Consider the following 144,179-nt stretch of genomic DNA (forward strand, 5'->3'; position numbering starts at 1 on the left):
TTTTTGGAAACCATTTTTGCACAAATCTTTCTCATACCAAGTTCTTCAGTTAATATTAGACGAACCGTTTCTCGATTGATGTTGAGTTCTTCTGCGATCATTTTCACGGATAATCTTCGATCAGATCGTACGATTTCACGCACCCTGGTCAAGCTGACATCTGTCCGTGAGGTTGATGGTCGTCCACTGCGGTCTTCATCTTCAACATTCGTTCTGCCTTCACTAAAAATTTTATACCACCGAAAAACTTGAGCTCTTGACATAACCTCCTCTCCAAAAGCCTTCTGAAGCTTACCGTAAGTTGTCGTCGCGTTTTTACCCGATTTAACGCAAAAAGAAACGGCATACCGTCGCGCAATATTTTGCGGTTTCATTTCTTGTGACGAGAGTCACAAACACGTGTTCACCTATTATAGCACAAATCACGACCGAGCAGTTGCATCAATGTGCCGCTTGGACTAGAAGTAGCTTATAGACCAAGGTCAAAGATGGTGTGCCTACGCAAGCTGCAGGGTTGCCACGTCTTGTAAAGAAAAATCAGTCTCATTACTTTATTGTCGCACCTCGTATATATGAAGAAAGGCGTAACGGTCCGTCACGATCGTTAATATGAAGAAATTTTATTTATTATTAAATTGTTTTTATTTATATAAATGGACTTTTATATTTTTACAAATATCTATTTATGATTTTTTTATAGGTTATTTGAACCATATAGAAATATATTATGTGCAATTGAAAATACAAATATGGCTAGTTTATATGGTACATGGTATTTAGGTACCGGTAAATCATCTTTGTATAGTTTGACACAACATATACATTTTGAGTCGCTTGCTCGTGAATATATATTATCGACTGAATTATATTCATTTGTCGTTAGTAAAGAAAATAAAATGATATTATTGCAATATCCTGAACATTTTGACTTATTTCATAGGTAAGTTATATATTAAATTATTTATATTATGTAACAGTTTTTTTAAGATTTTATAATTTTGTATTTTATGATTGTACAGTTATAAATTACATTGTATTTTATATGTTTATTTTTCAATTCTAGTTTAAAATGTAGAATAATATTTGTCACAAAAATTTTATTAATTAAATTATCTATCTAATAAATTACATTTTACAACAATAATGATTCATAAAGGATATAAAACACTTTCAGGACACGTTCTACTGGTAAAAAAAAAAAGGAAGAAAATTTACATAAATATTGTTTTGGAAACACCTTCGTTAGCGAATATCGGCTGACAAAGATTTCCCCTTCACTTCTGCGGTTTTGATAAAATTCAACAAGATTATAATTCTTAGATCCAAAATTAATGAATAAATTTAGTTAATTTATATGAAATCTAATCTGTAACGGAAGGAACCGCAAGAATAGCGAGAGTTTATTGTCTCTCTACCAATCGCAGAACCTGGACAAATGTACCTTTCTGCTGTGACTTTCTTTTATTCGTTCGGGTCATTATTTATTTAATTGCGGTAATGAATTTTTGTTTTATTTACGGACGGATTTGGTTTTTGCGCTCCGGTCCTTCAGATCAGTGCGAATTACTTTACCGTGGCTGATCGTGGAAGGTATTTGGTTAACTGGCATTTCTCCCACCACCACCCCATTCGGTCGCCCTAGAGCATAGACCAAATGTTCCGTGCCAAAAAACGGCTACTGTGCCTCATAACGGTTTAGCGACCCAAATCCTAAAAGCTCCTAGTAAGCTACCTAACGTGCGTGAGCGAATCAAGCGGGGCGCCATACAGCACCCGCTGAAGTTTCCCAATCGCTCACTTGTCAAACATAAAACTAGATCGGGAAGGCTCACCCCTTGTACAACTTATTACTAAACGTCGATAAATTAAAAGACACAATTTTGGCTACCACGCCTCGGTCGCTGTATGCCAGCTAGTACCTGTCCACCATTTAACAGCGCTTGGAGCTGATTTGGCTGATGGCCAGCCCTATTACCAAGGTTGGTTTCAAGCAACAAAGCTATTAGGAGTCCAAATGCAATTACATTAAGAATCCCTTAAATTTACCGATGACGGTTGAACATAGCAACCTCATCGAGGAACTCCCACACGGTCCGACAGTGCGGCTCTCGCCACACTGCCTCGCCGCTTGTGAGCGGCCAGGTTTCCCCCTGACCTCTAAGTTCCAGGGTGGCACGGTCTCTGGCCCCCCCAAGGGCCGGGCAGTCGTACATCATGTGTACATTAGACTGGACCTCCCCGCAGACACACAACTCATCAGCCACCAGGCGAAACCGAAACAGATATTGGTTTAGATTCACATGGTTGGTGAGCACCTGGGCACCCGACGCCCTTAAAAAGGAACTCGAGGCATACCATCCCCCAAATCCTGTATAAAATTATACAAGGATCTACCCTTAGTCGTGGTGTGCCATTCAAGCTGCCATGCCTCCATCGCGAGGCTTTGTAGCCTTTTCCGCAGACGGGAGATGGGCAACTGGACGAAATTTAGCTCCGGTGCATTGTGATCACCGTTCCGATCCGGTTCTGGCCCGGCTCGAAACCGCATCCCAAATGCCTCGGCCTCCCGTCGTGGAAGGTATGTCCGGACGAGGTCTACAGCGAAGACAATAAGTGAGTTATTAAATCACCGATTCAAATGTCTACGGAGGCATTTACATCGGTAGCATCCCAACGAGGCTAGGCTTATTACTATGAGATGTAAAAAGTAAGAGAGCGATAGACGACTCCCGTTAAAGTCCATCAGGGCAAGAAACGGGGGGAGATGTCTTCCCCTACGGGGTTGGGATGATCGTGGAAGGTTAGGCGTATACGACCCTCGTACTCCCGGCGTAATTCCCCTTCAGGTCGACCACAGAAGTCCTTTTGGGCTAACAGGAATACGCCTTCCGGGGTCCTAATGTTTGGGGGAAACAATACGCTCCCTTCTCCAGGGGGAGTCGCATGTGCTGACTGAAGTAAAATTGTAACTTAGGAAAGGACGGTGGGTAATTAGTAAGATGAAGTTAGACACTTCTTCACTGTGGCTATCATTCGTGCTACATCTCGACTGGGATCGGTCGGCCGGATTTCAGTCCGTGATAGCGAATCGCTTTGTGATTCTTCGTTCTTTTTTCTCTTCTTCTGTTGTCTTCGTGTTATGCAAAGAATGTAATAAACTTTCAATAAATGCTCTACAGGTAAAATTTTTGAAGAAAATTCATATAAACAAAGGTTCAGTAACATTTCTTTAGCGAGTATCGGCAGGCCAAAAATGTCCCCCTAATATCTGCATCTACAGTAAAATTAAGCCCAATCTTGAGACTTAAATTAAGGATTAAATTTAGTGGTTTTATATGAAATCCAATGCCGGATTAGTCTAATAGTTAAGTTCTCGCAAAATCATATAATTTTCCAAGACGAGTGTTGTAAGATTCAAATCCTTGTAAACGTAGTTGCTTTTATATGAATTTGAATGTTAGATCGTGGGTACGTTGGGTTTGAATTAACCATACGTCTTAGGAGTGGTTGAGCTGAGTCTGTTCCAGCTAACATGTTTACCGGTATATTTACACTTAACATTGCACTATATCAGACCTGGCAAGCCAGTAACGGTAATTGTATTTGCCCGTACACACACACACACACACACACACACACACACACACACACACACACACACACACACACAGAGAGAGAGAGAGAGAGAGAGAGAGAGAGAGAGAGAGAGAGAGAGAGAGATCTTGCCGTAGCTAGAAAAATGGTTGGTGAAACAAATATAAAATCCAACCTGAAAAACTTTTGTTTTTTTAAATTTGTGTAAAAGACAAAAGATCGGGGTCACAAGTTTTAAATGAAACTTATAAGAATTTAATTCTCAGTAAACTGGTATGAATAAAGCCCATGGAAACTGAATAAAAACGTAATAATTTCGAAGTTTATTAAAAACAAAACATATCGAAATTATATCAGATTTTAACTAGGTTTTAAAGAGAAGAAAATTTTTTCAGGTGTTTACTTGACAGCTACCGTTTTTTAATGCCACAGTTAAAATAACAACCCCCCTCAATTTAAAAAACATAATATTAAAATTACAAAAATAAAAATTTTAATTCTTAATTCTGATCCCATTGGATCCTACTTTTGTAAAACTTTTTCCATGTCCCATATATAAAAACTATTGGTTACTTTTGGATTTTTAATTTTGAGTAATAAAGTTTAAAAAATATGTTATTTTAAGTTCGAGTAACATTCACTCCCCTTGTATTTTGTAGTTTGAAACTGTTTTTAATGGATTAATCATTTATTTCAATAACATTTAACCAGATTTGGTACAATTCAACAAGGCTAGAAACAAATTTAGTTTTCTACAAAAAAAAACAAAGCTAAAATCTACAAATTGTCCCACCAAGAAACGGAAGAACTTTTAGGAGATGTTCTACTGGTGAAAATAATGAGAAAAGTTCATATAAACATAAGTCTAGAAAGGTTCGAGTTATGGCTAGTGAAAAATTTCGCCTGGATTGCAGCTCTTCTAATAAAAATAATCCCTACTGTAATTTTTGGGAACCCAAATTAAGGAATTAAGTTGGTGGTTTGTTATGTATGTGTATGTTATTTCATATGAGCTGGGTAATACGATAAAACAGCTCGCAGAACTATAACTTCAGTAGTTTTTAAGATAACCGACCAAAAATCAAAATTCAGTGTCAGTTTTTTTTAAGTTTGTAGTACAATAGCTTTGTTAAATGACTAATAAATGCTAAAGATTTAGTAATAAAATTTGTAGGTGATTTAATTATGATAAAATTAATATAAATACAGCCAATAAAAAGCAAATAATTTTTTTTTTAAATCGGTTTTTTATTGTAGCAAATAAAAAACGTTTTATATCCGTTACTTTTTAATCTTTACATGGAACTAGCAGTTAATGATGTTAAAGAACAATTTAGATTCGGAGTAACAGTACAAGGTGAAAAGATAAAGATGATACGATTTGCTGATGATATAGTAATTCTAGCCGAGAGTAAAAAGGATTTAGAAGAGACAATGAACGGCATAGATGAAGTCCTACGCAAGAACTATCGCATGAAAATAAACAGGAACAAAAAAAAAGTAATGAAATGTAGTAGAAATAACAAAGATGGACCACTGAATGTGAAAATAGGAGGAGAAAAGATTATGGAGGTAGAAGAATTTTGTTATTTGGGAAGTAGAATTACTAAAGATGGACGAAGCAGGAGCGATATAAAATGTCGAATAGCATAAGTAAACGAGCCTTCAGTAAGAAATATAATTTGTTTACATCAAAAATTAATTTAAATGTCAGGAAAAGATTTTTGAAAGTATATGTTTGGAGCGTCGCTTTATATGGAAGTGAAACTTGGACGATCGGAGTATCTGAGAAGAAAAGATTGGAAGCTTTTGAAATGCGGTACTATAGGGGAATGTTAAAAATCAGATGGGTGGATAAAGTGACAAATGAAGAGGTATTGCGACAAATAGATGAAGAAAGAAGCTTTTGGAAAAATATAGTTAAAAGAAGAGACAGACTTATAGGCCACATACTAAGGCATCCTGGAATAGTCGCTTTGATATTGGAAGGACAGGTAGAAGGAAAAAATTGTGTAGGCAGGCCACGTTTGGAATATGTAAAACAAATTGTTAGGGATGTAGGATGTAGAGGGTATACTGAAATGAAACGACTAGCACTAGATAGGGAATCTTGGAGAGCTGCATCAAACCAGTCAAATGACTGAAGACAAAAAAAAAATTGTAGCAAAACAGGCGATAATGGACGGGGACTCCTGGTGAAGCCATGCGGGGGTAAATCAGACCCTTAATAACGGTGGGGCATCCCTTCAGGTGTTCCCCATTAGAGGTAAGGCAGGGAGAACGTAAGACCGTAGTCCCGGTGGGCGATCCTTTCGGGAAGCGCGATCCTCGCGCCTTCCTTTAACACCGAAGATTTTTCATAAAAACTATTCCCATGTCTAATTTCAATTAGACTATGCACTCAAATCATTATTTGATTGAATCTGTTATATATCAAAAATATTTAATGTCGATTGCAACAACGAAAATTTTGTTCTACAATTCAACCTTCTCAAATTTTTCTTGATTTACTAAAAAATCAACTAACAAATTCATACATTTGATAAAACTTCTAATGAAACATACTATATCTCTCTCTGCTTTGATGAACGAGATCAATACCTATATCCTTTCACACCGAAGCTCTCTAAACATATCAATTCTCATCCTAATAGCTAATCTCAGATATACATAACCGGAGATCGATGCCAAAACATCCATTTTGGCGAAGTAAGCACCCAGGTTCTTGAAACGTTGTCATTTTCCAAAACCCCTGATACGATGATGTTTACAATTTCTATATAATGTGCTATTACAGCATTAAAGCTATAACCGGGAAAATAATATATATTCTACCCTAGTAAACGGCATTTGTATATGTGTCTTCTTTCTTTCCCGTTTAGCCTCCGGTAACTACCGTTTAGATAATTCTTCAGAGGATGAATGAGGATGATATGTATGAGTGTAAATGAAGTGTAGTCTTGTACATTCTTAGTTCGACCGTTCCTGAGATGTGTGGTTAATTGAAACCCGACCACCACAGAACACCGGTATCCACGATTTAGTATTCAAATCCGTGTAAAAATAACTGGCTTTACTAGGACTTGAACGCTGTAACTCTCGACTTCCAAATCAGCTGATTTGGGAAGACGCGTTAACCACTAGACCAACCCGGTGCGTTTCCTTACCTTAACACCGAAATGTACCGATCACTAACGGAAAATCCCGAATTGTTAGTTCATGTTTCGTGGTGGTCAGGTGCATACTTGTTATATTATTACATATCGATATACCGCATATATATATGCGATATACATATATCGAAGTTTTTGGAACAATTTAGTACTTTTTAACTGGATCGGACGAAAATCGCAAATATCTCAAAAACGGTCGGTTCTAGCGCTCTGAAAATTTTTTTCGACTCCTGAATGATACTCAATCGGCTCCCCAGTGGAAAGTCGTTGAATGATAATACTTTTAAGCGCCCCCTGGGACGCCGAAGTTTGGGAGGGTGTGTAATGGGTTGCCACCGTAATATCTCGGCAACCGCTCGTCCGATTTTCACGATTCAAACGGTGTATGTATCACCAGGTCGAGCGCTAACTGTTTAACGCATCGGGTACACTCTCGATCGACCGGATCTTGGTTATCCGGAGATGAAATCATTTAGCCCCGTGTTTTGATTGGATTCACCAATTGTAAAACGTACCGATACGGTATTTCGCTAAATACGCTCAAACCTGTGCGCTAGCGCAGCTGTAAAGTATAATTTTATGTAGACTGAAAAGTAAAAAATATATAAAGAAACTTTTTTTAAAAACCATTCTTATGTTAAATGCACTAAAAAGTAGAAAATAAAAAATATATTATGAAAAATAAAATAATGAACTATAACCAAAAAGTAGGCACCGGAATGTACCGATCACTAGTGGAAAATTCCGATTCGTTAGTATCAATTTCTAGAGTTAAATTTCTAATTTAACTTTCGTTAAATCAATTTTCATCATTCTCAAGAATATATTTTTACACAAAAGGTAATCAATTTTGGGCACCTAATAATCCCATTCCGAGACGCCGCCCGCCAGGGCAGCCCGCCTTGAGGGCCCTAGTTAAAAAGGCAGGCTAGTTCAAAATAAATCAATATCCTTTTAAATAAAGGATATTTAATTACCTTAGCGTATAATCAAAGTAATTATTTTAAATAAATTTAAAAATATATTATTCTAGTTATATTTCATGGTGTTAACTTAAATAAAAAAAAGCAACAAAAAAAAAACATTGTTACCAAATTAAATTAAATAAACAGAGACATTTCTCACAAACAGTATATTTTCTGAGTACTAATGCATTATTTCATTCAAAAACACGACAGTTTTGTTAATGTCACTGCTAGAAATAGTTTGAACGTCATCGCATTTATTTCTAACGTAGAAATATATTTGTACTCCCAGTAACTCTTCATATAATTTATAACGTGTTTTGTGAAATGCAATGGAAAAAAAAAACATTTAAAATGAAATGGCTAGGAAAAGCCAGTTATTTTAATTTTTTTTTTCGAATAGAAGAAAATATATGTGACAAATGAACCATTAGTAAATTGTTATTTATGATACAGTCAGTAGTTACGAACTTATAAATATTAATTACAGTTTATTTGAATTTTTGGTTATTTAGAAGAAAAAATATTTTTCTACTCTGTTATAATCCTACATATACAATTAATTTATAATAAACTAATCGATCTCTCCGCTTCGCTCGTCTCCTTCCCATCTAGCCAGAACTGGACTGGAGCCCCCCCCCACACGGTGGATTAATTATCTTCATGGATTAGAGAATAACACTGATATAATATTGAGAATATATATTGATTTGAAGATATTCATTAAAGAAAATAATTAACCATTTACTTCATTATACCGGATGATTCGGAAAGGGCTTCATAACTTTAAAAGTACAAAAAAGTTTATTAAATAACTTACAGGTTCGGTTGAGATCTCATTTCATACCAAAACACGTCAACTTATAACTCACGTCGTTCGACTGGTACCGAATTCGGGCACCAGTACTCTCACCAGTGTTTATTTCAAACGGCTACATTTACTGGTACGGAACATGCTCGCTGTGTGTTTTGGTTTCACGATTTACAGTCAAAAACTGCAGTTCAACGTAATTTTCCAAGAAAGTACGATAGGAAGTCTCCTAATAGGGGTACAGTTTACTTTTGACATCAAACCTTTGTCGTTACAGGTTTTTCTTCTTCCATACAGAATGAGCCGTTCTTTTTCCAGAAGGCAACCGTAAATGGTATCGTTTATCTGGGCGTGCTTCAAAATGTTCTAATTCCTCAGTTAAAGGATGATGGCTAAGATAGACACCATTTCTATCAGTAAGACCACCTCAATACCTTCTAGAATTCCGAGATTTTCTTGATACTCGATTCCCAGGTCGTCGGATTGGTTGTGAAGATCCAATTTGCATTGCTACCTCGTTCCCAGATTTGACCACGTTAGATTTTTTCTTCTGGGTTTCATTAAATATCGGGTTTATGTACTGCGTTTGCCTCGTATTGAAAGAACATTCAAGATGTCCGAACGAGGCCTATAACGAAGACAAAAACCGAGTTAAAAATCACTGATATAAATGTCTACAGACGCATTTACATCGGTGGCATCCCAACAAGGCCAGGCTTATTACTATGAGATGTAAAAATTCGGAGGGCGATAGACGATTCCCGTTAAAGCCCAACAGGGCTATGAATGGGAGGGGGGTGTGGTGACCGGAACGTCACTATGACCGGAACGTCTTCCCCTAAGGAGTTGGGATGATCTTATTGAGAAAAGCCTTCGAATTAATGCCACAGCTGCTGAAGTTACTCCCGACTTGCTGTCTACAGTCTGGAATGAAATTGGCTTCAAGTGAGAAGTATGTAGCATTACGAATGAAAGTCACATCGATCCACAGTGAGTGTTGGGCGAAAAATTTGATGTTCTTTTCTATGAAATGATACTTCAATCGAATCTGTAAGTTATCTCAATAAATTTTTATACGCTTTTAAGATGTGAAGTTCTTTTTTAATCATCCGGTACCATGTTAACTGGGAGAGAATTAATAATCCCGTCTGTAGTAGGAAATGTAACCCTCTTTTCATCTCCTTAAGGGAAGAATTTTGAAAAATCCTTTCTTAGTGCGTGCTTACACCCCTATAGGAAGCTACATGCGAATTCTCAAGTTTCTAGGTCTAGCAGTATTGACTGTACGTTAATGAGTGAGTAAATCAATCAGTGAGAACAAATTGTTTTTTATATATATATATATATATATATATATATATATACTAGCTGCAGGGCGTGCCTAAGGCACGGATCCGCAGGTAGGCCTTCCGGGCTGGTTGCCCTGGCAGGCGGCGTCTCGTAATGCTATTATTAGGTGTACAAAACTGATTACCTCTTGTGTAAATATGTTGTTTTTTTAATGATGAAAATTGATCAAAGAAAAGCGAAAAAAGGGTTCGTCATTGTTCAGTTAAGCACCCTTCCTCATTAGGAAATAAGTCTAAGTTAAAATAACTTAATCTAAATAAATAATTATTCCCGGCCTCCATGGCGCGTCTTGGCATTTCATCCGGAGGTCCCGGGTTCGAATCCCGGAAAGGCTTGGCATTTTTACACGTTACTTGTCATTCATCTCATTCTCTTAAGCAATACCTAATAATAACGGTGGTTATTAGGTATAGGTTATTTTTCAAGCTACTACTTCTTCTGGTTAATTTCGGAGATAATAATAATTAGTATTTCTGATTTCATACACTTAATAAAAAAAAAAGTTTTGTAAGCAAAAAAAAATCTGATGTGGGCATCACATGACTTCCTTGTACGCCTATTAAATTACATATTAACATTTTTTTTAATGAAAAGTACATAAAATTTTATTTCATTAACTTCTGATTTTTTTAAATTATTATTATTGAATTATTATTTATCTTAAAAACGTTATTATAATCAGTAATTATTAATAAATCAATATATTCAAATTAAAAGATGAAGTCTGATTCGAACCGATGTGCTTTCCCCTTGTACGATCCAAATATTTAATTAATTAAAATTTCATTTGGTTATAACTTTAGACCAAATGAAAATAAGTACTACTTATGATATATCGTTGAGAAATTTTCGATGAGGGCTTATTACTACACTTAAGAAAAAGTTCAAAATCTAAATTGTTTTGATTTTTGGGCTTTTTTGGACACTTTTGGTTCAGTCGATTGCAATCAAAAAGAGAGGTTCACAATTAGATGTTACAATAGTCCTAAATTTTTTTTTTGGATTATACAATCCAAAAAAATTACAATAAAATTGTAAACCGGACGGTAAGAGTCTCTCAGATAAAATTTCGATTCGGAAGACGAGAGTTCCAGTGTTCAAGTCCTAGTAAAGACAGTTAGTTCCTTTTATACAGATTTGAATACTAGATCGTGAATACTGGTGTTCTTTGGTGGTTGATTTTCAAAAACAACGAATTACCATAAGAATTGTATTATTTCTGTAAATGTGATATGTATTACGTATAAATTAAATCGGGCTGAAAAGTTTTGTAACAAATTTTTATTTTTTTTTTGCTATTATATGGAACGCTTAACTATTATTTATCTATTATTGTATATATATTGTCTATTACATATACAGAGTGTCCCATATAAAACGCAACCCAACCTTATATTGGTAGGTATTGAAATAATAAAAAGACATGTGTAAATGTAAATGTAATTTTTATTATTACCATCCATTACCTTATATTTAGAGTAAATGTCGGAAGTGGCCGCCATCTCCTTGAATACAAGCTTCAACTCTTTTTACGGCGTTTCTTGCAACTTTTTTCAAAGTTTGTGGCCGGATATTTAATACAGCTTGTTCAATATTGACTTTTAATCGTTCAAGTGTTCGTGGTTTGTTGCTGTAGGCTTTTTCTTTGAGGTAACCCCGTAGAAAAAAATCCGCCGCAGTCAAAATTATATTATGATAAGTGTATTTATCGATCAATAACACGATTACCGAAGAATTCATCAACAAAATCAGAAGATGAACCTGCGTAGTGCGATATCGCACCGTCATGTTGCAGCTGGCAGCGTCTGTCTTCCTCTTCCAAGAGTGCGATGAACTGAAATAAAATATCCTGATATCGTTCTGCATTAATGGTGTACTCGAAAAAATAGGACCGATTATTTTCTTCCGCGATATCGCGCACCACACGCCCGACTTCTGCGGGTGTAATTGTTTTTCGTGATAAACTTGGGGATTTCCAGCGCTCCAAATTCTACGGTTTTGGCTGTTTACGTAGCCATCCGAATGAAACCATACTTCATCTGTGAAAAATAACGAATCCATAACGTTAATTCCCTCGCACAGAAATCGACGGAACCGTTGACGATATTGTAGCCGTTTTTCTTTGTCGGGCTCAAGAAGTCGATGAACCGTTTGAATGCGATAAGGTCGTAATTGTAATCGTTTGGTCGCCCGATGAACAGTTGATTTAGACAAATTAATTTCAGCAGACAAACGTCTGATCGATTTATTTGGCGAGGCGAGTAATCGGTCTTTGATTTCAGCGACTGTATCTGTATTCAACACCGACGCAGATCTTTTGTGTTCCTTGTTATTAACAGAACAGTCTCTCTAAATTTTGCGACTAACCTTAATACTGATGTTTTGTTAGGAGCTGGTTTATCTGGGTACTTGCGGAACAAATCTTGCACTGCAACCACTGATTTCGTACTGCAGTACGACTCGACAATGAAAACACGTTCATCTAGCGAAAACACCATCTTGTCTCTAGCGATACACTGAACGTTATGATTGCATTGTTGTTACTATCGGTAGTGTTCTACTGCGTCGCCGCGATGTTCAGATGTTGGACGAGTCCGTTTCAGTAACGAGTAGTGTTGTAAGCTTGACTTTTGAAATTTCATGGATGAGTGATTCATGGGTTACGTTTTATATGGGACACTCTGTATTTATCGTGTATTTTTTTTTTAAAGAAGATTCTAAATTAATAAAATATTTTGATAATAGAAATGTAGTGTCTTACCTTTTTTTGATATCAGCACCGTTTTGTTAAAAACAGTTTTATTTTTATTACAGAATTTTTTTGTTTTTTGAGAGGAAGACTCTTACCGTACGGTTTACAATTCCAATGTAATTTATTTTTATATCACTGTGTTTTGTTAGATTTTTCTTTTATTTTTTTTTTTTTATGAATTAGTGATTGATATCTTATGGATTTACTATTAAAATTTACCACCTTAGAATAAACAGATTGAATATCACGGCCAATTTTTTTTTTTTTTTTTTTGATATTCATTTCATTCCTTCATACCACATTTTTCCTTTTTACAAATCGAATACCTTTACATACCTTTACACATACCTTTACAAATCGAAGATCCGTAATGTAATATTGCACTTCTTACTTTGTAAGTGTAACCCTCCTCGATTTTTATCGTATCCGTGGACACACTTTTTATATTGTTATTATTAAATGAACTTTAATTTATTTCTCCATCGATTAGTTCAACTAGTTGTAATTGTCGAATAAAAATTTTACTAATCGAAATATTTTTGTTTATTATGTAACAAATCTTTGTCGCCATATTTGCAACACTTTCCTACAGTTCGTCATTTTTTTTTTTTTTTTGTTTTATTAGCAGCTATAATTTCTTGTAAACTAATACTTTTTTTTTAAATGAAGTGATGAGAATTAAAAAAATTGTTTCATTTTCAGTAGTTTCATTTACATAAGACCTTTTACAATTAAAACAAGTTGTAGTATATTTTATTTTAAATTTTATTATTTCAAGTACATTATGATGTTTTTGTACGCTACCTAGTACTATACAGTACTGCTATCTGGCGGCGCGATTCGTAAATAGACATTAAAAAAATAATTAAATAACATATTCGAGTCCGCGGTTCATCAAATTCAAAAAAAACATTCTTTAACAAAATTCGAGGTTTTTTTTGAAAGTATTATTTATAACTAATCTAATTTAACTGAAATATAATGTTTCACGCTTATTTTTTTCCCTCCATTTTTATTTCACGGTTAGGTTACGTCGTGTTTAGGACTGTAAACGTAGTTCGTTGACATTGTTGCCTGTTACTGACGAAGTTCTAACGAACTCCGTGATTATGTGTTCAATATTGAAGCATACTACAGCGCTCCAGAATGAGTGGCTAGAACTAATTAAAACCATTGTACGCTTGCGCGACAACAATCGTGATGGAAGGGGTGTTTATTTTACTCAAGTTTATCTCTACTCTTACACTTATCTCTGCGCATGCGCTGTTTTATTTTATTCAGTTCTACCAGTTCTAGTGGCGCTAGTTTATTTTTCAAATTTTACCAATTCCATAACATGGGATTTCCTCATATCCAGTTATATAAAGATCACTGGTGTTAACCTTCGATTTTTTTTTTTTTTTAATTTTCAAAATTTAATTGTTTTTAGATAAAAGACGACTTTTTTTTGTAAAAAAAAATTGTTATAAAATAACGAATCATTCTCGCGTTTTTCTTTTTGTTTTTTTTTTTTATTCTCTGGTACCACTGTTAGGTATTGCTTCAGAGGATGAGATGAATGATTTGTAGCGTGTGTAAAAATGCCATACCTGACCAGGATTCGAACCCGAGACTTCCAGATGAAAGGTCGAGATGCTACCACTTTTCATCTGAGAGGTTCCGAGTTTGAATCCCGATCAGGCATTTTCACACACGCTACAAATCGTTCATCGGTGGTCCCGGAGGTTAAAAAAAAAGAACGTTCTCTCGTTTATTTATGAACTTATGAAAATGTTACTACAAGTTTTTTTGTGAAAAATTTTACGTTTTACACTTAGAAACCTTTTCCGATAAATTCAAATTAAACTACGGAGTAGTTACAACCGAAAAATGGGACTACGATACGTTTTTACATCGATATACAGGATTATCATAAAAGAGTGGTGCGGTTTCAGTATTTCATAGGAAGATTGTAGGGAAATTTCTAGATGTTATATTGGTTTCCCTTAAAGCCTCCAACCCAAAAGTTTGTTTATCAGCAGTCGTAACACCACAACGTCAGTTCTTGTATTGTTGTTGCGGTGAGTTTAGCGAGTTGCTATGTTCTCGGATAAAGACAAAGCAAAGTGTGTTTTATTGATGGCCGAATTAAAATCCGTAATTTTAGTTCAACGTGCGTTCCGACGTGAATTCGGAAGAGATCCGCCACACAAAAATAACATAACACGTCGGTTCAAACGATTCGAAGAAACCGGATCGGTTAAGAAACAGAAATCAACCGGCAGACCGAGTGTACCGGACGAAACTGTTGAACTAATTAGACGATCGGCAATTAGAAGTCCTGGAAAGTCCATCCCCCGTCGAAGCGTCGAATTAGGTACTGCAAAATCAACAGTTCACAAAGTTTTATATAAAAAACTGAAATTACACGCTTATAAAATACAGATACTGCAGGAATTGAAACCCGATGATGGTGTAAAACGTTACAATTTCGCTGTTGAAATGTCGGACAGAATAAGAGAAAACTAATCATTTTTAGACGATATAATTTTTACAGACGAAGCTACATTCCACGTGAATGGATGCGTTAACAGACACAATTCACGAATACGGGGCTCTGAAAACCCACACGCAATTATCGAGAAACAACGCGATTCGCCTAAAGTTAATGTTTGGTGTGGTGTAATAGGGCCTTTCTTCTTTGCTGAAAAAACAATTAATGGAGTCGTGTATCTTGACATGTTAACCGATTATTGCTTTCCTCAGCCGGATGAACTCGAAAACATTCATCAACTTCATTTCCAACAAGATGGTGCTCCCCCAAACTTCAATGCATCAGTCACGGACACTTTGTACGAAAAATTTGGAGATCGATGGATAGGCCGGCAAGGACCCGTACTTCGCCTCCAAGGAGTCCAGACCTGACACCTTGTGACATTTTCTTGTGAGGGTACATCAAAAGCGTTGTTTATACACAAAAAATTCGCGACCTAAACCGCTTAAAAACAGGATTAATGAAGCAATGATAACCGTTAACGAAGAAATGTTAACTAATGTTTGGAGAGAAGTCGAGTATCGTTTGGACATTTGTCGAGCGACTAAGGGCGCACATATTGAAATTTATTAATTATGTAAAAAAATGTTTGAGAGGACAAATTTGTAAAATTAAAAACATAAACTGTAAGTAATTCTGTTTTAATTTAAACCATGTTCAAAACCGCACCATTCTTTTATGATAACCCTGCATAATGGGCCATTTTATTAGGTCTACCCGGATGTCGGCCTCCGTGGCGCGTGTGGTAGTGTCTCAACCTTTTATACGGAGGTCCCGAGTTCGAATCCCGGTCAAGCATGGCATTTTCACACACGCTACAAATCATTCATCTCATCCTCTGAAGCAATACCTAACGGTGAACCCGAAGGTTAAACACAAAAAAAAATTCTACCCCGATATCTGAAAATATTTTGGTTAGGTTTTCGACTTTTGGTATGTAAATTGCTGGATACTTAGGGATCTTTTCCGCCTGACCTAATCAACAGGAAGATTTTATCTCTATATTCATGTCTTGAATCTAATGTTCCTATTCTAAATTCTATAGTATTGGTCCCAACACTAAGCTCTCTGAAACAAGACTTAATAGCATTGACCTATACCTTTTTGTTGAAAATAAAATAATTATTGAAATTTTTTTTTGTCTTCAGTCATTTGACTGGTTTGATGCAGCTCTGCAAGATTCCCTATCTAGTGCTAGTCGTTTCATTTCAGTATACCCTCTACATCCTACATCCCTAACAATTTGTTTTACATATTCCAAACGTGTCCTGCCTACACAATTTTTTTCCTTCTACCTGTCCTTCCAATATTAAAGCGACTATTCCAGGATACCTTAGTATGTGGCCTATAAGTCTGTCTCTTCTTTTAACTATATTTTTCCAAATGCTTCTTTCTACATCTATTTGCCGCAATACCTCTTCATTTGTCACTTTATCCACCCATCTGATTTTTAACATTCTCCTATAGCACCGCATTTCAAAAGCTTCTAATCTTTTCTTCTCAGATACTCCGATCGTCCAAGTTTCACTTCCATATAAAGCGACACTCCAAACTTTCGAAAATCTTTTCCTGACATTTAAATTAATTTTTGATGTAAACAAATTATATTTCTTACTGAAGGCTCGTTTCGCTTGTGCTATTCGACATTTTATATCCCTCCTGCTTGGTTTATCTTTAGTAATTCTACCTCCCAAATACCACAATTCTTCTACCTCCATAATCTTTTCTCCTCCTATTTTCACATTCAGTGGTCCATCTTTGTTATTTCTACTACATTTCATTACTTTTGTTTTCTTCTTATTTATTTTCATGCGATAGTTCTTGCGTAGGACTTCATCTATGCCGTTCATTGTATTTATACCGATATTTCAATTATTGAAATATCAAAAAAAAAAAGAAATAATAAAATAGAAATAAAAATAGTAAAATATTTAAAAAATTAATGAAGACTGAAGACCAATCAAAATTATAGTATACAAAATTTGTCTTATTTTAATGTCTTTTTTTCAAATAATATAAACGAATTTACGTAATATATTACAAAAAATTTTATTTCTTATTTTTTTATAAAATACTAAAACTATAAGTTAAAACCAAAAAAAAAAATTTGAAAAACCTTGTTATCTTTATTGATTTTAAATAATTCTGTCCGTGTTGAAAAAATTAATTCTAATTTTTATTTATTCATCATAAATAAAATTATGTTTTACAAAATTTAAATTCAGTTTAACTTCTTGGAAAAAAATAGGACGATGCTATAAATGAAACAGTTTTGAAATGTGATATTATACATCACGAGGTTTCATACTGTTCGTAATAAGTGACATCGATCCGAAACATTAAGACCAGTCAACAAGTTAAATTAAGTACTGTAATTAAGTACGAATTAACCACATATTAACATGCTAATGAGTTTTAACACAATAAACGGTTTTCTCGTTAATAAGCTTCTTTGTTTCCTCTTTCTCTCTTGTTGAAAATTAGACCTTATAGTCATATATATATAAAAGCTCACAACACTCTGTAGAACTTTCCTGTCTCGCGACTAAAACCTCGTTCCATAAAATTCCAATTAAGTTGTGACTTAATCTAAAATATTTATCATTTTATTTAAATACTAGCTGTTCAGCCCGACTTCGCTGGACTTCATAGCCAAGCATCGCTTCGCTCTACTCTTTGGATCGTAAAAGGAGATTCAGTTTTTAAAAACTAATTTAATTATCGTTATTGTGTAAAAATATATAATTTTAACTTTAGTTATAAAATTCACTAAAATAATACAAAATAATTGTAACTGTTTTACACACAACCCATAAGGTACAGCCAAATGTGCGTTTTGTTTTTTTATAATTTTGAAAATGTTTTCATGACACGATTCAGTTTTACGTGCCTCACATTAATTGTTTATTACGAAAAATTACTGTAATTAAAAGATTTTTACTATTCATTTTTCCGGTATTTTAATTATTCATTTCGATTTCGTAATTTTAACTTTAGCCCTTGTACTACCATTAAATACGGTGTTTCAATTTTTAAAATCTGTCGTACCGTTCCGGAGATTTAACTAATTTCGGAATGAGAGAATGACCGGATAACCGGATAATCGAGAGTATCTTTTGTATACATACGTTACACCTTGTACTTCTATCAAATAGGCTGTTTGATTTTGTAAATTGGTCGTACCGTTCCGGAGATATAGCTAAATTTCGGAATAAGAGAGTGAACGGATAACCGGACAACCAAATAATCGAGAGTATATATTTTGTATGCACACAATAGATCTTGTACTGCTATCAAATAGGCTGTTTGATTTTTGTAAATTGGTCGTACCGTTTCGGAGATATAGCTAAATTTCGGAATAAGAGAATGACCGGATAACCGGACAACCGGATAATCGAGAATATATCCTTTGTATGCATACAATAGATCTTGTACTGCTATCAAGTAGGCTGTTTGATTTTTGTAAATTGGTCTTACCGTTTCGGAGATATAGCTAAATTTCGGAATAAGAGAATGACCGAATAACCGGACAACCGGATAATCAAGAGTATATCCTTTGTATGCATACAATAGAACTTGTACTGCTATCAAATAGGCTGTTTGATTTTTGTAAATTGGTCGTACCGTTTCGGAGATATAGCTAAATTTCGGAATAAGAGAATGACCGGATAACCGGACAACCGGATAATCAAGAGTATATCCTTTGTATGCATACAATAGAACTTGTACTGCTATCAAATAGGCTGTTTGATTTTTGTAAATTGGTCGTACCGTTTCGGAGATATAGCTAAATTTCGGAATAAGAGAATGACCGGATAACCGGACAACCGGATAATCAAGAGTATATCCTTTGTATGCATACAATAGATCTTGTACTGCTATCAAATAGGCTGTTTGATTTTTGTAAATTGGTCGTACCGTTTCGGAGATATAGCTAAATTTCGGAATAAGAGAATGACCGGATAACCGGACAACCGGATAATCGAGAATATATCCTTTGTATGCATACAATAGATCTTGTACTGCTATCAAGTAGGCTGTTTGATTTTTGTAAATTGGTCTTACCGTTTCGGAGATATAGCTAAATTTCGGAATAAGAGAATGACCGAATAACCGGACAACCGGATAATCAAGAGTATATCCTTTGTATGCATACAATAGAACTTGTACTGCTATCAAATAGGCTGTTTGATTTTTGTAAATTGGTCGTACCGTTTCGGAGATATAGCTAAATTTCGGAATAAGAGAATGACCGGATAACCGGACAACCGGATAATCAAGAGTATATCCTTTGTATGCATACAATAGAACTTGTACTGCTATCAAATAGGCTGTTTGATTTTTGTAAATTGGTCGTACCGTTTCGGAGATATAGCTAAATTTCGGAATAAGAGAATGACCGGATAACCGGACAACCGGATAATCGAGAATATATCCTTTGTATGCATACAATAGATCTTGTACTGCTATCAAGTAGGCTGTTTGATTTTTGTAAATTGGTCTTACCGTTTCGGAGATATAGCTAAATTTCGGAATAAGAGAATGACCGGATAACCGGACAACCGGATAATCGAGAATATATCCTTTGTATGCATACAATAGATCTTGTACTGCTATCAAGTAGGCTGTTTGATTTTTGTAAATTGGTCTTACCGTTTCGGAGATATAGCTAAATTTCGGAATAAGAGAATGACCGAATAACCGGACAACCGGATAATCAAGAGTATATCCTTTGTATGCATACAATAGAACTTGTACTGCTATCAAATAGGCTGTTTGATTTTTGTAAATTGGTCGTACCGTTTCGGAGATATAGCTAAATTTCGGAATAAGAGAATGACCGGATAACCGGACAACCGGATAATCAAGAGTATATCCTTTGTATGCATACAATAGAACTTGTACTGCTATCAAATAGGCTGTTTGATTTTTGTAAATTGGTCGTACCGTTTCGGAGATATAGCTAAATTTCGGAATAAGAGAATGACCGGATAACCGGACAACCGGATAATCAGGAGTATATCCTTTGTATGCATACAATAGATCTTGTACTGCTATCAAATAGGCTGTTTGATTTTTGTAAATTGGTCGTACCGTTTCGGAGATATAGCTAAATTTCGGAATAAGAGAATGACCGGATAACCGGACAACCGGATAATCAAGAGTATATCCTTTGTATGCATACAATAGAACTTGTACTGCTATCAAATAGGCTGTTTGATTTTTGTAAATTGGTCGTACCGTTTCGGAGATATAGCTAAATTTCGGAATAAGAGAATGACCGGATAACCGGACAACCGGATAATCAGGAGTATATCCTTTGAATGCATACAATAGATCTTGTACTGCTATCAAATAGGCTGTTTGATTTTTGTAAATTGGTCGTACCGTTTCGGAGATATAGCTAAATTTCGGAATAAGAGAATGACCGGATAACCGGACAACCGGATAATCGAGAATATATCCTTTGTATGCATACAATAGATCTTGTACTGCTATCAAGTAGGCTGTTTGATTTTTGTAAATTGGTCTTACCGTTTCGGAGATATAGCTAAATTTCGGAATAAGAGAATGACCGAATAACCGGACAACCGGATAATCAAGAGTATATCCTTTGTATGCATACAATAGAACTTGTACTGCTATCAAATAGGCTGTTTGATTTTTGTAAATTGGTCGTACCGTTTCGGAGATATAGCTAAATTTCGGAATAAGAGAATGACCGGATAACCGGACAACCGGATAATCAAGAGTATATCCTTTGTATGCATACAATAGAACTTGTACTGCTATCAAATAGGCTGTTTGATTTTTGTAAATTGGTCGTACCGTTTCGGAGATATAGCTAAATTTCGGAATAAGAGAATGACCGGATAACCGGACAACCGGATAATCGAGAATATATCCTTTGTATGCATACAATAGATCTTGTACTGCTATCAAGTAGGCTGTTTGATTTTTGTAAATTGGTCTTACCGTTTCGGAGATATAGCTAAATTTCGGAATAAGAGAATGACCGAATAACCGGACAACCGGATAATCAAGAGTATATCCTTTGTATGCATACAATAGAACTTGTACTGCTATCAAATAGGCTGTTTGATTTTTGTAAATTGGTCGTACCGTTTCGGAGATATAGCTAAATTTCGGAATAAGAGAATGACCGGATAACCGGACAACCGGATAATCAAGAGTATATCCTTTGTATGCATACAATAGAACTTGTACTGCTATCAAATAGGCTGTTTGATTTTTGTAAATTGGTCGTACCGTTTCGGAGATATAGCTAAATTTCGGAATAAGAGAATGACCGGATAACCGGACAACCGGATAATCGAGAATATATCCTTTGTATGCATACAATAGAACTTGTACTGCTATCAAATAGGCTGTTTGATTTTTGTAAATTGGTCGTACCGTTTCGGAGATATAGCTAAATTTCGGAATAAGAGAATGACCGGATAACCGGACAACCGGATAATCAAGAGTATATCCTTTGTATGCATACAATAGAACTTGTACTGCTATCAAATAGGCTGTTTGATTTTTGTAAATTGGTTACCGTTTCGGAGATATAGCTAAATTTCGGAATAAGAGAATGACCGAATAACCGGACAACCGGATAATCAAGAGTATATCCTTTGTATGCATACAATAGAACTTGTACTGCTATCAAATAGGCTGTTTGATTTTTGTAAATTGGTCGTACCGTTTCGGAGATATAGCTAAATTTCGGAATAAGAGAATGACCGGATAACCGGACAACCGGATAATCGAGAATATATCCTTTGTATGCATACAATAGATCTTGTACTGCTATCAAGTAGGCTGTTTGATTTTTGTAAATTGGTCGTACCGTTTCGGAGATATAACTAAATTTCGGAATAATAGAATGACCGGATAACCGGACAACCGGATAATCAAGAGTATATCCTTTGTATGCATACAATAGAACTTGTACTGCTATCAAATAGGCTGTTTGATTTTTGTAAATTGGTCGTACCGTTTCGGAGATATAGCTAAATTTCGGAATAATAGAATGACCGGATAACCGGACAACCGGATAATCGAGAGTATATCCTTTGTATGCATACAATAGAACTTGTACTGCTATCAAGTAGGCTGTTTGATTTTTGTAAATTGGTCGTACCGTTTCGGAGATATAACTAAATTTCGGAATAATAGAATGACCGGATAACCGGACAACCGGATAATCAAGAGTATATCCTTTGTATGCATACAATAGAACTTGTACTGCTATCAAATAGGCTGTTTGATTTTTGTAAATTGGTCGTACCGTTTCGGAGATATAGCTAAATTTCGGAATAATAGAATGACCGGATAACCGGACAACCGGATAATCGAGAGTATATCCTTTGTATGCATACAATAGAACTTGTACTGCTATCAAGTAGGCTGTTTGATTTTTGTAAATTGGTCGTACCGTTTCGGAGATATAACTAAATTTCGGAATAATAGAATGACCGGATAACCGGACAACCGGATAATCAAGAGTATATCCTTTGTATGCATACAATAGAACTTGTACTGCTATCAAATAGGCTGTTTGATTTTTGTAAATTGGTCGTACCGTTTCGGAGATATAGCTAAATTTCGGAATAATAGAATGACCGGATAACCGGACAACCGGATAATCGAGAGTATATCCTTTGTATGCATACAATAGAACTTGTACTGCTATCAAGTAGGCTGTTTGATTTTTGTAAATTGGTCGTACCGTTTCGGAGATATAACTAAATTTCGGAATAATAGAATGACCGGATAACCGGACAACCGGATAATCAAGAGTATATCCTTTGTATGCATACAATAGAACTTGTACTGCTATCAAATAGGCTGTTTGATTTTTGTAAATTGGTCGTACCGTTTCGGAGATATAGCTAAATTTCGGAATAATAGAATGACCGGATACCCGGACAACCGGATAATCGAGAGTATATCCTTTGTATGCATACAATAGAACTTGTACTGCTATCAAGTAGGCTGTTTGATTTTTGTAAATTGGTCGTACCGTTTCGGAGATATAACTAAATTTCGGAATAATAGAATGACCGGATAACCGGACAACCGGATAATCGAGAGTATATCCTTTGTATGCATACAATAGAACTTGTACTGCTATCAAATAGGCTGTTTGATTTTTGTAAATTGGTCTTACCGTTTCGGAGATATAGCTAAATTTCGGAATAAGAGAATGACCGAATAACCGGACAACCGGATAATCAAGAGTATATCCTTTGTATGCATACAATAGAACTTGTACTGCTATCAAATAGGCTGTTTGATTTTTGTAAATTGGTCGTACCGTTTCGGAGATATAGCTAAATTTCGGAATAAGAGAATGACCGGATAACCGGACAACCGGATAATCGAGAATATATCCTTTGTATGCATACAATAGATCTTGTACTGCTATCAAGTAGGCTGTTTGATTTTTGTAAATTGGTCGTACCGTTTCGGAGATATAACTAAATTTCGGAATAATATAATGACCGGATAACCGGACAACCGGATAATCAAGAGTATATCCTTTGTATGCATACAATAGAACTTGTACTGCTATCAAATAGGCTGTTTGATTTTTGTAAATTGGTCGTACCGTTTCGGAGATATAGCTAAATTTCGGAATAAGAGAATGACCGGATAACCGGACAACCGGATAATCGAGAATATATCCTTTGTATGCATACAATAGATCTTGTACTGCTATCAAGTAGGCTGTTTGATTTTTGTAAATTGGTCGTACCGTTTCGGAGATATAACTAAATTTCGGAATAATATAATGACCGGATAACCGGACAACCGGATAATCAAGAGTATATCCTTTGTATGCATACAATAGAACTTGTACTGCTATCAAATAGGCTGTTTGATTTTTGTAAATTGGTCGTACCGTTTCGGAGATATAGCTAAATTTCGGAATAAGAGAATGACCGGATAACCGGACAACCGGATAATCAAGAGTATATCCTTTGTATGCATACAATAGAACTTGTACTGCTATCAAATAGGCTGTTTGATTTTTGTAAATTGGTCGTACCGTTTCGGAGATATAGCTAAATTTCGGAATAAGAGAATGACCGGATAACCGGACAACCGGATAATCGAGAATATATCCTTTGTATGCATACAATAGATCTTGTACTGCTATCAAGTAGGCTGTTTGATTTTTGTAAATTGGTCTTACCGTTTCGGAGATATAGCTAAATTTCGGAATAAGAGAATGACCGAATAACCGGACAACCGGATAATCAAGAGTATATCCTTTGTATGCATACAATAGAACTTGTACTGCTATCAAATAGGCTGTTTGATTTTTGTAAATTGGTCGTACCGTTTCGGAGATATAGCTAAATTTCGGAATAAGAGAATGACCGGATAACCGGACAACCGGATAATCGAGAATATATCCTTTGTATGCATACAATAGATCTTGTACTGCTATCAAGTAGGCTGTTTGATTTTTGTAAATTGGTCTTACCGTTTCGGAGATATAGCTAAATTTCGGAATAAGAGAATGACCGAATAACCGGACAACCGGATAATCAAGAGTATATCCTTTGTATGCATACAATAGAACTTGTACTGCTATCAAATAGGCTGTTTGATTTTTGTAAATTGGTCGTACCGTTTCGGAGATAAAGCTAAATTTCGGAATAAGAGAATGACCGGATAACCGGACAACCGGATAATCAAGAGTATATCCTTTGTATGCATACAATAGAACTTGTACTGCTATCAAATAGGCTGTTTGATTTTTGTAAATTGGTCGTACCGTTTCGGAGATATAGCTAAATTTCGGAATAAGAGAATGACCGGATAACCGGACAACCGGATAATCAGGAGTATATCCTTTGTATGCATACAATAGATCTTGTACTGCTATCAAATAGGCTGTTTGATTTTTGTAAATTGGTCGTACCGTTTCGGAGATATAGCTAAATTTCGGAATAAGAGAATGACCGGATAACCGGACAACCGGATAATCGAGAATATATCCTTTGTATGCATACAATAGATCTTGTACTGCTATCAAGTAGGCTGTTTGATTTTTGTAAATTGGTCTTACCGTTTCGGAGATATAGCTAAATTTCGGAATAAGAGAATGACCGAATAACCGGACAACCGGATAATCAAGAGTATATCCTTTGTATGCATACAATAGAACTTGTACTGCTATCAAATAGGCTGTTTGATTTTTGTAAATTGGTCGTACCGTTTCGGAGATATAGCTAAATTTCGGAATAAGAGAATGACCGGATAACCGGACAACCGGATAATCGAGAATATATCCTTTGTATGCATACAATAGATCTTGTACTGCTATCAAGTAGGCTGTTTGATTTTTGTAAATTGGTCTTACCGTTTCGGAGATATAGCTAAATTTCGGAATAAGAGAATGACCGAATAACCGGACAACCGGATAATCAAGAGTATATCCTTTGTATGCATACAATAGAACTTGTACTGCTATCAAATAGGCTGTTTGATTTTTGTAAATTGGTCGTACCGTTTCGGAGATAAAGCTAAATTTCGGAATAAGAGAATGACCGGATAACCGGACAACCGGATAATCAAGAGTATATCCTTTGTATGCATACAATAGAACTTGTACTGCTATCAAATAGGCTGTTTGATTTTTGTAAATTGGTCGTACCGTTTCGGAGATATAGCTAAATTTCGGAATAAGAGAATGACCGGATAACCGGACAACCGGATAATCAGGAGTATATCCTTTGTATGCATACAATAGATCTTGTACTGCTATCAAATAGGCTGTTTGATTTTTGTAAATTGGTCGTACCGTTTCGGAGATATAGCTAAATTTCGGAATAAGAGAAAGACCGGATAACCGGACAACCGGATAATCGAGAATATATCCTTTGTATGCATACAATAGATCTTGTACTGCTATCAAGTAGGCTGTTTGATTTTTGTAAATTGGTCTTACCGTTTCGGAGATATAGCTAAATTTCGGAATAAGAGAATGACCGAATAACCGGACAACCGGATAATCAAGAGTATATCCTTTGTATGCATACAATAGAACTTGTACTGCTATCAAATAGGCTGTTTGATTTTTGTAAATTGGTCGTACCGTTTCGGAGATATAGCTAAATTTCGGAATAAGAGAATGACCGGATAACCGGACAACCGGATAATCGAGAATATATCCTTTGTATGCATACAATAGATCTTGTACTGCTATCAAGTAGGCTGTTTGATTTTTGTAAATTGGTCTTACCGTTTCGGAGATATAGCTAAATTTCGGAATAAGAGAATGACCGAATAACCGGACAACCGGATAATCAAGAGTATATCCTTTGTATGCATACAATAGAACTTGTACTGCTATCAAATAGGCTGTTTGATTTTTGTAAATTGGTCGTACCGTTTCGGAGATATAGCTAAATTTCGGAATAAGAGAATGACCGGATAACCGGACAACCGGATAATCAAGAGTATATCCTTTGTATGCATACAATAGAACTTGTACTGCTATCAAATAGGCTGTTTGATTTTTGTAAATTGGTTACCGTTTCGGAGATATAGCTAAATTTCGGAATAAGAGAATGACCGAATAACCGGACAACCGGATAATCAAGAGTATATCCTTTGTATGCATACAATAGAACTTGTACTGCTATCAAATAGGCTGTTTGATTTTTGTAAATTGGTCGTACCGTTTCGGAGATATAGCTAAATTTCGGAATAAGAGAATGACCGGATAACCGGACAACCGGATAATCGAGAATATATCCTTTGTATGCATACAATAGATCTTGTACTGCTATCAAGTAGGCTGTTTGATTTTTGTAAATTGGTCGTACCGTTTCGGAGATATAACTAAATTTCGGAATAATAGAATGACCGGATAACCGGACAACCGGATAATCAAGAGTATATCCTTTGTATGCATACAATAGAACTTGTACTGCTATCAAATAGGCTGTTTGATTTTTGTAAATTGGTCGTACCGTTTCGGAGATATAGCTAAATTTCGGAATAATAGAATGACCGGATAACCGGACAACCGGATAATCGAGAGTATATCCTTTGTATGCATACAATAGAACTTGTACTGCTATCAAGTAGGCTGTTTGATTTTTGTAAATTGGTCGTACCGTTTCGGAGATATAACTAAATTTCGGAATAATAGAATGACCGGATAACCGGACAACCGGATAATCAAGAGTATATCCTTTGTATGCATACAATAGAACTTGTACTGCTATCAAATAGGCTGTTTGATTTTTGTAAATTGGTCGTACCGTTTCGGAGATATAGCTAAATTTCGGAATAATAGAATGACCGGATAACCGGACAACCGGATAATCGAGAGTATATCCTTTGTATGCATACAATAGAACTTGTACTGCTATCAAGTAGGCTGTTTGATTTTTGTAAATTGGTCGTACCGTTTCGGAGATATAACTAAATTTCGGAATAATAGAATGACCGGATAACCGGACAACCGGATAATCAAGAGTATATCCTTTGTATGCATACAATAGAACTTGTACTGCTATCAAATAGGCTGTTTGATTTTTGTAAATTGGTCGTACCGTTTCGGAGATATAGCTAAATTTCGGAATAATAGAATGACCGGATAACCGGACAACCGGATAATCGAGAGTATATCCTTTGTATGCATACAATAGAACTTGTACTGCTATCAAGTAGGCTGTTTGATTTTTGTAAATTGGTCGTACCGTTTCGGAGATATAACTAAATTTCGGAATAATAGAATGACCGGATAACCGGACAACCGGATAATCAAGAGTATATCCTTTGTATGCATACAATAGAACTTGTACTGCTATCAAATAGGCTGTTTGATTTTTGTAAATTGGTCGTACCGTTTCGGAGATATAGCTAAATTTCGGAATAATAGAATGACCGGATACCCGGACAACCGGATAATCGAGAGTATATCCTTTGTATGCATACAATAGAACTTGTACTGCTATCAAGTAGGCTGTTTGATTTTTGTAAATTGGTCGTACCGTTTCGGAGATATAACTAAATTTCGGAATAATAGAATGACCGGATAACCGGACAACCGGATAATCGAGAGTATATCCTTTGTATGCATACAATAGAACTTGTACTGCTATCAAATAGGCTGTTTGATTTTTGTAAATTGGTCTTACCGTTTCGGAGATATAGCTAAATTTCGGAATAAGAGAATGACCGAATAACCGGACAACCGGATAATCAAGAGTATATCCTTTGTATGCATACAATAGAACTTGTACTGCTATCAAATAGGCTGTTTGATTTTTGTAAATTGGTCGTACCGTTTCGGAGATATAGCTAAATTTCGGAATAAGAGAATGACCGGATAACCGGACAACCGGATAATCGAGAATATATCCTTTGTATGCATACAATAGATCTTGTACTGCTATCAAGTAGGCTGTTTGATTTTTGTAAATTGGTCGTACCGTTTCGGAGATATAACTAAATTTCGGAATAATATAATGACCGGATAACCGGACAACCGGATAATCAAGAGTATATCCTTTGTATGCATACAATAGAACTTGTACTGCTATCAAATAGGCTGTTTGATTTTTGTAAATTGGTCGTACCGTTTCGGAGATATAGCTAAATTTCGGAATAAGAGAATGACCGGATAACCGGACAACCGGATAATCGAGAATATATCCTTTGTATGCATACAATAGATCTTGTACTGCTATCAAGTATGATTTTTGTAAATTGGTCTTACCGTTTCGGAGATATAGCTAAATTTCGGAATAAGAGAATGACCGGATAACCGGACAACCGGATAATCAAGAGTATATCCTTTGTATGCATACAATAGAACTTGTACTGCTATCAAATAGGCTGTTTGATTTTTGTAAATTGGTCGTACCGTTTCGGAGATATAGCTAAATTTCGGAATAAGAGAACGACCGGATAACCGGACAACCGGATAATCGAGAATATATCCTTTGTATGCATACAATAGATCTTGTACTGCTATCAAGTAGGCTGTTTGATTTTTGTAAATTGGTCTTACCGTTTCGGAGATATAGCTAAATTTCGGAATAAGAGAATGACCGAATAACCGGACAACCGGATAATCAAGAGTATATCCTTTGTATGCATACAATAGAACTTGTACTGCTATCAAATAGGCTGTTTGATTTTTGTAAATTGGTCGTACCGTTTCGGAGATATAGCTAAATTTCGGAATAAGAGAATGACCGGATAACCGGACAACCGGATAATCGAGAATATATCCTTTGTATGCATACAATAGATCTTGTACTGCTATCAAGTAGGCTGTTTGATTTTTGTAAATTGGTCGTACCGTTTCGGAGATATAACTAAATTTCGGAATAATAGAATGACCGGATAACCGGACAACCGGATAATCGAGAGTATATCCTTTGTATGCATACAATAGAACTTGTACTGCTATCAAATAGGCTGTTTGATTTTTGTAAATTGGTCGTACCGTTCCGGAGATATAACTAAATTTCGGAATAAGAGAATAACCGGATAACCGGACATTCGGATAATCGAGAGTATATCTTTTGTATGCATACGTTAGCCCTTGTATTGGTAGCAAATCCACTGTTTGATTTTTGTAAATTGGTCGTACCGTTCCGGAGATATAAGTAAATTTCGGAAAAATAACGGTTAACCGAATGATCCAGCGTATATCTTTTTAATGCAAACGTTAGCCCTCAACATGGTAAAAAATAAGCTTATAAATTTTTTAAATTGGTCATACCGTCGCGTAAATATGACTCAATTTCTGAATAAGAGTGTCTAGATAACCGGACAACCGGATAATCGAGGGCATACAAATTAGATAAAAACCACCCTTGCAGTAAATAGAAATTTACTGCGTTAGTGGCGTTAATGACTGATTTGATGCAGCTATCCAAGATTCCCTATCTAGTGCTAGTCGTTTCATTTCGGTGTACCCCCTACATTCTACATCCCTATCAATTTGTTTTACATATAAAAAACGTTGCCTGCCTGCACAAGTTTTTCCTTCTATTCGTCCCTTCAATATTAAAGCGACTATTCCAGGATGCCTTAGTATGTGGCCTACAAATCTGTCTCTTCTTTTAACTATATTTTCCAAACGCTTCTTTCTTCATCTATTTGCTGCAACACCTCTTCATTTGTCATTTTATCCACCGATCTGATTTTTAACATTCTCCTATAGCACCACATTTCAAAAGTTTCTAATCTTTTCTTCTCAGGTACTCCGATCGTCCAATTTTCACCTCCATTAAGCGACGCTCCAAATATATACTTTCAAAAATCTTTTCCTGACGTTTAAATTATTAATTTTTGTTGTAAACAAATTATATTACTGACTGAAGGCTCGTTTCGCTTGTGCTATTCGGCATTTTATATCGCTCCTGCTTCATCCATCTTTAGTAATTCTACTTCCCAAATAACAAAATTCTTCTATCTCCATAATCTTTTCTCCTCCTATTTTCACATTCAGCGGTCCATCTTTGTTATTTCTACTACATTTCATTACTTTTGTTTTGTTCTTGTTTATTTTCATGCGATAGTTCTTGCGTAGGACTTCATCCATGCCGTTCATTGTTTCTTCTAAATCCTTTTTATTCTCGGCTAGAATTACTATATCATCAGCAAATCGTAGCATCTTTATCTTTTCCCTTGTACTGTTACTCCGAATCTAAATTGTTCGTTAACATCATTAACTGCTAGATCCATGTAAAGATTAAATATCGGTGAATCTCCGGGATAACCGTTATGTATTACTTCAGCGGATGAGATGAATGAAAATTTTTTAGCGTATAAAAATACCATGCCTGGCCGGGATTCGAACTCAAGACCTCCGAATGAAAGACAAAGACGCTACCATTTGCGCCACGGAGTTATTATATTCTGTCAACGTATTAAACCGGCTGATGTTTTATATTACACTTTATTTCAATTAAAATGTATTATTCACTGTGATTTGAGTTGCTAATTAATACATATAAATAATTTTCTAGCTTTATTTTAATATTTTATTTAGCCTCTGGAACCACCGTAAGGTACAGAGGATGATATGTATTAATGAAAATGAAGTGTATTCTTGTACAGGTCGATCGTTTCTGAGATGTGTGGTTAATTGAAACCCAACCACCAAAGAACACCGGTATCCATGATCTAGTATCGTTCTTGTTAAATAGTTCAAGCTAGACAAAATTATAAAACGTGTTAAATAAACATAATTTTAAACTTAACTTCAATTAATACAAAATAATATAAATCAAAATGTAATAAATTGATTAAACATTAAGTAAGTAACTGATGTATTTAATGAACGTTTAATTTCCGGCAATTATTAATTTAGAGAGTTAACATAACTTAGATATTGCACCGCGGTTTATCGTAGATTATATTTTGATTGAGTTTATTTATATATAATTAGAGAGGAGATGATGAACGGAATTTACCATAAACTGCCTGTCAAAGATGGATCCCGTGGCCGGGCTGTACACTGTGGAATGTGTTACAGTTTGAGGGCAAGAAGATGTCCTCCGTTAAAGCCACTGCTGGTAAGGAACGGGGGGGGGGTTGGTGTAGCGACCTGACACGCTACGAGTCTGGGATCTTCTCCCCTCGGGGGGGAATTGAGATGTCAAAGATGGATAATTTTTCCTACTTTAATATTGTAAAATCTTCTAAAATTTCATTAAATCCAAAATCCTCTACTACTTTTTTTAAGCTTATAAAAAAAAAGATTTATTAATCCCGTACGTGAAGGTCTCAGATTAGTTTTAACCTACCAAGTGAACCTAGAAAAGCACCTACTGAAATAGCAACAAATAAAAATGAAAAAGATGAAAAACTGAGTTTAAATTCATGTCTACGTTCATTATAAATGACTCAGCTTATTACATATTACACCATCAACAGTGTTATAATAATTTCCAAAAATCATCACCGGTGATGTAAACTTAGAGATTTTATGTGTTGTAAAATGAATTTTAAAAAAATTTAACATCAACAAATATTTAGAATTATTTAAACACAATCGAGATATTAAACTAAGGCGTCATATTATTCGACAGTCTTCACATTCAACCAACTTTGTCGCGCTTTCTTACGGTCGTGGCGAACTTGGACCCTTTCCACTGCGATGTGGTTTTGTTTCTCGGTCATACTTATGAACTCATGATTTTGTAATTACCCTATTTAACAAATCTGGGTCAATTTTGGTCTGATTAATCAGTTTTTTGGGAACTTTAATTCGGTGTTGTTTCTGGCGGTCTGACTAGAATGAATTTCGCGGATACTCGACCCATGTTCTTCAAATCTTCAATTTAAATTTATTGAACCGCGTAGGAACAACTTAAATTCATTTCATTGGCCAACTTCCTATTAATTGTAATTCTATGATCAAAAAGCACTAAATTGTGAACTTTCACAATTGTTTTTTTTTTTTTTTTTTTTGAAGTGGAAGGTCGTTCGAACAGGGAGTCATCATCGACTGATTCACGTCCATTTTTAAATCTATTGAATCAGATAAAAATATTTGATAAAAATATTCCCCTCCGTTAATAATTTATCTACCCGATTTAATGCACAGGATTGAAGCAGCTTTGATTCCATTACTCCCAGCATCCTGATTAAACTATGGAATGATGTCTCCCGTCGGGTAGATATGTCCCGCGTCACAAAAGGTGTTCTCATTGAACACTTGTAGAGAAATACTGTAAGACTGTTCTTTCAATTTGTATTTAAGTCAAAGTTAAGAAATAATAAATATTTTTAAAATTCCGATGTTCTTTTTTTACACCCTTTCGTCTCAGTCCTAACAACGATTGACTTAAGATTTCAATACTGTAAAGAACTCTTACGGTATTAATCCGGTATCAAATTTCATGTTCCTAGGATGCCTCTACAAAAAGATGTAGTTTTAAAATTCTGGTAAATACATCACCCCCTTATCTGAATAAATTAAAAAAAATTATGGTATCAATAATGCATTTATAGAAATATTTGACCAGATATCCTTCTAGAATTTTCCATGTTTTTTTGTGGTTTTCGGTTAGAGTTATGAAACGTCAAAATTTTCAAAAAATCTCCCACACTCGAAATTTTGACCGATCCCCTCACTTATAGCTAAAGTTGCTATTGCAGCTACAAAAAATTAAACATTTAAAATATAAAAAAGTGAATATTTGTTTAACATATCTCTAAGTATTTATGATCTATATATATGTATATATATATATATATATATATATATAAATGTTTGTTTATCCCGTATGCGTTTTTATACCATTCATCCGATTGTAATGAAACTTTCGTGAGTTGTGCGCACAACCGCGAAGGTTTTTCAATTAGTTTGGACCCGCTGGGGTAAAGATATTACGAAAAATCGTATTTATGGTTCGATTTGGTTCATATTCAGAATATATATTAGTTACATGAAAAGAAATATTTTTGCGAAAAATGGATCCGCTAGGTTGCGCTGGGGTTGAGATATTTAGAAAAACTGTATTTATGGACCGATTTGGCTCATATTCAGAATATATATTATTTACCTGAAAAGAAATATTTTTGCGAAAAATGGATCCGCTAGGTTGCGCTGGGGTTGAGATATTTACGAAACAGATATCCAAATATATGAAACAGGCTTTCTTCTTCTACATATATATATAAAAGGCAATCTTCGTTTGTGTGTCCGCTATAGACTAAAAAACTAATGGACCTATTTACGCGCGGATTTTTGCAAAATGGTCCGCGTTGTCCGGAGAAAAATTAAATCTATTGAAATCCTCGATTCTAACCAGTACAAAGAAAGTTAGGGGTGCTTTGAACCGACTGCTGTATTTAGAGAGTATTTTTAATTAAATCCGATTGGTAGTGCTGTTTTACCGATTGGATTTATTTACATTCTGACTTTTATAAAGTGAAAGGTTTAATTTTGTGAAGTTCCGTAAGGTTCAGTTTTTTAACGTTTTATCAAACTTTTAATTGTGGTTATTTAATCTATATATATGTGTGTGTGTGTGTGTGTGTGTGTGATTTTTTAGTCCTGTTACCCAATTGTTAATGTCTGGTAATTTTTTTCTAACAAAGGGAAATTTTGTTTTGCGACACGAACTTGGAAGCGCTACTCAACTGGTATAGATTACGGCAGTGTGAGTTGATTCTCCTTGAGCTGAGTAAACTTTAGTGCTGTTTCTAGTCGTGTTACGAACATAATGTCTTTTACCCTAGAACAGCGAGTTTTCATTATTGAACAATATTTTGCTACGAAATCGTACGCGAGTGTAAAATAATCATTTCAAATTAAATTTGCTGGTGTTCCTCCGCCAGAAAAAATGTCAATTTCTAGGCTAGCAAACCGATCTCGAGAGACAGGTAGTGTTTGCGATTGAAAACGTACCGAATCGCTTGACAGATGACGTTTTAGAGAATGTGAAAACAAGATCGCTCAATTCTCTACGGAAAAGTTTACGAAAACTTTCCACGCAAGTCGGTTTGTGGTATTCGAGTGTTCAGAAAGCCGCTAAAAAATTGAAATTGTATACGTATCGCGTACGATTACTCAAAGAGCCTCCAGATTTAAACAATCGATTGCAATATCGCCGTCGGTTTAGGTCTCTCGTAAACGATAACGGAATCGAATTTTTAAATCCAGTGTTCTTTAGCGATGAAGCTTGGATCCATGTCGACGGTTATGTGAACAGTCAAAACTGTCGAATTTGGACGGTTGAAAATCCTAACGCTTTATAAGACAAATCTTTGCATCCTGAAAAAATTTGTGTGTGATGTGCGATATCTCGTCATCGTATAGTCGGATCCGTATTCTTCAAACAGACAATAAACGGTGAAGTATAGAGGAATATTGTACGCCGATTTGTATCCCTCCTGGAACCTTAAGAACGGTATTGCCGGTTTCAGCAAGACGGCGCTACATGCCACACGTCTCGAGAAACCGTGAATTTTCTGCAAGAGTTCTTTGATGATCGAATAATAAGCATTATGGCCTCCAAGGTTCTCAGACCTCACATCTCCTGACTGCTTTTTGTGGGGCTATATTAAGTCCGAGGCCTTCAAAAACAATCCTCACACTATTGATGAACTTAAAGTCAATATTACAGACTTAATCACGAATATTTCCAATGCGACTCTGAAAAAGGTTTCTGTTAATATGCTGAAAAGAGTCCGTGCGTGTATAACCGCAAGGGGTGGGCATTTTGAGCATATTCTTTAACAATTATGTAAGTAATAGCTTTTTATTAAATCTCTTTTGTATGTAACAAATACATTTTTTTATTCCACCTAAATTTCCCTCTCTTAAACTACATTTAAATTTGGGTAACAGGGCTAAAAAACCACTCTGTATATGTACTCAAATCTAGTAATAACGAAGGATTGCCGTACTTTAATAAAGTCTGACTGTACATTTAAGACATATTTATCCACAAACTTGACTGTACATAGTAATCAATGGTTTACTTCACTGCATGTTTTATATACTATAATAAAAGAGAAGTTTAATAAGTTTTTTAAACGTAGTTTTCGCGTAGGTTGGAAAGGATATTGTACAGTAGGGTGAGGGAATTATGTTATACCGCTGGAGCGGGGCGAAACACTTGCAAGCGCTCAGTAGAATGTCTGTGTCTCCCTTCAGGCAGCAGAAGCCTACATTTATTCCCTCCTCTTCATTCTATATACTCCCACTACACTCGGTCATCAACATCAGTACATAACCAAATAAAATGAACTACTGCGCATCAATTAATTACGTTTAAAGACTAATTACAATTTTTTTTTTAATATATATGCATTTTTGTTTTTCTTATTATTGGTAACATTATGGTTTTGTATTTTTTATTGATTTAAAATAGAAAGAGTGATATCTATAATAATAAAAATAATAATACACCTGATACGACACAAGCTATGATCTATAATACTGAAATTAAAAATTATATTCATGAATTACATCGATATCAAGACATCTTGTATGAATCGATAAGGTAATATAAGAATTTTTTTTTTTGTTTTAAATAATTTTTAGTTTATAAAATTCTGAATTTATTTTATTTATAAAACAACTTCGATCATTAAATTATTGTCTAGTAAATCAGTTTAGGTATGTGTAGAGAATGATTCAAGAAGAATTTTCAGGACATTTTCTATACGTAAAAATAAAAAAAACACTGCATATAAATAAACAGGTTCTGAAACGCTTCGTTAACGAAAATGATTTTTGAGTCTTCGGTAAAATTAAACCAAACTATAATTTTTGGAACCAAAATTAAGGGGTAGATTTAATTAACAAAAGTAATTTCAAACCAATTAATAAATAAAATTTCAACAGTTTATTTAATTGTTTGTAAGAGATTTTATTGTTTGTGTTTGTAATTCTTTTATTTTATTATTTTTTTTTAATAAAATTTAATTGTAATAATCTTTTTTAATATTCAAAATTTTACTTTTTGTAAGTTTTGATTTTAATAAACTTCAAAATTCTTACAATTGTATTTAGTTCCCGTGTACTTTATTTTTACCATTTTACTTCGAATCAAATTCTCTACAAGTTCTTTTTTTTCGTTAGCTGGCATCTCTCCCGCCACCCCCCCATTCGGTCGCCCCAGAGCAAAGACCAAATGTCCGTGCCAAAAAACGGCTCCTGTGCCTCTAAAACAGTTTAGCGACCTCGTTATTCCTAATGCTCCTAATGAGCTCCTATCTTGCGTGAGCGGTTAAGCTGGGTGCCGTATAGCACCCGCTTTATGTGTCCCTACCGCTCACTTGTCACATTAAAACTATATCGGGGAGGCGCACCCTTTGTTACAAATTAAAACTAAAAGAGTTACAAGTTAAAAGACGGCAATTTAAGCCGCCACGCCTCGGTCGCTGTTTGCCAGCTAGTGCCTGTCCACCATTTAAAGCGCTTGGAGCTTATTACTGGCTGATGGCAGCCATTATTTCAAGGAAGACTTCCCACCGACACGCCACAGGAATCAATAAATCCCATTTAAATTAAACGATCTAACGATGACGGTTGAACATCGCAACCGCATCGAGGAACTCCCACACGGTCCGACAATGCGGCTCACGCCACATTGACTCGCCGTTTATGAGCGGCCAGTTTTCCCCCTGACCTCTAAGTTCCAGGGTGGCCCGGTCTTTGGCCCCCCCAAGAGCAGGGCAGTGGAACATTAGGTGTTCGTTCGACTGGAAGTCCCCGCAGACACACAACTCATCAGCCGCTAGGCGAAACGTAGGCTAGTAACTTTTAACTAGTAAATTAGTAACTGTAACTTTTAAATAAAACTCTACAAGTTTTAATTAAAATTTTTATTTGTTTTTTTTCTTCCCCGTTTATCAAAGTTATTTAACACCAAATACGAGGTTTAGTCAATTATTATCCGCAATGTAGTTATAAATTTTATTGCAATACAAATAGGGAAACTTACATGTACATAATTTTTCAACATAATTCCCTTGCATTTCAACACACATGGTCCATCGTTGCACAAGCTTCCTGATGCCCTCATAAAAGAAGGTTTTCGGTTATGCTGCGAGCCAGGAATGTACCGCTTCTTTCATCGTTTCGTCCGAGGTAAATCGACGGCCACTTAATGACTCTTTGAGCGGACTAAACAAGTGGTAGTCAGAAGTGGCAAGATCAGGAGTATACGGAGGACGAGCCAGTACTTCAAAGTCGAGTTTCTGGAGCGTTTCAGCAGTGTTGACGTGCAACAACAGAACACCTTTCGACAGCAGTCCTCGGCGTTTGCTTCGAATTGCAGGCTTCAGCTTGGCAGTAAGCATCTCGCTGTAACGCTCATTGTTTATTGTCGTGCCCCTTTCCTCATAATGTTCCAATACCGGGCCTTGTGAGTCCCAACAAACTGTAAGCATCAGTTTTCCTGAGGACGGTCGGGTCTTGACTTTTTTTTGCAGGGCGAATTTGGATGTTTCCATTCCATACTCTGCCGTTTACTCTTCGGCTCGTAATGATGGATCCATATTTCGTCACCAGTGATGATTCTGTCTAAGAAGACGTCCCGTTTGTTTCCATAGCGATCCAAATGTTTTTGGCAGATGTCCAAGCGCGTTTGTTTATGCAACTATGCGAGTCGTTGTTCAGTTTTTGGTCAAGGTCGCAGACACAACGTTGTTCGAGAAACCACAGTTTTGCCGATTTCGCATTAAAAGGACTAGGGTTTGTCAACAAATCAGTGAATGGTGTTATAAACAACATAACCCAAGATCGTTTATTATTGCAATTCTGACCTTTATGCGAATGCCGATGTCAGCTCTGTACTCTGCGTTGGGTATGTTAGTCTCGGTGCTGTGAACATTGTTTTTTTTGTTGACAATATATCGTCGCGTCAAACTCTTTACAAGAATTTAGTTTTCTAAAGACTTTAATGTTTTACTTTCTGCTCACGGCTATTTTTGTATTATCGGATAAGCTAGAATTATTATTTTTTTAAGTGAAATGTTGACCACGTTAATGTTAAAGTCAAATGTCGTGCTATGTGTTTTCGTACTGTGAGTTAAAATTATTTGTCTTAATTCCTGTTTGTTTTTATTTTGTGAATGTAATAATTATTCTCAGTTGTCTTCTCTTCTTGTGTTTCTATTATAATTATAATTATAAATTAAACAAACTTCAAATAATGCTGATGTGCTGTTTTATGTGTTTTTTCTTATTCGTAATCACTACCCAATCCAGACCATCAGATCCTCTCAGAACAGTCGTTTTGGGATCTATCTTGCACAGCCTTTATGAAACCCAAGTCTGTTGCGGATGATTTCTTAGGCAAAACCGTGACTAATTTGCAGACGATGTGCCGCTTCATCAATAGTTACTCGTCTGGCTAAGAAAACCATGTCACGTGCACGCTCAATTTTTTCCTCATTTGTGGCGGTAAACGGTCGTCCGGCTCCTTCGTCGTGCGTAACACTTGTGCGACCGTTTTTGAATTTTTCAATCCGTTCGTAGACACTCCGTTGCGGCAAAACACTGTTCCCGTACTGTACCAAAAGTTTTCGATGAATTTCGGTCCCAGATACGCCTTCCGACCACAAAAAACGGATCGCTGAACGTTGTTGCTCTTCTTTGGTACAAACAGAAAGTGGAACAGCCGTGGTTAACGGAAGGCAGCGATAATGGAACTAACCTTCTTTCTTTCTTTTCCAGTTTAGCCTCCGGTAACTACCGTTTTAGATAATACTTCAGAGGATGATTGAGGATGATATGTATGAGTGTAAATGAAGTGTAGTCTTGTACATTCTCAGTTCGACCGTTCCTGAGATGTGTGGTTAATTAAAACCCAACCACCAAAGAACACCGGTATCCACGATCTAGCATTCAAATCCATGTAAAAATAACTGGCTTTACTAGGACTTGAACGCTGGAACTAACCCAGCAGCATCAAATCTGCACAGATATAACAACAATTAAACCACGCATGCGTCATCTACGCAACACGACAGTACTAACAACATAAAAAAAAATATAACTAAATTGCGGATAATAATTGACTTACCCTCGTACAATATAAAGTGTTTTTTAAACCAAAATCTTATGCCTTTTACCCCAGATTTTTCGAAAATGACTAAAAATACAGTTCTGAAATTTTTTTTTCAATTTTTCAGATCAGATTTCGTAAAAAACTATTAAATTTGCCCCTTAATTTACAGTCCTAATAATTACAGTACGGATTAATTTTACTAAAGGTTCAGAAATCTTTCACCAGCTGACATACTAATGTAGTGTTTCCAGACTTATGTTTATACCAACTTCCTTCTTTATTTTCACCTATAAAACATGTCCTGAAAGTGTGTTACATTCTTCGTGAATGACCTGTATAATATATGTAAAAAGAAAATGTTGGAAGTTTTTTTTTTTTTACGTAAATAAATAGGTTGTAAGATTGATAAAAGAATTCTAAAGTGGAGTAATTGGAGATTAAATAGAAAAAGAAGTATGCTAAGAGATTGGTCTTTAAATGAGGTGTAACGCAATTATGTTGCATAGGACCAATACTTTTATTTTCTTGGTTATGGATGTAGCTATATAAAATATTAAGGAATGTATGATGATCAGTCAAAAATTACCTAATTTTTCACAGATCTGAAGTCATACCTATAGAGACCATTAAAATAAAAACAAAACAAAAATATTTTTCTGGATGGATTTATGTATGTACATTGCTACATTATGTATGTACATCGATGAATGTATATCACCTTGCTTTTTTCTAAGTATCTACAAACTATACGTACTGATTTTGTTCAAATTTGATCGGTAGGAACCTGTCATGTTAAATCTTTTTGCAAATTTCCTTGGGATAGAGGATTTCTTTATTTTCAACTTTTTACTTAGATGGTTTAGAAAAGAATTTTCTTCAAAAAAAAGTTTAGTAGAGATGACATAAATTTTCAACAAAAAAATTACAAAATTTTGACCTCCCCCCTTAAAATTACAAGTATACAATTTAAGTGTTTTTTTCTTTAGAATATTTCACTTATAAATAGCAATCGATTTAAAGCAATAATCACACAGGGAATTTTTTTTTAACAGGTTGAGTCCCACAACATTTTTTTGGTTTCCAACCCTTGGGACTGTAGAATATTTTGCTCGAAAAACACATTATTTTGTATTATTTATCTTCTATTACACATCTTAAATCATTAGTAACACTATTTATAAATACGTATAAAACAAAAATGTGAATACCATATATGCTACTCATGCCTGCTGGAGAAATTTAGAGATTACCATACAGATGGGTACTCATGGCCTCAGAATCAGGCTTTATTTTACAGATATCCATTCGTAGAAATCTTACATCATTATTGCAATACCAGGTTCTACCCAAAAATTTGGGGAATTTAAATTTCGCACGCGAACCATTCCTGGTACGACTTGCTGCCGCTAGATGTGGCTAGATGTAATTCTTTGTGAATCAGTGTTCCAACAGCTGTGACGGTGAGAGGCTGCATTGTTGGTTTCGTGCGGTTGTGTAACGTTGTGTTTTACTGCTTCAGTGATGTTCTAAATGGCAGATTTTTAAATGCAAAGAACCTGCATCAAATTTTGCTTCATGCTTAAAAAACCGATGCAGAAACCCATCGCATGCTTGTGGAAGCATTTAATGATAATGCTATGAGTAAAAGTAAAACATTTTTGCGGTACGAACGACTCAAAGATGGACGAACGACAGTCGATGGCGATGAGCGTTCAGGAAGACCATCAACAAGCGCAACACCGGAAAACATCGCGAAAGTGCGAGAGGCTATTGTTGCAGATCGTAGACAAACAATCCACGATGTTCGTGCAATCGTACAAATGTCATATGGGTCCGTGCAACGCATTTTGTCGGACAATTTGAACATGAGACGCACTGCTGCAAAATTCGTACCGAGACTGTTGAACAGCGACCAGAAACAAAATCGCGTAGCTGACTGTAGCGAATTGAAAAATTCAGCAAGAGATGACCCTAACTTCATCTCCAACATCATAACCGCTGATGAGACATGGGTGTACGAGTATGACCCTGAAACTAAGCAACAGTCGTCGCAGTGGAATTTGCCAAGTTCGCAGCAACGTGAAGTCCACGATAATTGTTTTTTCGATATCAAAGGCATTATCCATAAGGAATTTGTTCCTCTTGATTAAACTGTCGATGGGATGTTTTGAACTGTCGATAGGTGAAGTTTTGAAGCGGTTACGTGAAACATTAGGCGCAAACGTTCAGATCTATGGGGTAACAACAGCCGGGTTCTGCACCATGACAACGCGCCCGCGCACACATCGCTAGCCGTTCGGAATTTCTTGGCTTCCAAAAAGACGGTAATGATTCCCCAGCCACCCTATTCGCCTGACCTTTCCCCGTGCGACTTTTTTCTCTTTCCGAAAATAAAATTTCAATCGAAAGGCCGTCGTTTTAACACAATTGAGGAGATTCAGGAAGAAACGCAGAACGTGCTTCGAACACTTACACCTGCAGACTTCCAGAGATGCGTGGAATAATGGAATCACTGTATCAATGCCCAAGGGGATTACTTTGAAGGAGACAGTGGAAATTATAAGTTATGTTAAGCTAATTTATTTTTATGGTAAAATTCCCCGAACTTTGGGTAGCACCTCGTATATAAAAAACTCTCAGTTTTTTATAAACAGTTAGGCTATTTATTTTAGATTTACTTTTATTATTACACTCACTTTTTTTAATTTTATTGGCTGTGTTGTATTTTTTAACAATTTACATTACTTTTAATTTTTTAAATTACAAAAGAAATATTCTACATCAAATTTTTAAATTTTCATTCTTTAGTTTATTTTTGTTATTGCATTTACAGTTATATTATATTTTACCACTGATGGGTTTATTTCATTTATAATAATGAATATATATATATTAAAATATGATTATTGAAAAAATTATTTATCATTTTATGTACAAAATATACAGTAAAAAGGATTTAGAAGAAACAATGAACGGCACGGATGAAGTTCTACGCAAGAACTACCGCATGAAAATAAACAAGAACAAAACGAAAGTAATGAAATGTAAATGAAGAAATAATGTAGGTGAACTACTGAATGTGAAAATAGGAGGAGGAAAGATTATGGAGGTAGAAGAATTTTGTTATTTGAGAAGTAGAATTAGTAAAGATGGACGAAGCAGAAGTGATATAAAATGCAGAATAGCACAGGCGAAACAAGCCTTCAGTCAGAAATATAATTTCTTTACATCAAAAATTAATTTAAATGTCAGGAAAAGATTTTTGAAAGTGTATGTTTGGAGTGTCGCTTTACATGGAAGTGAAACTTGGACGATCGGAGTATCTGAGAAGAAAAGATTAGAAGCTTTTGAAATTCAGTGCTATTGAAGAATGTTAAAAACAGATGGGTGGATAAAGTGACATATGAAGAGGTGTTGCAGCAAATAGATGAAGAAAGAAGCATTTGAAAAAATATGGTTAAAAGAAGAGACAGACTTGTAGGCCACATATTAAGGTATCCTGGAATAGTCGCTTTAATATTGGAGGGACAGGTAGAAGGAAAAAATTGTGTAGGCAGGCCACGTTTGGAATATGTAAAACAAATTGTTAGGGATGTAGGATGTAGGGGGTATACCGAAATGAAATGACTAGCATTAGATAGGGAATCTTGGAGAGCTGAATCAAACTCAAATGACTGAAGACAAAAGAAAAAGTATGAAAATAATGTGGTCTCATTATACAGTGCAGGCATGAGAGATCATTTCCAATTTCAAAAATTTATTTTTCACATATATTCCTTGGCCAAAATATTTTGCTGTTTCTAAAGAACTAAATTATTTCATAATTAGTGAGGATTATTTATGTTAAGGTAACTCAGCAACTCTATATTAAACATAAATGTGTTTTTTTGGGAGGATGCTGAGCAATAGAATAGTATGTCATATTTTTGAATAAATATCACTAATTAATCTGTAAAAATTATGTAAATTGTTTATTCTAAAAGAAAAAAATAGAATCGTGTTTTTTTTAAAGTCTAGTACCATATGTGATACTCACAATCTGCTGGAAGAATTTAGTGAGTTCCATATGTGGTACTCGTGGTAGTCAATGTGTTGATATATCATACATTTTTCCAGATTTATTTGACCTTTCAACTACTTGACTCATAATTCGTAAATATTTTACCATGAATTGAAATAAAATTTTTAAATTACTAAAATTAAGTGGTATCAATATTATAATTATCATATATGAATGCTTCTGAATCATGAAAAGTCAGCATCATTGTAAAAATAAAATTTTATATAAAAATCTCACCCCCCTCGAAGAAGTTGATCACATATATGTGATAAAAATCAGTTTTCAAAATACAGCTTCACTTTTTCAGTTTCAGGAAATTATAAAAACTTTTTGCCAGGTTTTTTATTATACTTGTAAAAATCACAGAAAAAGACAAAGGTATTTTTGTAGGTAAAAAGAAAAACTACATGAGGAATCATCAGATGATGTCGGAATTTGAATGCCGTAATCTGAGAATGATTAATTAATATTTTTAAAGAATGAATAAGTACACTTTCAAACAAAATAAACACAATCAAGATAAAAGTTTTAAAAAGCTAATACATCACTAAAAGGAAGAGTACTGGAGATATTGAAAGGTTGCTAGAACAGATAAGATCATTCAAGTAGAAGCAGAATAACCCACCATGTTGATCTAGTGGTGAACTCATCATCGCACATCAGCTGATTTTGAAGTCGAGAGTTCTGTTTCAAATCCTACTAAAGGTTACTTTTATACGGGTTTGAATTCTAGATCATGGATACCGGTGTTATTTGATGGTCGGGTTTCAATTAACCACACAACTCAGAAATGATCGACCTAAGACTGTACAAGACCATACTTCATTTACATTTATACATATCATCCTCATTCATCCTCTGAAGTAATACCTTACGGTAGTTTCAGAGGCTAAACAGAAAAAGAGGATAAGTTTTAGAAAAATGATTGGGTTGTTGATTCAGAAGTATCCTGATGGAGTTAATAAGATCATTTCATAAACAGTGTTATATTGTACCAATCTGAATTACGTTAATAAAGAATAAAAGAACTAAACTTCTTTTAGATAGCTTTTGAAATTTGTAAGAAGTAGAACAGATGATCAAAGTGAAGAATAACATTATAAAACAAATAAATCACCTCATGAGAATAATAAAAGAGAAGAGAAGCATCTTCTTGTCAACTATTTGTAGAGATTATCTACAATGAAAGATCGTAGGATAAATTGAAGGGAAAAAAACAAATATAAGGAAGAGGGTTTAAAATTGTATTCGATAACAAAAAATAAAGATTTTATAAAGAAATATACTTAGAAATGACAAAAATGGAGAACATCCAATCTGTCAAGAATACATAGAAGAAGAACAACAACTGACATGGCTAAAAAGACTCCAATTTTAATTTTCTTTTTTACAGTTTTTAATTATACCAACTGTAAAAACAGTATCGAAGGATATTTCAACACAGTCTTTTTTTCTTGTCTCTTAAATCTCCTTACCTAAAAGAACATATACTTTAAAAAATTAATAAAATTTTAATTTAATTTTATAATTTGTACAACAATTAACTCTGTGATTGGTCTAGCTATTACTTTTTTTTCTTTTAATCAAACAACTCATCAGAAATCCAGCAATTGAAAGTGGTAAATTATCCTCAATCTATAATTATTATTTACTTTAAAAACTGGCTACTCCCAAACTTTGAGACTGATGTCATTAACATTTTGAATTTTTTTTTGTCTTCAATCATTTGACTGGTTTGATGCAGCTCTCCAAGATTCCCTATCTAGTGCTAATCGTTTCATTTCGGTATACCCCCTACATCCTACATCCCTAACAATTTGTTTTACATATTCCAAACGTGGCCTACCTACCCAATTTTTCCTTCTACCTGTCCCTCCAGTATTAAAGCGACTATTTCAGGTTGCCTCAATATGTGGCCTATAAATCTGTCTCTTCTTTTAGCTATATTTTTTCCAAATGCTTCTTTCTTCATCTCTTTGCCACAACACCTCTTCATTTATCACTTTATCCACCCATTTGATTTTTAACATTCTCCTATAGCACCGCATTTCCAAAGCTTCTAATCTTTTCTTCTCAGATACTCTGATCGTCCAAGTTTCACTTCCATATAAAGCTGCGCTTCAAAATATACTTTCAAAAATCTTTTCCTGACGTTTAAATTAATTTTTGATGTAAACAAATTATATTTCTGACTGAAGGCTTGTTTCACTTGTGCTATTCATTATTTTATATCGCTCCTGCTTCATCCATCTTTAGTAATTCTACTTCCCAAATAACAAAATTCTTCTTTGTCCATAATCTTTTCTCCTCCTATTTTCACATTCAGCGGTCTTTGTTATTTCCATCTTTGTTATTTCTACTACATTTCATTCCTTTCGTTTTGTTCTTGTTTATTTTCATGTGGTAGTTCTTGCGTAGGACATCATCCGTGCAATTCATTGTTTTTTCTAAATCCTTTTTACTCTCGACTAGAATTACTATATCATCAGCAAATCGTAGCATTTTTATCTTTTCACCTTGTACTGTTACTCCGAATCTAAATTGTTCTTTAACAGCATTAACTGCTAGTTCCATGTAAAGATTAAAAAGCAACGGGGATAGGGAACATCCTTGTCAAACTCCCTTTCTTATTATGGCTTCTTTCTTATGTTCTTCAATTATTACTGTTGCTGTTTGGTTCCTGTAAATGTTAGACATTTTGAATATTTAATGCTTATTAAATATCATAATTTCAGATCTATCTCGTCTACAATTGTTTTCTTTTTGCACCCAACAATTTAATAATAATGAAAGAGTATATTTTTAAAGTTTCAATTCTGTTTTTTTTTTTTGTTTTTTTAATGTAAATAAGTGTGTCTCACTTCTAAAGATATTGAAACAACCAGTTTTATTAATATTTATTCATATTTACCCATCTTACTTCATTCTTGTAAGTTCTGTTGTTTCACCTCACCTATTTTTTAAAAAACAATTCTAGTTTTTAATTTTTTTATTAATTTTTTTTTTTTAGTTTAATTTTATTTCTTTATTGTTCATCAATTATTTTAGCATTCTATAATTTATAAACATACTCACATCTCTTTATATGTTTCACTTAAAATCTTTGTAGTTTAATACTTGCTCAGTTTATAACAAAATTGTTTCGGAGTAAGCTTTTTATTTTTTAGGAATTTTTATTAATATTCTGTGACCTTTCAAAGTTCTTTTTCAACATAAACTTGTTGTTTTTATTATTATTAATAAAAAGTTTTAAACTTTGTAAAATTTGAATTCCAATTAGCTGAGTTTATAGCTTATAATCATTAATTTTGTAATAAAATTATTTATTTTTTTTTAGAAACTATAGACTAATTGCTCAATTAGTTACCAATGAATGATGAATTTTGTAACATATGAAAAATGCCAGCCTGACCAGGATTTGAACCTAAAACCTTCTGTATAAATAGTTAATTTGTGATTGAAAATACATACTAACTTCTGATTTAAAAATGTAAACTATTAACTGTTCTTTTATGCCAATTTTTTAAAATTATTTATCTTCATTGTTTTTCCTGTATTGGGATCAGTGATACATTTGTCCCTCTATATTCTTTGTCTATATAACATCCACTTAGTTTAATCCAGTATGTTTCCAGATTAATAAGTGTCTTGTTTCTCAATATCTAATTGGATGTACCTCCTCAACCAATCGCTTCAACCTATCTCAAGCTCTTCAACATTATACTTTACCTTAAAATTTCAGTTGTCACAATAAAAAATAAATATGCTTAATATAACATTATTCTTTAATTTTATCAACAAGATTATTCCTGAAGTATTTATGTTACTTCATAATATCACTGTAATGTACTACACTGCGCAAATTAATTGGGACAAGCTATTTTTTTCTCTAAATTGTTATGCGATTGCTAGTTAGTTTAAGTCTGAAACCACCTTAAACAGTTTTATCTGCCTTGAAGTGGTGTGACTATTTGACCTTGACAATAAGAAAGCAATTTGATCCATTTTAAAGTGATTAAAGATCACATTTCTATGAAAGTGAGAGAGATCGCTTCTGCAATTTGTGTAGGTAAATCAAGTGTAGCAAGAATTCTGACAACATTCAAAGAAAGTTGTCAGTAATGAATGCTGTTAGGTAACCTCTAGGAGCTATTTAGGACACTGGTCGCTAAACTGTTTCAAGGCTCAGTAGCCCTTTGTGGCACAGACATTCGGTCTTATGCTTTAGGGTGACCCAATGGGGTGGTGGCGGGAGAAATGCCAAGCAAACCAATACTATAAAAAACATTCAAATAATCTGAGTCATCATCTCCATGAAGGAGAGGAACTATGTGGGCACAAATGGAAAGCTACTCTAAGAACTGATAAAATTCTACTAAGAAATAATAAAATGAATCCAAGAAAAACAAGCTCAGATCTTAAAAGAAATTTATTGGCTACTGGTATTGTTGTTAATAGTTCAACTGTATGTCGTAGACTTCTGGAAGCTGGCTGAAAGGCAAGAAGACCAACAAAAAAATAATTTTTAACTCCTAAAATGAAGAAAAACCTTTAGCATTGGCTCAAAAAATAAATCATGGTGTTGAGACCCAGCTCCTGAAGGTTCCCTCAGCTCTGTACGGCTCACATAGCTCCATCCATGCTATAAAAGCTGGTTCTGCAATAGAATAAACCAGTCTCTTTCCATCATTCAAAGACTTAAATTGAGTTTGTTATTGACCTCAAGACTAAAATAAAAATCAAGATTATAATAAATATAATTGATAAGATAATTGAAGTAAGACTTTTTATTTATGTAAATAAACCAGCAAATAATTAATTATTTAGAATAATTAAACCTAACTGAAGTCACTAAGGCAGCAATTATTTCAACACTTGGACTGCTGACAAGTGGAAGAAGGTAATTTTTAGTGATGAAACTCATTTATTTGTGCTGGGTTATAGAGCAAACGTTGTGAGACGAAGTGAAAGTGAACCTTTGAGTCCTGAGCATTTCCAACAAACTGTAAAACACTCTCTGAAACAGATGTTTTGGGTTTTTTTACAACAAATAGCACTGAAAATTTAGTTCTTGTTCAAGCTATAATGAATTCAACCAATTACATAGAAGTATTACGATGTAGGATTGTTCCATTCTTGCAAACTTTTGACAGGACATTTTAGCATGACTTGGCCTTTGTCATAATTCGAAATCGGTCAAGACTTGCATGCTGGAAAATCAAATTAATGTGCTTGATCGTACTGGAAATTCACCAGACTTTAAATCCCTTTAAGAACTTGTGGAATATTTTGAAGAGATGTTTAGATAAGATGGACTGTATGACAAAAGAACATATGATAACTAATGCTATAAAAGTGTGGTACCACGATGATGAAGTCAAGAATATATACACTAATCTAGTGGAATCAATGTCAAAATGTCTTGTAGAGGACATTTCTGCTGAAAGAGAACATACTTCATACAAATATATTATTTATCAGAGAGTATAAAAGTATAGGAATGAATAAAAGCATAATTTTTTGAAAAAAGATTGTTTTTTTATTTTACTTTGCCCAAATTAATTTGCACAGTAATTTGTGTAGTAAAATTGCACAAAATTAAGATAAAATAGTTTTTATTACATAGCCGATTTGTGTGGGTGGTGTGTGGTCGTGCTTACATCGATCCAAATCTCAACTGCATTTCAGTTGACTTAATATTTTGATATGCTACATTATATTTAGTTAAATGAAGAAACAATTTGAAAAAATTTCATTCCTTACATTTCCTATTAAGCCTAGAATGTGATAGCTTTTATTTCTGAGAATGGTTATGTTTTTTTTTTTTTAATTATTGGTGTATGACATCAGGCGGTGTAAAACCTTGACATCAGGTGGTTACGTCACTTGACATATATATTTTCATAATTTGAAAATAATCGAATGTAATTTATATTTAATTTTCTTCATATTATGGATATCAGTAATTTTCTAAATTTTACATGTCATAAGTAACAATTTATGAAAACTTAGATGTTAGGTATGAAAAAAAATTATGGAAAACTACAATTAAGGAAAATATTAGAAACGCCACAAATTTTTCAATAGATGTATATTTTAAACAGACATAATATTATCATATTTAAATATTCATGTAACTAACAATTTTTTTAATTTTATTGTTTCAGTAAACATGTACAATCAAACAAAATATTTTCATTACGTGCAAGTATCGTTATGGTAATACTATTAATGCTGGTTTTAATTATATCACCAGTAATAGTTATATTAGTACATCACGCTACAACTACAATACAAATTTATACAAATTCATTTGTACGCCGTACAGTACAATTACGAAATGAAAAACGTAAAAGTGATAAATTACTATACCAGATGTTACCGCCAGCAGTTGTTAGACAACTTAAATCGGATAAACAGGTATGTATCATATTTATTTATTTATTTATTATTATAATTTAAAATTAATTATTTTGTTATTTATTTAACCAAAGAATATTAATCAAATTTGATAAGACTGTTTTGATTATAATAAATCTATTATTAAAAATCCTACATTTAACTGTAAACACCTGTGTGCATATCTGGTTAGACCACTAGACCAACTTGTCACCGCAAATCAGCTGATTTCATAGTTGAGTCTTAAAGTTGTTCAAATTCTAGTTAAGGCAGTTGCCTTTACTAGACCATCAGTGTTTTTGGTGGTTGGGTTTCAATTAACCAGACACATCTCAGGAATGGTCGACCCAAGACTGTACAAAATCTACAATTCATTTACATTCTCCTTTGAAGTAATACCTTATGGTAGTTCCAGAGGCTAAACAGAAAAAGAGAGAGAGAGGTTTAGTATTCCTAAGAAACGATGACTTTCAGTGAGTATTTAGGTGTAACTTCCTTATTGCTTTTCCAGCTATATAGTTATACTGCATAAGAGAAAGTATGCTTATCAGGTCAAATTTTGCATGTCACAATTTTTAGAGTTCTTGATGTTTCATGATCTCCTCTAATCAAAAAAACATAATTTTAGTATTGAAAAGTTCCAAAATGATGTATTATATACATATTTAGGGTGTGTATGTAGATATCTCCAGATTGGATGGAATGATTTGGATGAAAGTTTTTCAACAATTTTTGTATATTGGTATTAATACTATTTAATTTTGATTTTGATCTTAATCGATCAAGGGGACAAAGAAACACAAATCTTATGAATTTTGTATCTCAAAATTTTACTCAGAGGTTAGGTAAATTTGTTAACATAATTTAATGCTTGTTAGGTAGCTAAAATATATTTTATTAGTATTTGGTGTTATCCATATGAAACGAAGATTGTGTTTCTTTTTTGTAATTTCTGGACTAAAAGTCACATTTTTGGACTAATTGTACAATTCCATAACAATAATATGTCACTTAGATTATGTATTTTAATCATTTTGTTCAGGATGGGCTTTAATATGCTTATTTTTTTTTTTTTTTGCTTTTTTAACAGTTATCACTTTGTTTCATATTTTCACATTGGATTAATTGTTTTTTATTAAACTTAGTCACTTCCGAGTATGACAATGATATTATTTCATTTTTGTTACAATTGGCCCAGCAGTTTGGAGATAGAGTTACCATAAGTCCCAAATTTCAATATTTTACTAAGAAAATTTTTAAGAATATAATAGTCATTTGAAGCGAAGCTTATTAATGCAGGCTTTGGGATGAGGAGACAACTGAGAAAAAACAAGCGTCATGTGTAAGTTGATAGCACAGTTCATTCAAGAATGGTGTTCAAAGAATGATACTGTTACTTTTTTGAGAATGGTTTTTGACCACGCTCATATTTAAATATTTCAATCATAGATTGGATTTAAGCATTGACAGATTTAACCAATTGGATTTCATTGTTAGTTCATATTTCTTAATAAAAAATTTTATCATTTGTGTATATTGCGTATACGTTATTTTGCAACATTAATAATTCATATAATACTGCGTAAGAAGCTTCATTTCTGTAGTGTATCCATGCACCGGTGCACTCATTTTAATTTTTATATAATTCTTTATTTGCATACTTACAACGTTTCCTTATTTTCCTCGTAAGTAGTAGTCTGTCGAGGGTGAATCCTTCAAAAAACAGAGTTATGCAACTCTGCCAGTTTTTTAATTTTATTAGTTTTAATTGTTATCAATAATTAAATCATACCTTTTAAAATAATATTTCTTCTTAAAGAAAAATGTATAATTGTTACGTGCTTTAACGTTGATTTTCATTTATGAGCTGCACGATCATCTGATCATGTAATCTTTTTGAACGAAGAATCTATTTAGAATCAAATTCTTTTTGTTACACCAACCAGTCCATATTAATAAACAGATATTCGTGGGTCAAGCATAGTTCATGCTTGACCATTTAATTTATGTTTTCAACAGTCTTTTCAAAAGTTAATTTTATAATTAGTTTAGCACAGGCATAAATTTACATATTTTTTCTGATACACAAATTGTGAAAAAAGTAGATTAAAAAATTCCAGTAAAATTCAAGATTGATGAAAATATATTTCATGTTAAAAGAAAGAGTTATTTGAATAGTTTTTAGATTTTTTAAATAGCATGTTAATTTTTTCCAATTTTATCTTGGGCAGATGTAAGTAGTTCACATAGTTGTACATCCAGAAAATCAGTATTCCAATAATGAGCATCCTATTGTATCTATAATCATGTAGTTATATTTTCAGATTATTAAAAAATCAAATGTAATATCTACAAACATAGAAAAATGGAAAACCAAAAATATATTAGGTTTCTGAAAGTTCGTATTACTTTGGAATGATGAAAATATCATTTACTTGATAAAATTAATAGGTTTTTAAATAAATTTAGAGAGAAGGGATAAAATCTAATTTTTTTAAAAATTAACTCAGTAATGCGCCACATTTTAACTAATTCTGAATAAATTAATTTGGTATGTGTATATAAATTTTATAATTGAGGATATAAAATGTAAATATATTTAAGTTAAAAGATTAATATAAAATAAAAATTAATTAGAGAGAAAAGAAAAACAAAAATTTATAAATATCATTTAATTTAATTTTTATTTTACAGGTCTTAGCTGAAAATTTTGATTCTGTTACAATATATTTTAGCGATATTGTTGGTTTTACGAACATATCAACACTAAGTTCACCGATGGAAATAGTTAACATGTTAAATGGTTTATACACATTATTTGATTTATGTATTCAAAAATATGATGTATATAAAGTTGAAACAATAGGTGATTCATACATGGTTGTATCAGGCTTACCACAACGAAATGGTAAGTAAAAAAATATAGTTTTCTTTATTGTTAAAATTTTAGTATTGTTCATTCTTGTAAAAATAGTAGATATTACTAAATTTGTAAAGTTGTAGATAAGCTACAATCACTATAGCCAAACTCTAGATATATTTTATTTATTTATTTTTTTTTTATATTATCTCAAAGGTAATCAACAGTGAGTATAGGATAAATCAAAAGTTGAACTTAATCATATACTGTAATTACCTTGCTTATTAAGAAGGAAAAAAAATTTTGCACAAGAATCATCAACACATACATACCGAATCATAATAAAATGAATATTTGGATGGTAAATGGATGGTTATGTACATCCGCATGGCTCTAAATATGGAGAAAGAGATATTACTTAACTTTATTCCTATGATACCTATCCAAAACAGATGGGTAAAAAGGTGAAAAAGGATGATCAACCCTTATGAGAGATTATCTTGTAGATCAAATTAGTTTACTGTTTTGTCCAAGATGTAAAGATTATGCCAAAGAATAGACTCAAAATTTATTAATGGCAAATCACTGGAATTCTATGCTGCACAGATATATTCAATTTGACTATAAATTATTTGGTCAAATCTTGATTTTAGGATATTGAAAACATAACCTGTCAAATTAAAATTTTTATCCAGATAAGGCAACAATATTTGTTGTGTTTACGTTTTGCTAAAAGAGATGAAGACAATCACTTTTTTACATCAGTACAATTATGTCTTAAACGTTATTGCATACTATAGGCTACTATTGCTGTTAATAAAAATTTTTATTTCTTACCTAAAATCGATTTATATGTTATACTGAAATGTTATTTTGTATTTATTTGAATTGATAGTTGATGAGTTGTTACTTGCTATTACTTCATAATAGTGACGTACACATTATGTATAACAGAAAAGTTTTTAAACAATATTATAATAAAAAAGTGGAAAACAAGATTACATAATATCTAAACCTAGATTCCCATTTCAATTGTTAAACAATCATCAGTAGATGCTACACAAAAAGAAGATACATATATAAAATAAGTAAATAAATAAAAAAATAAGAAATAATAATAAAATATATATATTTATATATTAATTAGTCTAGCACTCTATACCCCAATAGATTCATTATCCTTATGATGTGAAAATAATACTAACAATTTGCAATTAAAGCCTGAAAAGCTCTCTTTCCTCCATTTTTTCCTCATTTTTGACGTAGAAGCTCGATATGTTCCTGCTGTAGACAAAGCTCCCATTGTTCAGGAAATTTCTGATGGATAGATGGTTTTTTTTTTTGGCTACATTAATTATTTAACCAATACTCTTTCTTTTCTTCAGTGGCATTTTGATAGGTTTGAAGGGTACGGAATCAAAAGTTCCAATCCAAGTTACTTGTATTCATTTTTCAACACCTTTTTCCAACATAATTATTTTTGAAATTTTTTTTTTCACTTCTAATTGTCCTACTAGTTGACAATACAAACACACTTCTGGCACTTTGGTGCCAGTATGTCCATAATCGATGTACATTATAACTAAAGCCCTTCTATCCTTATGTGACCATAGTAGTTCTACGACGACAGTATGAACTCATGAGGAATTTAATTGCAGCTCATGTTGAAAATGTATTAAAATAAAATGTGAATATACATTACATAACATACATACATAATATAATATATATGTTATTATATATACATAACATCAATATAATAAAATGTATTAATATAACTTTTACTAGGATTTGAACCTCAGAACTTTGTACTTTAAAAACCAGCTGTGTTTTGCAACATGTTTACTATTATATCAGTTTGTTGGGCTAAAGATTAAATGAATAAATAATTTTTTAGTGGTTATTAATCACAAGAAAATATTATACAAGAGTAATGAAATTCATATAACAAGTTAGTTCATCAAACACCCAATTTGCTACTTGACTTCCATTATATTTTTTTACTTAGAATTTTAGTAATATTACCATTTTGTTTTTTATTGATATTAATAATATTTTTTAATAACTATTAAAAACAAACAAAAAAAACAGAATGCCAGCATAACAATAGTAAGTTATTATAAGAAAAAAATTAATAAAAGTGGTTTGGTTAAAAATTAAATAAAGAAAAGAGAATTAATTTTATTCAACTTCCAACTGCAATGAAGCTCTGTTGATAAGTATTCAAAACAGGTATTGTAGTAATTTTTTTAATTAGTCATGTTTTGAATTTAAATTGTGGTATATTCATTTATTTTACATGATTTTGTTTCTATTTTGTTGTAAATATATTTTTCTGTATTTACTGAAAACAAAAATTTACTCTTCTTATAAGATATCCATGTAAAATTTAATCAACAATCAGCATAACTTTAGATTCTATAAAACATCTTATTATGGAAGATCTGTGTAAAAAAATCTGGAATAAAAACAGGGTCTAAGAACCATAAAAAATTAATATTATAACACTTCAGTGATTCATAAATTTTTTATAGATGCTAATTGTTGAAATCATTCTTCATGCTGATAATTTCTTACATTTACATATTCTTCTTTTTTAGGTAATAAACATGCTGGTGAAATTGCAACAATGTCAATTGATCTACTGCTTAATATTAAAAAATTTACTATACCACATAGACCGAATGAAATATTACAAATGCGTATCGGTGTAAATACAGGGCCATGTGTTGCAGGTGTAGTTGGAACAACTATGCCAAGATATTGTTTGTTTGGAGATACTATAAATACTGCTTCACGTATGGAATCGACTGGTGAAGGTGATTTTATTTTCTTACATTCAAATGATTTAACTTATTTTATCTTTCTTGCACTTCATAATTACGAGCAGTAACAGTTAAACAAGTTTACTACATTAATTTTATTATATTTATATAATTATATTGTATTTATAATTTTTGTTTTTAAAAATTCAAAATTCATCTAATATATTAATTTGTGAAGGAAATAATTATAATCCATAACACATAAATGTTCTGATAATGGATTAATATCCGAAAGCGCTCAAACATAATAATAAAAATAGTTGGTAAGTGGAAATTATTATATAATTACAAAGTTAATTATAACTTAAGAATATCTGAGATATATTTTAATTTGTGACATCTATAAACAAAATGGGAACATAAATTTCTTATCCAAGTATTATTTAAAAAACACATTAATATTATATTTTACTTAAATTTTTAACAATAAATTTTCTATAACATAATTTCGGTATAAAGTTTTTATACAACTATGGGCAATACAGGTTTTGCCTTTAACAAACTATTATTTAGAGGAAAATTATGTAAATCATTGAAGTATGCAAATAAAGAATAATATTAACAACTATTCTACTAAATGGACTCGTGGTGGCCATACATGACCTTTCTTTTAACTAAATGCATTGAAAATTAAGTGGTTCCAATAACGTATATTCATAAAATATCAAAGCAAATTTCATAAAAGTCACTTATTTAGTCACTTTATTCCAGTCTGAAGTAATCAAACAACTATTGTAATTTCATTTGCAATCACTTTTGTAATCTCCTTTGCAACTATTGCAATCTTGTTTGCCGATTCATTTGCAACTACTGTAAAATTTTGTGGTCAAGCAATAGCAAATGAAATTAAACGGTCAGTATATTTCAGAATCAGTTAAAAAATATCATTATGCAATTTTTCTTTGCAGTAAAACGTTCAACGAGCTAACTTCTAACGAATGATGAACTGGCTGCTTTCTTTTCTACCACACTGATAAAGAATACAGTAGGTTATTTACTAAATAACTTTTTTTCTATGAATGAGTAAAGTCTATTGATCATTGAACTAAAAGTAAGTAAAAAATTCACGTACCAAAGGTTTCAATGCCATTTGTTAATTCCTCCATACCCTCTGGCTATATATATGAAATGGTTTACTTTGAAATAATTTTATTCTGTAGATTTCCAAAAAAATACTTATTGTATTTCTTGAGTTATAATTATTAATGTTTAATTTCTTTTAAAAATCTATCTATCTTTAAATGATTATTGCTTTACAAGCAAATAATGAAAGAACCATATTACTTATAGTATTTTTTAATTTACAGTAAATTGCTTTATTGCGAGAAATAAACTACATATTTGGAATGTATGAATTTAAACATATATCTACAATGATATTTAGTTTTAAAAAGAAAGAGAAGTGTGTGTCTTTAATCAACAGATACTGTAGGAATACCACAAGCAAAAATAGCTTAAGAAACTTTTTTATAAATAAAATTGCGTAAAAAATTCTACCACCACTACTCTCTTTTTATGTTAAACCTCTGGAACTACTGAAAGGTATTACTTCAGAAGATATGTATGAATGTAAATAAAGTGTAGACTTCTCCAGTCTCAGGTCGACCATTTCCGAGATGTATGGTTAATTGAAACCCAACCACCAAAGAATACCGGTATCCATGATCTAGAATTTAAATCTGTATAAAAGTAACTGCCTTTACAAAGATTTGAACCTTAGAACTTTTGACTTCGAAATCAGCTGATTTGTAATTTTCCACTACACCAACCCGGTGGTTCTCTCGCCATTATTACACTGGCATTACTATACTCTCACATACTCGGTACTATCTCCTGACATCAATGTTACAAACTTTTTTTTTTTGCTTGATGATATCACTACATAAGTTTGAAGCTTGTACATTGGAAATGTAACGTATGAAAAATTCCATGCCTGACCGGGATTCCAACCCAGGACTTCTGGATATGAAAGGTCAAGATGCTACCACTCGCCCCACGGGGCCCGGCATATTGTAATAGTTAATTATTGAAATAAATTTAATCTGGGAATAGATACATGAGGTTACAACTTATGAACCATTATCAAATAACATTTACTAAAAATTACAATCTCAAATTCATAACAATCTAAAGAATAATACAATATTTATATAAAAAACTTACAGTATGGCCGGGAAGTCACCGTATCCCTAAAATTAACGAAAAATATGAGTTAGGATATGTGTTTAGAACAAACGGTATTTTATAGGGTCGGTTGGTAATATTTTTTTACATCACACATTCTGAGTAAAAGACAGTTGTGTTAAAATGGCTGATACAACTAGTTACAACATCGAGGAGCAGTTAGTGACAAGTGTATGTGTTCATGAACGACAACATACAAATCAAACAATGAATCTAATTAGTGATATGTTTTGAAAACATTTTAATAAGCCACCACCATGAAGAACAATAATGTCGGCTTGGGAAAAATGTGTGTTTGAATTTAGCAGTGTTAAAGACAGGCCACAGTGGATGAAAGTTATCGTGTTTAGAAACAAGTGCTGCTGTTGTAGTTTCCATTGAACAATCCCTGATGAAATCAACTGGTAAACGATCAGCTGAAATTTATATACTGTGAACGACAATATAAGACCATATGAAAAAGGACTTGAAAGTTAGGCCATTTTGTCCAATGTTCATCGATGAACTGACAGATGCAGACATGGAACACCACGCTGCATCCTGCCGAGCTTTATTAGAAAAATCCCACAAATGTGATTCTATCGCAGTTCGCATGCCAGAAATAGGTTATTTTGGGCAAAAGAAATTCCATATTAAACGACAGAGTCGGAAAGAAATCCATTGCATGTCATGATACTGGCTAGAATGATAGCTCATCATTTGTTTAGTCCTTATTTTTTTGACGAGCCAGTGAATCCACAAACTTATTTAGAGATGTTGGAGCCACAGTTAATACCACAGCTTCAAGAGAAGGATCCCATAGAACGAGTATAGTTACACCAGGATGGAACACCTACACATTTTGCACTATCAGTTCCTGAATGAAAATTTTCCAGGATGTTGGATCAACCATGGTACTCCAGCGTCACCAGCTCTGCTATCATAGCAATCATGAAGTCCTCCTGATCTCACCACACCAGACGATTCATTGTGGGGAATTATCAAGGCACATGTATCTGCATCTTGCTACACCACAATTGAAGAAGTGAGAGATGCCTTTCATAACTTAACGCCAGAAATGCTCTGTTGCATGTCACAGAGAACATGACGACGTACAGAATTGTACATGCAATGTGAGGGTGAACACACAGGACTATTATATCACTTTTTCATTTATAACTTGTTGCAAATTTTTAATTAGAACTTTACGGGGTACAGTAACTTCCTGGCTGCTCTGTACACATTATTCACAAAGAAAACTGTTCATATTAATCACATATCAAAAATATTCTTATTAATTATAAATGATTGCAACTGTGGATGTAAAATTCCGTTTAAAAAAAGTAAGAAATGTTTATTCATAAAAATTTCAAATTATGGAATAGCTTTACTGTATGTTGCACAAAATTCTCATTGCAGATATCATTTAATTAAATTTCTATTCCAACTTAATACAATCTTTGTGTTGTAAACATCAGTTTACATAAAAACTAATCTCATCAAAGACATTTGAAGTTTATGAGTCACATTTTTTTCAGCAATGAAAATACATATATCAAATGAAACGAGATTAGCGTTAGAAGAATTAGGAGGATTTACTGTTGAATTCAGAGGAAAAATGGATGTTAAGGTAAGAATAAGAGTAAATATGTTATAATAAACCCAGATATAACAGTGTTATTATTTATTTTATATTTTTCCTTGTACATTTTAGTTTTTATTCAAAATATTATAAATCAATATAATCAAAAATGTAACAAAAAGAAAAATAGATACATCTATAACCATTCATTAAACTGATTTTTATTCTTATATTAGATCAATTTAGAGCTACGTTAGGTTAGATGAATTTCATATTATATAGTGTTAAAAAAGTGACACAACCTTATGGGAAAATGAGTAAGTTACAATAGTTGTTGAAAGTGCCCTCCATTACGTGATTCATATAATTTAATACCCACTTTAAAAATCTGTTACCAATTTTAGTAGAATCTATTAATTTTTAGGGAGGAAAACTAATCTTAATAAAATTATTAAAGAACTGGGATTTTCTTAAACAAATGTAATGTTTGTTGAGGAATTGCAGCGACAGATCTTTCAATTTTGCTCTGCAATTCGGGAATGGTGTGATGAGTTTTGTAAGTAGTATCCTTAAGGTATACCCACAAGAAAAAGTCAGGAAAGGATAAAGCAAGAGACCAATGGGGCCACAATCCCTTCAAAATCACTTGTCCATGAAAACACTGATCTGGTGTTGCAAATGACATGAACCACTGATAGAAAGCTACATGTTTTCCAGTGTCTGCACATAACAATTTGTGAATAACACAAATTCTGTACAGATGCATCTTTAAACATTTGCGCAATGCCAAGTATTAGCAACAGAGACCAGACTGGCTAGATAGTTATTGTACAGACTTCTTGAGACTAACAGAATATGCTGCTTGAACGTCGATCAACTTTTTTAAAGTTAGCACTTTTGGTAGCATCTGCTACATTCTTGGAACTTGTTGAACACCCACTTGAAGGAGGACTTGTTTCTTGCATCCACACCATACTCTTCTGTAAAGTCATTCTGTGTCTGGCACATCTAATCTATTGGAAGACAATAAATATTCTCTGCTGCATTGTGTAACCCATTTTTCTCAATTAAACTTGCAACAAAAGAAGGAAACATTCTTCCATAAGGTTGTGTTACTATTTGAATGCTCTGTATTACAATAGATTATATTAGAAACAATCCAATCCAATCCAACCCTAAAATTTAGTATCTTACCTGTAAAGTTTAGTCAATAAATATTCCAATATAAGTGAAAGCTAAAATTAGATATTATCATTGATAATAGTAGTTTTACACCAACAAAGAATAACTAAAGAGTTTTCCAACGGTATTTATAAATTTGAGATTATGAAAACAAGAAAAATTTTTATCTTCTGGGTGTGGAATTGTGTATTATATCTCTAGTATATACAAAATATTGAAAAGTATGTTGTACACTTACAATATAAATTACAATAATTGATATCTTATTACGTATTATCATATCACATATTTTCTTCATATCTTTGACTAATCTGTTTATTTTTTATTTTAACCGTTATTAAACAAATAACACCAAATTGTTAAGGACAAAGTTGTAAAAAGTATTGTTTATTTTTTTCATATCATCATTGTTTAGTTAGCAAAATTATATCCAGACACTTATTTTTTGAAGATATTTCCCTGGACATTTTTTCAATGTGGTTTTTTCATGCAAACAACTTTTTTTATAGGCCTATCTTTATTTTTTTAAATAATGAAACAAAATGAGAAAATAAGTTTTTAAAAAACAATAATAATAAAAATAACTTTAAAAGAATTGCTAATAAAAAAAAGTAATGAAAATAATGTTGTTTTCAGTTTTATTTAAATTTAGACTCTGAAGTCCGCATCATTGTTAAATGTTAATAATTAACACTACAGTGTTACTCAATGTTCATAATTTTTTTTAATTATTTAGAACTAAAAAGAAATAATGAATTTAAAAGACCAAGATTTAAATAATTAAAATCAATATTAATTTTTTTGACTCTAGACCATTTTGTTTTAAAATCAGTTTTTTTCTAAATAAAACTAACTTACTACCACAGATAAATAATTGCAATATTAATAATAGTAGTACTAGAAATAAACTTAATGATTATCAGTAAATAAACTTTTAATAATTAAATAAAAATATACTCAATAAAATTAATTTTATTAAAAAAGTTTGGGTTTTAATAAAAGTTATATATTAAATATAGCTGAGTTTGAAATTCTTGTGATTGGGTTATGTTAGGTTTTTTAAAAAGATGTTCATAAAGATTCAGCTTGTTTTCAGTTACTGATTACTTTATAAATTTTTTGAACTATTTAAAATGATATTAATATAAATGTAAAAAAGAGTTTATTTTTATTGGTTAAATATCAATAACCTTTAGCTGATAATTTGTGAAAATTCATAACGTAACCACATAATATAATTTATCTAAATGTTTCATTAATTTTATACTTTCCTTTATTTTATGCTTTTTAATGAAGAAATTATATCTCCACAACGATATATAATAAGGAACACACAACATTGGCTTCATTACAGATTTATTATTATAAATTAAATATTTAAGTAAGTTATGTTGAGAAGATATTTATTAATGTTTTTATAATGTATTATTGTACGTGGTGAACTCAGCAGGGAAAGAAGCACAGGCCTTTTCAGTTATAAAATAAATTAGAATCTTTACTAGTACATCTGTTAAGTGAAAATAATTTGGTGGCACTGAGCTTTCTTTCTCGCTAGCTCAATAATGAAATAATTGTTTTTTATAATAAAAGACAGTATAATAGTAACTTTCCTAATAATAACCTCAAATTATTGTTGTTTTTTTTATATAGTACTGAAATTATAACAGAAAGAACTTACTGTATTCCATTATATCAACGATTTGTAAATGTGCAGACATTATCTCTTTATAAAAGCATAAAATATATAAAATCTAATGATTTTTGATTTGACAGTTACTTCAAAATTTAAAAAAAATCTGGTTATACATCTTGCATGTTGTAATTAACCAAACAAAGTAAGACCTTTAGAATCAGATTTATAAGAACAAGATGTTTTTATTTCAGATTCATTGGAAATAAGTCTCTAATAAAGGTTTAAAGAATATTGAAACATAAACAGTAAATGGGAAAACAAAGCTAAAGTTTTATGTACCTATGAAAATCTAATTATCCTCTAACTCAGCTATACTCATAGTATTATACTCATAGTAACGTGATAATAAACAATAAGAAAATCGCCTCACTTGATTTAACATGTAGTCAAATATTATTCATTTGATCGTTGTGTTTTTTCTCTTAAGATATTGTTACTTTTGTTCCTCTATAAATTTTATTCTTAAATGCCGAATTTATATGTAAATAAAAAATGCATATTCTAGTTAATATATATTCATATTCTGAAAAATTATATAGTTATTTTTTATACAGTCAGTTTATACAGTTTTATACAGATGAAGAAATTAAAAAAAATTGTATCTCAGAGTGAATTTCAAAATTGAGTTAGAGATAATCAAATGAGTATTTTTTTTAAAAATTCACCAACTCAAGAAACATTTTTACATAATTTAGAATGTTTCAATATGAGCTCCATTGGTTGCTCTGCAAAAAATCAGCTAACAATTGACTTCCACCCAGCTCCGCTGGATCATTGCAGGCATAACTGTGGCGATAGTAGTGGAGATCCATTGTTTTAAATGTTGTACATCCCTGATTTTTTAACAATGTTTTTAACGTAACAGAAAAAAGTCTAGGGATGTAAAATCTGAACATCTCAAAGGCCAAAGCACAGGACTGGCCCTACCAATCCAACAATTAGAAAATCTTTCATTGAGAGTGCGTCAAACACCCAGGTTAAAGTATGAGGACACATCATCTTGTTGAAACATTACAGCAACGTTACTTTCTTCTTCAATTTTGGTCAACTTGCAGGAAAATTTATAGTTGTAACATGTCTAAAAAACATTTTTTGTGATAGTAGAATCATGAAAAAAGGATGGACCAATCACACAAACAGATGTCAAACCGCACCACATATTTATTTTCTGAGAATCTCTGACATACGCGATAGTTTCATTGAGTTGCTGAGATCCCCATATCCTACAATTATGCTGGTTGACACAACCACTTACATGGAAAGTCGCTTTATCTGTAAACTTAACACGTTTTAAACATGTTTCATTATCATCAATGTTATTAATCATTTTATTTGTGAATTCAACACGTTTAGGATTATCCATAAGTTTAAGGTATGTAAAACAACTTTTTGAGTTGGTGAATTTTAAAATAAATTCTCATTTGGTTACCTCTAGTAGTTCTGGGATAAATTTTTTTTTAAATTTCTGCAACCTTTTTTGATGGGTCGTGTATTTAATATCTTTATGTTTTTACCTTAATATTATTTCATGAATTCATGTGTTTATATTTTTAATAATTATTATTATTATGAACTTTAATCACATATAATTACTTTTGTGATGCTGTTCTTGATCTTGCTGTTTGTGATCAAGATTTAACTATGGTTTCCCTTGATATATTCAGGCAAATGCTGGGACGATTCTTTTTTTTTCCAGGGAGTAGGATATCTACCCATCCTTGATATGATCTGTGTAAAAAAAAGTATGATATATTTGTGTACCAAACAAAATAAAAAATTATTTATTCATTCTATGAAATTAAAGATATATGGTCTTCAACCAGGAAATGTAGTGACTTGTTCCCTAGCCCATCCCATATTTATAAACCGTACTATAAAACTGATTATGGTATAGTATAAATTTTTAATAACCTTAATTGATGTTTTATAAGTGTAAATATTAATTCTAATATTTTACATTTTATGTTATTTTATGCTTTTATTCTCTATGTTATTTATATGTTTTTTTCTAATTCTTTCATGCTTGCATTACTTAAAAAAGGGAAAAGGTTTGATGAATACATATTGGTTAACAGGTAAAGAAACAGGTTTACCAACTATACCAGAAGAAATACCTGAAAATATATTTATACCAAAGTTTATGCAAATGATTACTTCTGATATTGAAGATGTATCCGATATTGATAAGTTTTAATTCTCAATCTTGTTTTGTTTTCTTTTTTTAAGTTTCAAATAAATAACGCTGTATTAATAAAAAGGGAAAATGTGATAATATAAAATTTTCAAATTTCAATGGATTACTTACATCAATCGATTAAAAATATGTTTTTGTTTGCAAGGTTGGCACAAGGTTTGATAACAGATGTTGAAGATAATCTATTTGATTGACTCTGTTTAAATTTTGTACATATAATGACTATGAATATTCCTTTATGTCAGTATTGGCTGCTAAATTAATAACGATTAGCTATTCAAGCATAATCAGGCTGGTAATTTTTGGTTAGATGTAGATTATATATTAAATTGAAAATTTTATCCTATTTAATTTAGTTTTTATTTCCTAATTAGAAAAAATAATTTAAAATTTAGAATCTAATTAAGATTTAATAACAGTTTAGTATTACCATATTACTAAGATAATAATTTACGCGCTAGTTATTGCTAATTATTTACATACACCAAATTTTGTAAGACTGCTCTTAAATCTTCTAATTTTTTTTATTAGTATTAATTTCCCAATTTATATTAGCCTACATGAAAATTTAAATGGCAAACTGTTTGTCATAAGGTAAATTTTCTTTAGAACAGTCAGAACCGATATATTTTTTTCAGCATCTTGTGTAAGCTTATATAAATGTATAAGTTGTAACTGGGAATTGAACCTTAGACTCTTTTAATAAATATAATACATTTCATTAGATAGTAACTGACTAATTTGTCAGCAGACTTTGTTGTTTGTTTATCCAAAACAGTAAATAAAGTTTTAAATAATTAAAATAGTAATTATTATTTATTTAATATTAAATGATTTACTTTTAAAGTAACGTAAATTTTACTTACACAGGACTTTCAGAGTTAATTATTGATTCCTTCCTCATTGTAATATCTGGTATCACTGATGTCAATATCAACTATTTAAAAAAAACAGTTAGGTAACTTAACCTAGAAGAGTATAATCATCATTGTCATTTGGTGTTCAGGTATACCAAAGGATTGAAGTCTGACAAGGATGTGTGCAATGTTTACATCCTTAATTCTGTCAACTAAATGTATAAATTTTCCGAAATGTAAAATTAATAAATATATAAAAAAGAGACATAACATTTAGTTTCAGTATTGAATGGTGCTTGATTTTTTTGTGTCATGATCTTATATGGTCATCTTTCTTTAATTACACTGCTAAACATAACTTTTATTTCCTGACATGCAATTCATGATTTTAATCTGTTTTTTTGATGCGGAAAACGAATATGAACTCAGAAACTTTCTATCACCCACCATTTTGGAAAAATTTTTTAATTTTAATTAAAGGATTTTTTTCATTTTTTAACGTATAATTAGCATTTTAAGCTCCTATATTGTATTTTGTTAACTCATTTTTTATTGTTTAACTTTGTTAACATAATTTGTAAGCTATAAATAAACAATACTAGACAAAAAATTAAATCATATCATGGTCACATATTATGGCATCAAATCTAATTCTGAAGAGTTCATGGACAAGATTAATCATGTCTGTGCAGGTCAAAATATGTAGCTGAAAACAAAGCTGTGTTGTTTGCATTAAGCATTAGATTTAGGAATGAATTAATTTTATACAATCTTATTGCTGTCTAAAGTTTGTTAACAGTGCAGTGTCATAATACCTCGAAATTGTGTAAATGATGTGGATGCCTTTTGTTATGTATATAACATGCCATTGTTATGTATATAAGCTTACCGTAAAATCAAATAGATAAAACTTTACACCTTTAATTAAAAAAGCATATCATTTGTACTTTCAGTGTAAAATTGGTGATCAGTATAAAACGTGGGCTCCTCATATAGTATGCGCTAATTGTTTTGTATATTTAAGAGGATGGCTGAAAGGTACACAGGAGGCTTTGCCATTTGGAGTACCTATGATTCGGCATAAACCAAATGATCATGTAACCGATTGTTATTTTTGTTTAACAAGTGGGTCTGAAATTTCCAAAAAAATCTAAACTTACTTTAAACTATCCTTCATTGCAATCTGCAATCAGGCCTATACCTCACAGTTCCTGAGCCACCTGTGAATGTATGTTTCGAAAGCAGCGATGAAGAATCAGGCAGTACTGAAGAAGACAACAATGATTTTGATTTTGAATCATCTTCCAATAAGCCAAATCTTATATCACAAGGTGAGCTAAATGACTTGGTTAGGAATTTAAATTTATCAAAAAATCAAGCTGAACTGTTAGGATCAAGACTGCAAGGTTGGAATTTAATTCAAAAAAATACAAAAATTTCAGGCTTTCGAAGCCGACAAATAGAACTTCCTCAGTACTTTATTGATGAAAATAATTTGGTTTATTGCACAATTATTGATGAGCTTATGTTGCCCTTAGGGCAAGTTATAAACCTGAGGACTGGCCCCTTTTCATAGATCCATCCAAGTATAATTTACAAGTGGTTCTACTACACAACGGTAAAATTCTTCGATACCAATCACTTATGGTATTAATTTGAAAGAGACATACAATGTGATGATAGATGTTCTTGAAAAAATAAATTATAAAAAACACAGCTGGAACATATTTGATGATTTGAAAGCTATACTAATTACATGTGTTTTCTTTGCGAATGGGACAGCCGAGCTAGGAATAAACATTGTGTTACCTAAGACTGAAAGAAACGAGACAACTTAATTCCAAATGGGATAAATATAATTCATGAGCCCTTAGTAGAAACCAAATAACTATTTTTACCTCCTCTCAATATCAAGCTCTAGGAGTAATGAAAAATTTTGCAAAAGTAATGTAGAAAGATAGTCATGGACTTTTGTACATCAGGCAAAAATTTCTGAATCTAAGTGAAGGAAAAATTCAAAAAGGAATATTTTCTGGTCCTCAAATAAGAGAGTTGATCAAAGATGATGTATTTAACTTGATGTTAAATAATGTAGAAAGTGCAGCTTGGACTTCATTTAAAGACGTTTGTAAAAATGTTCATGGCAAACAAAAATCCAGCAATTAACACGATATTGTTAATCAACTTCTTACTTCAAACAGAGCTATGGGATGTAATATGTCTTTGAAAATACATTTCTTCTACTCACATTGGGATTTTTTCCTGGACAACCTCGGAGACGTAAGTGACAAACATGGTGAATGTCTCCACCAAGATATTTCGGTGATGAAAAGCCGCTATAAAGAGAAATGGAATACTAACATGTTAGCCGATTAGTGTTGGACATTAATTCAGGATGTGCCTGAGGCTATTTATAAACGAAAAGCTTCAGTGAAATCACTCTTAACACAGGTATGGCCATGCAAAATTATAAATTTTGCAGATTTTAACTATATTTTCCCTTAATTTTTTTTAAGCATAATTTATTTAAAACTTTGGGTGATAGAAAAATTGTATTTGCAGATCTGTAATGTACGCAAAAAAGTAATTCAAGAAATAGTATCACACTTAGAGAAACATTACAATTTTTTTTTGTCTATCAGTGTTATCCTTTGTCTAGTTTTATATTGTTCTCTATTTCTTTGTGTTCTTTTGCTAATCTTTTAAATTTAGTATTTTTATTATTTTTTTCATCCTCAGTTATCAGTTTTATAATTCCAGTCTTCGTCTTCTACAATAAACTAATTAAACTAACAAATTAGCATACAAACTAAATAAACCTACATAGTAATGATCTATGTGGCAAAGTGATAGCATGTCGACCTTTCATCTAGATTTCCCAGGCTTGAATCCTGGTCAAACATGGCATTTTTCATACAATACAAAATTTCCATTTATATTCCCATACATAAAAAAACTAAATTTGTCTATTACCAAATTAACTAAATCTTGGATGATTTAATATGTGCCCCACAAACCAAATTTTTACAAGTTTCTCTTTATTCTGTCTGTTTTAAAACCTGGAATTTTTTTTACAAAAATCCCTATTATATCTCTATAGAGATCCAATATTTTGAATTTTATAAAAATCCTTCTGTAATATAAGTTTTCAAAGTCATCCATTCTGCTTTGCCTTCATTTTTAAGAATATTTCTTAAGAGTGACTCTAAGAAATTAATCAGTGTTTGTACTAAAAACCTTCTATGCATGAAACCTCTCCTTACTTGTAGATACCTTTTTTCATCACCCATCCTTTACAATTTTACTACTTAGATAATATAATTATCCAATTTCTAATTTATCAAGCTCTCATATCTTAATTGTTATGGAATACGACCATAACTTGTACTGGTTGCATATGATTTACTTGTTTGCTACCATCACAGCCAGTGTTTAGCAGCGTGAAAGTACAATATGTGAGTAAGGGCTTCTCCTTTTTTTTCCATTCAAAATGACTGAACAGGTAGAGCAGAGAATCTGCGTTATTAAATTTAATCAAAAACTTGGTGAACACAAACAGAGAAAATAAGGAAGATTCAAACAGCTTTTGGTGAACAAGCTAGAAGTGTTACACAAATTAAAGAAAGATATCACTATTTCCAAGATACCTGAACATTTATCAAAAGTGATGAATGCTTTGGCAGACCTTCAATCATAAAAATCAACAAAAAAAGAATTGAACAAGCTCAATGACAGATGGTGAAGAATGATCATCGAATAACAATTAGAGAGCTTGAAGATGAAATCTTGATGAAGGAATTTCATTTGACTCAATATAATCAATTTTAATAAAAGATATCAGGATGCGGTGTGCAGACGCAAAAGTTGTCCTAAAACTTCTCAACTATGAAGAAAAGGAGAACCAACTGCAAAATGCACAAGAAATGTTGGAATCTGCTAATAGTGATACTGATATTATTAAAAAACATAATTACTGGAGATGAAACATGTACCTACCCTGAAACAAAAGCACGGTCATCCTACAAGAAAACTCCAACTTCCCTGCAACAAAAGAAAGCCAGACAATCATGAAACAACATGAAGGTCATGCTGACAGTCTTTTCTGATTATCAAGGCATGCTCCTCAATGACAAACTGTAAATAAAGAGTACATAATTGTTTTTTGTCACCTTACTGTTTAACAAAAGAGATCACAGTTTTAGAAAAATATCAATTTGAAATGTTATCATAACAATGCTCAAGCCCATGCATCACAACTTATCCAGAGTTTCTTGGCATAACACAGGATCGAACAAATTCAGCAGGCTTATACTCACCAGACATGGCTCCTTGTGATTTTTGGTTCATTCCTAAGCTTAGAATTATTCAGCTTAAATGAAATAGATTTGAAGATAGAGAAGAGATCACAAGAAATGTAACAATTGGACTTGCAACAATGCTTCCAACAATGAAAACATTGCTGGGAAAAGTGTATTAAAGGAGACAATTCACTGAACTAAATAGGTTAAGTATTTTTGCTTCTATGAGCCAAGGTTGGATACTTTTGGATCACACTTATTTTTTCTTTGACCAGCAACAATATTTCACTTTTCTATTATGCCTCATTACTTACACTAAATTCTATGCAATGTTGTGTTTTTTAAGCATCCAGCAATATGTTTTGAATTTCTTTTTCAACATTTTCATCACTTGTAAATTTTGAGCTTAAATAATAATTGATTTTAATACAGACAACTTTTTTTAACATTACCAAATGGTACATTTAAATTCATCATTATCAAAAATTGTTCAGTGTTAATGTAGTAAGTAATCTATCACTGTAGTTAGTTCTTAGATGTCGGCACTGAACACTATATTGAAATAAGAAAATAAATACATATAATATATCCAAACTTAACCTATGCTCGCTTCGCTTGCTAGTCAAGGTCGCAAGTGAAGGTTAGCAAGCGAAGCGAGCATAGATTAATTAAGTTTGGGTAGATTATATTTATTTATTTTCTTATTTCAATATAGTGTTTCATGGCCAACATCTAAGAACTATTGAAGACAGAGATGTATCGACTATCTACAACGGTAGATTGCCTACTACATTAATACCAGTTGTTTATTTATTATGTACTGTTTCTTCCATTCAAATTATTTACAAATTATTGCATCATTATTTTTAATTACATTCATGTAGAATGAGTAGTAGTTTGACATAGATCAGCATAAGCATAAGAAAAGAGAAAAAATGTATTAACATTAATAGATGACATTGTATTTTTAGGAGACAAAGCACAAACTGTTCAAGATAATAACACATTTTATTAAAATGTGGAGTGAAAATATATTTTAACAAAAAGATAATGAGGATAGGAGACAATAAACCAATGAATATCTACTTAAAAAAAAAAGAAGAATTTAACAAGTAAAATAGTAAAGTACTTAGGTAGAAATTAATAGAAAATTTTAGACTAAAAAATGAAATAAAAACTACAATAGCAATAGATAATTAAATCAATAGGACAAAAAATGTTATATATAGTAAGATGGAATTATAACATGATAAAGTATCTTATGAAGTTTTATATTTGAAATATATTTTATATGTGAAACATAGATGTTAAAAAAAAGGGAAAATATAAGTCTGAAATGTGGAGAGATTAAAGAAAATGAGATTAAAATGAAGACAATGGAATTAATAATAATAGAAGTTTAATCAAAATAATTTACAATAGAAAAACTAATTGGCTGGGAAATGGTATGAACCAGAAGATAGTACAAAGACAAAAGGTTTAAAAATTACAGTTAATTTAAAAAGGAAATTAGAGTTATCAAGAACTTAAAAATTAGATAAAAATGGAATAAAATAGAGAACGAAAAAGTGTAATCCCCTCAGAGCAGTTGATTTTATGTTACACAACTACAATTCCTCTCTGAGTAGATAATCCTTTTTCATAATTAATTAACAGTGAATTGTGTGTCAACAATATGTTTGTTGTTGTAGATGGTCAGTTGCTTTATCGTATCTTTGATCACCTCTTTCTTAATTTTGAGTGTTGCTCAGCCTCTTTACATTAGATCAATATGTAAGGACTTAAAAGAACTGTAGCACCCCCCAATTCTATAATTAATATTATTAATAATTCCATAACTGTTTAGAGATTGATCAGTAAATGTAAATAAGTACATAATTAATATTAACTAAAATATAAATATTTTTCTGCAGAAAGTGTACAAATAAATCCATGCACACACAAGTACAAACTGTTAAATGCATAACCTTTCTCTATATAGGATCTGGCAGAAATAACTCCCCAATTTCACACCACTGCATGTGGAACACTAATAGTACAGGGGGTGGTGTTGGCACGCAATTTTGTAGCAGATTCTTGCCATTTCAATTACAACCATGGCATGGATTGATGAGCATCACGCTTTCATTATTGAAATGTATTTTAAAAATGGTGATTTTGTTATCAACAAGCAGCAATTATTTTATTTGCACTTTCGGCTAGGTTGACATGTCGTGGTACTTGATAAGAAGACAATTCAGTTATTGGTGTCCAATTTTAGAGCTACCAGTTCAGCTTTGAAGAAGAAACCGCCAGGTATGTGACACCTGGCGGTAATATTTTGAAGCAGTAAGACAAACAGTTACATAATTTCCAAGTCACTCAGCTCTTAAACACGCTGTTGTGTTACAAATTTCTGATCGAACTGTAAGGATAATATTACATGCTGACTTACAGTTTCATCCTTACAAAATTATGGTTGTGCAGCAGCTAAATGAACATGACTGGATTAACTACATTGCTTCTTACCAGTTTATTCCAGAAAATGTTCCGGCAAACACAATTGTGCTGTTAAATGACAAAGCCTGTTTTTATTTATTGGGTTGTCTTAAACAAAACTTTCGATACCATACAGAAAATAATCCCCTACAACTTCATGAGCGCCTTCTGATCTCTGAGTGTGTTACAGTTTGGTGCGCAGTTGCTGAATTTGTAATAATAGGGCTATACATTTTTAAGGAAGAAAGGCAATCGGTTACCTTCTGAAATTATGTAAAAATGTTACAAGACTTCTTCCTACCAAAGACTTAATGAATACAAAAATCAAGCTGAAAATTTATGGTTTCAACAAGATTAATTCAACTCGCTGTGTGAGGAGTTGAATTGTCACACAGCAAGACAATCAATGAATTTCCTCAGAGAAATGTTTCCTGGTTATCTTATTTCATAACTAGGAGAGATCCCACGACCTCCACAGTCACCCTATCTTGCAGCATGTGATTTTTTTCTCTGGGACATCTAAAAGCTGAAATCTTTAAACAATAGCCAAGAAACATCCATCATTTAAAAGCTGCTATGCAGCAATAAATCGCAAAAATACCATTGAAAATGACAAGAAAAGTAACGCAGAATTACTGGAAGAGGTTAAAGACCTGTATAGATAGTGAAGTTTGGCATATGAGTGACATAATTTTTAAAAATTAATAAAAGGTATGTGAAAATAAAAGGCAAACACTGTTCTTTCAGAATATATTTAATTTTTTTTTTTTTTTTTTTTTTTTTTAATTTTGTTGTAATGATTATTTTATTTATATCTCTAATCAAGGAGTATTTCTGCTAGATTCTGTATATAAAGCCTGGTAAAAATGTACTGAAAGTAACAATGGATAATAAAAATTAAAAAGATTTGTTTTTCTTGCAATGTTTTATGACAGAATCATACATAACATTTTATATTTATATACAAATAATATAAAATATATTAAAAATTATTTTTTAATAGCAATTAGTAACAGTATATAACTAATCAACAATAATTTTAATTGTTTAACAAAACTTAATCCACATAAAAAATAATATACATCAAATATAACTTACATTATTAACAGAGAAAAAGATACTTATTATTTTCTCTATTAAAGTAATAAACACCAGAATTAAATCTTCAACATGAGATTCCTTATTATGCTTATATACACATATATATATATATATATATATATATTCCAAAAAGCAATTTAACCACCAAACACAGTAAGAAAAAAACTAATACCAGTATTCGAATTTTCGCAGGATCCCGCATCATCAGTTGGTACATAATTCTATAATACATCAACAAACAGCAAAAACAATAACTTAAAAATTTATAAAACATAAACCCTAACAACCACAAAATTTCTTTCTTTTTCCTGTTTAGCCTCCGGTAACTACCGTTTAGATAATTCTTCAGAGGATGAATGAGGATGATATGTATGAGTGTAAATGAAGTGTAGTCTTGTACATTCTCAGTTCGACCATTCCTGAGATGTGTGGTTAATTGAAACCCAACCACCAAAGAACACCGGTATCCAAGATCTAGAATTCAAATCCATGTAAAAATAACTGGCTTTACTAGGACTTGAACGCTGTAACTCTCGACTTCCAAATCAGCTGATTTGGAACCACAAAATTTAAAACAACACAACTTCACTGCCATATTGGATTGATGTAAATTTAAAACTTCACACAACTTGTTCGTAAACACAGTTGCCAACTATTACAACCCAATGTGTCTTAAATTAAGACATCATTTTCAACAAAAATTTGTTGATTAATCATTTTATACTTTTGTTTAAATTTATAAATATAATATTTTTTAAGTATACCCATTTTTTTATTGTTACAAATTTCCAAAATATCTAAATTATTTTTATATCAGTAATATACTATGCTTACATTGCAACAAATGGTCAGCCATATTAGACACCCCTCTCTTTTCTGTTTCTGTAAGCATTTTAAAGTTCCACAAATCTTTTTTTTTTTAACTTTTTCTTTTGTAGAATCATGTACAGAATGATGATGCAGGATCCCGCGAAATTCAACTATTAGTATTAATTTTTTTAGGTTTTTTCTTATTGTGTTTGATGGCTAAGTTGTTTTTCAAGTTTAATTGGTACAGTAGTCAATATGTTGCAGAATTATTTGAATTTGCAGAATTATATATTTATATTAAAAAATTAATGCAAAGAAATATTGTATGTACATTTTAGTATCTCAAAATCATTCCATCCCATTATAATGAGTTGGACATTCCATTACAGAAATAAAAAAGATAATAATAATTAATTTGTGATAATGAGAAATCTCAAATTACACATTAGAACTTAATTTACTGTGAATTAATTATTTTTCATTTTATAAATTATAATTTTGATATACATGAAATACTGTGTTAGAAGTTTTTAAAATTATCTACAGTACAATTTATTTTAGTGAAAGTTATTAAAAAAAAAACTTTATCCAATTTTTGCTTTAAATGTAACTTTTTCTGAGACTGATGCTGAGAATACTGAATGTTGTGCAGATGCAGCGTTTAAGTTTTCAAATATCTCTTTTATTCATGATGATTGTATTTTTTGTAATGTATAAAAGTTTTAAATTGTTTATATATAAAAAAATATCTAGTTTTCATCCTCAAGATACAAAAACAAAAAAAAAGATAATGTAAAATAAACAAAATTCAATTTAAATCACATACACTTTCAAAAACATAACCAAAATAAAAATCTTTCAAAATCTAATTCTAACAAGTCTTTTGTTTCATAGTACTCTGAAAAAGCTTGATTTAAAGTAAAAACTAACAAATACATAAGTTTTCATAACTTTCACCAGAACTTTTATTCTTTTTTTCATAATTCAAAAGAGTAATAGGATGTCTCTCACTGTATTTATTTATAATTTGTCTAAGATTTACCTTTAAATTAATCAGAGTTACAGGAAATTTTTTTGGAATACACTGGTCTCAAAAAAATACGTAAAATACTATCTAACCTTCAACACAACGTGAAAGACTGCAATTATACAAAATAAAATTGTTTCTACATACAGTATAAGGCATGTTTTTAAAGTAAAGTCAATTTTGAATTTCCCACCTATGGAGGAGATGTAAACAGATAGAGCTTGCATAGCTACATTATTTCAATTAATAATCAGCAACACTAGTTTAATAATTTTGTAGTTTATATTCATCCATTTCTAATAAGTGTTACAATTCATGATGCCACCAAGTATGAAGTACGAGGAGTAATTTGATATTTTATGGCAAAAAACAATTCTGCAGCGGCAGAAATTCACAGGCAAATTTGTGACTATAGTACAACAGTGCTGCCGTTTATTTCAAGAAGGGCAAAACAAATATTCATGATAAAAAATATATCAGCCATCCGTCAGTTATAACTAATCATTTGACTGAAAAAGTTGACAAGAAATCCACAATTATCTTTGACATTTCATGATCTTTGATTAACGATAAAGTTTTGACAAAAATTGGGCTATAAAAAATTATATCAATTGGGTGCTAAAGATGTTAACTGAAAAAATACAAGTAAAAAATGTTGCTGTAATGTATAAATTTTTGCAGCATATGAAAATGAAGGTGATAAATTGTTTGATTATATTGTTACTGGAGATGAAACCTGGATTTCTTTTTTCAAACATCAAGACAAAGGAGCAGTCACTGCGATGGTAGCATTCACATTATCTCCTAGACTGGAGAACATTTGATAATTAAGCATATGGCTATTGTTTTTTGGAACAAAATGGGTGTCTTGCTTGTTGAATTTGGTGATTGTAGAACTACTGTGAATGCAAATATGTGTTGCAGAATGTTAAAAAATGTTAGAAGAGATATGAGAAATAATAGGATGTTGTTTCTGCATGACAATACCTAGCTACACACAGAAAATCAGATTATGAGGCAAATTAAAAAATTTTGTTGGCCTTCAATCATCCAACCTATAGCTCCCAGCAATTATAAGTTACTGATATTGGAATTTCTTGAAGAAGGAATGAAGAAGTTAGTAAAGTGCTATGAAATATATGTTAAAAGTTGAAGGCAGTTACATAAATAAGTGTAGTTTTCATCTGAAATTAATAGTCTATTTATAGTTTCAGTTTTGTTTTTATTTTAAAATGGATCTTACTTTAAAAACACACCTAGTAATGGATTTCAAAAGCAATTTGAAAATTATCTCATATCTTTATGACTCATAAGTTAATGGTTAAAATGAAAAGTATTGTATCAAGTAATAAACTTTTATAGTTTTTTTCCAATATTATTAAAAGATTAAATACACATGCATAAACATTCTGAAGTATGTTTTATATGTTAACCCAATAATATTGTAATTCTTAAATCCCCATTTTTAAACTGAAGGATCCCTATCAAAGAAAAACTGGCAGAGTATGCCACCAAAGAAAAATCAATATGTAAGAGATCAATTGAGTGGAAAATTTTGTAAAAATATTATTACAAATCTACAATAATGTATAAAGCCAAACATAGGAAAGGAAAATACTAGCCAAAATGTGAGAAATTATCTTGTTACAAAAAAAAAAATAATTAATGATGTAATAAAGAAAAACTAAGTACTAAAAAGAATAAAGAAAGACATATGAAATGCAGAGATGAAAATTGATAAAAAGAGAAAACAAGAAGATAAGCAAAAAAATACAAAAGAGACCAAAAAAATATGATTTTTCTTAAACCATTTTCTTCTAATCTAAAAGCCGTAAAAGGGATTATACAGAAGATCTAGTTAAGTATAAATTGAGGAAATATATCTACAACAGTGAATGGACTAATAATGGTGAAGAAGTAGAAAACTTAATAAATTTTTAATCTGAGTAAATGGATTTATATTTTTATTTATTTCTCATTCCTCTCCCAATGCTCCTTCCTCCATAACTTAAGCTAGAATCAATAGTATTCTAGAAATAACTGTACTAATGATACTTATAATCATTAAGCTAACAAGGAAAGCCTCACACATTGTTGTGAATTACAATTCTCTACAAATTCAGTCACAAATTGTATTCACATTAAACTAGACGTCCAAAAAAAAAACAAGGTTTCAGGAACAAATGAAATTTTTATTTTGCAGCACTCAATTTTTGCTTTATGTGTAGTCTTGAAGTGACAACAATTAAGTTTTAATTTGCAAATTCTCAGATAGCAGCTTTGTTAAACTGTTGCACAGACCAAGGTTTATGAGCCCAGCCTTCAGTACCATACAAGAGAGTACAGAATGTGTACCGATTTTCAAAAACAAAAACAGTGACTGTTGTACAAAGAATTACAGGGTGAGACAGAACTGATTAAGCAGTTGGTGGAGGGGGTAGGTAGGTGTGTGTTATCTCCATCGGTTCCATCAGTGACCCTATTTCAGTAGCCAACATGGTTTAGACCGGAGCACATCGTGGCTTTGCTGTGCATGTGAATTTTGAAAACAACTGATCTGTTACCGCAAAGAGTTTTTTGGTAATGGTTCAACATTCCGCATCACAAATGTCATTCCTAATGCGAACACAATTCGGTCCTGGGTTAGGCAGTTGGAGAAAACTGATAGTACATTAAGCTGAAGTACACATAGCTGAAGCAGTCCATCAGAATAGCCGAAAATGTGCAACTGATGAGAGCAACGATTGAACAATCGCCAAGATGTTCTGCTCGGAAGCATGCACATGTCAAACTGCAGTTTGAGGAAGGTTTTTGCATTTCAATCCTTCAAAATAATGATGATGTCTCAAGAATTGAGCCCAGCAAACTACGCCAATTGTCAAAATCTGTGTGAGCAAATGTTTGCACAGATCACTCCCGTGGCAGCTTTCTTCAGTAGTAATGAGGTACATTTTCACCTCAGTGGGGGTGTGAATAAGCAAAATTTTCACTACCGGGCTGAAAAAACCCCCAAATATTCACAAAAGACCGCTGCATTCCTTTTAAACTGACGGTGTGTTGGGTGTGCCATTTTACAATTTGGCTTGACAAGCCTGGACTTCTTTGAGGAGGAATGATGTGTAAGTGACCGTGAATTCTGAATATTGTCTCAATGTTATAAAATTTTCTGCAGCTCAAAATGGAAGAAATTGTTGAAGAAGAGGGATTGGAAGACTTGTGGTTCTAACAGGAAGGGGCCACAGCTTACACAGCCCGAAATTCACTCAATGTTTTAAGAGGAATTTTTCTTGGACATCTGATCTCTCTGAAGAGTGATGTGGGGTGGCCTGCACGGTCACTGAATTTGAACATTTTATTGGGGATATCTGAAAGGAAAAGTGTTTAAATGTTGCCCTCACACCTTACCAGGACAAAGGGAGCAGATTATTGAAGAAGTTAACCCATACCCCATAATATGTGTAAATGAGCTGTTCAAAGCTTTAGAAATCATCTCCAACAGAGTGTTACTGCTAATGGCCACCATCTTGAGGGCATTATTTTCAAAACTAAAAGATAAATGGTATGTACTGCCAATTTAAAAAATAAAAACATCTTTTCTCTCTGTATCCACGTTACTTTTACGTAATTCCTCAAAACTCCTTAATCGTTTCTGCAGCACCCTGTAATGCGATTCTATGATAGTAATTGTCAAGTGACAAAAACATACTTAAGTGGTGTGTGCAGGTTTTTTTGGAAATTAGAAGCATTTTGAAAGGACAGTCACCAGTTTTGTCAAAAACAAGTACTGAAAATAGAGAAATAATTTGAATGTCTTTCCACCAAAGTTCAAACATTCAGTTCATAGTGTTAATCATCAACAAAAAATTCCTAAAATCACTGTCCATAGTGTAGTTTATAAGCGACTGGTACTTTGTTCTCTAAACTGCAGCTACTTCATGAAATTAAACTTACCAATAAGCCACAAAATGTTCAATTTGTAACTACCATCTTGGATTTTATTTTTACTGATCATAACTATCTGCAATACATTTTATTTTCTGATGTAGCAACATTTCATGTTCTTGGTGCAGTTAATCACCTTAATTGTCGAGTGTGGAGTTCAGAAAATCTACACGAGTTGGTGGAATTTCTCTGCATGTGTCTGGAATGGAAGCATGCTTAATCGACTTTGTGGGCCATTCTTTTCCATGAGCAAACTATTGTGGGCATAGTGTATTCAGACATGTTAGAGAAATTTGTGTATTTGCAAACTGAAAATACAGAAGATCTAATTTTCCAACAGGATCATGCAAAAGTTGTGCAGGCAGTGCTCATTTGACAGGTTCCCAGATGACTGGACAGACAGAGAAGCTCTCATTGCTTGGCCTTTGTGAAGTCCCAATTCGACACTGATGGGGATTTCTTTTCGGGCTAAAAGATAATTCTAACTATCTTAAAAGATATTGTATACCAAGAAATAATCCAGTCACATGAACACCTGCACCAAAGAACCTTCGTAATAATTCCTGTAGACATGTTCTACAGAGTATAGAATGAGATTGATATTTATTTAATGCCTGCTGGGCTGTAAATGGTGCTCATATTGAGTTGCATTAACAGGTAAAAAAACTTTAGACTTTGTACTTTCATACATTTAAAAAACATACATTTTTAATTCTAAATGTAATAAAGTAAATTTAACTTAAGATTACTGAAGTTCTTTTTATGTTTTTTTTTCCTACTATTGTTTTATAATAATTCCAAAACATTATAGATTTTTAAAAGTTAAACACAGAAGTTTTAAATATAAGTAGGTAAACACTTTTCTTTAGGATAAAAAGCATAACTGCTATTCATAAACTAAAGGCCAGCGTAGTTTACAAATTTTTTCTAACTGAAGATGAGACCATTTACTGGTTTATTTAAAACTATGAAAATGAATACTCTGTTGTTACACACTTTTCTGAAGAACTAAAGACTATGCCAGGATATATTTTTACTAATCTATTTTTTGCAACTGGAACTCAAAGTAAAAAATAATAAATAGATTTTTAAAGTATTGTATTTTATAAATGCACAATTAAAATTTAAAACATCAAATAATAAAAAAAATGAGATCACTGGTGAACCTTGTGGCACATTAATAAATAAATGTGCACTTACAAAAAAAAGTTTTATTTATCTAACATCAGTAACAATTTTATTATATTTTAGTTCATCTTTATTATATTTTAAACCAATTTTATATTTCTCATTAATATGTAAACTAAAAATATACTTGAAAAAATTATATTAAATCTTTTTTTCACTTTGCTTAATAAATTTTTAATCATTTTTCGTAACTTTATTTTACTTTTTTTTATTTTTCAGTTTATAGTTTTCGCTTTTTATGAATGTTTATGAAATGGAAAAAAGCACGGTCATAATATTTTTCTTACATTGGCTGCAAGTTGTGGAGACAATTTTAAAATTTGTTGGATTTCTGAACAACCTGGTGCTGGAACAACAGCTGCATAGCAATATCCCTTCTACGGGTTCTTTGATTTTCTTTGCCGTCTTATTAAGTCTGTTTTGTTAAAATTACCAAACACTGGAAATTAGGCAATACAAACAGAAAATCATCTACTATTTCTTGGTAAGGTAAGTGATCATAACTGTTTCTGACAAATCCGAAAAGATGATTGCAACGTTCAGATATGTTACTATTCTTTGTGTGCATAATAAAAATTCAAAACATTACAAAAGGCCGATAAGAGATACAATGATTCGTGGCTGAGAAACCAAAGTATTCCTCATGACCTGCAGGGAATTTGAGGAACGCCAGCATTCCTCATGATAGGGAATAAGTTAAATAATTACTGAGATAAAACAAACAGGATTTCCTTATATACAAATAAATTAAGTAACTAAATATAAATTTCATATAAATTTCTCTGGAGATAAAATTTTCAAAAACAGTATATTTAATAAAATTAAATAGTACATCTAAGTATTTATATTTCAAAATCAAGAAAAAAATTGTTTGCTATTAACCGATTTATTACGGTGAAATATAAGATCCACCAAGTATAAAACAAGCAATTACTACCAGAATGAAGAACGGTATGTACGTCTTGAACCAAGCGCCCCAACTGAAAATAAGCAAAAAAATAAATAAATTGAATACATATACCTTTAGCATTAGCAATTGCTCTTACCAATTCAGAATGATATAATCAATCACATAATGCACAATCTTTTGTTTAAATTTTAAACGCGACAAATTTTTCGCTGCCATCAATTCCAGTACAGAATTAAAAAAATATCCATTCCAATAAATTAGTTTAATTCAACAGCTGTTTTGATAAGTGTTTTACCATTTTTTTCTGGATAAAAACTTTCCAAAATTCCAGTTAGATGGATTTTTTTGTATCAATTATGTCGGGTGAAAATTCCATCACATCTTTCCTTTAATGCTAATAATATCCTATTACATTTTCATCAGCAAAATTTACAATGCTAATATATTTATTACAAGCACATTTGGTCTGGTTACATCTTTTCTTTTGTAGTATCTCTACAAGAGAAGTTGGGTTAACAACATGTTAACTGTCAGTTAATTGTCTGAAATTCAGACAAATAAATAGCTATAATTACTAAAATAAATTAGAAAACTAGATTACACTCAAATACTTTTTCTAAAACTTTATATTTTAGGTAAAATTAATTTTTTAATTGTTTTTTAGCGTTATCTAATTTCCAATTCATTTGCACAAAGTTCATTAAAAATTATCACCATACAACAAATTAACTATTTCATTCAATATGGATCATTGCTTAAAACAAAAACAGGTTGATTTAATTCGAAATGCATTAAAAAAAAACTGTCAATTCTCTCCTCCAAGAACACTGAATTATTGAAGAAGAGTACTTAATCAAATTATTTTAAGAAATATTTATTTTCTGTAATCAATTTAGGCATAATATGCAGACAGACATATGTCACTTTATTGTTTATATACAAGCAAAGAAGGGACTCATGAATTCATCATTAACCTTTGTTATTAATGTGAAATTCTTTTAGTCAGGTCTATGAAGGAAATGACATTTAAATGGTGTCAACAACATAGTCTACATATTTATCAAGACATATGTTAAATTGAACAACTACTTTTCAAAACATGTGGACAGAAGACAATCTTGACGAGATGTTATCGAACTCCCAGAATGATCATAAAAGTAGATATATTTAATAATTTATATGGTATTTTATATTCTGAAAGATGAAAAAAGTACCTCATTTGAAAAGCAGGAAACTCTTTTAAGTATAATTTCATAGTTACTGTACTAAGTTCAAGATCTTTTTGAAGCCGTCCTTAGCGCTATAAATTACTGTAGACCAGCAGAGAAACCTGTGTAATAAACTTGTAACTATATGTTACATTTTACAGAAATTGAATGTAAGAGCTTTTTAAAAAATCAGATGGCATACTGTTAACTGATAAGTATGAAGGTCAATCAATTGGCAGTAACATTAAAAGGATAATTTGAAACTGTCTGACATTCAAGTCAGATCCCTGACATTGAAAATGTCAGCTGTTTGAAAAAAAATGTTCATTTTACAATTTCTTTGTTCATTTCAAAATGTCAGCTTTGCTTAAAACGTGTGTAAAGCTCAACGATTAATTGAAAGTATAAAGTGAAATCAACAGTGCGTACTATTGTGACATTTTACAAAATAAAGTGATAACCATAGTAAAGAGAAAACATCATGGTTCTCTCTCAAAAGGTGTAATTTTTCTGCCTTATAACTTTTGCTCATATACCTCTCAAAAGACATGGGAAGTATTCAAAGGTTTGGATTGGGAGGTGTTCCCATTTCTATCTAACAAGACTTTTATCTTTTCTATTATTATATATCTAAAAGAGTTGTTGGGTTAATGAAGTTAACTACGTCGTTATCCCTAGTTAATAACATAGTTAACTTCAAACTTAACTTCATTAATTAATGAAGTTTGTAAAAAAAATAAACAACTATACTTACTAAAATAATTTGGAAAACTAGATATACTCAAGAACGGTTTCTAAAAGTGACAGCTTTTGTAAATTGTTTTTGAGCATAATCTAGTTTCCAATCCAATTACACAAAAATCATTTACTTATATCCTGATCGCTGTAGGGAAGTAAGGGGCCTTGTGATGATTCCGGTTGCCACACCACCCCCTTTGTCCCTAGCTCTGATTGATGCGCTTTACCAATGTTATCTTTTATAACATGTCTCAGTCATCAGTATGATCTCTGTCAGGATGCCACCAATTCATATGCCTCGGCAGACATTTCCATCAGTGTATTTATACAACCTACTATCGCCTTCATATGCCTCTTCTAACCATGACCACCAACCGTAACTTACAACCCTCAACTATCAAATTAACCGATTTGACTATTAACAAAAGAGGACAAGAAAAATACAAACCGAAAATTGTACGAGATTACAACCAAATAAAATCTGCTACAAATCAAATGAACCGACACTCATCACCACTGAAAAAACCATCAAATGTTTTAGAAAATTAGGCATTGAACTGCTACTAAACACTGCCATAGTAAATGAGATGATTCTTCACAACCTAACAACTAGAAAAAGATTGCCTGCGGTTCAGTTCAGGAAAGCAATAATTTAGTATCTCTTTGATGAAATTAATCATCAGGAAAATGTTTTAACTTTGAGACCTAGATGACTGAAACATGAACTACAACGCAAAGAATGTGCAATTAGGAAGACAAGAAAGTGGTGTCGAGGTTGCTACAAGACAAATGTGATGACACATGTCAGGATATGCTAAAAACAAACTATAAAAATCTTAATATTTTGCACTAAATGTCCCTCTCAGCCTCATTATTCTTTGCTGTGTTATAATAAAGAATATCGCTACTGATTTTGGACATTTAATTTTTTTTCTAACTATACTTTTGACTAAAAATAATTGGAAACATTATTTCTTCATATATATTCTTTTTTATGTATTGTTTAAAAATAATTTGTATTTTAATTAATTGTATTTTTATTTAATTTTTTTTTAAATTGCATGAATGTACAAAAAGTTAAAAAATAAAAGATATTTTATGTTCTATTAAGTATCATTCTACTTTCTTTTACTTCCCAAATTATTGACCTCTCAATAGCCATATCGAAAAAAGTTTTGAAAACCAAATTGTATACATATAGGCTATACTGGTCACAGCAGATAGTAAAATATGAAGTGTATATGCCCGACGGCATAGTATGGCAACTTGATTTTGCCAGTCACAGGTGACCGCTTTCGCCCAATGCAATAACACAGATAACAGTGATCCCCATGGCAGTTAATGTGTTAATATAAGTTGAGATTAAAAGACAAGCACATAATAAAAAATAAACATGCATATGAAATCAATCAAATAACTGGAAAATAATTTATTAAAATACAAACCTTATATAATGACTATAAATTAATGAATTTTTTGCTAATACAATCATACCCCAGTTTTGTTTGTTATCATAATTCATTTTATTTAAAGCAAGTGCAACCATCGAATGACAATTATCGAAGAAAAGGCTGTGCTGAAAAAAAAACATATTAATTAATTAAGACAAACAAAACAAACTGTGACATAATTATTTATTATAAAATTAAGAGATTATATTTTGTTGATAATTAATTTTTTTCTTGAAATACGAGGTCTGTTCAGAAAATACCCAAACAATTTTAATTACATTCAACGGAAATATTTAGTGATGTGGTTGGCAGCATTGTGTTCCGCATAACCTCTTTTATAACCATATTGTTGGATTTTTGATATCTTGTTTAGTTTTCATGTTACTATTATTTGAGTGCAACATGTTTAAGTGTTAGTAACGATTTTTGTAATGTGCGATTTTCTGGAGTAACGATATGACTAAAAATTTTGTGTGAAACTGGGGAAAACTTTCACAGAAAAGTTTCGGCTTTTGAAACCAGCTTATGAAGATGATGCTCTGAGTTGTAAACAATGTTACAAATAGTTTTTCATGATTTAAAAGTGCTCGTCAATTAATTGAAGACAACCCTCGACGAGGAAGGCCCCTTTGACTTCAATTAATGACAACCCCAGAAAATCAATGATCTAGTGCGTGCAAATCGCTGATTGGCAGTCAGAGAACTTACAGAAGAGGTTAGCATCTCAACTGGATCATGCCATGACATTTTGATTGAAAAACTGAACGTGTATCGAGTTGCAACAAAGTTTATTCCTTGTTTGATGACCGAACAGCAGAAAGAACATCAAATGGACATTTTTCGGCAACTTCTTGAACAAACTGATGACAATAAAACATTTATGCATTGTAATGGAAGGTGAAAACTGAGTTATGACTACAACATTGAGAAAAAAGTTCAATCATCAAAAAATCACCACAAACACTTAAACACGTTGCACTCAAATAATAATAAACAAAAACTAAACAAGAATATATGGTTACAGAAGAGGTAATGGGAAACAATGCTGCCAACCACACGTCACTAAATATTTCCATTGACGCGTAATTAAAAATATTTGGTTATTTTCTGGACAGACCTCGTAATTATAAATATAACAGTAAATACATTTATTATCAATTATGTAATCCAAATGTAGAATAAACCTCCCTTACGTTATCACAGAATTATTTGATTGCAATTTTATTTCTAATTAATAAAAAAAATTATCGTATTATTAACAAAACCAAAAATGAGGTCTTTTCTGTTATATGCTTCACACCTTGCTTTTTTGTTATTTCTCGTGGATTTATGTAAAATTATGATGAATATCATTTAAATCATTATATTAAATAGTTATATAATGTTATAGTTAAATAATCTTGTAGAACTGTTACCTGAGTTGGCCTATATGGCTTACAGATAAGATAATAATCTGGAATTACCTATTTGTATGTGATATTAATAATTCGTTGTTCTGTGCAAAAAAAAATTAATGTTCCATTATTCAAAGTATTGTTTAAATTAGTTTCAGTTAGTTAAGTGAGTGGGTAGAATATGTTAAATTTTGAGAAAGTGTGTAGCATAGTTTTAAAAAGTATTTTATATGTTACTTTTCTCTGTACGGTAAGTCTGCTTTTGGATGATTTTAATTAAAAAATGGTAAAAGGAAGTTTGTATTTTGTTAATATTTTACTAATTTAAAATTTATTTTCATTTTTATAAAGTTAAGATGATGTTTCATTAGATGCCATGTAACAGTACATTGTAAAACTCTTGTTGAAAAGCTATCTTACAGACGACAGAACTATATGAGCTAAATAAAAAAGTTCTCCTGGTTTAGTGTAAACTTGCAGAGGAAAAGTACAACTAGTCTTGTGTTCAAATGATCTTAGGTTCCAAACTCTGTGAATATATGGAAAAAAAATAATTCATAAATAGTGCATAAAAAGAAAAAGATTGCAATTAACAGAAAAGAACCCTAAAATATCCTAACTTAATAATAAAAGATATTAAAAAAAGGAAGTTAAGTTAGTTAATAACTTCTCTCTCTCTGTCTGTTTGTGTGTGTGTGTGTGTGTACACGTGCATGCATGCATGTGAATATGTGTTGCAGGGGGGATTAGTACCGGGGAAGTTTGATAGTCATGTAAAGGCAAGAAATTCTGTATTATATTTCCCTTGCTTCCAATATGGGCATACACCAACATTCATAATAATTCCATAGTCAATATGATTTGTAAAAAAATGGATAAAAGAGAATTCTGTGTGGTGAAAACATTACTTTTTGAAAAGTAAAACCATACAGGAAACTAAGCCATCCATGATAAAATGATGGAGGACAGAAGGTTGAAAGTACACAAGATCATTAACTCAATAAGTATCTTAAAATATGCAAAAATTGTCTGCAAGAAAAATTCTATATTTGCTTAAAATTAATCAAAAGTATGAACAAGCAAATATTTCTAAAAACAGCTTGGGCCTTCATTAACATAACTCTGAAGAATTTTTGTTATATCTCATAACAGTTGATAAAAATCTGAAACATCACTACCAATCTGAAATCAAGAAACAGTTAACATAATAGTAGGATGCAGTCAGGGAATTTGCTCCAAAAGCAACGAAAATGTTTCTATCATTAGGAAAGGTGGGTGACTTCTGTCTTTAGAAGTGCTGATGGCACAATCTTCACTGACTATCTAGAGAAGGATAAAGCAGTAACTAAGGATTTTTCCTGGATCATCTAAAGGAAGAAATAAAGAAAAAAGACCACATTTGACAAAAAAAAAGTTTCTTTCTTACAAAGAAAATGCACTAGAGTTATTCTGAAATTGTGATAGTAGATTGTTCAAATTATACTACATAATACTTCTGTATACCCATTAACACACCAGATTATTGTCTCCTTTCAAAAAAGAAGTGGCTTGATGGGTGAATAAAGATTTACACAAAATGATGATGTTATTACCGAAATATCTAAATATTTTGAAGACTTGAATAAATCAAAAGACAAGGATGGAATTGAAAAAACTTGAACATGTTAAACTAAATGTATAGGCTAGCTTGAGAGCAGATTATACTGAGAAATAGAAAAAATAAAATTATCTTCTTTATTTTTCTACAATTTTTTCAAATACCTCTTGCAACAGTATAATCATAAAAAATATAGTTTCCCTCTGAGCAATTACATCTTTTAGACAGCTTAATAGAAAAAACTATATATCATATTAAAACTTGTTTGTTAATATATTATTTTTTGAAAATTTCAATTTATTTAAAAAACATAACAAAATTTTGGTAAATTAGCCTTTTACCTTTTTTGATGAAAATGAATTTCATCACTTATTCCATACCTTCATTACTAGTATACTTCAGTTAAAACAGCTGTACAAAAAAAAAATACAATATCTGCATTGTATTTTTTATCTTACAGGAAGCAACTTTATTACTTTTTATTTTATAAAATACATCCATTACAATGGAAATTCTTATGTTCCAACTAGACATAACATAACCTAAAAACTCCAGTTTCATTCTAAAACTTTATACAAATCTAAATCTTAAGCAAAACATTGTTGCCAGTTCCATGCTCCAATATATTCTGAAAAATATTAAAATCAACTATTTTACAGGTTATAAGCCACCTTACATACCATTCTAAAACTAAATATCATATACACATATAACATTCACATACAAGGTTATATGCATACCATTCTAGTTTTATAAACATCAGCTGCCTCTGAAATGGCTTGATCCCAAATTGATGCACCTCCAGCTACTTTTTTTGGATCTAACTGCCAGTATTTAACCGGGTTACCAAATCCCATATTATCTTCACCGACATAAAACGGTCCAGCAAAATCCCTAATTATTCCAGTTGAAGTACATATACCCATATGACCAACGAATGGAAAAAGCCATCTAAAACATAATTATTTCATTTAAAAACAAACAAACAAAATGTACGATATAAATTGAACCAATGTACAGGTATATTAGCTGATACATGGAGTGTGTGTGTGTGTGTTCCAAAGTGTTGGTAGATGTGTAATAAACAACAGCAAAATTTGAAAACAGAAAAATATTTTATTAAAAAAAATTTATTTTATTTTCCTCATCAATAAATAGGTATAAAAATACTCATACTACGTCTACTTATTTTATGAATTTACAGAATGTTAGAATCTAAGAGACTGAAATAAAATAGACTAAAATTCAGGTTTACAGAATTAACATAACATTTAACTAATGTGATTGTGTTACCATCACAATCACAAAAACAACAAATACAATTAATTATTAGAAACATTTCAATCCATGCAACCTCACATAAATAATCTGTTTTTGAAAATAAGATCCACAGGCTGCTCAACCTGAATATCACACAGTACTCAAAATGATAAGATCCCTCATTGACACATACATACACAAAATAAAGATTAAAAAACAAAAGATACATCATATTAACAGTCATGGAAACTATCTTATATATTAAATACCCTATTATACATGAAAAGCGACCACTAAATAAACACTATAAATCATAAAGTGAACTGTTCTCAATGAAACCCCTCTATATTGATGAAATAAAATTATTATCAAGTAAATATAATGATTTTTTTTTTTTATCTAAATAATTCTGGCTCTACTAAAACTTCAAACCTTTGTTTACAAACACAACCATAACCTAAAATAATAAATAACATCGAAATTATTAATAAAAAAAAAAAAGTATTACTGTAAACAAAAACTCTTCTCTAAAAGCTACGTATAAACTTACGTTAAAAGTGGTATTGGTGTCCACACAACACAAAACGGATATTTCACATTTTTAATATCAATACTAGGATGCAAAGCCATGTCTTCCTCAATCCAGTTCGTGTTATTATACAAATCTGGATGCATATTACATTTAATTATTCAACATTTCCAAAATAGTTGTTATATAACAAAGAAAGTATATAGGTTTGTTTTATTTTTTATATCATATAATTTATAATATTCCGCGACTTACTCAACGACCAAATTGATAGCCTACTGAACCCTCAATCAAATTAATATTATCGATATATCGTTTTGGTTTAATATTATCGATTTCATAATGGTCAGTAAGTGCCATAACAGTTAATCGTAAATTGCATAATCCTTAAATGAATAATTCATTTTCCCAGACATTGAGGATTACACAATATTTTTCTAAACATTTTATATCTTTACCTTAGGATTTGTTTCTTCGCGGTTTAGCTCTTAATGGCTGACCCAAATGATGAGGTTTGCTACATAAATTTGTAGTTGAGTAATTACGTGTTATTAAATCTGATCGTTAATACTTGTATGAATATAAATAGTTTTTTTTTTTTAATTTTTACTCATTTGATATTTAAACGAATGAAATAAAATTTAAATCCAAATTTTTTGTATGAAAAATTCTATTGTAGGTTTTACCTACTATAACATTTTTATCATTAATACACTTGATACAAAGTTTAATTGAAGTTTTAATGAATAAAAATTATATATTCAAATCACACTGTTTCAGTCTTAATAAAATGCTGAGCTTGTCATCGCTATTAAATATTAAAATGTATATATATATTATGGTGGGACTCTCTTAAAAAGTAGAAAACGTGATTTCAAGCAACAAAAATTGGGTATCACATAATTGTTTGACGCTAATAAAAATAAATCATGTAGACCAATCGTACAATCTGATAAAAATAGTTAATTTTAAAAACAACATCCACCTTTTACAAACCAGACAACAAAACTGTTTTTGTATAACTCAACGCAATATTTCAGCTTATGAGAAAGGATTTTGTTTAACAAACCTAGTTTTATGGAACGCGAAAATCCCGTTTTGGGGTTCACAATCAGCAGAGGAAGGATGTTTAGGAGGTGTGTTCAAAATCTACGCCTTGATGTAGTTTCGGGATTTCAGCCGACATACTGGCCTACGGACCTAACGAAGATCTCGGATTTACTTGATTTTTTTATCACTTTAGTTAAATTATCTACATACACTGTGGTAAAAAACAGCTATGATTCGACGACGGACCACTCGCCCGTTTTACTTACACTGAGCACAATGGTTTTGAGGAAGAAAAGAAGACGTATCCTGCATACGAAACAAACAAATTGGGTCTCCTATCAGGAATAGATCAAGGAGGAACTGATTGACTCATTTCTGCTCGATACTCTTGAGAATATAAACTATGCAACATACTTTCTAACGTTGGTCATGCAGGAAGGTGAACGACGATCTACACCAAGTTCATTCGACCAAAGACAATACCTATCTGAGAGAAGTGATAGATCTAATTGGCTAAAAATGGTGTCTTAGACGAAATTGGCAGCGATTCAGGAGGCCAGAAGACAGAACACTTCTTAACAGGACTGCGCGGAGGCTGAGGAAGTTGTTGAAGGCTCTTAGAGACGAAACATTCAAGGAATACATCGGAAATCTTTCTAACCTGAATAGAGACGGATGCATCTTATGGAAGGCTATGAAGAGGCTACAACGATCCACAACTACGCTACCTGCATTACAGAGACTTATTGGATCATGGGAGAGGAATGAAAAAGGGAAAGCTAATCTATTTGCTTTACACTTAGGCGAAACTTTCCAACCTCACAATGAAGAGGGTCCCATTGACGAGAATATTAAAGACTTCTTAGAGAGCCCAATCCCAGTCAGCTTTCTGATTAGACCGATCTCAATAAGGGAGTTATTGAAGTTAATCAACCAGGGAAGGTGACTAAAGAAACCCCCAGCTTTTGGCTTAGTGATGCACAAAATGCTTGTCATACTACCCCTTAAAAGCATCATGTACATTAAGGATCTCTTTAACTCTGTCCTGCGGACGTCTTACTTTCCAGCGGAATGGAAGGTATCAGAGGTGGTAATGATCTTGAAACCAGGGAAGCCTGCACACGAGGGTTCTTCTTATAGGCCAGTTAGTCTCCTACCGATAATATCTAAATTATTTGAGAAGCTGTTACTTTGTAGGCTTAGGCCAGTTTTGGAGGTTGAGGAGGTAATTCCAGAACCACCAATTTGGGTTCAGGTACGGCCACTTCACCATTGATTAATCCCATAGAGTCATTAAGGTCATCAGTAGATGTCTGAAGGAAAGAAAAATTCTTAGACATCCAGCAGACCTTTGATGTGGTATGGTTCCCTGGCTTGCTCTATAAATTAAAATTAAAACTTCTTCAATCATACTAACTTGTCTTATGGAATTATCTTCCAGGAAATTATTCTCTCTCTTTGAGGAATTATTCTCTCAGCTAAGATGTAATGATGAGTTATCGAACTTCTTGACATTAGGTCGGGTGTTCCTCAGGACTCTGTACTAGGTCCTATGTTATATTCGATATTCACTGCGGATCTTCCAACCCTGGAAGGTTGCATCATCGCCACATTTGCCTATGACACTGCTATCCTTGCCGTTAATGAAGATACAGCTCACGGGAGCTGCAAATTACATTAAACCTTGTCTGTCCATGGCAGAAAAAATGGAAGATTAACGTTAATCAGGATCAATCAAAGCATGTCACATTCGCTATGAGAAAGGGTTACTGTTCCATTGTGTACATGGATGGTGTCTTAATACCACAAACAAAGATTGTGCGGTACCTAGGACTTCATCTAGATTGGCGTTTGACCTGGAAGTGTCACGTAAGAATGAAAAGAAAACAATTGAACGCGAAGTATAGGGAACTACATTGGCTGCTGCAGAGAAACTCACACCTCACGTCCAATAAAGTTCTGATTTACAAAGTTATTCTACGTTCAATCTGGACTTATGGCGTGGAGTTGTGGGGAACAGCAAGTAATAGTAACGTAGCTATCATACAACGCTTCCAAAACAAGGTAACGAGAATAATTGTAGAGGAACCATGGTTCACACGGAATGATGAAAATCATGAATATCTGGAGCTTCCGACGGTTCGTGAAGTTATGAAACAACACAGTGTTAAATACCAACCACTAGAAAGAAAATCATGTCAAACACAAGCGATCAATCTGCTTGATAACAGCAGGGACATCCGAAGGTTGAAACGTATTCATGTGCTTGACTTAAGGCTGCTGATGACAGTTTGCAGTACTATCGTCAAATCTAGTGATATTATTTTTTTTTTTTTGTATCAACAAGTTATTTTGCTTTTTGTTCGATTAGCTATCACTTGATATTTGTTTTTTTTTGTTTTGTTTTTTTTTTAATATCTATTTGTTTTTTGGTGTTTATTTGTTAAAATGTTGTTTTTATGTACTATGAAGTGTTAGCAGAAATATTTTTTTCTGATGAACTTTAAGAATATTGATTACTGATAACTATTATTTTCAATTGACTTCTTATGGGAGTTCCTTAAGAAACCCTTATTATCAAACGATTTACTTATAGTTCCACTTAAGGAGCCGATTGCAAATATGTTGGTTGTAGAAAAAAAATATTATAGTTGATTATGAAACAATCCCGAGATTCTGTTTTAATATTATTTATTTCATTTTAGTTAGGTCATGTTCCCAATCGTTGAACATATACTTCTTAAAAAAGGTTAAATAGTTTTAAGACAGCAGCTGGATGAGAGAATATATACTTATTATTTATATACTTTTTTTTTTTATTTGAAAATATGTTTCATTTGCAGTATGAATTTATATTAAGAAAAATATTACGCATATTATCATGTTTTCAGTTACATATCGTAATGAAGCAATTTGTGCGGTTGGCACGAACTATTGAGTTTCTAAACAGTTCTGAAGTTACTTTGGGTTTGTGGCATGAGTTGAGTAAGTATTGTATTTATTTATTTTTTTAATTATAGATTAATTATCAGATTGATTGCCAAAAATATTTTTGTTTTATTGTCATATTTTAATTACATATATAAAATGATTTAAGTATCCTTATTACGTTGGATGGAAGTTAAATGTTCTTCCCCCTGAAATTGTTATCATTATTTCGGTATTTAATGTCTCTGCAGTTTATATAACAAAATTTTGTCATTCATTAATATAATATGTTTATTGTACATTATTTAGTTGTATTTATTTATTTCATTTAATATACAATAACATAACCGTACCTACAAGAACAAAATTGTTCGCCAGTATTGGTTTCATTTATAGAAAATTTTCATTCAGATTATTAACGCACCAATTAATATCTATACATTATACAGTGTGCTTATTGTCTATATTGAACATAGTAAAACCGATAATGGCCTACAGAATTGGATATTGAACATGCAAAAAGATATTATTTACATTTTTATTTAATTATGGTGAAAAATTGATAATAAATTTTTACAAATTTGAAACCCAAATAGGTTTAAAAATGATTTAAAATATTTCATCTGTTGTGCAGTTTTTTGATTTCAAATGTAAGTTTGACAAATATACACATATTTGAACAATTATTTTTAATCTGTGATTCATAGAATATGGTGTCTAGGTTAAAATCTTTCTTACATTAAACATTATTTAAATACTGAATAGCAGGTGGTAAGCCAAACAAAATTGTTTCACCAAATTATTAATGTTAAATCTATAAACCATTAAGTAAAATAATATATATTTATGTGTTTAACTGTTAGTTATTATCTGTAATAAATGATTATAACATCCCTACCAGTTCCGAAACATAACAAAGGTTATTTAGCCATAAAATTTTACTTAAAAACTTAGTTTTACTATCAAACAAACACTAGAGAATAGAATCATTATAACCGTTTCATGAAGCAATGAGGAGAGGTAGTTTTGAAATCAGTTCAAATTTATAAAATTGAAAGTGTCTCTGTGTTTGTTAGGAATTATTTCTGAGTAGTTCACCAATTTTTAATTAAAATTTAAGATTGTTTGATTATAGATGTAATTCAGAATTATTCATCTTATCATTTCAAAATTTTATTACAGAGCCCCTGTCCCCTCTCTTGATCAGAAATTGTTTTCATAATTTTCTGATTTAGTAATGTTTTAGTTAAAAATTAACAAGGAAACATACGTTAATCTTACAAATTTTAAACAACTTTTGTCAAATTTTTTAAAAATAAATTAAATTATATATTTAAATTATTTTGTTATTTATAGAATGCTATATGGTACTTATGCATTAACCAGCATGCATATTATTTTAAATAATTTTCTTATTATTGTATGTTTTTTATTTATCTAATGCTAGTCTTAAAAGTAATTTAAGTAATTAAAAAAAATATATAAAAAATTTGTTTAAAATTTTAAAAAAAAAATTATAAAATAATCATTTCATACTGTGTCATTCATATGGGGGTCACAAAAGAGATATTCCTTTAGTATTTTTCTAAACAGTGCATTTTTTTGGAAATTTTTGCCAAAACATGAATTCAGCTAGGTAGGATTTCAAGTGGTATCAAGCAGTACCCTGGTGTTTTTTGTTCCTCCGTTTAAATGATCCCCACATTCTTTCGATATGCTGAGTATGTGATCCCATCTCTGGGTCGATGATTGTAACAATGGTTAATTTGTAGATGTGTGTACTATCTCAAATTCATTTTGGTGATAACCATGCCAGCAGTCTGATACGATGTTTGATCCCATTTCAACTTTTTCTGTAATTTCCAAGCAGCATTTTTGCAGAACAATCAATTACTTAGACAATGAACATTTGGTTTAATTCTTTGCAAATTCCCCCAAAAATCCACTATTGTGGAAGAACCCTGCTCGCATTATTTTTGCATCATAAACAGCCTTTCATCAATCTCCACGACTGTGCCATTACCATCTATTTTGCCCGTCGGAAACTGATGTACAGTAAAAGCACATATTTCTCTTATGTACATATTCCAATTGACTACAGTGCGTTGACTTATGTTCAATTGTCGATTGCATAAATCTACTGAAATCAGTTCCTCGCACCAACAGTAGATAAACCATATAACAGTAGTAATCAGAAGCCTACTATCCTCCAGCCTGTTTCCAACACAAAATTTCTTAGTTTCATTACAAACTCTTTTGTTACATTTCCATTTCACACCATAAGTGAAATGTAATTTCATGTCGTGATCGTGTCTGTATTTTCAGGAATGTAACGCTACTCCATATTCATGTAACAAATGTACCGCTGCCTCTTCAGTATTTGGTAGCTGCCATAAATTCATTACTGTTACTTGTTACAATAGAAGGAAACTGAATGATAAAAACACAACAGCTAATTAAACTAAATAAGAGAATATTGTTATTGCAATAACAAGTAGATAATGAGAAATAAAGTAACTTTGATAACAGCACACACCATAAAAATAGTAATATATAATAGCTATATCTGTAAAATAATAGTTTTATATAATAGCTATATGTTATATAATATTAACTATTGTGTTATATAATAGCTATAAATGTAAAAAAAATATGTGTGTCGGTTAATGTAGAAGTACCAGTAAAAATAACAAAGTTATATGTAGTTAGAGCAGGACTATAATTTAAATCTAATGTGACTATTTACATATTATCTACATCTGCTGGTGTAAACATATATAAACTGGGACAGACAGAAATACAAATCAGTAGATTTGTATTTTATGTATTGCTGCAATACATAAAATTACACAATTTTATGTATTGCAGCAATGAAGATCAACAAACAGTGTATAGGATGGTTTAATACAGCAAGAGCAGACATGTACGGCAGTACAGACCTATTCAATTTCCAAGATGAACCATTTATTCCAGGAAATATACAAAGATATGATATAACTAGTAGAACTAAGTGAAACCATAGACATGACTGAACCAGCAAGTAGAATGTCAAGATAATCTGACAGTAATAAACAAAAATGGTACAACGATCTACATTGCAATACGAACACTATATAACTCAGTTGAACTTATACAAAAACCAAATAACAGATATAACAACAGTAGCCACAGAAACACACAGTCATAAGTTTGCACCGGATCCATTACAGGAACTGAATTCTGTTTTCCAGCTGTTGGTGGGGAGAATGGGAAAGTTATCTAAATGATGCTTGTCAATGCCAGTTCTCAGATTATAAGAAAGAAGATGTGGGATGGGCAGACATATTAATGATATTGAACTCAAACTACAAAATGAAAAAGACTAGCTACAATTAGGTCACAACAAAACAGAGGTGTAATGCTATGAGATGAAAATGGAAGAAGAGATAATACTAGCAATAACAAAAGCAAAGACAGAAGCTCAACAGATACTCACTACAGACAATGCACTTCCACCTTGAAGGTTTATTGTAGAACAAAATAATCAGTAATAATACATATAATGACAGAAAGAGGCAACATGAAACCAGCCTGAACTATCCATGTCAACTGATAAAAAGAAATTGTAGTGAAAGAGAAAAAGCGATATTAGAAAAGAAACTAAAACAAAGAATAAACAAACAAGGACAGACATGTACAGCGACAATACGGACAACACAGAGAGGACATAATGAGAAACCAGAAAATAGTGGAGATGATTTAAAATGTGGATTCACATTTATCATCCACAATAACAACCAAAACGCAAACTGGCAACAAACATAAAAGAAACTGTGCAAACAAGAATCCCAATTCACAGAATTCGTCTTGTGATAAACAAGCAGGTAATAGTACAAGAACAAGAGACAGAATTGGAAGATATCAACAATGTAACTGTGCAGGACTGCAAAAATATATATATCACAACACAGAAGATTTACAATCATAGGCTATACATTCTGCATTATATCTGTAATGGTATAGGTACACCCAATCAGTTTGGGGCTAGAAAGTCAACAAAATTAATTAATTACAACAAGAGCTGCAAAAATATATAGAAACAATAGACACGCAAGAAAAAATCGTAGACTTCAAAGATTGTAAACAATATTGGGAAGACAAAAAAGAGAATAGGAAACGACAACATAGTAAATGTAATATATAACCTAACTTACGAAAACAAAATAACATCTGTATCAGAATGGCGGATAAAAATTGAAAAAAATCAAAAAACAACTAATAAAAAAATTCAGTCCAAATATGGAATCATACATACAAAAATTAATAAGATACAATAAACAAGAAAGAGTAAATAAAATCAAAGATCATTCATTAAAAAAGGTAATTATAAACACATATAAATTTCATATAAAAGACTAGGAACTAGAAGAAGCTAAAAGAAAACTAGATTGCTAAAAGAAAACAATATAAATCTAATAGAACTTTTTGTGTGAATGGAGGTATTAAAACTGAAGTGATACAAAAAAATAAATGGGCTAGTACTATATGGACAAACAAATGCAGAGTTATCACTAATAATAGACAATCTAATAGGACCAACACACTCAGAAGAAATATCAAAAGAATGAGACAGTATTAGATTCCATGTATACCAATTACCAAATTCACCTGGAGCATTATTTGAAGAACCAATATTAACGCCGATAAATGTAGGAAATTACTACTGGAGGAGAAAACAGTAAAATCAGATATAAAATGCAAATACAAGGAAGGAGTCAACAAATTACCAATATACATCATGACAGTAACACCTACAACAAACTGCAGACGGAAACGAAGAAATACAAATAAACCAAAGAATTAAAATATTTACATTTACAAAAACCGATATTCCATAGAGAAGGATACATCTCAAACAGAAATGTAACGAGTAGTAGAATAGAAAAACCACCAGGAATAATAATGAATAATTGTTATAGGTACATAGGTAATAAAAATTAAATTGTACGATAAATTCAGATTATTTTGCTACGTTTATCTTTTAAGAAATTGAAAATTACTGCTTTTTATATTGCATTAATCATTTGAATTGCATTCTTATAATATCAGGCAATACATATTGCAAAACTATAGATTATTACTTAAAAATCTATAAAACAAAATAATCTTCTAACCACATAATAGCAGAAAAAGATTACTTAGGTATTTTATTCTTTGCATTTAAGAATTCTATATTGAAAAAAAAGTGTGAATGAGGGAATGTTGGTAAAAATAACAAAGTTTAGTTACAATAGAACTATAATTTAAATTAATATAAATATGAAATGATAAAAGTAGACTTACCAAAATTATTATAAATATTTTATTAATTTTTAATATGCATTTAACATTAGCCTAGTTTATTTGTTTTTTAATGCAAATATTTGATAATGTTTTTTCCTGTAGAAGATGAATACAAAATTTGATGATTCATTTGTGGAAGAGCCATTATGTGTTTACATCAAACAAGAAATTAATCAAGATGAAGTGGAAGATAATGGATGCTTATATATGCCAGATGTCAAGTTGGAAAAAGATCAGACATCTGATGATGTAAGTTTCATAAAGATTTGTTGTGCTAAAAGAAAATAACAAGAATATTCATTTTTATAAAAAAAAAAATTATTTTCTTCTATGAGGGATGTTCAGTAATTAACAAAAAAAATTGATGTATGAAAAAATTATTTATTCAATGACAATAAAACTTATACTACCTTTCAACATAGTCTCCAGCAACATTTAGACACTTGTTCTACTGTTCTGTGAGCTTTCTGATTCCTGTAGCGTAGAAGTCTTTACCTTGCTGTTTGAATCATTTGTGTACCATTTTTTTTTTTTATTGCTTCGTTGTCGTCAAACTTCTTGCCATGTAAGACATCTGAGTGGGTTAAACAAATGAAAATCGGATGGGATGAGGTCTGGGTTGTAAGGAGGATGTGGCAACATCTCCCAAATAACTTCTCAAGTGTTTCTCTCATTTTCTGAGCAGTGGGGTATTGTCATGCAAGCGAATCGCATATTTTGAGAGCACCCTGTTGTGTTCATCTTATTGCAGGTCTCACTTTCTGTTTGAGCATGTTAGAGTAGTACTCACTGTTCACAGTATGTTGCTTCCTCTAAATAGTCACTAAAGATTGGGCCTTGTGTGTCCCAGAAAACCGTCAACATGACTTTACCAGCTGATGCGTGACTTTTGAATTTTTTTCAGTGGGAAAATCTGGATGTTTCCACGCAAGCTTTTGCCATTTGGTGTTGGGCTCAAGATGGTGTATCTACATTTCTTACGTAGAAAATCATTCCCTTCTGCTTCACACCGTTCTTTGAGCTCTGAACATATGCGAATTTGGGTGTCTTTATGGGCCTCAGTCAGCTGTCTTGGAATCCATCTTGAAACATGTTTTGGGATAATTCAACATGTCATGAATGATTGAATGTGCATTTCTAACACTAATATTACATAATTTAGCAATTAGGAAAATTGTAACTTTCTTGTATTTTCAAATAAGATCATTTACGCAATTTTGCAGCGGAGTAGTCAAAAGCTATCGGAACTGGTCTTCCAGAGCGCACACATGTTCTGCCTGAATTAAACTGGTCCACCCACTTATACACGTTACTGCGATTTAAACACTTTTCACCATACTGTTTCAACATTCTTGAGTAAATATCCACCGGTTTTACACCTGATAGCAAAAATCTTATCACTGAATCTTATTGATAAAAACGTTTCAAACAGAGCCGACATTCTGAAATCAACAAGAGAGGTTATGTTTACATTAATTACTATCTAACAGTTGATTAAATTTGTTCCCAAGGTTGCCAACTTGACTCAAAAAGTTTCTTTTGTCATTGAATGAACTGTTTTTTCTCTATTTCAATTTGTCTCTTTAATATTGAATGCCCCTCATATGTTGAAATTGTCCTCCACATTTGTGACATACTTATGTCAGTGTTCCATCCGATCTCAAAACATTTGTGGAAAATAGTTTTTGATAAAGCCTTAAGTTCACATAATGATCTTTTTCTTTGATTCAGCCATCATAACAAATGACTTTCCTTTTAATGTTCTCTTAATCCATGGGAATAAAAAAAAACTGACAAAAAAGTTGTAATACTTTCCCTGACATTGTTTTTTTATTCTTATATAGTTGAAAAGTTTTTTTGATTTATGGAAAAAGTTAACTAAAATTTATTTTTTGTGGTGGGGTAATTTGTGATGAAGTTTTATTGTTAAATTATTGTTGTATGTTTAAATGAACCAAAAAGTTTTAAACATCTAAAAAAGGATTTTTTTTCTTATTCTACTATGATTGGTGATTTTACCAACAAATTGACCAGTATGCATGAGTCTGTACAAAATTTCATCAATCCATTAATCCATAAAGCTTCAAACACGCCAACACATTTACACATGTATGTATGAACATTCCTCCTACTTTTTTGTTGTTTTTTTTTGGTCATGAATAGTGAAATACAAAAAACTCATACCCAGTTTTTTGAATGATTACTACAATAATTTCCTTTTTCAACATAGATCAAGTGCTATGATGCCAGGAAAATAAAAAAGTGACAGGGTGCCATGTCTGAAGAATATTGAGGATTTGGCATCAGCATGGTGTTATTTTTTGCCTTTTTTTTTTTTTTTTGTCTTCAGTCATTTGACTGGTTTGATGCAGCTCTCCAAGATTCCCTATCTAGTGCTAGTCGTTTCATTTCAGTATACCCTCTACATCCTACATCCCCAACAATTTGTTTTACATACTCCAAACGTGGCCTGCCTACACAATTTTTCCGTTCTACCTGTCCTTCCAATATTAAAGCGACTATTCCAGGATGCCTTAGTATGTGGCCTATAAGTCTGTCTCTTCTTTTAACTATATTTTTCCAAATGCTTCTTTCTTCATCTATTTGCCGCAATACCTCTTCATTTGTCACTTTATCCACCCATCTGATTTTTAACATTCTCCTATAGCACCACATTTCAAAAGCTTCTAATCTTTTTTTCTCAGATACTCCGATTGTCCAAGTTTCACTTCCATATAAAGCGACACTCCAAACATACACTTTCAAAAATCTTTTCCTGACATTTAAATTAATTTTTGATGTAAACAAATTATATTTCTTACTGAAGGCTCGTTTAGCTTGTGCTATTCGGCATTTTATATCGCTCCTGCTTCGTCCATCTTTAGTAATTTTACTTCCCAAATAACAAAATTCTTCTACCTCCATAATCTTTTCTCCTCCTATTTTCACATTCAGCAAATAATCACAAATTATTAGTTAAGCATGAACTGGAGGATTATCTTGGTACAAAATTCAAGAATTATTTGTCTACATTTCTGGTCATTTTTCAAACTATCTCACATAAATAGCATAATATTGCTAAGCGATTCTGTTTTCGGGCATACCTTCTACCTTCTCTTTTTCTGGCATTTGCCATTTTTTTATTGATTCGAGTACACTTGCTAAAGTCAATATATCTAAAACAGAATGCAGTGATTGAAAAAGTGAGCGTTAATGACAATTGTTGGGATGATATTGATAAAAGTATTCCGAGTAAGTTAGCAGTAAAAGTTTTTCATCAGAAGTATGAAACTGAATATTGAGGATGAGCCTAGCAGTAATCAACCATTTTTGTGATTTATAAGAAGCACCAATAGGGAGTAAATGAATTACTTCAAAATGACAATCACACAGCAGCGCATCATCGCCTAAATGGGCATGTCAGAAGAATGAGTATGTTACTTCATTGCACAACTAGGCTACTATAAAAATGATTCACTGTTAAAAGAAATTTATAGCTGTAAATTGTGACTGTATAGAAGAATAAATAAGTTTTTTAATAATGAAATATACTTTCATGCCTTATTTGTTTTGTTTGACTATCATTTGTGAGTTATAACTGTAGATTACATTTCAGCCGTCCATCGTAACTACATTGTATGTTTGACTTTATATTCTTGTTTAGAAATTAAGATTAGAAGTTTTTTTATAAGATTAGGTTATCTTTATTTATTTATTTAATGAAAGGGTATAAATATTATTTTGAAATAATATATCGATGGATTTTATGAAATTGTAATCCTAAATATTATTATACTTTTAGGAGAAGCTTTTGGATATTTCAGCATTTCTTAACACTATAATTTCTAAGTTCTTATACCCATCTCTTTTAAAGATGAAAATTATATTGATTTGACTGTGAATTTATGAATAATTGTACTACACTCAGCACAACAGCTGTTCTGCTATAAACAAACTGCTTTGGTATAATAACAACTGACTAACTGCCATAATGCTGTTCAGTCTCTGTCCAATAAATGAGGCAGTCAATAATAAGGATTCACTAAACAAAGACCCTTCATTATCACAGCATTTATGACAGCGGTATAGATTTACTTTTACAAATGTAGCAGTTGTTCCAAGAAAACTGTGTGACATTAAAACAGTTTTGTACATCTTAAAAGTGAGTAAAAATAAACTGGATGATATTATTAATTTAAATAAGTAATAAGTTGTGAAATCACAGTTTAATATATGAAGGCGGTCCAGAAAATAACTTACGTTTGTGCCTAGCATGGAGATGGGTGAGGATAGAACCACCATCTTGGGATCAAAATGTTTCTACACTCAGTATGCATCAAGCTGTCATAGCGTGTTGATCGTGATTTTTCTAATTTGTTTATTGTGAATTATTGAAATGTGCGCTTCAATAAAAAATCCTGTGAGTTGTGAGATGCATTCAGTGGTAGGTTTTTACCAATTTCAATTCATTGGCAACTTTGTGAGGTGTATGGAGATGGAATGAGTGAAGGTGAACTGAGGCAGTGGTGCATTCAGTTTAAAAATGGTTGCACTAGTGTTCATGATGAGGACCACAGTGGTCAGCTTAGCCTTGTGACTGATGAAATGTTGATGAAAATCAACGATAAAATTTGTGAAAATTGCCGCATTATGATTAGGGAACTCTTGCTTTATTTTTCCCAAATTTCACCAAGTTTACTGCATGAAATTGTATCAGGGAAGCTTGGTTATCACAAGTTGAGTGCCAAAAATCTAAGGCGGCAGATTTCTACAGAGAAGGAATCGAAAAAATTGTGCATTGTTATGATAAGAGCCCCAATTTAAATGGTGACTATGTAGAAAAATAATTTAAGATTGTCCCGTTCTAATGTGTATAATAAAATTTTTTTTCTTTTATTTGGTTGGTTCTTTATTTTAACATGTAAGTTACTTTTCTGGACAGTCCTCATATAAGCAGTAAATTTAGTTGTAATGCATAATATAATCTCGCACCAACTAGAAATCATTGGTTAAACAAAAATTGCCAGCTTAGCTTACATCAATTGATATGTTTTCCCACAATTCATTATCATATGAAATCATGTGTTGCATAGCTTATTTATATAAAAAAAGATTATGAAAAAATGTTCATGAGCTCAAAATTCATGAGACACTTATTTTGCATATGTTAAAGCACTTTTGTATTCTTATATATAATAGATATATATATCTATATACATATCTATTATAGTTGTGCTGTTACTAGATAGATTAGAAATGCTGCTTCTTAAATAATGGAGCAAAATAACTAAATTGTTTTGTGCTGTTTAGAATTATTATATTATATTTTGGAATAATAACCTGCATTCTCTCTAAATTTGTTTTCTCACATCAAATAGTATTTATTATTAATTTTTTTTTTTTTTTTTTTTTTTGTTACAGAAAATAAATCCGCAAGTAAGTGATTTATTGGAAAATGAAATTCCAGTATGCCCTGAGGTTAAAGTAAATGTTAAACATGAAGTAGAAGAAACTTTGTTTGTATCGGTTATTAAAACTGAAGATGCTTTGACATCTGGACAGGTAAGTTTCTTGTACTTGGGTGTTCTTTTATAAATGATTTTATCAAAGTCACTGTAGTGTTTGATGCGTTTTTCTATTATTTTCTTTTATGTTTGTATGGATATTATATATGTATATTGCTACATCTTTAATGATTATTTTTGTATGTTATCTTTTACTAAACTTAATTGTTTAAACCTCTGTAATTTTCATTCAATATCAGCTTTACTGACACTGCATGTTGTAATAAAGCTTTAGTATATGATGGTTCTCTGTAGTTCTTTTAATAAATTCTTATTTGCTTTAGAAGTATAAGTATGACAAAATGTCACAAAAAAACGGGAAATAGCCATCATATTTGGCATTATTTACACTTTCAAAATTTGTTTTATATAAAATTATAAGTGTTCTGGTTTCTGAGAAGTGGTTATTTAAATTTTATTATGCTTGGTCTGACAGAGAGCTTGCTCTTATCTAATTGTAGTAGTTAATTTTTTTATCAAAATTTGAAAATAAGTATTTACTACAAGGGCGGTTCAGAAAGTAACTTTCATTGTAGCATAGCACTAGTAGTAGTGTTAGTGGCGCTGCCATTGGCACATCGGCTTGCTCTGAACCATTGTGTTTGCAGCTGTGTCAGTGTGAGCTGCGTACTTTAATCCATTTACTGGTTATAGCCTAAAAACATGACCGCTGCAATAGAAAATCCTGGAAAATGCATGCTGTCATAGAATTTCTTTGGTCAGAAATTTTTCCACAGCAGACATCCATTGTCAGTTGTGAATTGCGTATGGCCCAAATATTATGAGTAATGGTGTAGTGTAGCAATTGGTCCGATTTTTAAAAAATGGAAGACAAACATTCTTGAAGAAGAGAAGAGGTGGTAGGCCTTCTGTTGTGAGTGATCTTGTCAGTGAAATTGACGAAAAATTGCGTGAAAATTGAAGATTCACCATCTCTGAACTTTCTTAACATTTCCCCCAAATTTCTTGTACAATTTTTTACAAGATTCACTGATAAATTAGGCTACCAGAAGTTCTGTGCTCAGTGGGTTCCAAAAAATCTTTTCCCTGTTCTTATTGCTTCATATCACTGGGGGAATTAAGAAATCATCTGGATAAACAGAACAACAAAATTGATAATGTTGTTGCAAGATGCAGTGAAGATGAGGAAGAAGCGTCCTGTTGACCACATGGTTATGTTGAAAACTTATGGAGATTTGAAGCAACACTATGAAAAGTTTTGTTTATTGGATAATGACAAAAGGTCACTAAAGAATGTTTCAGTACTGTAAATCTTCCAATTTTCGAAGAAAACAACCAAAGTTTACGTCATTCCAAAATGCATTCTCTCCAAGTTGCATGTGTTACAAGATTACTTGAACCTTTTATTTTAGGATGAATTGGTTCCTCTCATTAGCCGAATAAAGCTTACACCCAAAAATTATCAAGATGATATATTTGAAGGTAACGCATGCAGAAAGTTATTAAAAGAGGCTGATAATCTTTTTCATCCTTTGACCTTGGATCTTTAGTATTGACGTCATTTGTTTCTGCTTTTAAAGCTCAAAGCTGTGGACAAAGTTGTGAGTTGCTACCTTACAGCATTAAAAATAGGCAGCGAATTAGATCAGCATGTTTTTGATCTGTGTAAATGTTTTGAAGCTATGGAAATTTCTACCATATTAAAAGTTTGTGTTATTTTAGAACATATGGCTCAATGCCTGCAGTTTCTGGGTAGAAGTTTCTGAGTAGCTGGTGAAATTTTTTGAAATTATCACTGATAAATTAGGATACCAAAAGTTCTGTGCTCAATTTTATATAAATCAGATGCATCATTCATCTGATTTATATAAAATAAATCAGATGAATGATGCATCTTATTCAAAACATCTGTGATGCAGATTTCTCATCACAGCATGTTGAAATTGACTGTGCTTATAACGTAAATGTATGTTATTATAATTAAAATCTAGGCAAGTATAATGTCCCATTGGAATTCGTACTTTAATATATATTGCTGTGAAAATATAATAGTTAATGTACTTGAGGTTATACCATTTTTTTTGTATAGTAATTAATGAAAGATATAAATAAATTATTTCATAGATATGTTTATGTTAATTAATATATTTATGCATAATTAATAATTGTTAAATTACGATAATTGTCTTTACAATAAATAAAGTAGAAAACTAATTTATACTTTAAAGAAGTAATAGGCTATTGTGACATTTTCTCCCCACCCAACACCAATACATACTAACCAAGAAATAAAATCATTATTTATATTATTTTATACATGAATATTATTTTTAGTACAGCATGTTAGTTTTAAAATGCAACCAAAAATAAGCAACCCCTTTTAAAGAAAAATAATTGCTATATTTAATGCGATTAGTTATAAATATTACAATTATTTGTGCAAACAATACTGAAATCAAATTTTTTTATAACAAATGTTGAAAGTTTTCACAATTTTCATCAGTGCAATTTTCATATTTCAACCAACCTTTCGAATTGTATCTCTTCCAATTTCTTGTAATTCTTGAGTTACGTTGCTTTCAGTTCTTCATTGATGTGTGGATTATTTTCAAATATTCAGCCTTTTAGATATTGTCAGTGAAAAAAATCTGCAGGAGAAAGATTAGGTGATCTAGTAGGATGTAAGCTAGTCAATATTGTTCTTTCACCAAAGAAATTTCTTAAAAGATCTATTGTTGGTCTTGCCAAGTAACTTGTAGCCTAATCTTGTTGAAACCATGAATCTGTCTCATTTAATTCATAATTTGCAAAAAATTTCATTACAATTTCTTGGTAGAGATCAGCATTAAAAATGTTTTTAAAGAATATGGGTTCAATTATTCTTCACCTGGAAATTGCACGCCACACAATTTTCTGAAGTTGTAAAGGGTGTGAATGAATGATGTGAGGATTGTTGGAGCACCATTAGCGATTAACCACTCAAATGAAACCAAGCCTCATCTGTAAAAAATGCATTATCCAACACTTTAATGTTCTTCCGAACAAGCTGATTAATCTATTGACTGTAGTGGAACCTAGAAGTATAATCTACTGGGTGTAATTCATGTGATACATGAATTCAATATAGCTTTAATTTAAGTACCCAGGTAGCTTTAAAGACACTACATAGAGATGGTACTTCTTGTTGCGCAAGTTTATATAATGATTTATTAGGTGAGTTTAAAAAGCATACTCTAACATCTTCCAATATTTCATTATTAAGTACTGAACATTTCCGGCTGTGTTTCTGATTGCAAGCAGACCTAGTCCTTCTACATTTCTTTATTTTCTTTATCAAATGATTAGTTGAAAATTTATTTGGTACATCTTACCCAGAAACTGCAATTGAAATACTTCTTGGTACAAAACAAAATATTTAGTTGTTAAATAATTTTCCACGATAAAAATACTTTCTTCCATGCTCAAAACCATTTATTCTTAATAAAAAACAGATAACAGAAAATAACTAACTGTTCACAAAAAAGAAATAGAAAATTATATCAGCTGATTATAAAATAACAATGCCAACCTCTTCATCCGAAATTATTTAACTTTTCCAAAAAGTATTTTGCTTGGATTTGCATTCTAAAACTAAACACCCAGAACTTGTTTATATTCCAATTTTGATAGAAAATGGATTATTATCTTAAGCTAAGGTCATGCATGCTCTTTGTCAGATCAAGCATGATACAATTTAAATAACGATTTCTTGAAAACTAGAACAACTATGATTTTATTTAAAATAAATTTTGAAAGTATAAATGATGTCAACTCTAACCCTGCTTCCCATTTTTACTTCCTTGTACAAAGTAAAGGAAGTATTGTGATCGCAAAAAATTTAAGTTTTCAGATTTTAACTGAAATATCCATTTTGACCATCCCTGAATCCATTTTGACTAGTTTCAGCATGACATCTGTACATGTGTATGTATCTTGCGTAACTGAAAAATGATTAACTATAGGATGCTGAAAATTTGGATGTAGGACTGCTGTAACATCTAGTTGTGCACTACCCTTTTTGATTGCAATCGACCGAACCAAAAGTGTCCAAAAAAGCCCAAAATCCAAACAGTTTAGATTATGGACTTTTTCTTAACTACATCTTCTTAACTAATTAAGCTCTCATTAAGAGCTTTTCAACGATACATTATAAGCGGGTATTTATTTTCATCAGTTGCAGAGTTATAGCCTAATGAAATATTTGGATTTTAGAAGGGGAAGGCTAATTTAATTAGATGAAGTCTAATTTGAACCAATGTAGTTCAAATTAGACTTCATCTCCTTTTTTTTAATTTAAATTATTGATTTATTAATAATTATTAACCTATGATTGTAAAAAAAAGTTATGTTAAGTAATAATTCAGTAATAACAATAAAAAAAAGTATGAAAAAATATCAGAAGTTATTATTAATGATATTTGTGTCCACATCAGATTTTTGTTACATTTTTGTCTTGCCAATCACTTCTTCTAGAGCACTGTTTGCTTGTAGTAATTAGAGAGATATACAACAGTATGTGTGGTGGTTCAATGAAGGAAACATAGGAAACTACTTCTCACTTTCTGTAGTGAGCTTGGTATGAAATTATTCTTTAGAGTGACTGAATGATTTTTTTTTTTTTATTGTACTTATGGCTCATGTTGGTCAGCTGCCACTTATATAATTATGGCATTTAACATACATGCTCTTCTTTGTTTTCCACCTTAACATAGTTTTAGTTCAAACTGTGTATAGCCACATAATTTTCATAATCCCCATGTAATATTTTTCAAAAACCCCTTCTTGTCATCTCTTTCACTTTCATTAGATCAATATTTTTCTATAATTTAGTACTACGCATTAGAAATGTATTAAAATTGTATTTCCATTTTCAATTAAATAAATTATATTACGGTTGCATAAATGCTTTTGTTTATTGTTGCAGGATATTGATAAGTCATATTTGTTACCTGAAAAGGAGGATCCGCTCGATATAGGATGCAGTGGCAGCAATTCATCAAATGGTATTAGTACGAAAATAGAGTTGCACAAATTTGAACAGTTTGATATTAAATGCGAAGAAGCGGTAAGAGCTTGGTTTTATTATATAACAATAATATCAGGTACGACAGTGGATCGGGTGATTAGCTAACATTTCGTACAGTCTCCAATTGATAAGTAGGGAGAATGAAAATTTTGCTATCTTGTAGCTCTTGATTTTACCGTTCTGTCTTGAAAGAGTCATGGAGTGGTGTATACTTACTTTTTGCTGTTAAAATTCGTTTTAAAAAAATAATCAACTGCATCACATAGTCACAATTATGTCACCATGCATCAAGTTCAACATCATTTCAGGAAATTGGCTGCACATTGAAAAAAAGAACTAGGACATTAAAGTGTGTATAAACCAGAAAATTTTGTAATAGTATTAGAGGCTTCTTTAAAACAAAGTCCATACCAATTCAGTACAGCGGTACAAAGTATCACTAGGCATTTCTGATCGCATTATAAGGATTATTTTACACAAAGATTTTCAGTACCATCTAAGATTCAGATCATGTATGCACTGAATGATGTTGATCACGTAAACGAATGTGCTTTTTGACATTGATTAACAGACATAAGTATTAATCCAAACCTCCAAACAATCATTTGAGAGTGATTAGACTTATTTCCACCTTTCTGGCTTCTTCAACAAGCAAAACCTTTACTTATCAAACATAAATCCTTAAAATTACACAGAAAGTCATTCTGTAGTGTCAAAATGACATTCTGGATGTTATTTCATCACTTGGAATTACATAGTTCTTTGAATATGACAAAGAGAATATAGTTATGGTAAATTCACAGTGCTGTGTTAGCAACTTAGAAAATTTACTTCGACCTGAATTAACTTGTTGATCAAATCACGTATTTCAACAAAATGGTGATATAAGCCACACTTCAAGGGCTTCTATGAAGTTAGAAGAAAATTGTTTCGTAATCTTATTATTTCAAAGAACCAGTTCATTCCGTGGCTGAAAGATTTGTCTGCATGTGATCTTTTCCATCGGTACTTGAAATCTCATATTTTCCAAACACTGCTATCATGGAATCTTCACGACCTCAAAGAACAGATCCGATTAGAGGTAGTTCAAAGTCATCTGTCCAACTAAATATGTTGTGCTACTTTTTGGAATGTGTTAAACAAAACAGAGGCAATCTTTGAGATGTTATTTTTAAATAAATGAAATATTATATATTCACCTCATATTTAATTAGTAGTCATGAATATGTTTTTATGTATTTGTGGTGTATTTTTAATCGTCAAATTCACTGCAATATCCAGTATATGAAACTTACTTGAGTTTCATATGTTTACAGGTTTCATTTCTAATTCAAAAGACTTAAAAATTCAATTCATTTCATTGTATGAGAAAAACATTGTAAGAATTTGAATTTTAAAGATTGAGAAGTTCAGTAAACAAAAAAGACTGAGTCTTTTCAAAATGTTCAATTTGTAAGTTTTTAGTGTAAGTACTTCACAAGTTATAACGTTATGTAATTTTATTCTAGTTTGATGTCGATTAAAAATTGCTGAGAATTTTATTTCATGTTTTATGTTTATGTAATATAATACATATATTAAAATTCCTCAGAAACAGTGGAATACGATTATCCTATTTTTCCCAGCTGTAGCTCTATTGCAGCTGCTGCAGTTGGAGAAATATAGATCAGCCAGAATTTTGGGTATTAGAGTTTTGCAAATGTTTTTTCAAAAAAAACTCATGGTTCATGGTTCAAAAAAAAATTATTTTAAGAATTTTTTAGATGTACATGTTGTTGGCCTATATTTTGAATAATATTTTTGGGTTGGTTCAAAATAAATTATTCAAAAATGGCTCAAACAATTTTAAAGTTTTAAATCAATCAGATTTATGGATGGGCAGAAATTCAACATTATTTCTAAATAGTTTTTGCCTACTGTATAGAAAACTCATGGAAAAAAGGGATTGAAATTTGACTCTTGTCAAATGATGATTTGACTCTTGGCAGCTTTAGCCTGATTTTTGACAATATCAGACAAGGGGGCATTAAAGCAACCATATTTTTTTTTTAGTCAACTATAATTTTTTTTACAGTTTTTGAATAACATTGAGCCAACTTATTGTTGTAAGTAATTTCTTTAACAAATAAGATTTTAAGTGAGGGGGTTAAATTGACCTGTACTTAAAATATTAATTTATTTGGACTCTAATTTTCGAGATCGAAAATCCACCTGTATGTAGTATTAACCCTTAACCTCCCGCTTTATTTTGCACACGAATTGAGATTTCAGTAAACGTTTGTTTATCTCGATATTACTGAATTGTTTTTCATCCAAACAATCTGAAAAAATTAGGGTATGTTAACAATGCATTATTAATTTATATTGTTCAACAAAAATTAATTTTTGTTAATATTTGATTATGTTGCGCGCGCACAAATATGCTATAAAAAAATTACAATTTTTTTTAGTTTTTGATTTTTTTTTTTTTTTAAATCAGTGACCTTTGTTTTTTTTATATTTATATTAACTATAGACTTTTCTGGTTAATTTGACGTAAAATTTATTTATATCGTATAAAAACTGATTATATAAATAAATAAAAAAAAAAAATTACATTTCAGAAAATTGTAACTAAAAAAAATTGAGATTTCGGTAAAGGTAAAGGAGTATACATGCGTATGTTTGTGTCATTGTACTAGTATAAAATCTAACTTTGATATATATATAAATGTTTTGCGTTTGATACATGTATAAAAATATTTTGAATAAAGAACAAGTATGGTTTAAAAAAATAATAATTTAAAATTATTGCTTCCTTTCGTAAAAGTCACGTTCACTTGTTATTCTGTTGAATTTACGTTTGCATAGCAATTATATAAAAGATAATAAACCGTTAATGTATATAAGATCAAATAAACAAAAAAAATACCAAAATACTACGACTTAAACAATGACATCAGTGATAAAAAGTACTGTGTGTTTGATCCCTTGTGAAATATCTACACTATACACGGCTGTTATGTTTATTGCATTTTCTCATAATTCAAGGCGTTGTGACTAAATCCATATAAAAATCTTTTTTCTATGTTAAATAGTTCATGAGAAATTTGAATTTGAAAAATTGATCCAGCGAGAGACAAGGGGTTAATGTAGGTAATAGTAACTTTTTACATAAAGGTAGTCTAAGAATTAAATTCTTTTTTTTATAATTTGCGATACTTTTATCTGTTTTTCAAGTTGTGGCTGTTATAAAAAATGTTACACAAGGTCATTCAGAAAATAACTGAACATTTTTAATTATGTTCCAATGAAGATATTAAGTGATAGGCGGTTGGTAGCATTATGTTCTGCATAAACTCCTCTGTAACCACATGTTTTTGGATTAATGATATCTCATTTAGTCTTAGTATTATTGATATCTTAGTGCAACATGTTTAAGTGTTACTTTGCATTTTTCTAAAACTAACTTTTTTTTAAATAAAGAATATAATAGATTATTACTTACCAGGAAAAAAGAGACTATCAAATTCTGGTGTAAAACTTTTCTGCTCTTGTTTTATTTTTTCAAGATGATTTAAAAATTGAAATTTGATTTTTTTTTTTATAAGACTGTCCCTTTTTCTCTTTCCAGGTCACATCTTTTTATTTAATAAATAAATTATATATATATATATATATATATATATATATATATATATTTTGAAATTATTTTTAAAATACCTTTGTTTGATTTTTAATGACTCAAAAAATTTTGAATTTTTAAAATATAACTAAGTATGTTATGAAACAGCTTCCAGATTTTGTACTGCATTAAAATATAGGAAAATAGTATGGGTCCTTCAAGAATTTCACCCCATCACATCGCTGTATTTTTACCACTGATATACTTTTAGCATATTCATGATACAGAATGGTTTCTCATGTTGCCCAATACCATTTTTTTAGTAGGAAACCATGGTTATTAGATGTGTATTTATATAGTAATTTGTAAATGGTAATTATCTTAAATACTTCTCAGACTTATAAATAACTTAGTATTTATAGAAAATAAGTTAAAATAAAATGGTTTCTATAATTTTTCAATTTTTTTTTTTAATAAGTATGGGAGAAAAGAAATTAAATGAGCTCCTACAAATTAATAGTGTTAACAATTGGCCAGTAGCTAAATACCCAAGCCTGTAAATTATTATATTCATCGATTTTCTCCATGGCAATCATTACGCTATTAATTTTATGGTAATTTTTATATTTTTAATGTATATAAATAAAACAGTTTGTTTTTTTTTTTATTTCAGGAATTTGGTGATGAAAGAGTTTGTAAAGCCCCAGAAAATGTAGATTTTACCATGTCGACTGGAAAATGTGCTGCTCAAAATATAAATAAAGATAACTTCATGCATGATGATGGAATCAGACACAAATATGATGATTTACAGAGCATGTCATTCAAAGAAACAATCTCTACAGAGGGAGAAGATAAAAAGAGAGAACAATACAATGTTTATGTAAATTCGTCTTTAAATAATTCAAATTGTTATGAATACAATCGTTTACGGGATGAAATGTTTCATTGTTACGATTGTGGTGAAGTTTATGTTGTTAAAAGCAAAATTTCAAATCATTTATGTAAGGGTGTGCGTAAATTTTATTGCATTATATGTAGCGAGTCATCAGTAAGCGAAGAAACTTTAAAAATCCATAGTTGTAATTTAAATAAGAAAAATGACATTATGAATGGTGATGATATTAATAAGAAATCACAATCGGAAAATTTTACTGAGAATAATTTTGTTAGTACTGTAATTCATAAAATAATACAGCATAAGAGACATATTAATGATTGTGGAAAATATAAATGTAAATTTTGTGAAAAGATATTTAAATGTAAACGAACTTTAATTTTCCATAGTAATATTCATACGGAGAAAAGCAGCCACAAATGTACATTTTGTCAAAAGTCTTTTAATCAGAGAGGTACTTTAAAGAGACATCTAAATATACACACCATTGAAAAAAAATTCAAATGTAATTTTTGTGAGAAGGCTTTTAAGGATAGAGGTAATTTGAGAAAACATATTTTTGTTCATACGGGTGAAGAAAGATTCACTTGTAATTTTTGTCAAAAGTCTGTTAGGAAAAGCTATTTTAAGAAACACATTTCCATTCATACCAGCGAGAAAAAATTTACATGTGATTTTTGTCAAAAGTCTTTCCATCGTAGCGGTGATTTAAAAAAACATTTCTCCATTCATACCGGTGAGAAGAATTTTAAGTGTAATTTTTGCGGGAAGTTTTATAACCACAATAGTGATTTAAATAGACATCTCAAAATTCATACGGGTGAGAAAAAATTCACTTGCGATTTTTGCGGAAAGTCTTTTAGTAGAAGTGATTATTTTAAAATACATCTTTCTAATCATAGTAGTGAGAAAAAATTCACGTGTAATATTTGTATAAAGTCTTTCACTCAGAGTAGAGACTTAAAAAGACATCTATCCATACATACGGATGAGAAAAAATTCACTTGTAATGTTTGTGAAAAGGGTTTCAGTCAAAATAGTCATTTGAAAAGACACCTCTTCATTCATTATGGTGAGAAAAAGTTCACATGTAATCTTTGTGAAAGATCTTTTTATCAAAATAGTGACTTGAAGAGACATATTTCTATTCATACCGGTGAGAAAAAATTTTCATGTAAGTTTTGTGAAAAATCTTTTAGTCGGGGTTCAAGTTTGAAGGTACATCTTGCTGTTCACACTGGTAAAAATAATTAATTATTTACTTTTTTTTTTATTTAAAAACCTTCACGTTAATTATTTATTATCTCCTCCCCTGCCTCTAATTCTTTGATATTGAGATTTATGAATCTTTTCGCCATCAAGCATTTTGGACTGGGATGTGCTAAAAATGTCAGGTTTTTAACTTTGTTATGTTGTGGTATTTCAAAAAGTTAATAAATTGTCCAGTATTCAGTCTAAAAATATGAAAAAATTCATACTACAAAAACTTGCTGCAGAATATGATTATCACCAGAAATTATAACATTTTGTATTGTTTTTATTTTCTACAGGATGATTTTTTAGTACTGTTACCCAATTATTAATGTCTAGTAACTTTTTTCTAGAAAGGGAAATTTTTGTTTTGCTACACGAAGTTGGTAGCGCTACTCAACCGGTATAGATATGGCAGTGTGAGTTGATTCTCCTTGAGCTGTGTAAACTTTAGTGACGTTTCCGGTCATGTTACGAACAGAATGTCTTTTAACATAGAACGAGTTTTCATTCTTGAACAATATTTTGCTACAAAATCGTACGCGAGTGTAAAAGAATCATTTCAAATTAAATTTGTTGGTGTTCCTCCACCAGAAAAAATGTCAATTTCTAGGCTAGCAAACCGATTTCAAGAGACAGGTAATATTTGCGACAGAAAACGTAGCGGTCGACCAACTCGCTTGACAGATAGCGGCGTCTTGCTGAAACCAGCAATACCGTTCTTGAGGTTCCAGGAGGAACACAAATTGGCGCACAATATTCCTGTATACTTCATCATTTACTGTCTGTTTGAAGAATACGGGTCTGACTATACGATGATGAGATATCACATACCAATTTTTTCAGGACGCAAAGATTTGTCTTGTAAAGTGTTAGGATTTTCAATCGCCCAAATTCGACAGTTTTGACCGTTCACATAACCATCAAGATGGATCCAAGCTTCATCACTAAAAAACACTGTGTTTAAAAATTTGATTCCGTTATCGTTTACGAGAGACCTAAACCGACGGCAATATTGCAATCGCTTGTTTAAATCTGGAGGCTGAAGTTCTTGGACTAATCGTCTGCGATACAATTTCAATTTTTTAGCAGCTTTCTGAACATTCGAATATGACAAACCAACTTGCATGAAAAGATTTCGTAAACTTTTCCGTGGAGAATTGAGCAATCTTGTTTTCACAGTCTCTAAAACATCATCTGTCAAGCGAGTCGGTCGACTGCTACGTTTTCTGTCGCAAACACTACCTGTCTCTCGAAATCGGTTTGCTAGCCTAGAAATTGACATTTTTTTTGGCGGAGGAACACCAACAAATTTAATTTGAAATGATTCTTTTACACTCGCGTACAAGATTTCGTAGCAAAATATTGTTCAAGAATGAAAACTCGTTGTTCTATGGTAAAAGACATTCTGTTCGTAACACGATCGGAAACGGCACTAAAGTTTACACAGCTGAAGGAGAATCAACTCACACTGCCGCATCTATACCAGTTGAGTAGCGCTTCCAACTTCGTGTCACAAAACAAAATTTCCCTTTATTAGAAAAAAATTACCAGACATTAACAATTGGGTAACAAGACTAAAAATTCACCCTGTATTTATCATAAACTTTAGTAGTTTTGAACGCCAAATTTTCTAAAAACGTTTATTTTTTTTTATATATTCAAAAAAGTCACTTACAATTACAAAAGTGCACTAATGAATGTAAATATCTATATGAATTTCTTGTAAAATAAATAAAAAATTACAAAAATTGGTTCACTATTTACAAATGATGGCTTTCAGAAGCCAGATGGTACGTAGCCTTCATTAGTTTTTTGAAATGTTTTAACATTCATCTTTAGGAAAATACTTCCATGTAATCTTTTACCTGCACCTGGTACAGACAGTTCTTGATTTTCTTTTTCTTCCTTCTGATGTTCACACACAGCATCTTGTTTTTTTTCTTTTCTGGTAATTTCCTCAACCCTGGTTAACCACAAGAATTGTTACGTTTGTTTTTTGCTTCTAGCCGTTGAACTGTTAAACGTTCCTGCATTTTTATTTGCTTTGCAAAGCGGTTCATTTCTTTAGCAATGAATTCTATTTAACAGAGTTATAGTAAAAAATAAATTGAAACTCTGCATATCCCATGATCATATGTTTTGGTCTTGGAAGTTCTTTGCTTGCATGAGGTAGCGGCTCCAGCTGTTCAAGAGCAATGACTTCCAAGTATTCACTGTCTTCCAATTCATCATTGATTATATTATTGAGTGCCTCGTTGTTTGAATCCCTCTGTTTCACTCAAATTATACTCAGTATCACTCTCATTGTCAAAATATTCACTAATATCGTGATCGGTTAGGCTTCTATAGAAGTCCCTAGTGTTGCAGGTATTTTACACAATAAAAAACCAAAACTCAAAGAAACAAAAGTGAAAGATATAACAAAGAAATATATGTAGAAACAATATGATATAATAATATACCCCGAAATAAGAACTAACTAAGAAATAATTGCATTTTAACAGCAGTCAGGTTATGTACGACAACATTCGTGGAACTACGGAAAGACAATTTTCAATATTCGATATTTCCTTTTAATTTTTGACTATCTGAACAAAATCAATGTCTGTGTACATCGATGTATATGCTTTGAGAAAATAATATAGCAACACCATCAAATGTTGAATTTTGTAAACTATAGATGACTAAATAAAGTACCAACAGATCGTTACATAGACACATTTAGCGATATCTCGGGAGGGGGTAACAATGTTTGTTACATTGACATCCAAAGCGTTAATCTAAACCAAGTACGAACAATAAAAAACCAGTAATTTTAAGTTGAAAACACATAAAAACATTTATAACTAACGTTTTACAGTCATCTTCAGAAGATTCAGAATCGTCTGGCTGCTGCTGGTGCTCAGAACCATTGTAAAGTTGTGTTATTGTTTTTATCAAGGCATCGATTCACAATTTTTTATCCAATCTGAGTCTGTGAACCATGAATTTGGCCAGGTGGCTGATTAAATGGTGCTTTCAGTTACCTACCTAGGCACATTTGCCCAAACTTTATACCTCATTCTTTCTATCACTTGTGTATGAGCTCCAGTATCAACAAAATTTACTGAATGGTTAACTGTTATGTGATTATAATTTTTGAATGGCCAACAATTATAAGATCTCCAACAGTTCTATGAAACAGTCCTAGTTGAGCCAGGCAGGTTGTACTATTTGATTATTACTAATAAAGTTTTTCTTAACACCAATTGAAACTAAAACGAACACTTACGCCATGCTCTATGAAAATCCAGTTACTGTCAATTAGCGAACCTTTGTTATATTTTGTATTACCTATTTTTGCTTCATTTATTCTAGTTATTCGTATACCACTGGTACTGAAGACACCTGTCATATAGTACATACACAAACTTCAAGAAGGTATGAACTTCAATCTAAACATGTTTGAGAACATATCCTCATCTTGTTGCATAATAAATCTTTACTTGATAATTGTACTGTAATCCAAAACATAAAAAATGTACAACCTGTGTTTCAGTTAAATTATGATGGGAAAACAAAGTAATTTTATTTTGTGAGATTGCTTGTCACTTTTCTCTGGTGAAAATTAACTGTATTCGTTTGTGACAATGAAACGCTTCCCTTTTTTAATTTAATGTTATTTCTAACATTAAATGTGAAAAAATGTTCACATTTATTTATTTAAATGGGGACATTTCTTAAATGTCCGCATTTAAATAATTCAATGTATACATTAAATGTCCGGATTTAATGTCTATTCAATTCAGCGCCTTTCCAACACTCAAGATCTGTTTTTTATCGTTTACAAACCATTTCATTAAATATTTCTCAATATCAAAGAGTTTTAGAGGCAAGTTCAAATTCTAGTAAAGGCAGTTACGTTAATATAGATTTGAACACTAAATCATGGATATTGGTGTTCTTTGGTAGTTGGGTTTCAATTAACCACACATCTAAGGAATGGTCGATCTGAGACTGTACAAAACTACACTTCATTTACACTAATTCATTTCATCCTGTGAAATGGTGGTTCCAGAGGCTAAATAGAAAAAGACAGGGGGTAATAATAAAAATGTCCAGTCTCAATCAGATAATTCTATAAAGGTTGAATTAAAACAAAAAGTAAAAATTAACAAAATTTAATTTAGTTCACAATCTTTATTTCCAAAAAAATTACGCATTAAAATTTTAATTATGAACATATTGTGATTGTGCTAAGAATGTATAACTATATTTTTCATTATTTATGTCTAATAATAGTATTTTTGTAACAGCATTTATTGTATGTTTGATTCCCATTTCTTTTTTTGTTATTTTTAAAAGAAAGATATTGTGACAGTTTTTGACATTTTATTTCTTGTTGTAATTTTTTTGGAATTAATTATTCTTTCTAACACAGTGTGTCATAAATTTTTCTAATAATGTTTGAAAGATATATTAATGGAATTTTATATACAGGATTATTTCCTCATTCTTTTTGAGTTATAATCTGTGTTAAGGGAGTAGGGTACTTCCAATCTTTCCCTTGTTATTTTAGAAGAAATACATGTTCCTTTTTTTTCAAAAACTATCAAGATATTTCAACCTGAAATTTTTTTTGTGTTGTATACCATTATTTTATTTTAATGAAGCGGTTTTGAAAATGTTTCTTTTCATAAAAGTGATAAATCTTTTTAAGACAACACAGGGATGTTTAAATCCCTGTGTTACATTGTAAAGAATATATGCAGGAAACTCGCCAAAAAATTTCAAACCTGAATGCAGCTTGTATAGTTTTTGAGAAAAAAGAACATAAATAATAAAAAATTGAATTTTCAGAAAACGCATTTTAGACATCTTTTTTTTTTAGTAGCCACCTGGTGCATTCCCATCCTCTTTTGAACATGATCCACACATTCAAGTTTAGTTACGCGGCAATTATCTCCATAAACATTTGAATCAAATACAACACTGAATGCTTTTGAGTCCCCATCCCTTAAATATTGCATATAACAAATGTTAAATTTACTAACAGAGCAATTAAAAATATTGTTTATTCCTTGAATTTCCAGAAGTACTAGAGTAAGTACACAGTTTTCAGTGGAAATATTTTGACATGTCTTACATTTTCAGTATTTAGACACACCTTCATAATCTACTAATAATTTGCTAGTGACAGTAATGACACTGTTGAGAGATGTGTGTCCTCTCTTCTGCCATGAGCCATCTATTGCCACACAAATATCATGATCAGCATTATCAATAATTACTTCTTCAATTGCTGATTTCATTGTTTTTAAACAAACCTTTTGTTTAGCATTAGCAATCACATCAACTTATCTTGAAATTCTAACGTGGTTTTGGAAAATTTAGTATATCACAAAGCGTTCACCAAAACGCTTTCCTTTAAAAATAGCACGAAGCACGTACACTAATTTAATATTTACTTCAAAGAAATCCTGTGTTTTATTGTTATTAATTTTAATCTAAACAAATGGATAAGAATAAGAAACCCTTTTTTTCAGTACAATTATTGCAACAACAAAAAAAATAAGTTTAGAAGCCAAGCCGATGTTGAAATATCACTTCCAAAACATCGACATACAGCACATTTTAGAAGCATATTATTTAATTCATGTACAGTTAAATACTTAGAATCTGCACTAAATTCTCCATATATATATATATCTAAGTTATTTGTTATTTTACTATTAGAAGCACCAGCAAGAATGCCTGTTTGCTTTTGTAGGTTAGGTAACTTTTCATCATCTATGTCACAATTTGTTCCATAATTTTAACTTACATTGTTATATTTCTTAAATATTTTTTGTGAACTAGGCATTATTAATACTTAAAAATAAAAACAGAAAACACACTTCACCAGGGTTAAAATACAATTATCAAACCAAAAATACATTAGTATAGAACTATATATTAACATTGTTATTGTATTAAATGTCGATTGTGATGATAATAATAATAATAACATTTAGGAAGATATTGACATATGGTTGAATAATACACTGAAAGACAGGGTGATAATTCAAAAGGAGAGAACAAGCATGACAGCTTAAATCAAAAGGGTTAGAAGTGAAAAAATAGTTCTCCAAAATCTTGCTGTAATTTATTGAAAATTCTAAAAAAATATTTGGCAAACATATTATTCACCAGATTAAAGAAAAAACTGTGAAGAATAAATAACATTTTAAAAAAATAATTTTTTATCATTTTGTTGTACCCTACCCCTTAAGTTATTATATTTTTCAGTTTTAATTATTGTTTTGAAGAAATATATTTATCTTTTGTAATTATTGTTGAAAAACAATTTTCCTTTTGTAATTATTGTTGAAAAACAATTTTCATGATTTCATCTATTATTGTTATTTTTATAAATTGAATATATTTATTTATTTATTGTAAGAAAAAAGATTAAAAATGTAATTAATATTATTAATAAATTTTGTTTACTTATGTTGAAATTTATTTTAATACCTTTCTACCTTTTTATCTTCATTTTGATTTCTTTTTTTTTTCTAGTGTTTTATAATATTTCCATCTTATGTATGTAATTATAACTAAAATAGATTAAAAAATGTAGCTGTCATATGTAAATGGAGTAATATTTACATTATCAGATTCTCGTATAGAATACCAATGTCTGTGACAAAATGATGTCCCATTCTTTCATCCATAAGGATGAAAGGATGTTATTCAGGTTCAAATTTCTGTAAGACATGGCATTTTACATACGCTATAAAACTTTCATTTCATATTCTCACTTAACAAGCTTCAAATGTATGCGTCATCAATTTATAAAATTAAATGGATATCTTTAGTGTCATACGACATTAAATTTAATTGATTTTATTGAATTCGATAATTCAACATTAATATTAATTATAATTTCAGTTTAATATTTTTATTGTTAATAATAAATAAGTAATTTTTTGTGAATATAATTTGTACAGATTTTGTATTTTTCATCATATCTTAATCCGATTATTTAATTCCAAAAGAAAATCTTTAAAAAATTAATAAATTTATGACACTGAACTTTCCTTACAAATATTGTTATCATCCTATTTTTTTTTTTTTGTAATAGGATAAGAATCAATATTTTCAATTATAATAATTATTTCATTATATTAATTTTTTTTGTAGATTATGCTTCAGTGTCACTACGCTTAATCTTTGATGTAGCCAGTTGTTTGTCGGTAGAGCTTGTAATTTCACTGTTAACTCAATTAAGTTTATTAGTTTTGAATTGATGCTTTCTTATAGAAAAAAAAAATTGGGTGCTCATTTTATTTGTATTTGTAATCAAATATATTTAACTCATAGTAAAGAAAAAACAAACAAACCGGTTGTTTATCTATTTTTTTTCCAGGAAGAATTCATACTTTTTTTTCCAAACATGTCATCACCACCTTTTGCGCTATTGTAATTTTTTTTAAATTAAGATTTTGTGATCTTAATTGTAGTGTGTTTATTGTTGAATATCTATGAATAGAAAATAACATTTTGTTATTTTACTGATGAAACATTAGAATGCAATCAAACAAACATCCATTGACAGTGCTAGTATACAAAGCATTAAAATAAATGTGGAAGTATATTTGGATAAAGAAGAGATTATTAGTAGTAATAGTTTACAAGAAAATGTAAATTATTATTTTTTAAAATGACATATTTTGGTATTCTTGATTATTGCAAATTGTTAAATAAGAAATTATTTATAGTATCATTGTTGATCGAGTCATTATAACAACGGGTGGCTGAAATGTAATACACAATCACTTATAACAAACGTTTATAAATTGTACATAATGCAGTTATGTACAATTTCAGTTCAAATTCAAATTAGTAGTGAAATGAATACCCATTCTTAATTAATGAAAAAGTAAAAACCACAGGGTGCCAAATCTTGCGAACACAGAGGATGTGGAATAAGTTCAAAGAGCCTCTGAGGTTGTACATGATGTGTGTTACGGTGCGTTATACTGTTGCAGATTATCAGCTTCATGGAGTATTGAACACAACGCATACCTCCTAAGATGTTTTAGTATGTAAATTAAACATCATGAAGCTGATACAATTACAAGTTCCATACATATGTTTAGAATCCCAGAACACTATTAATGCAAAATTTATTGTATTATTTACTTGCAATATCTAGATCGATAAATCAAATGGCTCTTAGATGGCATTGAATTTCACTAACATTCGCTTTTCACATCGCTGCACATTGTTTGAAACATGTTGACATAGCTTACTTGACTCCATAACCATAGTGACAAAGAAAGGGTATGGGTCAAAGAAGTTTGGATGTTAGTAATAGGGGAATGAAATTTTAAGATGGCAGTAAATATTACTTTTTGCGACATGTTGTTTTGTTACATTTCCGTCACCCTCTCGTAGCTTAATTAAATAAGTGTTTATTAAATATATTTAATTTCTGGTAAAGTTAAGTTTGAAAATTACCAATTTATTTTCGGCAGGAATATCGGGAATTATATTCACAGGAGGTATAGATATATGTGTATGTATAGAATGTAGTCTAATCCTTTTAATACAAAACTTTTACATTATTATGCATTTTATTTTCATATTTACTGTAAACTTGTTTTTCATCTACTTCCTTATAAAAATTATTTATAAAACACCAGTTCATATTAAGTTAAAAATATTACAATTTCTTTGAATTTAGAAAAAAATTTAATACTTAAAAAACAGATTCATTAAATAAAAGTTAATAACTGAGATTGTTAAACGTAAAATAGTTTGACTAACTCGATGTAACAAGTGTGTTGTATGAGTATATATATATGTAAATTAATGTTTGATGAGTACTAGCAAACAAAGAATCACATGAAATAAAGTTTTTGAGAGCAATCATTAAATATAATCATTTACATATAAAGAGGAATGATTATATACAGACAGATTTAAACATTTTTAATTTAAGTCAAACAGTTGCCTAACAGTGAAAAAATTTGAGACTACATGAAATCAAAATTAAATATAAATTTACTACTTAAAACATTTTTGAATACAAGCCAAAGATAACTGTAGTCTTGGATGACCCATTAAAAGATTCACAGAAAAGTGATTAAAAATTTATGTGTGATGTAATTATTCCTTCTAGTACTTGATGATGATGATGATGAATTTAAAATCTGTCTAACCCATTCCCCACTTTGATGAGTCTTAATTCCTTTACTTTGTTGTTATACACGCATCCAGTTTTTTTAATCCGACTAGCTGTGCATTTTTAATGGATTATTACAAAATATTGTCATTACATGGTAAATGGATGATATACAAAGTCTGTTCAGAAAATAACCAAACATTTTTAATTATACTCCAACAAAGATATTTAGTGATATCCATTTGGCAGCATTGTATTCCGCAAAACTTCTATAACCACATTTCTTGCATGTTGATATCTTGTTTAGTTTTCGTGTTATTGTTATTTGAGTGCAACGTGTTTTAAGTGTTAGTAGTGATTTTTGGGCGCAATGGTACAATGTGAAATTTTGCAAGAAATGAGAAAATTTTGAAATATTGCAAACAGAGATGATGTTCTCTATGTTGTATGCAATGTCATGAACGGTTATCACAAATTGAAACTGGTCATCAGTCAATTGAAGATGACCCTTGATGAGGAAGGCCTTCGACTTAAACTGATGATACCATTTCAGAAAATCAAATGTCTGGTGCATGCAAATTCCCGATCGACTATCAGGAAACTTACAGAAGAGGTTAGCATCTCAACTGGAAAATGCACGACAATTTGACTGAAAAATTGAACACGCATCGAGTTGCAGCAAAGTTTGTTCCTTGTTTGATGACCGAACAGCAGAAAGAACATTTGTGGGCAACTTCTTGAACAAGTCGATGACGATGAAACATTCATGTAAAGGATAATAATGGGAGACGAAAGTTGTGTTTATGGTGACATTAATCATCACATCGGATTGGCAAAGGATTTCCACACCCCAAGAAAGCACATCAGTCTCAATCCAATGTCAAAGATATGGTCTCTATTTTAATGATATGTATTTTGAATTCTTGCCTCAAGGTGAAACTGTGAACCGTGAATACTATCAAGGTGTTTTACAATGATTATGTAAAGAAATGAGTTGTGATTCCTTCTCCATGACAATGCACCCGTACACTTAGCTTTATCAATTTTGTGTCAAAACAACAGAACAGATGATTGTCCTCCCTCAGTCTCCCTATTTGGCAGATCTGGTACCTTGTAATCTTTTTTCTTATTTCTGAAATTAAAATCAGTGGTGAAAGGATGCTGTTTTGAGACTATTGATGACATAAAGCCAATTCATTATGAACCTTAAAGGCCATTTCAAATGAAGCTATCCAGTCCTGCTTCGTGAAGTGGGAGAAGTGTGTAAATAGGGAAGAGAAGTATTTTAAAGGGAGCAAGGACCAATAACCTGTAAAATTAATATTAAAGATTAAAAAAATAAAGTTTGGTTATTTTCTGAACGGACCTCGTATGCTGCAATGGATTTTTTTCTTTTGAAATTCCATGATGATTTATATTTTTATTTTACATTTCAATCTGTATTGCTGACTAGCTGCAGAAAATTTACTCCCATTTCTGTTTAGCCTCCAGGACCGCCATAAGGTATTACTTAGAGGGTGATGTGTGTGAATGTAAATGAGGTGTACAGACTCAGGTCAACAATTCCTGAGATGTGTGATAATTAAAATCCACCCACCAAAGAACACCAGTATCCATGACCTAGTATTCAAATCCATATAAAAGTAACTGCCTTTACTAGGATTTGAACCTTAAAACTCTTGACTTTGAAATCAGCTGATTTGCAATGAGTTCACCACTAGACCAACCCGATGAGTTTGTAGAAAATGTATTCCTGAACTATTTAATTTTGTCTGTGATTTGTTCATAAGTCCGAGTTCTGATTTACAAAAAAGATTGCCTGTTATAAATGATGTAGCCAGGAAAGTAAAAACAAAGAAAAAACTTAAGAGTACATCATCATTTGTTCTAAATCAATATTTTCCTATATACTTCATCACATTGTTTTAGGTAAGAAACCCACCTGTTTCTTAAATATATGGTTTAATGTTATCAGCTCATCGTACAGACCTAACCACCAGACATTTCCAGTTTCTATATAAAAAGCCCACCTTACATAATTAAGATAAATTTCCTTTATATCTAAAGTAATAAGTCATGTTAATTTATTTACATAATCACGTAATATTAAAGAAGAACAATTATTAAATAAGTTAAACGTTACTTTATATCGAATCATATGAAAACGATTTAAATGATCAACTAATCTTCCAAGAGGTTCCATTTTTACATTTGTCATTTCTTTTTCGCATTGACGAAAAAGAACAACTAAAGTTACACTATTAATTTTTAATGAGTAATTCGTATCATTAATATTATTTAAACACTGAAAAGGTCGACCCTCAAAAATTACTCCATCTGTATCGATTATATAATGGTAAAACAGGTCTTTAAATCCCATTACTTTACTGCTTATTATACATTTATTTAATTCCATTTTTTTCTCTTTTGTAATTTTATATTCAACAGAAAAATTTCCATTATTTTCCATATTTAATTTGTTAATTCTTTCCTCAAGTTTTTTAGATTGAATCATTTTTTCAAGCTCAGGCATCACATAAATCTTTTTTATAAAATTTGTAGGATATACTAATGGAATTTTACATAAAGGTTTATAACCCCATTCTTTCCGAGTTATAATTCGTGTTAAATTTTTATTTATATTTAAAGAAGTATTTTTATGTTTTACAATTATTGTTGAAAAATTAACACGATGTGTGTTATTATTAATTGCATAAAATAAATATGTTGAATACGAAGAAAAAATTAAAAATATAATTAATATTATTATAATTATTCTATTTTTATGTATTTTATTTTTTATTTCACTAAATACAAATTTTTTATTTATTCTTTTGAGATTTATTTCAATATCATCTACCTCTTCGTTTTCATTTAATTTTGTTTTTTTTATTTTTTCAATATTTTTTAATACCTCCTGTTTATTATCTGTATTTACAACTAAATCTCCATTAATTATATATTTGTAATTTGATAATGCACCAACATGTACATTTTTAGATTTTGATACAGAAACATTTGATTGAAAATCTTTTTCAGGTTTCATACCATTATATTCACTTATTGAATTATGTAAGTCATCCTCAATGTTATTTAATTGTATGATTTTATTTTCCATTTTTTTATTGTTAATACTTATATATTATATAATTTCATTGTTGTGAATCAAATCGGCTCATTTTTGTTTTTTTCATCATATCTTAATGAAATTTTTGATGATTATTTCTGAAAGAAGATAAAAAAAGAAAAAAATTATTGATTTATATCATTGTACCGTTTAAAAATGTGAAATGTTCTAACAAACAAATTTCTAAAGTACACATTATAAAAAATTTTAATCTGTGCAGACCTGTATATAATACATTAACATTTGTGTTTTAAAAAAATTAAAATAAAAGTAATTTAAAATTATTTTTTAAATTTTCATATTCAAATTTCATATTTTAAAAACTTAAAAATGTACTACACCTTAACACACTCAACTGTAATATTACATATAGCGCTAATGTGCAAATTAAAAATTATATTACTTAAAATTACTGAATTTAAATGAAATTTTGAAATGTTTAAAATCTATACCCTACTAGCCAGTCAGGGCGAGTGAAATGAGGCCTTTCCTACTCAGCGAAGGTTCCACCCCCATGTAGGTCATTATCCTCATGTTTTGAGAATAATACTGATAAATAACAATTAAACTTGTTTAATTTATAAAAAGATATCAGTGTATTAATTTCTTCAGAGCAACAGTTTGGTCTCCACAGGACTTGAAACTCTCTCTTTTTTCCTGTTTAGCCTCCGGTAACTACCGTTTAGATAATTCTTCAGAGGATGAATGAGGATGATCTGTATGAGTGTAAATGAAGTGTAGTCTTGTACATTCTCAGTTCGACCATTCCTGAGATGTGTGGTTAATTGAAACCCAACCGCCAAAGAACACCGGTATCCACGATCTAGTATTCAAATCCGTGTAAAAATATCTGGCTTTACTAGGACTTGAACGCTGGAACTCTCGACTTCCAAATCAGCTGATTTGGGAAGACACGTTCACCACTAGACCAACCCGGTGGGTACAGGACTTGAAACTATCTGAAGTATAAAGTTTTCAGAAGTCAGCCCAATTTAAAAAATAGTATTTATAACCGGTTACCCGTCCTTCATACAGATAGAAAAGTATTTTGCATGGTTCTTAGAATTAACCAACAAACACCACCAGGAGATGATCGTAGTTCAATCTTTTTTTAATGTTTTTATTTTATATTTTAACTTTTTTTTGCAGAACAATTTGTGAATAAGAAAATGTAAAGAATGGACTGTTTGAAGTGTATATATACAGATTGTTTCTACAGGAGATTCTGGAGCAAGCCACATATACAATTACTAATCTGAGAAGTAAATTCTCCAAGTGGCCATTTAAAGCTTAAGCCCTTACTGAGACTTATTTATTTTCATCGTAAAAGGAATTTTATTTGGTAACGCTTGAAAGTGAAGGGTAAATCTAAAGTAATCTACACCGTAATCATCTCGCATTAAAGCTATTTTTTTCAACAACTTAAAGAAGTATAGAAAAAGATAGATAGATCTTTTTTTTGTAATCCACCGGGTTGGTTTAATGGTGAATGCATTTTCCAAATCAACTTATTTGGAAGTTGAGAGTTCCAGTGTTCAAATCCTAGTAAACACAGTTACTTTTTATATGGAATACTAGATAGTGGATATCAGTGTTCTTTGGTGGTTGGGTTTCAATTAACCACACATTTCAGGAATGGTCGAACTGAGGATACTATACAAGAATATACAATTCATTTACAGTCATACATATCATCCTTTGAAGTAATATGTGAACAATGGATTCCTGAAGGCTAAACAGGAAAAAAATATCTTTTTTTTTGTAGAACATCTAATTTCATATACCTCAAGTGGTCTCCAGATTTGATTTGACCAACGGTTTGATCATAGTAAATTTGAATGTAAGCAACATAATCCAGTTGTTACTGCAAGCCATTAGAATGGTCACAAATTTGAAATGGAAACATTCATTCCATTGGCATAAGTTCTATGTTCTTTATAGGTATAAAAACTATGTTCAAGCAAAATAGTTTTTGATTAGTTTTTCCATTAAAGAGTTACAGATACCACTAGATTTATATATAATAGATGTATAAATTAAAAGTATGATAGGTGTTCATAAAGTAGACCTCGGTCAGCGGCGCACAGTGCAGCTTTTTTTACAAATTGTAATTACAATTGCATTGTTTATATCAAGAGATAAATATTAGAAATTATAAAATATCACTGACAAAAACAAACATTGCTGTTTAATACAGTGTAATAAAATTAAATAGCGTGCAAGTAACAGTTTAGGCATTGAGCTGGTACGTTGGAACAAACATATACACCCTAAATGTATTACACTCAATTTTGGGCAGTCGTATAAAATCGCTAATAAGTCAACTTCACTCGTATGAGGTTTCCGAATCGTTCAGAATGAAGTAATGAGACTGCAAGTTATTCAAAAACAACTCATTCATGTGACAGATTTTATTTATATTTACGTATTTATACAGCCAATGATAATCCAGTTAATGTCAGGATTCTATTGCGAAATCACACACCTAAACTGGTTCAGCTGTTGAGCTGCTATGGTAGAAAATTCATATACACTAAATACATTGCACTCCTTTTAGAGTAATCGTTTAATAAAATATTTTTTATTGATCGAATATTTGGGAAGTAGAATTACTAAAGATGGACGAAGCAGGAGCGATATAAAATGCCGAATAGCACAGGCGAAACGAGCTTTCAGTCAGAAATATAATTTGTTTACATCAAAAATTAATTTAAACGTAAGGAAAAGATTTTTGAAAGTATATATTTGGAGTGTCGCTTTATATAGAAGTAAAACTTGGACGAACTGAGTATCTGAGAAGAAAAGATTAGAAGCTTTTGAAATGCGATGCTACAGGAGAATGTTAAAAATCAGATGGGTGGATAAAGTGATAAATGAAGAGGTGTTGCAGCAAATAAATGAAGAAAAAAACATTTGGAAAAATATAGTTAAAAGAGACAGACTTATAGGCCACATATTAAGGCATCCTGGAATAGTCGCTTTAATATTGGAGGGACAGGTAGAAGGAAAAAATTGTGCAGACAGGCAGCGTTTGGAATATGTAAAACAAATTGTTCGGGATGTAAGATGTAGGGGGTTTACCGAAATGAAACGACTAGCACTATATAGGGAATCTTGGAGAGCTGCATCAAACCAGTCAAATGACTGAATACTAAAAAAAATTGATCGAAGTAATTGATTATAATTTGATTTATTATTGATTTTAATTGATTTATTATAATTGGTTATTCTTTATTAATCGAATTTATTGAACAAAAAAATTACTCTGTAATAAAAAAACCAGTTAAAAGAATTATAACAATTGTAAAAAACTGTTGTGGACACCATATGACTTCCTTGTACGCCTATTAAATTACATATACACATTTTCAAAAGTACATAAAATTTTATTTTATTAATAACTTCTGATATTTTTTTATAATACTTTTTATTATTGAATTATTATTTATCGTAAACATTTGTTTTACAATCGGAGGTTAATAAAATCAATATATTTAAATTAAAAAAAAGAGGAAATGAAGTTTGATTCGAACCGATGTGCCTTCCCCTTGTAAGATTCAAATACTTAATTAAAATTTCATTTGGCTATAACTCTGAACCGATGAAAATAAGTACCGCTTATGATAGATCGTTGAAAAACTCACAATGAGGGCTAATTACTGCAGTTATGAAAAAGTCCAAAAACAAAATTCTTTTGAATTTTCGACTTTTTTGGTCCAATCGATTGCTATCAAAAAGGAAAGTGCAAAATTACCGTAACCGTTTTAGAGTTATGCGAGATACAGACGTCACGCCGAAACTAGTCAAAATGGATTCATAGATGGTCAAAGTGGATATTTCCGTTGAAATTTGAAAACTTAAATTTTTTGCGATCACAATACTTCTTTGACTTCGTACAAGAAAGTAAAAATATGTTAAAAATTCCATTTAGTGTGAAACCTCAGATCATCTTATTTGTTACTTTAATTTATTTAGTAAAAAATCTTTTTTGGAAAATATTTTAACGGTAAAATTAGTATATCAGTAATAATCTTAAGTATAAATTCGAGAAAATTATTATGTATCCTATTATTAGAATATTATAGATCAAATTAAATTTGCATATTACCTTTCAGTTTAAATTTTTAATTAATGCAGAAAACTTATTCCAGTACTTTAATTTGCATTTAGATTTATTATATGTAATGTAAAAAAACTACCAGAATTTTGGCAAATAAGTGAAATATAATGTAAACTACGTTTTCTTATAAGTGTAATATATCTTAGTAATCTCTACAACACTGGTTTGAGGTTTCGTGGTAAAGAAAAGGAAGGATGTGATATGATATTACAAGATTAAACAAATAAATTCTAATCATATATAGTATAAAAATTACTATTTTGATATTTATCATGAAAGTAAACAATTGAAAATGAAGTTTTAATTTACAAATACAGTCGAATTCCTATATAACGAACTTTAAAATGTGAAAATTTTCAATTTAGCGTAATTTTTTGGAGAACGGTGAAAACACGGCATTATTACATAACAAATTTCTAGTCGAATTTCTATATAACCAAGTTTTTTGTCGTAAATACTTTACGTATAATAAATGAAAATGAGAAAAAAATTACAACTGCAAAAGTAAGCTTAATGCGCAAGTGAATTGCTATTTGCTCCTAATGTTCAAAATAACGATACAGATGTAGTGATTTCGTTTTTCTTACTGTAAATACATTGCATTTGTTGTTTTGAGCACCGTAATGCCCTTGTTGTTTTTAAAAGTACTGTTCAGTACTGTACAGCTGTGTGAAAAAAAATAATCGAAAAAGTAATAGCGCGAAATATGATTTTGTAAATATACAAACAATTGAATACAGTGAGAGAGGAATTGTACCGAGTGATTCAAAGAAACGGGAAATTTAAAAAATTAAATAACGTTAATCAAAAACTTTTTTTAGAAAATGAATTTTATTTCATGTAATTGTACAAATGTTGCCATTTTAGGATACATACATTTTAGTTTATTTTTTAAAGATGACATCTTCCAGGTGACCTCCTCTTCTACGTAAACACTCACGAAGTCTCTTCGTTAAATTGTTCATGGTTTAACGTAACATCTCGACTGGAATTTCCGCAATCGCTTCTCGGATCTTTGCCTTCAGTTCTTCCGTTGTAGCAGGTCTACTGTGTAACGCTTTGCTTTTAAGGTGACCCCGCAAAAATTAATTGCAAGCTGAGAGATCAGGCGATTTGGGAGGCCATCTAATGTCACCGTTTCGTGAAATGACACGTTGTCCAAACAATCAGCGTACAGCTGCCGTCGATATTTGTGCAGTATGTGACGTTGCTCCGTCTTGTTGAAACCAGGCTGTGTTAAGAATCGGTGGAAATCTCTTTTGTTGTTCCACATCAAAATTCCTTAAAAAAATAAGGGCCTATAACACCGTAAGATGACATAGCACACCACACAGTCACTTTCTGGCTGTGCAACGGACGCTGGGGTAGCTGCGTAGGATTTTCTTGTGCCCGGTATCTGAAATTTTGCTCGTTAACAAATCCACTGAGGTGGAAATGCGCTTCGTCTGACAGCCACAGTTCGTGAACAAACTCTTCGTTATCATTTATCTTCTGAAGCATTACATTACAGAATTGTGCTCGCACAACTGCACCGTTCGGTTTCAGTTCCTGGACGATCTGCAACTTGTACGGATGGAATTGCAAGTCCTTCGCTAACATTCTTCGAACGCTTGAACTATGCAATTGTAAAGATGCTGAGAGACGACGACGGATTGACCGATGTGGACTTCGTGTGACAGCATCTTGTAAAGCTTGAACATTCTGTGGTGTACGGACGGTTCGCTCACGGCCTGGAGGTTTCTTTTTCATTGCCGAACCGGTTTCCTCAAAATTAGATATCCGTGTTTTAATTGCACGTGGTGATGGAACACGGTCGTGCCGTCCCAGATTAAAATGACGGCGAAATTCTCTACGCGCTCCCTCCACACTGTGATTGTTTTTGTAAAACGCTTTGATAGCAAATGCACGTTGCGCACCACTCCAAGGATCCATGACAACTAAATGGGAGGTTAGATTAGAGAGGCTGGCGCCACTTATCAAGTGGCACCAATCGCCCACGGCAACCAATACAACTTTCAAAATTTCCCGTTTCTTTGAATCACTCTGTACATAAACAAAACATTACCAAATAAGGAGCGATATGCGACACTGCCTGTGAGAATTAACCGACTGATTCACTTTCTGCGGTGATGTATCAGCCGCTGGTCATGTTGTGCAACAATACCAGGGTACAGTATCAGGGTAACAGTATCAGGGTGTATCAACCCGGTAGCGGCAGCCAAGCGGTATCAACTCGGTGCCGGCTGATAAAGCACATCCGCAGTATTATAAATGCAATACTGTTTACGCGGTGTCATCATTAGCAAGCAAGTGTAGGATGACGACGAGAGTTGGACTTAATAAAAACAGGATTTAACCCGAAATGTACTTTGTGATCCCCCGGGATGATAAAGCCTAGTTTCATGACTCGAGGTGCCACTATCTTCCAGAAATTTTTCCTATTTGATGATGTAAAACTATCATATTTATTTAACTGCATATATATAGTGAATGTTAACAGCAATACCGTATGATCACTAAAAGTATCGGGTTAAGCCTTTCAAAATCACTTCAGAATTGGCCTAGGACGCACTGTTTTTGAGATATACCCTTTTTTTAGAAATCACTATTTAGTGTATCGAAACACCCGTGAAAATATACCCTCAGGTTCTGCAACACTTTCATTGTTAGTTCTTTGTTGTAATTTTGGGGGCATCTAAAACCCATGTTTTGCTATGTATTTTGCAGTAAATCCAGCGTAAAAATTTAACTGTAAACAGGGGATAATCGTGGAAAACATACCTTCAGGTTCTGAAACGACTTGACTCAAGGGGTCAAAGGTCGAAATATTGCAGAACCCGAGGTTTCTATACTACTTATCAGGCTATGATTCTCACTTCATTATCAGAGAACTAAACTTTGACGACAAAATGATACACATGATACCGAAAATGACTGAAAAGTTCATCACATTTACTAAGAACATCAGCGAAAACATATCGGTAATGTAAGTGGACACATTCTAGTTTATGACGGCCGGCTTAGAGAAAACTGGTATCCACCTTACCGGAAGACGCATTCTAGTATATCCGGAAGTACTTCAGTAAACAAGATTAGCCGCTAGCGACAAGAAAATCTGTACGAGGTTTGTTCAAAAAATAACCGAACATTTTTAATTACGCACCAACGGAGATATTTAGTGGCATGCGGTTGGCAGCACTGTGTTCCGCATAAACCGCTCTGTAACCACATGTACTTGGATTGTTGATATCTCGTTTAGTTTTCCTGTAATATTATTTGAGTGCAACATGTTTAAGAGTTACTAGCGATTTTTGTAACTTTTTAAATGGTTTTTGTTGTACAGGTAATTCAATCGATTCTTGAGCAGTTATATTATCGATAATAAATTTTAATAGCAGTATATTAATACACCATTTTCTTTTAATTTTTGACCATTTAACAGATTTTTGTAAACCATCTGGTTTAACAACGCTATCTTCATTTTTCATATTTGTATTTACACTGTTATTTGAATTTTTGAATCATTTGATTTATTGTTAGATGTAATATCTGTTCCATTTGGAGCTGTTGCATTCATTTCATTGATGACATCATCGATTGGTAACCATCTTAGTTTCCTTATTTGTAAAATAATAAGGAGGAAATGATACATGAATCTGTAGAGATACGCGCTCGCGCGCGCGCGTGTGAGTGTGTGTGATCATTTTTTTAAAAACCCAAAAAAGATTGGTGATGCGAGAATGACGATAGAAATACACGAGTCCTCATTTTCAGAAAGAAAGTACAATAGAGACAGAATTCTTCCAAATCAGTGGATATTTGGAGGTATTTGCAAAGAAATTACAAATACAGAGTGATTTTTTAGTCCTGTTACCCAATTGTTAATGTCAAGTAATTTTTTTCTAAGAAAGGGAAATTTTGTTTTGTGACATGAAGTTGGTAGCGCTACTCAACCGGTATAGATACGCCAATGAGAGTTGATTCTCCCTGAGCTGTGTAAACTTTTGTGCCGTTTCCGGTCGTGTTACGAACAGAATGTCTTTTACCGTAGAACGAGTTTTCATTTTTGAACAATATTTCGCTACGAAATCGTACGCGAGTGTAAAACAGTCATTTCAAATTAAATTTGTTGGTGTTCCTCCGCCAGAAAAAATGTCAATTTCTAGGCTAGCAAACCGATTTCGAGAGACAAGTAGTGTTTGCGACAGAAAACGTAGCGGTCGACCGACTCGCTTGACAGATGACGTTTTAGAGACTGTGAAAACAAGATTGCTCAATTCTCCACGGAAATTTACGAAATCTTTCCACGCAAGTTGGTTTGTCATATTTGAATGTTCAGAAAGCTGCTAAAAAATTGAAATTGTATCCGTATCGTGTACGATTAGTACAAGAGCTTCAGCCTCCAGATTTAAACAAGCGATTGCAATATTGCCGTCGGTTTAGGTCTCTCGTAAACGATAACGGAATCGAATTTTTAAACGCAGTGTTCTTTAGTGATGAAGCTTGGATTCATCTCGACGGTTATGTGAACAGTCAAAACTGTCGAATTTGGACGGTTGAAATCCTAACGCTTTACAAGACAAATCTTTGCAACCTGAAAAAATTGGTGTGTGTTGTGCGATATCTCGTCATCGTATAGCCGGACCCGTATTCTTCGAACAGACAGTAAATGATGAAGTATACAGGAATATTGTGCACCAATTTGTGTTCCCCCTGGAACCTCAAGTATTGACGGTTTCAGCAAGACGGCTTTACACGCCACACGTCTCGAGAAACCGTGGATTTTCTGTAAGAGTTCTTTGATGATCGAATAATAAGCAAGGGCTTATGCCTTCCAAGGTCCCCAGATCTCACATCTCCTGACTGCTTTTTGTGGGGCTGTATTATGTCCTAGGCCTTCAAAAACAATCCTCGCACTATGGATGAACTTAAAGTTAATATTAAAGACTTAATCACGAATATTTCCAATGCGACTCTTAAAAAGGTTTCTGCTAATATCCTGAAAAAAGTCCGTGCGTGTATAACTGCAAGGGGTGGACATTTTGCGCATATTCTTTAACAATTATGTAAGTAATAGCTTTTTATTAAATCTCTTTTGTAAGTAACAAATACTTTTTTTTATTCCACTTAAATTTCCCTTTCTTAAATAACATTTAAAATTAGGCAACAGGACTAAAAAATCACTCTGTATAATCTAACTAAACGTACGCTTACATCGCTCACTAATCTTGTCTAAGAGTAATCTTTTTATTCTAAGTCTGGTCACCGCTACTTGTTCTCGGCGAGTCAACTTAAAGTCGCTTTTCCATTTATAAGGAGAAGTTTTAACTCAGTTTAATTTTGTATTTAAACTCCTCCATTCAGCGTTCCACTTGTTTTTTACTATGTTTGTTAGACGGTTTTTAACATCTGCCACTCTTACAGGAAATGTATCCAAATCATCGCAGACTGTTGCCTTTCTGGCAGCTTCGTCTGCGATTTCATTACCTGTAATACCAGCATGCCCTGGAGTCCATACAAATACGCATCGCTGTCCTCGTTGTTTTAGTACGTATAAAATGGATAGGATGTTTGCAATTAAGACATCCTTAATGTTCTTGTTCCGAATTGCGACGAGTGCACTTAATGAATCGGAACATATTAGCACTCTCTCTTCGCAATAGTGTTCAGTGTAGCGAAGAGCTTGCTGAATTGTAGTGACTTCTGCCGTGTAGACACTGGCCACATCTGGCAGTTTCCAAAAGTGGGCTTCTTCATTTACATATATCGAGCATCCAACACCATGTTCGGTTTTAGAACCGTCGGTATAAATTCTAATATGTTCTTCGTAACTACTGACGGTTGCTAAAAATTCCTGCTGGATGATCACTGCTGGTTTCTTTTTTATTTCTCCTTGAGAGAGATCCAAATTTGTATTTACCGCTGACAAGAGCCATGGGGGTATTTCTCTAGTAGAAATTGCTAGTGTCTCTGGTATAGCAATTTCATATTTTCTTCTTAATTCGTGGTACCTAATTCCGGTTGGTCTGGAATAGGTAGCACGATGTTCATATACTGCAGCCATAGGATGATTCGTAAACAATTTATTATTTATGTGAGCAGGGAAAGCCCATACATTTGCTGCACATCTTAACAAAAGGATCTCTCTTCTATAATGTAGTGGCATTATTCCGGCTTCAGACATCAGACTAGCCGCCGGACTTGTGCGGAAAGCGCCTGTTGCATATCTTATTCCGCTATTATGAACTACGTCTAACTTTCGTAAGTGCGACTTTCTAGCGGATGAATATACGATACATCCGTAGTCTAGTTTAGATTGAACCAATGCTTTATACAATCTCAATAATGTCTCTTTGTCTGAGCCCCAATTTAAGTTCGATAAACATTTTATAATGTTTAGGGCTCTTTTGCATCTATCACTCAAGTCCTGTATATGTAATCCCCATGTAAGGGATTTATCCAATACTAGTCCTAAATATCTTACGCTATCTTTATATTGTATTGGATTATCGTCAATTGTCAACGCAGGACTTTGATGAGGAATTCTCTTCCTACAAAAGTGTACACAGCACGTTTTCTCTGGTGAGAATTGGAATCCGTTATTCCTTGCAACTTCATTTAGAGCATTGATCGCTCGTTGCAATTTGTACCTCACCATAGCAGTCTTGTTGCTGGCATACACAATTGCCAGATCATCAACATAAACGCTTTTGCTGATTTCTACTGGAATGGCAAGTATCAATTTATTAATGGCAATGGTAAACAAGGTACCTCTCAACGGCGAACCCTGCGGTATGCCATTTTCCAAGATTCTTTCACATGAATATTCATTGTTGACACGTACTTGGAAGGTACGGTCATTCATGTAGTTGCTGAGCAGTATAGGCAGATTGCCACGAATGCCCCATTCATGTATCTGGAGCATTATACCATGACGCCAGGTCATATCGAAAGCCTTCTGAAGATCAAAGAAGACTCCGACACAATGTTTCCTTTTAATAAAGCTGTTATATATAACGTCCTCTAAGCTGATCATTTGATCAGTGGTAGAATGGTATTGCCGAAAACCTGCTTGATACGGTGATATCAGGTTTTCTTTTTCCAAAACCCAGACGAGTCGGTTATTAATCATTTTTCCCAGTATTTTTCCCATAGCACACGTCAAAGAAATAGGACGATAGCTATTGGGGTCTGTTGAATTTTTATTTTTCTTTGGTACTGGAACAACATGAGCTTTTTTCCACTGCCGCGGGTACGTTCCATCCCGCCATATTTTATTATAAAGTTCCACTGGCATCCGGACCAGCAGCTGTGTTACCTGCTTTTTCCAACGCTTTCGCGAATTCTTCCATTTTAAATGGTACATTATATGAGTAATTATACTCAGTTCTAAAATTTAGTAGACCTTCGAGTTCTTCTTTTTTGGTTCGAAAACCTTCCTCGTAGTTGGCCGTTCTGCTGGCCTTTTCGAAGTGATTGGATAACAGCTCTGCAATTTCATATGGAGTGTCTTTTATTTCATCTTCATCTTGAAGGCTAGTTATGGGAGCAAAATCATTACGCCCACAAATTGCCTTCACTTTCCTCCAAACAAATGATGCAGTAGCAGTTTTGTCGATGGATGACACGTATTGCTGCCAGGATCGTTTTTTCGAGTCTATCATAAGACGTTTTGCATACCCCCTGTGTTTCTTAAAGGCAACAAGATTTTCTAAAACTGATTTTCTAAAATGATATTTCATAACATTGGCCACCCTAAAAGATTACTTCAATAATTAAACAATCAGAAGTTATTTCTTGTTATATCTTCAATATAACAATAAAACGAATAACAATACACATACTCCCTTCAGTATCACCGATAACACGTAAAATTAACCGCACTCAATGATTACTTAAAAAACTAACAAATCAGATGAAAAACACCAATAACTATGAAGCCATTAAGTACACATGTTCACCCTTTAGTACCAAAGAATACACATTATAAAAAACCGCGCTGGAATATTATTTCAATAACTAAGCGATTAGAAGAGGAAAGATTACAACAATTAAATAAATAACAGACACATGAATCCTTCAGTATACAGAAAAAAAAATAACATTGATTCACCTCATAGATTATTTAAATAACGAATAATTCAGAAGAGGAAATACTACAATAATTAAACAAAAACAGATACATTCACCCTTCAAAAAACATAATACACGCAATATTGACCACCATCAAAGAATTCTTCAATAACTGCTAAATTAGAAGAAGAGCACCGATAAACTATTAAACCAATAACAACAAACATTCACCCTTCAGTATCACAGAATACACATAAAATTACACACATACACACACACACACAAGAAAAACTTCAATAGCTACACAATAAGAACAACAATGTCTACAACATTTAAACCATTATCACGCACATTCACTTTTCTGTATCACATATAACACACAACATTAACCGCTCTCAAAGATTACATCAATTTATACACTATCCGAAGAGGTAAGCATATAACAATTTTACCAATAACAACACAAATTCTCCTTTCAGAACCGTTGACAACACATAACATTAACCGCCGTCAATGATTACTTCAAAAACTACCAAACCAAATGAAAAACTTTGATAACAATTACACTACTAACTGCAGACGGTCACCCTTTAGTATCACAGAATACACAAAATATAAACTGCCATGATATTTTACATCAATAACTACACAATCAGAAGAGAAAAACCTATAACAATTGAATCAATAACAACACATATTCATCCTTCATGTTCACAGATTACACATAACATTGACTCCTCTCAAACATTATTATAACCACTCAATCAGAAGAAGAATGTCGATACAAATTAAACCAAAAGATTGCTTCAATAACTAAACAATCAGAACAGGAAAGCATATAACAATTAGACCAATAACAACACACATTCAACATTCAGTATCACAGAATATATTTAACACTGAATTTCCTCAAAGATTACTTCAATAACTACACAAGCATAAATAGAAAGTTTCAACAATTAAACCAATAACAACACTCACTCACTTTTCAGTATCACAGAATACACATAATATAGCCACCACCAAAGAATATTTCAATAACTGTTAAATTAGATGAAGAACACTGACAACTATTTAACCAATAACATCACACAATCATCCTTCAGTATTACAGAACACACATTGGCATGAAATATTAACACGTACATTCACTGTTAACTATCACATAATACTGACAACATTGACCGTTCTCAAAAAATGTTTTAAATTACTGCACATTTAGAAGAGGAAACCTGCAACAATTAAACTCATAACAACTACATTATCAGTATCACAGAAAACAATGACTGCCTCATATATTACTCAGTCAGAGTAACTCCAGTACAATTTAAAAAAAACACACTCTCACTCTTCAGTATCGCAAAATTCAGATAACATTGACCGCCCTCAAAGATTACTTCAATACCTACACGATCAGAAAAGGAAAGCCTATAACAATTAAACAAATAAGAAACACATTCACCTCTCAGTATCACAGAATAAACCCAAAAAGATACTGATGGCTGAATGTTTGTTGTTATTAGTGTAAATGATATCGGCGTTCCTCTTCTGTTCGGGTAGTTATTGAAGAAATATTTGTGGGCGTTGAATGTTATGTGTATTCTGTGATACTGAAGGATGATTGTGTGTTATTATTGGTTTAATTGTCATCAGCGTTCGTCTTCTGATTGAATAGTTTTGAATTAATCCTTAAGGGTGGTCAATGTTATGTGAATAGTGTGATGCTGAAGGTACAAAGGTTGTTGTTATCGGTTTAATTGATATAGGATTGCCTCTACTGATTGTGTAGTTACTGAAGTAATCTTTGTGGGCGGAAATTGTTATGTGTATTCTGTGATACTGAATGGGGAATGTGTGCTGTTGTTGGTTAAAATTTTATCGGCTTTCCTATTCCTACTACATTGCAAATGAAACATACTTTGAAGGAGTTGTGCGTAATGTCCGATATAGAAGAGTGAAAGTGTGTTGCCATTGGTTTAAAATTTATCGGTTTCCTATTTTGATTATATTGTTACTGAAATAATCTTAGAGGGAGGTGAACGTTATCCTTTAGGTCATATATAAAACAATGAAAGAGTGTTGTCATTGGTGTAAATTTTATCAGCTATCGTATTCTGATTACATTGTTACGTAAATAATCTTTGAGGGTGGTGAATTTTGTGCGTAATGTCTGATGTAGAACCCTGAAAGACTATTGTCATGGGTTTATATTTTATCGGTTTTCCTATTCTGATAACATTGTTACTGAAATAATCTTTGTGGGTAATGACTGATATTGAAGAAAGAAGAACTGTCAATACAGTAAAATGTCAATACAGAAAATATTATTTAGTACCCGATTAAAAACGCTACAGTCCAACAGTGCTTAATTTTAATTTCTATGTACACAGAAAAAAATACTTAATATGTTTGTATTAATTACCTTCTCTTTCACAGTTTCAGCATGTTTTTGGGCAGATTTGGTGATTACAGAGCCCTTGCTTTCCACCATCATCTTATCACTACAGAAAAAACAACTAAACCGCTTTTTATATTCCTTCTGCCAACTAGAAAAGGGAACAATCAAGTAATGTTTTCTATACACACACGGAGTAAAAAAACAACTACCTTCCACCAGTACGCCAGGGTCGGCAGTGTGGCAGCGACAGTGCTCTCTCTCTCCCTCAAAGCCTCACATGCAGCTTCCTATGTGCACAAGAGCCAAACACCACAAAAGACAATACCTGCTAGAATTGTGAAGCGCACAGTTCCATACAAAGATCTTTGTATATTTTTCATAAACTGGGGGATGGCTTCTGACATTAAGCTTAAAGATTATTCTACAAGTTAATATTCTACATTAATATTCTACAAGTATAAAAAAGAATTAAAGACAAAAGGACTCGTTATATAAAAATTTATCAATATGAAGTGGAAACTTTTTCTTTATTTCTTTCACTTTTACTTAACTTAATCATACTTAATTTAACATTGTTTTATAATACAATTTAATATTTGTTACTTAACTTAACTTAATTTATATTATTTGTCAAAGATGAAAGATTAGGTGTCTACAAGGGTATTGCCCGTTTTGTGGCACCATCCCTTTTCTATTAATCTTTTTAGTTAGAGTAAGGGGAAAAAGTAAACAGTTTTATCTTATATAGGAAGATTAGTTTTGGTTCTATTCATGATTTACTCTGGTGGAAACTTATCTTTTCTGCAGTTAAGTATAAAGAAGATCAATCGTCGTCAAATATTTATGTTTACTAATAAACCTTTCATCCAGTGCTACCCGTTAAGTTATATATGTAAAAAATCTATTACTATGTTAAGACCAATAGTATAAAGCATTATAATTAATTCTATATGTAATCATAAATCATGTAATTACATGGAACATACTTTCAGCGTCATCAATATTAATTAGCCATCGTCTTAGAAGCTTTAAGAAAGCGTTTAGGTTCCTACTGGTCTTTATATGATTAGGAAGTATGTTATACGATCTAGGAGCAGTACTTTAAAAGAACTTCATATAACTCGTTTTATTTGCTCTGGGGACATATACATTCCTTTTACTTCAAAGTTCGTACTCGGTTATCGTACTATCTCTATGACCGCTTCTGATAAAGAAAATTTTCATTACTTTATAAACATATAAATAACGTAGCGGTAATGTAGACAATTCCCTAAATATTGGCAAAGAATGAACCGTAGTTCTTTTTTTACTTATCATTCTAACGAATCTTTTTTGGATTTTGATTATGGAATCTAAATTTGTAACGTAAGTTCCTCCCCAACAGCTGATGCCGTAGTCTAGTCGACTATGGACAATAGCAAAATAAAGTTTTCTCGTGATTATTTTTGGGGATAGTTTGCTTAAAAAATAAAATATCTTAAGATAGCTTTTGCTTTAATAGCGCATATGATTCTTCCAGGTTAGACCGCTATCTAACACAATGCCCAAGTATTTATAAATATCACGTTGTTCGATCTCACTACATTCTAAACAGTCAGATTTATTTATCACATGTTTTTTTACATTTATATTTTATTGTAAGTGGTAATTTTATTTTCCCCTTTAAACAGAAGTTTATATACAAAGTTTTTTCAACGCTCAAGATCATATAATGATTTGAAAAGCATAACCGCAGTGCGTCCAAATCTGATTGCATGTCCTCAGCCACTTCTATCCAGGTGTTGCGAACATAACACAAGGCAGTATCATCTGCAAACTCATATACATTACCTTTAAGCGGGGCTGAACAGACACTATTTACATATATTATGAATAGTATGGCTCCAATACGGATCCTTGTGGGACTCCATATTGTACCCCAGCAAAGTTACTTAAACACCCTTTTATTCTCACGCACTGTCGCCTGTTGATCAGATAGCTCTCAAACCGATCAAATGAAACACCTCTAATGCCACTCATCCACAGAATGCGTAGCAGGACATTGTGGTCTACACAATCAAAAGCTTTTGTTATGTCTAAAAATAGACCGCTCACACATTTCTTATCATTTATGCCCTGAAATACTTGGATAGTAAAATTTAAGAGTACCTTTTCAGTATTGCTCCCTTTTTTTAAATGTGGCTAAAGTTAAGAAAAAGTCAAAAATTCAAATT

General features: G+C 31.8%; 3 protein-coding genes across 8 annotated transcripts; 2 read left to right on the top strand and 1 right to left on the bottom strand.

Annotated features, from left to right (window-relative positions):
• Window positions 1-697: 697 nt before the first annotated feature.
• On the top strand, window positions 698-80,718 carry LOC142333959 (atrial natriuretic peptide receptor 2-like). 6 transcript variants are annotated; one of them, XM_075381607.1, is made up of 7 exons: window positions 698-940; window positions 36,061-36,192; window positions 49,936-50,188; window positions 52,862-53,075; window positions 55,628-55,846; window positions 59,554-59,645; window positions 80,587-80,718. In XM_075381607.1, exons 1-7 carry the CDS (start codon window positions 750-752, stop codon window positions 80,617-80,619), a joined length of 1,134 nt encoding a protein of 377 aa, XP_075237722.1. In that variant the 5' UTR covers window positions 698-749; the 3' UTR covers window positions 80,620-80,718. The 6 variants fall into 6 exon arrangements, with proteins under 6 accessions (XP_075237722.1, XP_075237721.1, XP_075237724.1 ...); XM_075381606.1 differs by lacking the exon at window positions 80,587-80,718 and adding an exon at window positions 70,793-74,101; XM_075381609.1 differs by lacking the exon at window positions 80,587-80,718 and adding an exon at window positions 65,537-65,758.
• Window positions 80,719-81,209: 491 nt separating this feature from the next.
• LOC142333960 (transmembrane protein 222) lies at window positions 81,210-89,744 on the bottom strand. Its single transcript, XM_075381610.1, has 4 exons — window positions 89,476-89,744; window positions 88,406-88,616; window positions 84,669-84,799; window positions 81,210-81,347 (listed from the first exon to the last, which is right to left on the bottom strand). Exons 1-4 carry the CDS (start codon window positions 89,598-89,600, stop codon window positions 81,257-81,259), a joined length of 558 nt encoding a protein of 185 aa, XP_075237725.1. The 5' UTR covers window positions 89,601-89,744; the 3' UTR covers window positions 81,210-81,256.
• Window positions 89,745-93,432: 3,688 nt separating this feature from the next.
• LOC142333756 (uncharacterized) lies at window positions 93,433-121,491 on the top strand. The gene is made up of 5 exons (XM_075381232.1): window positions 93,433-93,489; window positions 98,857-99,003; window positions 104,176-104,316; window positions 109,243-109,383; window positions 113,622-121,491. Exons 2-5 carry the CDS (start codon window positions 98,860-98,862, stop codon window positions 115,098-115,100), a joined length of 1,905 nt encoding a protein of 634 aa, XP_075237347.1. The 5' UTR covers window positions 93,433-93,489; window positions 98,857-98,859; the 3' UTR covers window positions 115,101-121,491.
• The last annotated feature ends 22,688 nt before the right edge of the window (window positions 121,492-144,179 follow it).

The sequence above is a fragment of the Lycorma delicatula genome, chromosome 13 (genome assembly GCF_047948215.1).
Source record: "Lycorma delicatula isolate Av1 chromosome 13, ASM4794821v1, whole genome shotgun sequence".
Classification (NCBI taxonomy): domain Eukaryota; kingdom Metazoa; phylum Arthropoda; class Insecta; order Hemiptera; family Fulgoridae; genus Lycorma; species Lycorma delicatula.

What these genes read in the sequence shown, in the direction of transcription:
- LOC142333960 (XM_075381610.1), bottom strand. Translation starts at nt 89,600, where the DNA reads ATGCATCCAGATTTGTATAATAACACGAACTGGATTGAGGAAGACATG. An exon ending in ATGTTTATAAAACTAGAATG is followed by an intron (nt 84,800 to 88,405) that starts GTATGCATATAA and finishes TTTTTTTTTCAG; the next exon opens with CACAGCCTTTTCTTCGATAA. An exon ending in ATTTATAGTCATTATATAAG is followed by an intron (nt 81,348 to 84,668) that starts GTTTGTATTTTA and finishes GCTTATTTTCAG; the next exon opens with TTGGGGCGCTTGGTTCAAGA.
- LOC142333959 (XM_075381604.1), top strand. Translation starts at nt 750, where the DNA reads ATGGCTAGTTTATATGGTACATGGTATTTAGGTACCGGTAAATCATCT. An exon ending in ATCTTGTATGAATCGATAAG is followed by an intron (nt 36,193 to 49,935) that starts GTAATATAAGAA and finishes TTATTGTTTCAG; the next exon opens with TAAACATGTACAATCAAACA. An exon ending in AACTTAAATCGGATAAACAG is followed by an intron (nt 50,189 to 52,861) that starts GTATGTATCATA and finishes TTTATTTTACAG; the next exon opens with GTCTTAGCTGAAAATTTTGA.
- LOC142333756 (XM_075381232.1), top strand. Translation starts at nt 98,860, where the DNA reads ATGAATACAAAATTTGATGATTCATTTGTGGAAGAGCCATTATGTGTT. An exon ending in AAGATCAGACATCTGATGAT is followed by an intron (nt 99,004 to 104,175) that starts GTAAGTTTCATA and finishes TTTTTGTTACAG; the next exon opens with AAAATAAATCCGCAAGTAAG. An exon ending in ATGCTTTGACATCTGGACAG is followed by an intron (nt 104,317 to 109,242) that starts GTAAGTTTCTTG and finishes TTATTGTTGCAG; the next exon opens with GATATTGATAAGTCATATTT.